The sequence below is a fragment of the Oncorhynchus gorbuscha genome, linkage group LG19, assembly GCF_021184085.1.
Source record: "Oncorhynchus gorbuscha isolate QuinsamMale2020 ecotype Even-year linkage group LG19, OgorEven_v1.0, whole genome shotgun sequence".
Classification (NCBI taxonomy): Eukaryota; Metazoa; Chordata; class Actinopteri; order Salmoniformes; family Salmonidae; genus Oncorhynchus; species Oncorhynchus gorbuscha.
This window is the reverse complement of record NC_060191.1, coordinates 22,472,601-22,594,496: the sequence shown is the minus strand read 5'-3', so window position 1 is coordinate 22,594,496 and position 121,896 is coordinate 22,472,601. Positions and strand designations below refer to the sequence as shown.

At 44.4% G+C, this 121,896-nt stretch overlaps 2 protein-coding genes, 1 long non-coding RNA gene and 1 pseudogene across 4 annotated transcripts; 2 read left to right on the top strand and 2 right to left on the bottom strand.

The window, feature by feature from the left end:
- Positions 1-1,268: 1,268 nt before the first annotated feature.
- On the top strand, positions 1,269-4,221 carry LOC124004652. Its single transcript, XR_006833499.1, has 2 exons — positions 1,269-1,483; positions 3,677-4,221. It is a non-coding gene; the product is annotated as an uncharacterized LOC124004652 (long non-coding RNA).
- Positions 4,222-16,499: 12,278 nt separating this feature from the next.
- On the bottom strand, positions 16,500-36,442 carry LOC124004647 (annotated as a pseudogene).
- Positions 36,443-37,402: 960 nt separating this feature from the next.
- LOC124005060 (lipolysis-stimulated lipoprotein receptor-like) lies at positions 37,403-46,157 on the bottom strand. Of its 2 annotated transcripts, XM_046313958.1 has the most exons (11): positions 45,918-46,157; positions 44,247-44,576; positions 43,940-44,059; positions 43,332-43,388; positions 41,807-41,953; positions 40,996-41,199; positions 40,753-40,812; positions 40,296-40,424; positions 39,625-39,961; positions 39,018-39,492; positions 37,403-38,389 (listed from the first exon to the last, which is right to left on the bottom strand). In XM_046313958.1, the coding sequence occupies exons 1-11, from the start codon at positions 45,955-45,957 to the stop codon at positions 38,354-38,356; spliced, it is 1,935 nt and encodes a 644-aa protein (XP_046169914.1). In that variant the 5' UTR covers positions 45,958-46,157; the 3' UTR covers positions 37,403-38,353. The 2 variants fall into 2 exon arrangements, with proteins under 2 accessions (XP_046169914.1, XP_046169915.1); XM_046313959.1 differs by lacking the exon at positions 43,332-43,388.
- Positions 46,158-81,350: 35,193 nt separating this feature from the next.
- Positions 81,351-96,070, top strand: LOC124004858 (serine/threonine-protein kinase Nek8-like). Its single transcript, XM_046313687.1, has 5 exons — positions 81,351-81,403; positions 88,365-88,510; positions 94,803-94,941; positions 95,138-95,245; positions 95,417-96,070. Exons 2-5 carry the CDS (start codon positions 88,365-88,367, stop codon positions 96,068-96,070), a joined length of 1,047 nt encoding a protein of 348 aa, XP_046169643.1. The 5' UTR covers positions 81,351-81,403.
- The last annotated feature ends 25,826 nt before the right edge of the window (positions 96,071-121,896 follow it).

Here is a 121,896-nt window from a genome sequence, read left to right as displayed (position 1 = left end):
AGGATGGTAAGTTGGTGGTTGAAGATATCCCTCTAGTGGTGTGGGGGCTGTGCTTTGGCAAAGTGGGTGTGGTTATATCCTTCCTGTTTTGCCCTGTCCGGGGGTGTCCTCGGATGGGGCCACAGTGTCTCCTGACCCCTCCTGTCTCAGCCTCCAGTATTTATGCTGCAGTAGTTTATGTGTCGGGGGCTAGGGTCAGTTTGTTATATCTGGAGTACTTCTCCTGTCCTATTCGGTGTCCTGTGTGAATGTAAGTGTGCTCTCTCTAATTCGCTCTTTCTCTCTTTCTTTCTCTCTCTCGGACGACCTGAGCCCTAGGACCATGCCTCAGGACTACCTGACATGATGACTCCTTGCTGTCCCCAGTCCACCTGGCCGTGCTGCTGCTCCAGTTTCAACTGTTCTGCCTTATTATTATTGGACCATGCTGGTCATTTATGAACATTTGAACATCTTGGCCATGTTCTGTTATAATCTCCACCCGCACAGCCAGAAGAGGACCGGTCACCCCACATAGCCTGGTACCTCTCTAGGTTTCTTCCTAGGTTTTGGCCTTTCTAGGGAGTTTTTCCTAGCCACCGTGCTTCTACACCTGCATTGCTTGCTGTTTGGGGTTTTAGGCTGGGTTTCTGTACAGTACTTTGAGATATCAGCTGATGTACGAAGGGCTATATAAATACATTTGATTTGATTTGATCTGATAATAATGCAACTGATCACAGCCAGAAGATGAATAAATTGGTGGCCACAATGCCTGATCAATTAAATGTATTTATAAATCCATTCTTACATCAGCTGATGTCACAAAGTGCTGTACAGCCTAAAACCCCAAACAGCAAGCAATGCAGGTGTTAAAGCACAGCCAGAACCTAGGAAGAAACCTAGAGAGGAACCAGGCTATGAGGGGTGACCAGTCAGTCCTCTTCTGTCTGTGCTGGGTGGAGATTATAACAGAACATGGCCAAGATGTTCAAATGTTCATAGATGACCAGCAGGGTCAAATAATAATAATCACAGTGGTTGTCGAGGGTGCAACAGGTCAGCACCTCAGGAGTAAATGTCAGTTGGATTTTCATAGCCGATCATTCAGAGTATCTCTACCACTCCTGCTGTCTCTAGAGATTTGAAAACTACAGGTCTGGGACAGGTAGCACGTCTGGTGAACCGGTCAGGGTTCCATAGCCGCAGGCAGAACAGTTGAAACTGGAGCAGCAGCACGGCCAGGTGGACTGGGGACAGCAAGGAGTCATCAGGCCAGGTAGTTCTGAGGCATGGTCCCAGGGCTCACCCGGATCGGGGCCTGTCAGTTCCATCCCCCAGCACCTCCGCTCTGACGCCCATGGAGCTGCGAGGTGCTGCGCTTAGGGTGACCAGAGGAGGGTCCATTCCCTGCAACATCTGTGGCCGCAGAGGGCACACTGCTGGTCGGTGCTGTGGGGGTTCCTCAGGGAGTCGCAGGCTGGGCACTATCGTGTCACTCCAGGTGAGTCGGCACCAGGCTCACCCAGAGCCCCCTGTTGCTCACATGTATGTGTTTATTACATTTCCTGAGTTTTCCCCGCATTCCCAGCATAAGGCACTCATAGATTCAGGCGCAGCTGGGAATTTTATTGACCGTTCATTTGCCCATAGTTTAGGGATTCCCCTTGTTCCTGTGGATATGGCCTTCCCTGTGCATGCCCTAGATAGTCGACCATTAGGGTCAGGGCTGATTAGGGAGGCCACCGCTCCACTAGACATGGTTACGCAGGAGGGTCACAAGGAGAGAATCAGTCTCTTCCTTATTGATTCTCCTGTGTTTCCCGTGGTGCTGGGCATACCCTGGTTGGCCTGTCATGACCCCACTATTTTGTGGCAACAGAGGGCTCTCAAGGGGTGGTCACGAAAGTGCTCAGGGAGGTGTGTAGGGGTTTCCATCGATGTGACTACGGTGGAAAGTCCAGACCAGGTCTCCACCATGTGCATCCCCTCAGAATGTGCCGATTTGGCTCTCGACTTCTGTAAGAAGAAGGCAACTCAATTATCACCGCATTCCAGCGGTGCGTAATTGACTGACTCCCACCACGGTAAAGGAAATGCAGCGGTTTCTAGGTTTTGCCAACTACTACCAGAGGTTTATCCGGGGCTTTGGTTATTTAGCAGCTCCCATTACCTCACTGCTGAAGGGGGGGACCGGTGCGACTGTAGTGGTCGGCTGAGGCAGACAGGGCTTTTGGTCACCTGAGGGCTCTGTTTACCTCGTCTCCCATGCTGGCTCATCCAGATCCCTCTTTGGTGTTCATAGTGGAGGTGGACGTGTCCGAGGCTAGGATAGGAGCCGTGCTCTCTCAGCGCTCGGGTACGCCACCGAAGCACCGCCCCGTATCTTTTCGAAGAAGCTCAGCCCGGCGGAGCAAAACTATGATGTGGGGGACCGGGAGCTGTTGGCTGTCATCAAGGCTCTGAAGGCGTGGAGACATTGGCTTGAGGAGGCGAGACACCCTTTTCTCATCTGGACTGACCACCGCAATCTGGAGTACACTCCCATACTCCCGGCCTCTTGCCTGGTGGCACCGGTAGTGTGGGAGCTGGACCCGGATATCGAGCGGGCGTTACGGACAGAGCCCACTCCTCTCCAGTGTCCAGCTGGGCGTATGTATGTTCCGTCTGCTGTCCGCGACCGGTTGATCTATTGGGCCCACACGTCACCCTCCTCTGGTCATCCTGGCATCGGTTGGACAGTGCGCTGTCTTAGTGGGAGGTACTGGTGGTCCACCTTGGCCAAGGACATGAGGGTTTATGTTTCCTCCTGCTCGGTGTGCACCCAGTGCAAGGCTCCCAGGCACCTGCCCAGAGGGAAGTCACAACCCCTACCTGTCCACAACGGCCGTGGTCGCACCTGTCAGTGGACTTCCTGACGGATCTTCCTCGGTCACAGGGGAACACCGCGATCCTGGTCGTTGTGGATCGGTTTTCTAAGTCCTGCTGTCTCCTCCCTTTGTCCGGTCTCCCTATGGCCCTACAGACTGCAGAGGCCCTATTCACTCACATGTTACGGCACCACGGGGTGCCTGAGGACATAGTCTCTGATCGGGGTCCCCAGTTCACGTCCAGGGTATGGAGGGCGTTCATTGAACATCTGGGGGTCTCGGTCAGCCAGGTTTTCACCCCGAGAGTAACGGGCAGGTGGAGAGAGTAAACCAGGATGTGGGTAGGTTTCTGTGGTCATATTGCAAGGACCGGCCAGGGGAGTGGGCGGCATTCATCCCCTGGGAAGAGATGGCCCAAAACACATTACGCCACTCCTCCACTAACCTCTCCCCCTTCCAGTGCATACTGGGGTATCAACCGGTTCTGGCACCTTAGCATCAGAGCCAGATCGAGGCTCCTGTGGTGGACGAATGGTTTAAGCGCTCGGAGGAGACCTGGGACGCCACTCATGTGCACCTGCAACGTGCTGTGAGGCGACAGAAGGTGAGTGCCGACCGCCACCGCAGTGAAGCCCCGGTGTTCGCACTGTGGGACCGGGTCTGGCTCTTGACCCCGAAACCTGCCCCTCTGCCTGCCCTGCCGGGAAGCTGGATCCGCGGTTTGTGGGGCCATTCAAAGTCCTGAGGAGACTGAACGAGGTATGCTACAGGTTACAGTTTCCCCCAGATTACTGCATTAATCCCTTGTTCCATGTGTCTCTCCTCAGGCCGGTGGTGGCTGGTCCACTCCAGGAGTTTGAGGTGCGCGAGGTTCCTCCGGCCCCTCTGGACATCGAGGGTGCCCCGGTGTATGCTGTTCGAGCCATCCTGGACTTGAGGCGTCGGACGAAGGGCCTTCAGTACCTCGTGGAGTGGGAGGGGTACGGTCCGGAGGAGAGATGCTGGGTGCCGGTGGAGGTCTTCATGGACCCTTCATTGCTGCGGGAGTTCCACCGTCTCCATCCGGATCGCCCTGCGCCTTGTCCTCCAGGTCGTCCCCGAGGTCGTGTCGGTGCGCTGCTGGAGCCGAAGTCGTTCCCTCTCCTTGTTCAGGCGGCGTTCAACGTCACCGACCTTCTAGCCATCGCCAATCCACTTTTCATTTTCCATTTGTTTTGTCCTTGTCTTACACACCTGGTTTCATTCCCCCAATTACTTGTTCATTATTTAACCATCTGTTCCCCCATGTTTGTTTGTAATACGATCCGTTATTGTGGGCTCAAATTATTGCGTTGTATTTGTGAATATATGAGTAAATTATGTTTATTACTCATATCTGCTGTCCTGCGCCTGACTCCTCTACACCAGCTACACACAGGCAATATTACAGCAGCACTAAGGTCTAGGAGCATGAGGACAGATGCAGAGCCTCGGTCTGACGCCATTAAAAGTTAATTTACCACCTTCACAAGTGAAGTCTCAGTGCTATGATGGGGTCTAAAACCAGACTGAAGTGTTTTGTTTGTCTCCAGGAAGGCAGTGAGTTGCTGTGCAACAGCTTTTTCAAAAAATGGGAGATTCGATACAGGCCAATAGTTTTAAAATATTTTCTGGGTCAAGGTTTGGCTTTTTCAAGAGAGGCTTTATTACTCCCTCTTTTAGTGAGTTTGGTACACATCCGGTGGATAGAGAGCTGTTTATTATGTTCAACATAGGAGGGCCAAGCATAGGAAGCAACTCTTTCAGTAGTTTAGTTGGAATAGGGCCCAGTATGCAACTTGAAGGTTTAGATTATTTTAATCAATGTGTCAAGAGATATAGTACTAAAACATTTGAGTGTCTCCCTTGATCCTAGGTCCTGGCAGAGTTGTGCAGACTCGGGACAACTGAGCTTTGGAGGAATACGCAGATTTAAAGAGTCCGTAGTTTGCGTTCTAATGATCATGATCTATTCCTCAAAGAAGTTCATGAATTTATTACTGCTGAGGTGAAAGCCATCCTCTCTTGGGGAATTCTGCTTTTTAGTTAGCTTTGTGACAGTATCAAAAATAAATGTTGGATTGTTCTTATTTTCCTCAATTAAGTTGGAAAAAATAGGATGATCGAGCAGCAGTGAGGGCTCTTCGATACTCCACGGTACTGTCTTTCCAAGCTAGTCAGAAGATTTCCAGTTTGGTGTGGTGCCGTTTCTGTTCCAATTTTCTGGAAGCTTGCCTCAGAGCTTGGGTATTTTCTGTGTACCAGGGAGCTAGTTTCTTATGACAACTGTTTTTTGTTTTTAGGGGTGCGACTGCATCTAGGGTATTACACAAGGTTAAATTGAGTTCCTCAGTTACGTGATTAACTGATTTTTGTACTCTGACGTCCTTGGGTAGGCGGAGGGAGTCTAGAAGGGCATCTAGGAATCTTTGGGTTGTCCAAGAATTTATAGCATGACTTTTGATGATCCTTGGTTGGGGTCTGAGCAGATTATTTGTTGCCATTGCAAACGTAATAAAATGGTGGTCTGATAGTCCAGCATTATGGGGAAAAACATTAAGATCCACAACATTTATTCCACGAGACAAAACTAGGTCCAGAGTATGACTGTGGCAGTGAGTAGGTCTGGATACATTTTGGACAAAACCCACTATGTCGATGATGGCTCCGAAAGCCTTTTGGAGTTGGTCTGTGGACTTTTCCATGTGAATATTAAAGTCAACAAAAATGTGAATATTATCTGCCATGACTACAAGGTCCGATAGGAATTCAGGGAGCTCAGTGAGGAACGCTGTATATGGCCCAGGAGGCCTGTAAACAGTAGCTATAAAAAGTGATTGAGTAGGCTGCATAGATTTCATGACTAGAAGCTCAAAAGACAAAAACGTTGTTTTTCTTTTTGTAAATTTAAATTTGCTATCGTAAATGTTAGCAACACCTCTGCCTTTGTGGGATGTGTGGGGGATATGATCACTAGTGTAACCAGGAGTTGAGGCCACATTTAACACAGTAATTTCATCAGGCTGAAGCAATGTTTCAGTCAGGCTAATAACATCAAGATTATGATCAGTGATTAGTTAATTGACTATAACTGCCTTGGAAGTGAGGGATCTAACATTAAGTAGACCTATTTTGAGATGTGAGGTATCACAATCTCTTTCAATAATGGCAGGAGTGGATGAGGTCTTTATTCCAATGAGATTACTAAGGCAAACACCGCCATGTTTAGTTTTGCCCATCCTTGGTCGAGGCACAGACACGGTCTCAATAGGGATAGAGCTAACTACACTGACTGTGCTAGTGACAGACTCCACTAAGATGGCAGGCTGGCTAACAGCCTGCTGCCTGGCTTGCACCCTATCTCATTGTGGAGCTAGGGGAGTTAGTTTCAGTAGTGTGATAAAGTATCAGTAGTGTCAAATTAATTTCAGTGTCATTTTGTGTAGTTGTAAAGCAAATGTGCATGTAGTCATAAATTAACTAAATTGACCACTGCTGTACATGCAGATATCTAACTGCAATTCATCTGAAAACAATACTACTGTAAAAGCCATCATACCTTCTTGGGTTATTAGCACAGTTTCCCATAACGTGTTTTAGTTATTTTAACCCGATCTGTTAGTTAGCCTTGCAGAGTTTGACAACAGCTCACAGCACACTATGGGCTTCAGTTAACTTCCTCTTTACACTTCGAAAATGTGTTAAAGTGCCCCCACTTTTTTTAAAGAGCCTTGCTATATTTGTTTGTTGGGGTTTTACTTCTCCTAAATACAGATGTAAGATCTTAATTTTAGGCAGTTTCCTACAGCAAGATAACAATCCTGCAGCAACAGGAAATGTAAGTTATTATGTGAATTATGATTCATGGACATTTTTGTAGGGGTTGATACATTTTCCATAAGGGAAAATCAAGTCTGATATTTAAAAGTAGAAATTACAAACTTCAGAAGCCTTTTTGAACCTTAAATGAACTGCAATTGCAGGAAAGTTCACCTGCAACAGGGTGATGATCAAATTAAGATCTTACATCAGTACTTACATTTAAACTCTACCCCATGTTCCCTTTAATATATGTGTTGCTGCTGAAAAGTGGTGTTAGTTTCAGGTCTCAATAGTAGGCCTAGTGCTGCAGCAGGGACAATAAAGTGAGCAAATTTTTTATAATATAATAGTTTCTGGATATGCCCTCCTTTTAGCTGAATTTCTGGTGGCCTAAAGCCACAACCTGGTGGCTACTCCTGCAAATGCCTTCCAAAGTCCCTCATCAGTATGTACCAAACTACTGACACTCACGCAGTTGGAACCTCCACTTAAAAAACAAAAAAAACAAAAAAATATTTAACCTATATTTAATGATGTAAGCCAGTTAAGAATAAATTCTTATTTACTGTGACGGCCTACCCAGGCCAAACCCAGATGACGCTGGGCCAATTTTCCGCCGCCTTATGGGACTCCCAATCATGGTCGGATGTGATACAGCCTGGATTCAAACCAGGGACTGTAGTGATGCCTCCTGCACTGAGATGCAGTGCCTTAGACCGCTGCGTCACTCGGGGGCCCTAAACTAAAAGCCTTGTAGAGTTATTCCAGTCAAACTGAATAGAATTGAAATTAAATTGAGGTTCAACCTAAGTGGGTAAACAACATACTCAACTAATATATATATATATATACAATGCATTTTCGCACAACCATTTTGATGGTACAGATATAATCATAATGCTGTGGAAAAGTATTTTCTCTACTTTTGCATATTTCTGATACTGAATGTTATCAGATATTTAACCAAAACTTAATATTAAATAAAAAGGAACCTGAATGAACAAATAACACAACAAGTACATGATTATTTCATTTATCTAATATACAAAGTTGTGCAACAACACTCAATAACTGGTTGTGCCACCTTTCACTACAATGACTCCAGTTGCTGTGGAGGAATTTTGGCCCACTCTTGCATGCAGAACTGCTTTAAATCAGCGACATGTGTGGGTTTTCAAGCATGAACTGCTCCTTTCAAGTCCTGCCACATCATCTCAATTGGGATTATTAGGTCTGGACTTGGACAAGGTCAATCTAAAACTTCAAATGTTTAGCTTTTTAGCCATCGGGAGAGTTGTTGCTCAATATGTGATAATGTCAATAGAATGATGTTGTAAACAAACAGCCAACTTTCCGGGACATAGACATGTCTTAAATGTGCAGAAAGCTTAAATTATTCTGAATCTAACTGCAGTGTCTATTTTACAGTAGCTATTACAGTGAAAAAATACCATGCCGTTTTTATATTCAAATGTAGGAACTGGGTTCTACTGTTTGACCCCGCTGCTGTCTCTGGCTTCACACCCACCTTGCCAATCTAGATAAATGTGTGAAGGTTAGTGTCTTTTCTGTAGGGAAGCTAATGATCCATCATGTATGACATTCCAGGGAGTGTGTAAATGTACATTTTTATTACCACAGCATTTTTGTATATTCTCTATAGCTATGTACTTGAAGTGTATCAATTGACCAATTCGGCACATTTGGGCAAACTCGTGAAGTACACCTGGCAGACTTGATACGACATATTGTGTAGTGATGTAATTGTTCAATGGATCAGTCTGAAACTTTGCATGCACACTGCTGCCATCTAGTGGACAGCATCTAAATTAAACCTGGAATTCTACAGTACACCGCTGTCTGGCCTTTTATTTTGTATTTCAAAGATAATACAAAAAAATAAAGATAGAAAACGCATGTTTTTTAAATATGTTTTATCTTTTACCAGATCTAAAGTGTTATATTCTCCTACATTAATTTCAAAAGGTATCAAGAATATGCATATACTTGCATCAGGTCCTGAGCTACAGGAAATTGAAAAAAAGTGTCCGATCCTTAAGAGGATTTATAACAACGGCCTGAATGTCAATGCAATATTTTTTGGTTACTTTATGCTGATTTTAGCATAATCTACAACTGTGCCTAGTTGTGCTGACATTGACACAGTATTGTACAACAGTTTATTGTCCCGTTAACATTTGGTTGTGAAAAGGGGGAACTAAAGACAGATACTGACTCTCAGCTCTGGCCTCTACAGATATTCCATTTCTCGCAACCAGTAATAATAATAATAATATTTATATATATCTGTGATCTGTAAATGTGCTCACAAGTATCAGAGAACAAGATCTCAACCGAACAGTGAGACCTATAGTGAGACAGGGAGCTGGTACACAGTAGAGAGTGATAGGTTTATTCATAACATTATAAACAAGAGTAATTTATCAGCATTTTATGAAGTGATGAATTCTTTGTGCATTTGGTTAGCTGTTTACGGACAGAATTTGTATATTCTCAATTACAGCATAAATTTGTGTCTCGTTATTATTGATTCCGTATGTCCTGTGATAACATGACAGCAAGCTGTAGTCTGTGCATCCTACAAAAGAGTCAAGTAACATGTTTTGGAATGAGATTATTATTTTTTTAAGCATTGACTGATCAAATGTAAATGTACTACTATAAAACATTTTTATAGAGACTAGAGAGAGAGGGACAGAGTTCTCCATCTTAGTGACCCAAGACGTTACAGTGGAGGCTGGACGGTGTATTCCGATATCATGTAAATTCACATACCCAGGCAATATTACTAATTACGTACTAAGAATCTTGTTCAAAGGAGATCCACTTACACCTGTATTTGAAAAAGCTGCAGAGGTGTGCAGTGTTGATTGGCTGTTCCTGAGAGGTCCTGAAAGGTCTTGCAGCTTTTTGTAGAAGACCTGCAAGAAGGAGAAAGCGAGTATAGATTCAAGTTAACATGGGGAGATGATCAAATGTATGTTTTTCCTGAGAGGGTACGAGTCTCAGTGTCTGGTACATAAACTATGTCAACAAATATACTACTTTCTTGCTGTTAAATCACGCTGCAGATTATAATGAGTACGACAGTATTTTTAAATGAAAATGTCACGTTATGTGTTCTCACCTCAAGTGAGAATAAATGTAGCCTACACACTCTGAATTCTAATATTGTTGAATTGCAGCATATTATGTAACTATTTCAGAACAACCAAACCATAATAACCATGTTCTTCACATCACAGCATAATCTGCGTGAAAATGCAAGACAAATGAATGGTCAAAGTGATCAAACTTTGCCAAATTCTGTTTAGCTCCAACCCAGAAGAAGCCCACTGTGGAGACACCCCCTCTCACAGAGGGAGAGAGGGCCACACTGACCTGCAAAGTATATTCACTCAAACTAAATGACCTCTGCCCGCAAAGACTGGAAGAAGATTTTGTTGGAATAGACTGGAGAGGGACAGAGAACTTAGTCATGTATTGGGGGAGAATGGAGCCATCAACAGCAGAAAATGTATTCAGTGTGGCTGAGTTGTCTTTCACTCTTAAATCCGAACATCACAAAATTAACCTCACATGTATGGGCATCTACAAGAAGGCCAACATTACTGTGAAGAAAACAGTGATTTAACAGTAAAATAGTGCTTTCCCTCATTATCAAAATACAGTACAGTACTTACTTATTCTTAAAGAGTCTCTGTTAGGTAAAAAAAAAACTTTAAAAAGCCATATCTCATGATGTTGAATGTTAGGTAAGTCTCTGTTAGGTAAACAAGTATTTATTTGTCTTCCCTAGACGATCCCAAGTTCCTGAATGGCTTGGTGTGTGTGGTCCAGGCAGAGGTCCTGACCTGTGTGTGTGTCAGTCAGGGGGTTCCCTTACCAGTTATTGCTTGGCCAATGTTAGGGGTCTATATTAGTTACAGTGTCATCGTCTCCAGGAGTGCCCAAACCGTGAACAGCACCATCACCATGTCTGCCTCAGAATACAAGAACAGCAGCGTGGAGTGTGTCAGCAGAAATGTAATTGGCCAGACCGAGATGGAATTCCCCGTACTACACCAAGCTGAAGGGAGCCTGACACGTAAGTTCTTCAGTTGAACATTCTATGTATGTATAGGACCAGTGTTACATTTTACAATTTGAGTGAAGAAGAATCACCATTTCTGCTCAAATTCAGCTCAAATCACAGACATCGAGAACAACATTGTCATAGAACAAAAGTTGTGTCAAGTGCAAAATTCACCATTAATCTCATTATAATCTGGCAATGTCTCAGCCCCTGCTTTTCCTAAATTTCTCTTTTTCTCACCCTCCTGGTATTGACCCTTGCCTGTCCTGACTGAGCCCGCCTGCCAGACCACTCTGCCTGCACCCCTATACCTTTGCCTCTACTCTGGATTTGCCTTCCCCTGTTGCTGTAATAAACATTGTTACTTCAACACAGTCTGCATGTGGGTCTTATCTAAAGCATGACAGTACGAACTGGCCATGATTGACCCAGCAGACTTGGACCAGCTCCGCAACGCCATCTCCTCCCAAGGAGCCACCATTGGTAGGCACGAGGAGTTGCTTCGCGGTCTGATGGAAGTGTTCCAGGCCGTGGTCGAACGTCATGATCTAGCATTGGACGCATTGCAGGAGCAATTCCGTGGGTTGCCTACTAGGCAGCCTACCATGATGATAACCTCCCAGCCCCAGCTGGTAGCAGTGCCGTCACCCCGGTTCCCTGGGAACCCTGCTTACCTTCCCCGGAGCGCTATGATGGAGATTCCAGAACCTGCCGGGCCTTTCTCTTCCAGTTCTCCCTTGTTTTCAAGCTGCAGCCTTCTTCGTGCTCCTCGGACCGCACGAGGATAGTGTATATCATTATGCTGATTTCCAGGAGTGTACTTGCCTGGGCCACGGTGGTGTGGGAGCAACAATCTGTCGTCTGCCTCAGTCGGAAGGGATTCGTGGTAGAGGTGAAACAAATTTTTGAGTCCCTCACCCAGACTGCTGTCCTGTACATTTGCCTCTACTCTGGATTACCAACCTCTGCCTGACCTGACCCTGAGCCTGCCTCCAGTCCTGTACCTTCGTCCCGCTACTCTGGATTATCGACCCCTGCCTGACCTGACCCTGAGCCTATCTGCAGTCCTGTACCTTTGTTCCTCTACTCTGGATTACCAACCTCTGCCTGACCTGACCCTGAGCCTGTCTGCAGTCCTGTACCTTTGTTCCTCTACTCTGGATTACCAACCTCTGCCTGACCTGACCCTGAGCCTGTCTGCAGTCCTGTACCTTTGTTCCTCTACTCTGGATTACCAACCTCTGCCTGACCTGACCCTGAGCCTGTCTGCAGTCCTGTACCTTTGTTCCTCTACTCTGGATTATCGACCCCTGCCTGACCTGACCCTGAGCCTGTCTGCAGTCCTGTACCTTCGTCCCGCTACTCTGGATTATCGACCCCTGCCTGACCTGACCCTGAGCCTGTCTGCAGTCCTGTACCTTCGTCCCGCTACTCTAGATTATCGACCCCTGCCTGCCTTGACCCTGGGCCTGCCTGCAGTCCTGTACCTTCGTCCTGCTACTCTAGATTATCGACCCCTGCCTGCCTTGACCCTGGGCCTGCCTGCAGTCCTGTACCTTCGTCCCGCTACTCTAGATTATCGACCGACCCCTGCCTGCCTTGACCCTGGGCCTGCCTGCAGTCCTGTACCTTCGTCCTGCTACTCTGGATTATCGACCCCTGCCTGCCTTGACCTGTCGTTTGCCTGCAGTCCTGTACCTTCGTCCTGCTACTCTGGATTATCGACCCCTGCCTGCCTTGACCTGTCGTTTGACTGCCCCTGTTGTAATAAACATTGTTACTTCAACACAGTCTGCATTTGGGTCTTACTTGAAGCGTGACAATTATGAAGTTCATCGTATTTTTTGTACTTATTTTTTTGCACTTTGAAAATGTCACCTGAAGTGTGAAAAGACAATTGATCAAGAAAAAGTATATCAGTAAACACATTTCCATCCGTTTTTTGCTAGTAAAGCCATAACGTATTAAAAAAATCATGACATCTGTGATGAAAACAGGAAGTTTCGGTACAATTTTATAAAAGGTAAAACTACAATCCCACAGTTTCACACATGGGTACGTATGGCATACGGGGCGGCAGCGTAGCCTAGTGGTTAGAGCTTTGGACTAGTAACCGAAAGGTTGCAAAATCGAATCCCTGAGCTGACAAGGTACATATCTGTCGTTCTGCTCCTGAACAAGGCAGTTAACCCACCGTTCCTAGGCCGGTCATTGAAAGTAAGAATTTGTTCTTAACTGACTTGCCTAGTTAAATAAAGGTCAAATAAAATTATTATCATTGTTATATTAACCTATTTTTATCAATAAATTATGCAAAGTAGGACTGTCTGAGCAAGATAAATGATACTCAAGGAAATCCTTTTAGCTCTGTTATGTTAAGTGAAATTCGCAACTGGAGACCGTAGCCTACCAGTTAGAGAGACGAGCCAGAAACCGGAGGGTTACCGGTTCCAATTCCGGGTCCGATGGGAAAACAGGAGGGTTTCTGGTATAAAATCCTACATGCCATTGCCTGCCGTTGTGCCCTTGAACAACCCTCCACAACAACAGCTCCCCGGGCACCAAGTCACAGGTTACTGTTTTTTGGCATGAATCTCATTCTGGAGGCAGCTCTGCAGAGTGGTCAATAGCTGACACAGCCCCAAAGTCATAACATCTGATGTTAAACCTAATTAACCCTTGCCTTAACCACACAGCTAAACCTAATGCCTAACCTTAAATGACATTTTTCGTTGCTTTACGTTTTTTTGTGTGTGTGTGGAAGCACAGAAACCATTTTTATGTGAATGAATTCAAACTTTTTAGTTAATGTCTCTGGTTTTATGCAACAACAAAAAGAAAGCAACATTTTAACCAAATGATGTTGTATTTTATGTAAATGCACATAAGGAAGCTACACGTTTTTGTTATCTTCCTCATATCTTCCTTATTAACTATGTTAATAAAGATGTTATGTAGATAATCAAGGTAACACATTTGCACATATTAGCGAAGTGAAATGGTTTAAAGAAAAGTGAAATGGTTTAAAGAAAAGCTTTGTGTGATGTCGCTTCTGCAAACAATGAGGGCTGGTGTGGGAGGAATAACTGGTACATACTGTATTAATAAAGTCATACTAATACATGGAGATATAGAATGTATTTGGGGTGTATTTTCCTTACTGTTTTGGGTATGAGAGAACAGATAACACACTATATAGATAAACTGAGCGGGTCACATTCTCTGTTGTTTACATTATTTATTTGTTGTTTGGAACCAAAGAAAGATGGCTTTGCTTGAGGCGGGACAGACTTGTAAAATAAAGAGAGTGATCAAACATCATCATAGAGCTCATATTGTCATTAAGTGAAAACTGTGGTAATTTGCAGAAGGATTGCAGAATTCTGATCGGAATTATTGTGTCAAAGATATATATAAAAAAAAAATCATCACAATAACAATAATGAATACCACAAAGTAAAGAAAGTACAAATCTGCTTTCCAACACACTATGTGACAAACAAATTAGATAAGACATGAACAGCGCTTCTCCATTTTGTTTCCAGGTTTAGAAAGAAATGAACCCCCCCCCCATGTGGCGTTCAAGAGAACTGACGACAGTAAGTGTTACTAAACTGATGTCCATATTGGCATGTCTCAACGTTGGGTAACACATCTTGAGCACTCTGACATTACTTCTAGTGACTAAACCATGTCAGAACAATTACATAAAATATGTTATTAACAGTCATGACAGCTGACATAAGCTTGACAGCTGACTTGACACTGTCATGGCACAAATCTTTGCTTCAGTCAGCTTATTGGCTTAGGGTACAGCTAGCCAACTCATTTACATAAATATCCATTTGTGTCATGACAGTGTAAAGGGTTGTCAGTATTTTGACATCAGTTTTCACGACCGAAAATGACATGTGTTATGTTATGACAGCGTTATGTCACCCTTATGACAAAGAAGTCAGTTAAAGTGTTACCAAACCTGTATCCGACTTGCCTGTGTAAATCATTGTTGTAACACCGTAGTATTTTTACACATATGGCTGACAGCATAATAGTCATGCAGGGTATTTATTTACATAATGTATACTGGTATCTTTTTACCCATCCATATGCAGCTTATTAATATTGTATTAACAGTCAGTGTTATCAAGTGATGCCATTAGTGAGCTTGGGGATTACATTACATGAGTTGATCACGTATATTTGAACAACACAACCAACTGGTATATCAGCCTCAATGTTGTGCCACTCAAACGCCTCATCTGATACAACCTTATAGGATTAGGCTTCGATTTCACAATTCACAACCATTGAAGAAGACATTTTGGGAGAAGCGGTCTCCGGTAAAGTGATCTTTTGAAACAGCCACAGTGATCAGTGTTCGCTGATCTTTCAGCACTGTTTGCACACACACACACACACACACACACACACACACACACACACACACACACACACACACACACACACACACACACACACACACACACACACACACACACACACACACACACACACACACACACACACACACACACACACACACACATTGTCACAACGAGATACATTTTGGCCTGCTGTGCAAGTGCTACAGTGGAGTCATGTATGCCAGATTGATCCAAAAATGTATTCTAACCCATTGGTTCCCGTTTAAGGATAAGTTAACACTTATCCTTAGCAAAACAGAGAAATCGTCCAAAAATACTATAATTAAATCATGGGCAACGGCATAAACAGAACATTCTGTGTTAGCCCGGCACAGTTCCCGAAGAGCAAACCACAACTCAACCAGTGCTTATAATGCATCAGAACGGAAAAAAATCAGCCCACTTCTTGGACGAACAGAACCTTGTGTTCAAGGCTGGACAAACCTCTAAGAGTATCCATCTTCTCTCTTTATATAAAATCAAATAAATATTCATTTCTCATCATCATCAAAAGCCACTGAGTCACAGCACACATCACTATTGAACTATATGTGGGAACAGAATATGTGAGATGAAGATGACTGGCTTCAGTTGGATATGTATCAGGCCTGACGTTTGTTGAACACTGGTCAGTGTTGACAACCACTGGATCAGGAAGAGAGAAGAGATCCTTCATTTCCTCCAGATCCAGGGTCAGAAATAGAGATAAGAAAATAAATAGCACAAAACACACCCCTTTCCCAGACACTTCGACTGGCAGCGGACACAGTGGAGAAGGACTATAATGGACAGATCTAGATAGTTAGCCTGGTATCCAAGCTGATTGCGTTGCCTTTCACAGGAAAACTGGTGAGCGCAGCGTTCAATCTGGTTTAACCAGGCTAGCTATAAGTATGATATAGGGTGACATACAGAAGGGGAGCCCCAGAAAATGTCTTACTGTGTCCCAAGTTTGATAGCAATGCCAACAATTAATGGTATAGAGATGGGAATAGCAACATTGAATCTAGATGATACAGTACAGTAACTAACACATTGTACCTGTTATGAGGACATTTTCTGACTATGACCAGTAGGGTAAGAGCTGGGAGACCGACAGCTGCTGATAATACAAAGATCTTTTTACATTGTCCACTGGGCCGTGTTCCGACCTTGCAAGTAGCTACCAGCAGTCCTGGGTGGCGAGATGTCACTGGGGCTCCCCCTGGAGGCTTGGGGGTCAACTAACGGGGACATCATTTGAGATGAGTCAGGGACGGGGGGAGACGATGGGGGATCTCGGTGTGATGGTGAAGGGTGGTGATGGTGTCCACGGGGGAGGGGGGGAAGACGTTTGAAGAGGGGGTGAATGACGTGAGGAAGGGGGCGACAACATGGCTGCCACTGTGTCCCGCGGTGACGATGGGTCAGGGAAGGATCGCGATTCATTTGGCCTTGATCTCGGTGTAGTCGCTGCCGTCATCCCCCCTCCCTGAGGCCCCCCCATCCCTGGAGCGCCCCCCCCCAGAAACTCCAGGGCGGCATAGTTCAGCTCTTGCCTCTCCAGGTCTGCCATCGAGCCCACATGTTGATAATCCCCGTCTTCTCCCTGTTGAAGGTATGGAAAGAGAGAAGGCCCATTCAGACTCACAGGTTATACCTGCGCAGTGCCACCAAAGCCATTGACACCTCAGAACATAGAGTGTATAAAGGAATAACATGACAGACATTGAAAGAGGAGAAAGGAGGGTTAGTGGTTATTGGTGAGCAGAGGCGTAAGACAAGGAGATTGAGGCGGTTTAGCATTTCCTGTTAGTATCGAGGCAGCCATGCAACAACAGTCGTGGAAATGAAAGGAGATACAGCGCATGGAAGCGGATCTCAGACAGCAGACGAATATGGGCCAGATCTGGTTGTTTGGTGACACATACAGTATAGTTCAGTTCCCAGATATGGTCCGAATGTAGGAGCTGCGAACTGGGGGAGGGTTGGCACTTTTCTTATGGGCCATCTCTGGCTTGATTTAAGTGGCCCTAACAACATCCCATAGTTATTGGGCTACTTTTGGTCAGAATGTTGGCCACATCCACCTTGCCGGGCAAGGTCTGGACATTTCATGCTACATATCCACTTCAGGACCGTAACACCAAGTGGTTAACTCGGCCAAACGGTAAATCGTAATATTTTAGATTATGGCCGAAATTGGGCCATCGTGTAATTTTGCTGTCTGGGGTGTGTGAGGGATGCTGTCTACCACTGAGACTTGGAGTTGGGTTTGGGGCGGGGTTGTTCAGGAACCTTACCGTGCTCTCCTCTAGAATGGAGTTAAACTTTGAGCCCAGAAGCTCTGTCTTAAGCTGTGCAAGAGTTAGGAAAGAGAAAAAGAGACAGAAGAACGCAGAGAAGCGATGAAGCAGAAAACAGTGGTCTGGAAATGCTTTGGTGGCAGCTACCCCAGTGGTACTGGGACTGATAGCTATAGCGGTACTGGGATTCTCAGGCTAGGCCAGTAGTTGGCTGGGGAGGTTTACGTGTTCTCTTTAACATGAGAAGTTTTATGAGTATTTATGAGTATCTCCACGGAATTAACCTTACTGTACATCAAAAATGGGACATGATTTGAACGAGTATAGGATCAGTATCAGCAACGGGTAAGCTGTCATGTTCCCGTCTAAGACAGATCTGAGGTTGGTCATTATCTCCATTATGTCATCGTCATCAACATGTCTCACCACTTTCTTCCTCAAACATTGTTTGTCCTTCTTGACTGTGCTGTAGTACAATGCTGGGTTCTCCAGTTTAGAGACCAGGTCCTGCCCAGGGTTGCCATTCTCTCTGGGGGGTGGAGTCACAAGATCAGACTCGGTCTCATGGCCACTAACTAACTCAGGGTGACACTCCAAGCCTGGGCATCCATTTTAAAACAAGGGCCTGTTTCCCAACATAGTTAATGATCTACAGGCCTATGGTTCATGGTTGTGGTTATTGTTTCATGGGTTTAGTTGCGGTTGAGCTGACACCCTCTCTTAGAGCGACTTCCTGTAAAAGCTTTTGTCTGAATGTGATGTATAGCTATAATGCTGAAGCACCTTAGTTAAGTAGGCTACCGTGGCTGTATTTTTAGCATAGCAGGTCAAGGGTACAAAGCAGTATCAAAGCAGGGAATTGAGCCTGCAAACTATAGGCTACGGTTAGTCTGGCTTGCTAACCCGCTAACTCGCTCTGGCGTTAGCATAACTAATGACCATGATTCTCACGTGCGTCCATCAATCAATCATTCACTCATGAATGCACAGAGGTGTTTTAGAATGGATGGCTAGGCTGAAGTGTTTCCTTATCGTCATTTCAAACAGGAAATGACTACCTGTAACTCGCATCGACCCCTGTCACAGTTAGCGAAGGGTGGATACTCACTTCTTGTTGTTATGGCCCACATATCTCACTGCTGCGATGATGAAGGCGATGACAGCCACTCCACCGATGGTGCCAACGATCACTGCCATCATGTACTTCTCTAACGTCAGACAAGAACATCATATTGAAGACAGTGTAGAAACAGAAAATACTGTTTAACTAGGTCATGGTACTATAACTTATTTACTTCGAGATAATGCCATTTCAATATCAAGCCAATGGGGTAGCCAGTTGGTGGTCTTACTTATACAGTCAATCTACATATCATATAAAGGTGCTACACATCTCATTTCAATTCAATCTCTCATGTATGCTTGGCTATACAATTGGTTTGCCTTTTAATGGCATGCAGTTCTGTGTTTAACCATGAACCTGAACTTGTGTACTCACTCTCCTGCTGTAGCTCCAGATGAAAGCTCTCCGACCCGTACATGTTGCTAACGCTGCAGTGCACATTGACAGCACCGTTGCCCAGGCGCTCGCCCTTCTCCCGTAGTTTGATCATGCCCGTGGACGTGTGGCCGTCCGTGTGCGTGTAGTAGTTGTAGCGGCCGTCCGTGTCGTTGACGGTGATGTTCTTGTCGGGGAGGTAGAACTCGATGATGGGCTCAGGGTTACCCGTAGCCATGCAAACACACTGGACTCCCTCCCTCACCACTGTGCACTTGGACTCGTCCAGAAGGACTGGGGCGTCTGAAGAGAGGGTGGAGGTAGGGCTATGACTGACATGTAGAGTGGGATGGGATGGTGTAGCGTAGTGTAATGTAGTGTGGTACACTACGGTGTGATATGATACCATATGTTATGATACAACATGACGTGATGACCCACTCACATTCCACAGTGATGTTGAGGGAGCTGCTGGCTCGTCCGTGTTCGTTCTCTGCCAGGCAGCGGTACTGTCCGTCTCCCTGAGGGTTGAGCTTCAGAAGCTCCAGCACAGACACCTCCGCGGCCGTGATGCTGCCCACCAGCTCCCCGCCCTTCAGCCAGGTGAGGGTGGGCGTGGGATTGCCTTGTGTGCTACATTGCAGGGAGATGGAGGAACCTTCCAAAATGGTCAGGGAGCCATTTACCACTGGCTCACTGGGAGGGTCTGCAAGGAGTATAGAGAGGTGATGAAAAGTAGAGTTAAATGAGGAGAAAGAAAGGAGTTGAACAAAGGAGTCAGTTACAGAGGATGAAATGCGGTGCTGTGTATCAACAAGAGCAGGAAGCTATGGGCCAGGTTTATCACATAACTAATACATTGTTATATATATTGCGCCTTACTACTTCACAGGAGACACATTTGAACATTTTTTATTTATTTTTTATTACTGGCTGGCTCGCTAGCAAATATTACGTGTATGATCTGTGTAGTAATATTATTCGTATGGCAGAGCCATTTGCTAGTAAAGCTACCTGTAGATTCATGCAGGGTACTAATGCTATGAGTTGGGATAATAGTTAATTGTTTAGCCAGATAGCTAGTTATCTACATGTCTAAACAAAAGACTCCACTATGCAATTAGCCATTTCACTGTACAGTTTACACCTTCTGTATCCTGTGCATGTGACAAATACACTTTGATTTTATTTGTTATAGTGTGTCTTTACCAGAGACTGTAATGTGAAGAACAGCATGACCTACCCCAAAATCAAATTAGGATATAACGTTAGGCCAACAAGACAGTGTCCAAGTTAAAAAAATAAACCATAAGCTATTTTCTGTAATTAGCGAACCATTAACATGTAAATAATAATCTTGTTGTGAGTTTATTTTCCTGTAATAATTAACTGTATACAGACATGTTGATAGAAGTAGTATAAACCAGCCTATAGTCTTAAAATCTTTGGTTGTTTAGTACATGATCATAATCACTGTTTAGCACATGGCCTCACATGTGAATCCTTACAGAGATGGGTGAGGCTATGTCTTAAGAGGGTGTGAACAATGCTGAATGGGTGTAGACAAAGAAGAGCTCTCCAGTAGGTCTACCAAAACATTCAAGTGCCATTTTCTTAAAAGTGGGGTTACAAGTTAATCAACTTTCAAAGCAGAATTAGTTTGACATTGTTCCCCAACTGTAATGTTTGATATACCATTTTCTAGTCTCTACTTTTATCCAATGTAAAAAAAACACTGTTTCAAATTTGACTGAATAAGACCGACTCGAGCCGGTCGGTCACATATGCAAGTGACAGAAACTAAAATGTCAGCTTGGTTGACATACTGACTAACTACAATGATTAAATGTAACTATTTTTGATTATTCCACAAACACCATGTTGCACAATGACACTCACACAAGACGGCCAGATACATGGACGTGTTCATGGCGCCGTAGCCGTTATCCCCCACACAGGTGTAGATACCCTCCTGAGAGGGGGGTTAAGTCGTCCAGGGAGAGCGAGGCGTTGGAAGCCGTGTCCCACAGCAGCTCCTGGTCCCCAAATAGCCAGGAGATCCTGGGAGGAGGGTTACTGTCCACCTCGCAGTGCAGCGTTACCGAGCTGCCCTCCATCACCTCCGCGGACACGTTCACCCACACCGAGCGAGGGGCATCTGGGGTGAGAGGAAGGGGAAGGTGGGGTTAGACTTGTAAAAGTGACAAGTGTATAACCTGGTTAAACTAGACCCAACACTGCGCTCATCATTGTTTCAAAGAAAAACAAAGGTGAAACGTAGAAAAACAGGTTCTGGATGCCAGGCTAACATACCCAATGCGTACCGTGTCGCAATCATGCAATACATTGCTAAATCAAGTTGTTATCCTTCTACTGTAGATGGAGAATAATGGGTGACTGTCGATACTGACAATGGTTCTGCAACGGTCAGTTGGTCACTTACACTTGACGTCCAGAGAGATGAGTCTCTCGTAGACCAGGGTGGTGTTGGGGTAGGAGACCCTGCAGCCCAGCAGCTGACCGTTGTGCATGGGCCTGGGGGTGAAGGTGAGCGTGCTGGACAGCACGGCTGTGTTGCTCTCTGCCACATAGTCTGAGGTATACTCAGGTTCAGGCAGGTAGTCTGTGTACATCCATTGGATCTCTGGGCTATTCTCTGGACAGTTGTCTGGAGCATAGCAGGTCAACTCCAGATTCTCGTCAGCGACTATCTCCTCAGGGATGTCAATGTTCGGCTGGTCTGGGGGACAGAGAGGACATAAGTGAACAAGTGAAAATTCACCAATTCACAATATTTACCTATTCTCGTTAAAACTACAATAATTATAATCACAGCTAGTGCAATCCTAGCCTGGTCCCAGATCTATTTGTGCTTGCCATCTCCTACTGTCAGTGTCCACAGTAGTTGACAAGACAGCACAACATATATGGTACCAGGCTAGGGCAAACCAGCCCATAAATGTGCCACATTCAATTATTCAATTATAAAAATGGCCTCTCGGGGTCTCTCAGCAGGCTTACCCAGCACCTTGAGCTCAGAGAAGTCTGGGTAGGTGTAGATGTTGGCACCGCCCAGGTCGGCACGGAAGTAGTACCTCCCTGAGTGCTCTGTACCAATATTACTGATGAGCAGAGTGCAGTTCCTCTGGTGCAGGTCCCCGATGAGCTTGGTACGCCCTTGGTAACTTTCATGTACGATTTCTGTGCGCGTCTTGAACACCACAGGTGGGAAGAGCTGGGGGTAGGGCTGGCCAAAGTACCAGATTCCGTGGATGCCGTAGTGCAGACGGATACCGGACGGGTACATGAATGTGCAGGGGATGACCACGCAGGAGTTGGTCATGGCCGAGATGTCCCTGGGTATCCATACGTTCCACTGGCCACTGACATCTGAGGGAGGAAAGGAGGGATATGGGACTAAGATTGGAAATGGGAATATTGAGAGCGAAACTGTATACTCTATTAATGAACAATACATCTACAATACATCTAGAGTTTCAAATGGAATCACTGAGAAAAGATGAACAGAGAGACAAAGAGAGAGAGAGAGAGAACAGAGGATGATATCATGATGTTATCCCTGCTTGAGACGGTAAGAGCAGAGACCCTATGTGGAGGAAGCATATGTCTCACTCTCACCACTGGCACCACTGTTTAAGTGAGAGGGACTAGGTTGAGCCAAGATGGACGCCAGCCAGCCATCACAAAGCATAGGAACAGTAGGCTGATTCCCTGCTGCCATGTGTGCCAGTTGGACCCTGTGACAACGCTGTACCCTTTTGTTTTAGTGTTGTTTGCTGTAAGTTTGACACACTCTAAAATGTCAACTGTCAATCAGTTTCACATTGCAATTGCATATCTAGATGACTGGATTTCTTAGCATTACATCTGTAGTCTTCAAGGGAATTTACAGTCTTAGTTATTGTGATGTAATCGAGTAGTTATTCACACTGACAAGAGGGAATGAGAAACATACAAGTTTTACCTTTGATGATTAGCAACAGCGGCAGAAGCAGCTCCAAACACCACATGGTGTCTATTTAACCCTGAACCAGAGGCCTCTGCAACAGACATCGGACCTCAATTACACATCCGCAACTTCACACTTTACCATTCTGTTCTGGACCAATGGAGCCCAATGCTATGTGATATATATTGAATATAATATTATAGTGACATATAAGTATGTGGTGACATATAGCTGCAATGGTTAAATGTCTTTTTTTGTTTGTTTACATATTCTTACGAGCCTCAATGACATATTTCAACACGATGGTGTGTAAAAAGACAGTAGACATTACTGACTATTACCTTGAATTGCTCAATGGGCGAAAAGTAGCCAAGACAGAAAATATCGGATTCCTCAGCTTAGTGGTCGCAGTAGTAGTAGTAGTAATGTTCACTAGAGGGTGCCCAATCACACCCAGACACCTCAACAGCCCTCTCCCTTAACTTCTCTGTAAAAAAAAAAAAAAGAAAAACACACAAGTGACATCAGCATCAGGCGATGACATCAGCCCTGCTGCCTTAGATAGACAGCAGGCTCTTCACTGGCACTGGCACATAGACATGGTGACGCACACTCTCTGAGTGCTAGTAGAGTCACTCATTAGGCTATTCATACGTAAGTCCCAGGTCTTCGACGGACAGTCACTGTTGGGACCTGTTCAGAACCATGACTCACTACCCTAGTCCCTTATCCGTTACATTACATCACGGCGTCAACCATCATCATTTGGTCCGTTGGTTGTTTGGACCCTTTACTCTGTATCTACCAGTCTGTGTCTCCCCCTGCATGTCATCCATGATGCTATGGAGGCAATGACTTGTCTTTGGCCCCCCTCCGAGCAGCCGGTGGCTGCAGATGGTGGGCCTAAGAGTGGATTGTGTTGGAGAGCTCCATGATTAACACATCACTACGTCCCCAGACAGTCTATAGGCTGGTAAGCTGTGTTCCTACGGAAAATAAGGGCAAATTCTGTTGGTTTTAGGCAGTTTGGCAACAACAGCGAGAGGTTATTCTGGGCTGAGGCACACGGACATCCCATTCTCAAACATGAGATTGTACGCACACAAACAGCATGCTCGTGCGCATTTCCAAACTGTGTCGTAACACTTATACACACAGACATACACATTTAAAATCCAACTTCAAAAATATGGTCCACATACAGATCACTTATAAAGTTGACTTGGACCCCCTTCAAACCAAACCATGAGGCTTTAGGTCAGGGCAATCATAGCCAATGCCAGTAAAATATTTCTTAAACATTGCGTCAAGCTGTACCATCTGCATTAGACAAAACCCCAAGAGAAGGGACTGTGTCTGAGCTGAGAGTCAAATGCATCAGCAATGGCGGGATGAACAGAATAGCCCGGAGAGCAGGGCACTGACACCACCAGCAACAACAACGAGAGCCATTGATTGACAGACAAACGGCCAGCACAGAGACCAGCCACAGACCACTTGCCTCATACCAGCTTCAGCACCAGGCTCCGGCTCCCTCTCGGTTCCTCCCCTCGGCTCTGTCGGTTCTACGTTCTCCCCGGGCGTGTAGTTCCCTTGTGTGTCTCCGCAGGTTGTAAAATCCTGTCTGCCGGGTTCTATGGATTCTAGGACAGGGGATGGGGAGAGAAAGAGGGACAGAAGCAGAGAGAGAGAGAGAGACAGGGAAAGAGGGAAAGAGAGCGACTGTGTGAGCTGCAGGCTCTGGTGAATGTGTGTGGTGGGTAGTTTTGAATATGAATTCAAACATTTCTCTGCCTTTTCCTAGACCCACTCCACACATTCCTGTCCTCTAACGCCCTCTCTGCTGTGGCCAGTCTGTCTCAGACCATGGACCAGGCCTTTGACTCTCACAACCAGGTCAAAGTAACCCTGCTAGCATTAGATAACTTCCCCGCTACAACCTACTGTATCCACAAAGAGCCAGTGACCTCAGGGTGAAGTTGAGTCATAATATCACTATGACTAGTGACTATGACGAGAGGAGCATGGCTGGGTGTATACCCATACAGATGATTATATTCTCCATTTCCAAACAGTTCCATTGGAATCATACATCCCCTCAGCTAGAGGCTTTAGTTATTGTACAGTGCCCTCGTTGACTACCGTTTGCAGCCAAAATGAGTAAAAAAAACATATTTTTTTTACTAAGCCAAAAGATGCTAACCTGGGATTTTGATCTAGAAATGAACAACGACGGTTCTTATTTTATTACTAAAAAATAAGTATATTGGTGTTGTAAAATGTTTTGGGCATTCTCTTAGACACACGACACACACCAAATATTTTCCCACATAAGGTATGTTTGTGGATGTGGGATGACAACAGGGTCCAGCAAACAACTAGGAGGACCCCCTACTTTACATATCAACGCAACAAAGAATACTTCTATTTCATAGTGGAGCGGTTGTTACAGTTTAAGTGGCGTGAATCACTGTCTCCAAGAGCCATTAAGCCATAGGCCAAATGATGACATCCGCCAAGCAATGGATGTTTTCAAGGGAATCCCAACACAAACACAATTGAGGATGGGCTAAGTAGGCCTGGGTGGGGGAGGTTGGTAGAGTCAGAGTGAATACCTCATTCACAGACTGGAGCCTGTACAGACGAATGTGCAGCATGCCACAGACCCCTACACACACGCGCAGCGCACACCGTGCCAACACACTTCGCACAGTGGCCCTTACGGCGCCACGACAGCTATGTGACCTTCCTCCCTGCCCCCTCATCTCTCCTCCCCCCATCCTCCTCCACTCTGTCGTTCCGTTGGGACAAAGCAGTGCTTCCCTGAGCTGGTAATTTTTTGTGTGTGCCTGTGCGTGTGCCTGTGTGTGTATGTACGTGTCCACATGGGGAGGGTTCCTCCTAAAAGCTGAGAGTGTATGCATGCTCATCTGCTAATCTGACCACTATTGCACTGTCATTGTTAGCACTGTTGGCACGGCAACATTTCCAAACTGCTAGACTTTAGTCAATGGTATTGAGACAAAAATAACACATTGATGAAATCATTTTAGAAAGTTGTTTCTTATTCATGATTGTCGGGTTCTGTATGTTATACAGTTATAACAACATTACACTGCTACAGGTCACAGTTCTGTATTGTGATACACACTGTAGTTGAAATGTACAGCGTAAGCAATGACCTTAGTGTGAACTTTCACTCTAGAAACATTCACATTGTATAAATGACTGCAACACAAATTCCCCTTTAGGAGTCTATGGGAGAATCTCAATTGGCTTTGCTCGCCTCCTGCATCCTCTCCTCTGTCCAGGGAATCTGGAAACAAATGTCCTTGTATGAAATGAGACTCTCCTTCTCCACTCAAGCATCAGCAGGCAAATGATGTTTCTAGAGGTGGAATCCCAAAATAAATGTGTAAAGTGATAAAAAAATCAAAAAATGTAGCTAGTTGTGCAAGACGTTTTAATGGTAAAATAATAAGTAGTGTATCGTTTTTAAATGTGTGCATGCTTTTCTCATTCAAGAAAACAACAGCTGATTCAAAGGGGGTGTGGCCTAACGGAGCTAGCCGCCGCTAGGATGCTCTTGTGGACACTCCTTCGTTCGCCAACTAACGAATTGACGCTGTCCTCAACCTCTCGACCACTTATCGGTTTCCGGGTCACAGAGGAGAAGAGGACGGGGGAGTCGAGGAGAAGACGTACTTATGCTCAATTGAGAATCTCCCTAGGCGTACACTCGACCACTCCTCCTGTTCTTTATAACGTTTCACATAGCCTGTGGGGGCCGGAATATCCCAGCGCCAACACAGGGAGTTAATAGACAGAATAATCACAGGCATCCTTATACCTATAATTTCATTCTATCAATTATTATTCAAAGATAAAATCACAGTGTACACTCTGCATATGCCCTAGTGTAGGCTATTTCCATGACGAATAGTGCAACAATGAGACTATCGACACAGAATCAGTAGGGCAGAAGCAGGCCATGACACCTTGCCATATTACCATGACTCATATTCCAAATGATCAACCAACAACAAATGGCCCCACTGTCCTCAAGAGAATGAGCCAGCTTAGCCAAGATCATTTGTATTCTTAATATCATATACTTTATGTATGTGAAGCTCGCTGGTGGCTCATAGGAATAAAGGAAACACTGTACGCGGAACACTGCCCATTGTGAGGCAGAAACTGGAGGAATTCTCCGGAACAGGCCAGCTCACAGCTTGCATCGCTGTTTGCCTGTGACGAGCGCTGGTCCACAAGCTCTGGCCCCCACTAAAATACTCCAAGGAGCAGATGGTCTTAAAGCCCTTTCCCCCCTCCCACACACACAGCACTCAGAGCTGCCTGTGAGAAGCCCACCCCTCCACAATCACTCCATATGACACATTCTGTGTGAGGTAGAGTGCTGCTTATAAGGCCACACTTACAAACTGCAAATTGATGACAGAATGCAGGTGTGACATGTACAGTGCCTGTACAGTTCCTACGTGTGCATGTACAGTGCCTGTACAGTTCCTACGTGTGCATGTACAGTGCCTGTACAGTTCCTACGTGTGCATGTACAGTAACAGTCAAACGTTTGGACACGCCTACTCATTCAAGGTTTTTATTTTTGCTATGTTCTACTTTGAAATAACACATATGGAATCATGTAGTAACCAAAAAAGTGTATATTTTATATTTGAGATTCTTCAAATAGCCACCCTTTGCCTTGATGACAGCTTTGCACACTCTTGGCATTCTCTCAACCAGCTTCATGAGGTAGTTACCTAGAATGCATGTCAATTCACATGTGTGCCTTCTTAAAAGTTCATTTGTGGATTTTCTTTCCTTCTTAACGCGTTTGAGACAATCAGTTGTGTTGTGACAAGGTAGAGGTGGTATACAGAAGATAGCCCTATTTGGTAAAATACCAATTCCATATTATGGCAAGAACAGCTCAAATAAGAAAAGAGGTCAGTCATTCTGGAAAATTTCAAGAACTTAAAAAGTTTCTTCAAGTGCAGTCGCAAAAACCATCAAGTGCTATGATGAAACTGGCTCTCATGAGGACCACCACTCAGAAATTGCAGCCCAAATAAATGCTTCACGGTGTTCAAGTACCAGACACATCTCAACATCAACTGTTCAGAGGAGACTGTGTGAATCAGGGCTTCATGGTCGAATTTCTGCAAAGAAACCACTACTAAAGGACACCAACAAGAAGAAGAGACTTGCTTGGGACAAGAAACACTTGCAATGGACATTAGAAAATATGTCCTTTGGTCTGATGAGTCCAAAATTTAGATTTTTGGTTCCAACTTCCGTGCCTTTGTGAGACGCAGAGTAGGTGGGGGTGCTTTGCTGGTGACACTTTCTGTGATTTCTTTAGAATTCAAGGCACACTTAACCAGCATGGCTACCACAGTATTCTGCAGTGATATGCCATCCCATCTGGTTTGTGCTTAGTGGGGCTATCATTTGTTTTTCAACAGGACAATGACCCAAAACCCACCTCCAGGCTGTGTAAGGGCTATTTGACCATGGAGAGTAATGGAGTGCTGCATCAGATGACCTGGCCTCCACAATTACACGACCTCAACCCACTGGAGATGGTTTGGGATGAGTTGGACCGCAGAGTGAAGGAAAAGCAGCCAAGCTGGTTGAGAGAATGCCAAGAGTATGCAAGGCTGTCATCAAGGCTAATTGATGGTGGCTAATTTGCAGAAGAATCGCACATTTGTTTGGTTACTACATGATTCCATATGTGTTATTTCATAGTGTTGATGTCTTCACTATTATTCTACAATTCTGAAAATAGTAAAAAGTAGACAAAAACCCTTGAATGAGTAGGTGTGTCCAAACCCTTGAATGAGTAGGTGTGTCCAAACCCTTGAATGAGTAGGTGTGTCCAAACCCTTGAATGAGTAGGTGTGTCCAAACCCTTGAATGAGTAGGTGTGTCCAAACCCTTGAATGAGTAGGTGTGTCCAAACCCTTGAATGAGTAGGTGTGTCCAAACCCTTGAATGAGTAGGTGTGTCCAAACCCTTGAATGAGTAGGTGTGTCCAAACCCTTGAATGAGTAGGTGTGTCCACACCCTTGAATGAGTAGGTGTGTCCACACTTTGGACTGGTACTGTATGTGTGCATCCAGGCATTTATTTTCTGAGTGCATTTGTGTGTGTGTATGCACTTGCATGCATTCAAGAGTGTATTTGTGTGGGTCTATCCGAATGTGTGTATCCTCTACCTGGCAGCCGTGTGTCTCTGGACCAGTATCCAGTACAGTGCCTCCCAATGCAGTCCCAGCACAGTGGACAGATGGTGAACCACAGGCCTCCTCTCTCTCTCTCTTCCACCCTGCCCAGTAGGGGGCGGCAAACAGAGCAGTCACCTGCATAGCCCTAACGGCAGGAGGCCAAGACCTACAGCGGAAAGATTTGTATCGCCATTTTCAATCCTCCCACAAACCTCCTCAATGTCCGAATCCCTTGCCTTCGCATAACCCTCTATGCTGGCATTATTTCCTTTTGTACCACATTTAGATTGAAGGTGTGTGTTGGTTTATTCCTCCCTATAAAGTACTTTCGCATCAGTGGTCACGCAGGAGAAGAGCCAGAGAAAGGAACCTATTTCTTAAGACTATTTAGCCACAAAAGGTTCACATGAAAAAATACATTTCTTAATATAGTTTCTGTAAAAAGCTTTTGTATGTGTTCAGCACGCAAGGACATTATGGCACAATAAGCTCAAAACAGTCTGTCCGAATTTGGATTTGGAATCTTCATTTACTGTAGCATCTGCTTTCAGAATTCTAAATAATTGTGGTGAGACACTGGCAAAAGCTCTGGTAAAAGCAGGAACTGTTCATTTCTCTGTGGTACTCGGAGGAAAATCTGTCCTGGGATTATTGCATGGCTTTCACTAGCCCCCACTAGCCCCCACTAGCGCACACACACACACACACACACACACACACACACACACACACACACACACACACACACACACACACACACACACACACACACACACACACACACACACACACACACACACACACACACACACACACAAGATCACTCACTTGCTCATTTGCCACTTCACTTACCCACTCACATTAGAATCACGTTGAAAGATGTATTTTATATTTTTGTTTACTGCAAATGAAAATCAAGAAGAGAAGCATTCTCGTTTTACTCGATGTCTTACCAATTTCGCGTCATGCCGCTGAGTATTCAATGAAAAACAACTGAAATCCAATACATTTGCTATATCACTGTATTATTGAAGACACATTGAACCCTTATACAGACACTGCTCCTCATACCTTCAATATTACTGTAGAACAGCAAGAGTCGTTCAGGTGTAACAACTCGTCCAAAGTCAACACCTGGACCAGTGGTTCCCAAACGTTTATGAACAGCGGCACACCTTGATGGGATAAACATTTCGGCAGAACACCTAACATTAACCTATTAACGTATAATGTATTAATGCATAGTTCCTTACTCATTATGATTCATTTGAGTGTAGGCTACCCCTTTAAGAGCATCCAGGAATCCACGCCCCCCCCAAAAATAACAAATGTGCTCAGGCAGTTTTGAACGGTTTGAGCTAGAGAGGAGCGTTTTTCTGCATTGTAAAGGTTCATCCACGGACACAAAGCCGTGATGGGTTTGTTTCTATGGCAGAGGCTGTGGTACAGCTTAGCCTAATCAGACTTGCCTGTGCTAATGGTTCTTGTAGGCAAAGTAAAATTATACAAATGACTTCGCTCTTGATGCCAGCCTGAGCGTATTGGACTTGAAAAACAACGGTACAGATATAACCATGTGCCAATGTCAATATATTATTAATGTATTGTCAATGTTTTATCTGAGAGCACCGGTGCTCCCAAGTCAAAATTCCATGTGCATTCCACAGGTCAGGTCACCTTTATAAGTAAGGGATCAAAACAATTCAGCACACCGGTTGAAAACTACTGACCTAGACATCTCTAACAAAATGTACAACACACAGAGAGGCCAAAAAGCACGGAGCAGCCAAGTCAATAGCCTCCATCAATTGAAGTAAATAATCAATCTTGGCCATAAAACCAACTAACTCCATGAATCAACTGACTCCGACTATCTCCATGGACCAATTAACTCCAATTAACTCCATAAAAAGGATATTGTCCAGAGCTTTTACTCACCTGTGCAGTCAGGTGAGTGTCACAGGCGTTTCTCTCCCTCTCTTGGGCTTCTAGCCTCAGTGCCAACAAGCCTGTCCCCAACAACGAGCACACGTACAACTATAAGCTAACCGTCACGCCACCACTCGCGCTGCCATGAAGAGACCTCTCGCTCCTCTCTGTACCATGCCCCATCAAGAGGGGGAGGGGGGGGAGTAAACTGCCCACCCTCCTCCTCTCCCATATGGAGATCAGTCTCCTCAGTGTACCAGCATTGTTCAGTGCCCTTGCCTCGAGGCCCAGCCATTCATAAATGCACACCCCGCACCGCCCTGGCCACAATGACCTCCACTGTTCCCACTCATCCCAACAGACGTGGGTGAGGCTTTGAGCTCCAAGACCCTTTCCATCCAACACGGCCATTCGTTTAACATTGGATGGGTCCGAGCATATTAGTTTGTTTTGGATTGATGGAGTGCCACATCCTTGTTTGAGGTCACTACTACGCCAAAGGGGAATGGGAGAGGGGACGGGGAGAAGGGGGACAAACAGGGTAAAGAGATGGGAATTAAAATAACAATGTCATTGTATGGAAATGTTAGTTGTTGTGTGGTAGAAGACCTCTCAGAGGCTAATCCAGTATATGCCACTCATGTCCATATGTAATCTATAGACCGATTTCAACTATAGCTACAGTACCTTCTGTAGCTCAGTTGGTAGAGCATGGCGCTTGTAACGCCAGGGTAGTGGGTTCGATTCCCGGGACCACCCATACGTAGAATGTATGCACACATGACTGTAAGTCGCTTTGGATAAAAGCGTCTGCTAAATGGCATATTATTTATTTATTTATTTACCTGTAGCTGCCACCTAACCTGGCCAAAAGAGGGCTTGACCGATACATTTTCCACCTCAATCTTCTAAACGGCTGGATATTGAGAATAATGAAAGTCACTAAACTTAACCATACTGAACTGGTGTTTGAGGGCACAATGAGGAGCATGTGACCTCAAATTGCATCACTTCCTGCGTGACCAGCTCATAAACCATGGACGCATGGTCAAAAACACCTTACAGGTCTCAAGGGGCCCTATCCTTCCCTCCAGCCCAATTTTCTATGACCTTTTCCAAGATTGAAGGTTGACAACTCAAATGTACTATATAAGGGCAATATATTTACTGAGCAAAAATATAAACGCAACATGTAAAGTGTTGGTCCCATGTTCCATGAGCTGAAATAAAAGATTTGCCAAGACATTCCATCCACCTGACAGGTGTAGCATATCAAGAATCTGATTAAACAGCATGATCATTACACAGGTGCACCTTGTGCTGGTGACAATAAAAGGTCACTCTAAAATGTGCGGTTTTGTCAGACAACACAATGCCACAGATGTCTCAAGTTTTGGGGGAGAGTGCAATTGGCATGTTGACTGCAGGAATGTCCATTAGAGCTGTTGCCAGATAATTTAATGTTAATTTCTCTCCCATAAGTCACCTCCAACAACGTTTTAGAGAATTTGGTATTATGTCCAACCGGCCTCACAACCTCAGACCATGTGTAACCTCGCTGGATTGTCTGAGACCAGCCACCCGGACAACTGAAGAAACTCAGCATTTACAGTATGTCTGTAATAAAGCCCTTTTGTGGGGAAAAACACAGGTCCTGGCTCCCCAGTGGGTGTACCTATGCCCTCCCAGGCCCACCCAAGGCTGCGCCCCTGCTAGACCTGTGTATTGTATTTATTTAAATTGACTGCTTTTCTTATATAACTCAGTAAAAAAAAAATGAAATTGTTGTATGTTGCGTTCATATTTTTGTTCAGTATATTTACAAACATTTATTTCATGACACAAACAATTATAACAATAACAATATTATGGATGATATGACCACTTAAATTAAGATATTGAACAAATCTATTGGGGCAAGTTCAGGTGGCACTGGGGCAAGTTCAGGTGGCACAGGCTCGATCTGAAAATGTTTGCTTCCATTTGGAGCCTTCTGAACATGACCCATTGACTAGAGTGACTGTAATTGCAGTATGAGAACATTCACATGTGTTTTTTAGGGCCAGGGGAAAGGTCTAAATATGGTTAAATGCTGAAAACCAATGATATGCACATGGCATATGTCCATATCCAGATAATAATACTGCAATATTATTATGATATTGCGATATACACTGAGTGTATACAACATTAGGCACACCTTCCTAATATTGAGTTGCACACAGTTTTGCCTGCAGAACAGCCTCAATTTGTCGGGGAGTGGACTCTACAAGGGGTCGAAAGCGTTCCACAGGGATGCCGACCCATGTTGACCCCAATACCTCCCATAGTTGTGTCAAGTTGGCTGATGTCCTTTGGGTGGTGGGACCATTTTTGATACACACAAACTGTTGAGTGTGAAAAACCCAGCAGCGTTTCAGTTCTTGACACAAACCGGTGCGCCCGGCACCCTACTACCATACTCCATTCAAAAGCACTTACGTTTTTGTCTTGGCCATTCACACTCTAAATGGCACACATACACAACTCAGTTGTCTCAAGGCTTAAAAATCCTTCTTTGAGGTTAACCTGTCTCCTCCCCTTAATCTATACTGGTTAAAGTGGATCTAACAATTGACATCAATAAGGGATCATAGCTTTCTCCTTGATTCACCTTGTCAGTCTATGTCATGGAAAGAGCAGGTGTTCCTAGTGTTTTTCAGGCTCAGTACACTCTCTGTATTGCTCAGGCCTTTATTAGAAAATAGAGCATGAAAACACAATGTTGAGGGGAGCTGCTCCATGTGCCTCTTGACTTAACCTCTCTCCACCCAAGATTCCCCCCCCCCCCTCCGGACACAGTAGCCATTGTCTCCCAGATCCTGCTGGGAGAAAAGAACAGCACGGCTCGAGCCTGACACCGCACAACACTGGGAAGTCGATGTGCACAGATAATTGTCTTTTAATCACAACAATCCCCTTTTCTCTCTGCTCTCACTCCTCTCTCTCTCGTTGGATTTCTCTCTCTTCTGGTGGCATTAGCTAATTCGACCCATCGCCCTTCTTGTTCTACGATTTCTCACATTAGTCTTCCATTGTTTGGTCATGGCAGCATTCATGTTTCAGTCATGTTTCTTCTTCTGCTTCTTCTAGTTCACTGTCATCACCACCACCATCATCACCCACTACCATCGCCAAATACACACTTACTCTCTCTCACACTTACTCTCTCTCACACTCACGCACACCACTTACTCTCTCTCTCTCTCGCGCACACGCACACGCACACACACACACACACACACATACACACACACTTACTCTCACATACATGCACACACCATCCCCTATTTTTAGTATATGATGTAGGCGTGTTTAGGGGGTTTTGGGCTCTTGTTGGACAGAGATGGCCAGGCCAGAGAGAGAGGGTGAGAGAGCAGAGCACACACTGAGAAAGGATCCACACCTACCTATCCACCTTTGGTGGACAGGAGAGATGCATGGTTGTCATTTGTGACCTCCCAAGTGGAGCAGCAATCTAGCGGTTCTCAAGGAGTTACTAAAGACCCGGGTTCGATCCCGGGCTGTATCACAGACGGGCGTGATCGTATGTCCCATAGGGTGGCACACAATTGGCCCAGCGTCGCCAGGGTTAGGGGAGGGTTTGATCTTGGGGGGGGGGGGTGGGGGGGGGGGGTTTGTCATTGTAAATAAGAATTGCCTAGTTAAAGAAAGGTTAAATAAAAGAAAATGTGAGTTATTGGTACGCTTAGAAACAGGGTGTCAGTAGAGAGACATCAATCAATCAATCAAATGTATTTATAAGCCCTTTTTACATCAGCCGATGTCACAAAGTGCTATACAGAAACCCAGCTTAAAACCCCAAACAGCAAGCAATGAAGCACGGTGGCTAGGAAAAACTTCCTAGAAAGGCAGGATCCTAGGAAGAAACGTAGAGAGGAAACAGGCTCTGAAGGGTGGCCAGTCCTCTTCTGGCTGTGCCCGGGTGGAGATTATAACAGTACAATAGTCAAATACCTAACCTCTTAGGGTTCTACTCTCACTGATATATATATATATATATTTTTTTTTAAAGAACCGTAAAATTTCTTATTTTCTCTCTCATTGATTAACATTCATCATCATCATCATCTGATGATACTGATGATAAATACTAGAAAACAAGTACTTTATCTGGTGCTCTCTTGGATACATTCCCCAGACCTGGGTTCAAATACTCTGGATTTGAAAACAAAGTACTTTATCTAGAATGATGTTGTCTTTATCTGTTCCAATTGTTGCCAAAGAAATGGATTATTGGATGTGTCTGTAATGGATCAATAGAACTGGTTATCTTGTCCTGTACTGAGATATAATGCCAAGATCATCTGAGTTAAACAATGCAATGCAAGATCAACTGAATTGAATTTGTTTAAACTGGTTGTCCCAATGGGCCCTTCTCCCGAGGCACCTCATCTTATTTTCTAAAAGCTCAAATGGGATTACCCTCACTAATAAGAAGAGAATAAGTGTACAAAACTTTGACGGGATATGAAACAGCACTCTACCCATCTAGCTATCCTAGTTATTCTGTTACAATGCTGCGTATAGACCCAAGACAACATACTGTACAACCCTTGGCATTAATGAATGGGTGTGAGTCATGCTGTTGTTTTCAGCCTTAAAAAAAGACCACGAATGAGGAGAGAAACTCTGTTGCTATATCAAGGCTTCTAAAGCCGTACTGGTCCCAAACCTCCACAGCTTTCACATGAAAACAACTCTTCTGTTATAAAAGGTCACCAACTCACTCTCACAATGCCACACTCACCCTGTCACCAAAGCCTGAATGTGGCTGCCAACAGCCAGGTGCTAAAACACTTGAGACACGAGGCTGAACTCACAAACCACACCTTGTGAACTCGTTTGTGATAACCAATGAATTGTAATGGTACCCTGATACAGAGCATGCAATACAGTGTGAGGTATTAAAGGCAAACAATGCAGACTATCAAATAAAGTAGTATTACGCAACAAGACCAATAGTGACCAATAGACCAATAGTGCTCTCAATAGGTATTACAGCTCTGAACAGACTGATGCAATTAAAAATAGTGATCAAAATCAAAAGTCAAGTAACATAATTGCACTAAAATCAAGATCAGTAATCTAAAGCTAAAATGAAACATAAGAACACAAGTCCCATACATGTGGTATGGCTCTTACCTCGTCAGTTGATATGCACCCAGTGAAGAGCTCTAATGCCCAGCAGATAGGAACCAGCAAGTCCTCCTCTCCTATGGCATCTGCCTTCTCTCCTACTCCCTCCCACTCTCATTTTCTCCTTCTCTCTCTCTCCCTTGTTGAATCAATCAAAGAAAACAAAGGAAAAAACACAATTCTGTATCAGTTGTATTACTTTTAATATGTATTCATACCCTTAAGGATAAATCTGTCAAACATAAACCACTGTCTTTATATAGGCAACATCATTTAATTGTAGTGGCAGGCAGGTTGTAGTGAGTGAATAACATTGATTTGAAGATAGTTGGGCCCTCTTTGTGGAACATTTCAATATATAGCACGGCTTTCAGCCAATCAGCATAAAGGGATCGAACCACACGGTTTGTAATTATCTATATACTCTTAGTTTGCATATTTGCTTTAATATCATTAGATCTATCCAAAAACACAGCAAAATCTGGTGTGCTGGCAGAGTTGATGTACCAAGCAGGTGGCAGCTGGGCTCTTACCTTATACAGTACCAATCCTCATGACTTGCCATAGCAAAATGTGTAAACAATTAAATTCCTGAACACATTTCAATAACAGGAATAAACAAAGGCCACCATTCAGTCAGACCCAGTGTTACAGCACATCCATCACATCTACATATTGGCAGACATTGAACATGGAGATTGAACAAGCAACGTGAAAGGCCTTTAGAGTAAAATCTATGGAAATAGGAAAGAAAGTATGGTTATGATGTTCATGTGGTGAAAATAGTAGATACCCATAAAGACAAAAACAAATACTGAAATACTAGTGTGCATTCTGTATGTTATACAGCATTCCTTAAATGATACTCCCTCAGCGAACAGCTCTTCTTCATGCCACAGAAACAAGACAGTGACATCCGGTGGTACCTCCTAGAACAGCATGTCAGAGCCTATTATAGAATTTTCACCCGGTTTCCAATTGAACGCATGACTAAGTGAATATTTGACTTAAGTAGAAGTTTGCCCCATAGACTGTATTTCTATATAGAAAAAAACCCTGAGCATTTTGAAAAAGCTTTATTGTAAAATTACGATTGTTGTAAATCACAGTCAACACAGTACGGACAGTGGGTATGAAAAGTAGACTGTACAACAATGCAGTAAGTACATTTTTCATAGCAATAATAAAAAAAATGTTTAAATGAACAAATATAATCTGCCTATGGCTGACATTATTCATGACAAATATCATTGCTGGACAGACAGTTAAAACTAATCCAAAACTCTAAATACGATGATAAACAATGTAAAAATAACATGGCTATTATTTGATTTTAGTCATTTAGTAGAGGCTCTTATCCAGAGCAATTAGGGTTAAGTGCCTTGCTCAAGGGCACATCGGCAGATGTTTTATTTAGTTGACTAGTCGATTTGAACCAGCGACCTTTCGGTTAGTGGCCCAACGCTCTTAACCGCTAGGCTACCTCCCGCCCCATCTAATTTTCATTTTTTTCATTTTAAAATCCATGACTTCTCACAGTAAATCATTAAAAGTTCAAATTAATACTTGCGTTACAATCTTAAAGCTCCGGGTTACTCACATTGACTGTAAGATGACTGTAAGGTGAAAATGAATGGTTAAAAAGAGGGAATGAAAACCATTTTTGTTTTACTTTGGCTATTGCAATTCCAGTGTAGGCTACTTTAATTAAGCATTGGTATGTTCAACCACACACTACACTTAGTGCTTCAGTTAGAGCTATTCTGTACATTAAAAATAATTGAGAGGACATCAGGCTGACAATGTTTTCAGTAAATATGAAGCACACAATTACTAAATTACCCCCAATAAGGTCATTTGTACATAAATATCCAGCATCAAATTTTGATATCCGAGTTTAGGTATTGAAAATAAAATCACGGTATCAAGTCTGCAACATTAGTACTATTGACATAGACGACTAGTAATTGTGTTACGGGACAGATCAGTTACGCTGGGGGATACTGAACGTCTCACACCACCAGGCTCTCCCGACTCACGGCTCCATTCTGAAAAGAAAAGAAAGAGAGTTGAAACAAACAGAATGAGTTGGCCTAGTACTGTACTATAAGCATTACTGTCAGTCTAGAGACAACAAGCATACATATGAGAATAACCTGCTAAAACATACAACCACAATTCTGGCAAAACTAGGATGTGGATATATATTTTCTTCTGCTAAATATGATTATACATTTTTTTTGTAACTAGCAATAAAGGGATACTTCGGGATTTTGGAGCCCTTTCTACTTCCCAAGCCTCTACGAATCCGAGAGTGGAACTCTTCTCTCGTGTCTAACATATAGGCTCCCTTTTTGTGAACAGTCCCTTCACAAGTTTTCACTAGCATTAGCGTAATGCCTGGAATGCTATGGGGAACAGCATGCTAGCTTTTGCTTCAAGCAAGACGCAGAGACATAAAAAGGGCATCCACGAGTTCATCGAACGCTGGGGAAGTAGATAAAGGGCTTCATTGCCAAAATCCTGAAGTATCCCTTTAACTATGTTGATGAAAGTAGTTCTATGAAAGAAACAATCAATAAGGCATTATGGCAATGCAGTAAATAACACTGTGGCCTTGAGTGGCATCCTGAATGCTCAACGCCCATATGCAGAACCCTGTGATGACTGACTGACCTTGCGTAGGTTGCTCTTCTTGGAGGACGTCAAGCTCTCGTCATCGCTAATGTAGGGAGGCGGGTGAGGGGCTGGGTAGTTGTCGTCGTAGCGACGGTCGGGGTAGTTGGAAGGCGGGGACATGGGAAGTGGAGGGGGTCCGCGTGGGGCCCTGCCTCGGTCCGAGCGTTCGCTGTCGCTGTCCAGGCGCTCGCGGCTCCTCGCCCTCTGCTGCTCGCCTAGACGCTTCTTTTCCATGGCTTCCCGCAGAAAGCTATCATCGTAGGCGTCCCGCCCACCACCACGGCCGCCACCGCGCTCCCGATCACGTTCGATGTCCATCAGGTCGTCACGGCTACGGCTGCGTCTCCCCTGGAGACCACTGACCGGGCTGCCTCCGCGGCGACGGTCGTCAGGGGAGGGCTCGCGCCGTCTGCGGTCGTCAAAGTCACGGCCGCGGTCGTAGCCACCGCGGCTGCTAAAGTCATCATCCGAGCTGAGGGGAGAAAAAAACCACTGGGTAAACAACTGGGTCGAATCATTATCTTCCGCAGATTTGACCTTTGAGAAGTAGGGCTCATGCACTAGAAGGAGAAAGAGTGAGAGAGGCGCCAAATAAGAACCTCACCCTCTCCTTTCTCTGGCTCCTCCTCCGTCGCGGCGGTGGGGAGGGTAGTCGTTGCGGGGATCCCGGGGGTCTCTGGGGTAGCGGTCTCGGCGGGCGATGTCATCAAGGTTGTCCATGGAGCGGGCACGCCCGTGGGCCCCCATGTGGGGGGAGGGCCCACCTCCTCGCCGCGGGTAGTCGTCACGCCCCCGCTGGCCGTGCGTCGACACGCTGCTGATGGTGCTCATGGCCTCGTCCTGGTCGTACACGGTGGCGAGGGGCGGGGCCTGGGAGCGTCCACCGCCACGGCCCCGTGGGTCATCGTGTAAGGAGCTCACCTCGCTCATCCCCCCATCCACTGAGAGAGAGAAAGAGATGGGGGGAGAAGGGAAAAGGAAGAGGATGGAGAAACGCACAAGAAAGACAGTGAGAGAGATAAAGTGCAAGTCAGAGTTAAAAAAGCCCTATCACATTAACATTACAACACATTAAAGTTGATAAAGCCAGTTGAAGGCTCAGTGTGAAATGAACAAACACTTCCCCCTTTCACTTGAACAACACCCACAAAACACAACATTGAACTGATCCTAGAACAGCACTCCTACTCTGAGGCTCTTTGTGATTACAGGCCCCGAACTCTGCAGTACAGTACAGTTGACATGGCTGTGTTTATGTGTAGGTGTAAGACTCACAGCGGTTGTAATTCCCAGCGGCGTCACCAGGCCGGGTGGGGTCCAGGTTGGCTAGCTGTCTCTCCATGTAGTAGATGGCCCGCGTTGCATTCCCATCTGGGTCCACCTGGATACGGTAGCCACTCCGAGCTGAGGAGGGAGTAAATCATGAGAGATTGTGACAAGCAGGGTTGGTCTCAATTCCATTTCAAGTAAACAAAAAAAGGTTGTTTGCTTCGTAAACTAAAATTCCTTTGAAAAGCAATGTGGAAAATTTGAATGGGAATATCAGTTTAATTTGTGAATTGACTGAACGGAAATGGTAATGAGCCCAACCCCGGTGACAAGATAAAATATGCTGACATTTTTCAGCCCCCGAGATGATTCGGGAGCGGAGCTGTAGCTCTGGTTAGACTTTTGTATTATCACAAATAATCAAACAGACTGAGAATTTGTACTACGCATTTTAACCACTCACTTTGGTCTCCTGCGCCACTGTCCTGGTCATGCAGCAAAGGCACCTGGGAGCCATGTCCAACTACAAGCAGAAAACAAAAACAGAGATTATCAAAAGGTTCCTCACACCAGCATTGAAAACCACATTGCTGCGAAAATGTACAATACTGGGATTAGCCCACAGAGGGGAAAAAAAGTTGCGCATCAAGTCCTTGCTTTTATCAAGCTAATTCTCATGTTAAAACTGGAGAGGGGCTGTAGTTACCCGAGCTGGCTCCGTCGTAGTCCCGTCCGTAGCCGTTGGGGTGTAGTGGGGGGCCGCCCATTCCCTGGGGTAAGGGCAGCATGGGTATGCCGGGCTGTTGCATGACCCCTCCGTAGGGTGGCTGGGCGTACATGCTGGGAGCGTAGGGCGTGGTGGCGTAGTTGCTGGGGATGCCTGACTTCACCGCCTTGCCTGCTTCGTACACTGAATTGAGAGGAGTGAGTTCACAGTGTTACGACACATTGTAGTTAGGTGGCATACTGTAAATACATATTCTGGAGGACTTACTTCATTTGCCAGTGTGTTGTGCGTGACCAAAACCTTAAGTCTTTCTATGAATTGTATTTTATTTATTTTGATTTAACCTTTATTTAACTAGGCAAGTTAGTTAAGAACAAATTGTTATTTACAATGGTGGCCTACCCCGGCCAAACCCTAACCCGGACGACACTGGGTCAATTGTGCGCCACTCTATGGGACTCCCAATCATGGCTGGTTGTGATACTGCCTGGAATCGAACCAGGGTCTGTAGTGACTCCTCTAGCACTGAGATGCAGTGCCTTAGACCATTGAGCCACTCGGGAGCCCCAAGAAGATAAGAGTAGCAGAACATAGTGTATAAATAATTTGTACATGAGAATGGCAAATGAAAGGTAAACAGTGCCAGGGTCACAAATTCACAGCGTGAAACTAAATGAGAAAAGGGAGTTTGGTTGAATGGAATGGACATACTAAAATGAAAGTGGCATCGAAGCAGGATGCTCTGTGCCAAGTGGAAAAGGGAGAAGTAGGGGTGGAGGGTGGTACTTACGTGCCCGAGGGCAGCAGCACTTCTCTGGGCAGCAGGGGCAGCGGATGTAGCAGCAGCAGGTGTGGGGGCAGCACTGGCACCAACAGATTGCTATGAGGAGCAACAGCAGCAGGAAGCCAAACACTACCAGTACTACCAACAACCAGTCTGTATACAGAGAAAGAGTAGAGGGGGAAGAGAGAAAGAGTAGGGGGATTATAATTATGCATGTATAGGCAAGCTAATGTGTGTGTCATTCAGTCAAAATGAAACATCTCCTCTGTGTTCTCTGGGTGACTATCAGCGTGGTTGAATATTAACGTTTCTGTATTTACATAGCACTTGTTCATGCAGTTCTAGGTTTCCTGTGGCTCTGTTTAAACCAGAGAAGTAGAGGACTTCCCTTGTTCAAAAAGCCAACTTGACAAAGCTAACTTCTTCAAAAATGTGGACAAGAAAGTGACAATTTATTTATCAAGAACACTGGAGAACAGAGCCCTAGTATCGAAAAATAAACATTTGTATTAGAACCTGTAGCTTGGCTAGTCCAATGGTCGGTCTAGTATGCAACGCTACATTATGAGTAGTGTGAAAAGTCACAAGGACAAGCAGTAAACAATGGAGCATCTACACGAGAGGTTAATTTCAGACATCAGAGAAACCAGATAACACAGGTTTCGGTTTTACATTTTTTCAAACAATGGGTTCAGTGAGTCATTCTGTCAGATGAGGGAGCTAGCTGCACGGGAAAGAAAAACAATACATGCCAATATACTGAAAGATATATTCAACCACACATTTCCTATAAATGTCATAGGCTGCAGTCTGACTGAAGAGTTCTTTTGCGGTTTGAGTCAACACAAAACAGACCAGAGCTATGTGCTGAGTGGCCCCATATTACAACAATGTCACAGCTTTTAGGGCTATCGTGATGTTCTGCTGAGAGTTTTGTGGTCTCGACCATGAAGGAGAGAAAAACATGTTACAGTTGAATATAACCAATGCAACCAACTAATTTTATATTTCAAGGGTTAATTATACATCGTTTAAGTTGTTGTGAGGGGACTTCCCTAAAAATAAAATATTTTAAAGAGGTGTTTTTTGGTAGCTTTTTAGCTGTCTGTCAGTGCACATTTTGAGATGTTAAGCAATGTGGTTCCTCATTCTAAAGTTAGACCTTGAAGGTGCTGTAATGTTTAAAAATAGACAACAAAGGCTTGATTCAGTACAGACAAAATCGTTGCACGAACTACCTTGATAAAAACACCAACAAGCTTGTTAAAGTCAACCAGGCTTGATCAATCAAACCAGCAAAACCGTAGTTTTGTCGGCCTTTCTCAAGGGAGGCTGCTTCTTTGACTCTATATTTTCTAACCACATTGACCACATGTCGTCTCATTCAAAGCTGTGAGGAAATTTGCAAGAGGGTTCAGGCCAAATGTCATTCTCCTGAAACTGAACCTAAACAGTGACCTAGTTTACTAAAAACAGGGCTCTTAGGCTAGGGTTGAGCTCCACTGGTTTTAAGGGGCAAACTGGAAAGTACCTTCCATAACCAGTAAGTCAATCTCAGGCAGGAGATCAGTGGTATTTGACTTTCTCTCTGTGAAAGAAAGAAAGCCACAATTATTTTAAAAAGCCCCAACTATCTTTCTAATAAATGACTACACTTTTGCCCTCTTGAGACTCCCTCACAACAACTTGTCCTTCTTGGAAGTCCCTGCTAAGTGGTTCATGATTCATGAATCACTTCAAAATAGAAGTCATGGATCCTTCCGGAGAAACTTCACTGAGCCTCGATGGGTGACGTCTCATTTATACAGAATCCGGAGTCAAATAGCAAATTTGGAAATTGTGGAACTGCCTGAAAATTGGATTTGGCTTTTCAAGATCTTTTACATTTGATTGCTACTGCTATTAGATTTTGTGTTGCTCCACATGGTGTCCAGCTAACTCAACAAATAAACCCAAGAGAACTAAGGGGAAATTAGCACAGAGAAAAAGAGTGATTGTTCCTCATAGGACAGCAGTTCTGTGAGGAGAGGTAGTATAGGACTTGGTGGAAATGGGGGGGGTGGTGGTGGTGGACAGGTGGAAGATGACAGCAGGTCAGGTGAGCTCTAAAAAGGGTCTGTGAGGATAGGAGCTACTCACCCAGCACTATGAGCTCAGTGTAGTCCTCGCTGTTCCCTGTCAGGTCCTGAGAAGACACCACAGAGCACACGTACACGCCGCTGTCTCCCCACGCCGTCTGGGCAAGGTTCAGGTCTGCATCTAAAGAGATAAGTAGGGTGGGTTTGAGGAGGGGACACTGGCAACAGACAAGACTCATTCTGATATAGGAGCCTTGTAATGGAAGTAACACGCAGACAGAGAGAGACAGGCATACACACGCGCACTCACCGGTGCGCTTGCCCCCCTCACACACATCACATTTGAAATCACAAAAAGTCAAACTCACTGTTCAAGATGCTGACTTTTCGCCCCTGGTACTCCTCGCCCAGGGTGACAGCACTGCCCTGCTTGGAGGCCACGATGCGCACTGTCCGCATGTTGTCGGCACACTCAATGTTGGCGTTGTAGTTAGGGTTGTTCTGGGACAGGATGTTGTCAGCGCTGCTGGGGTTCAGGGCTGCCTGGATGGGGTCCCTGCAGTAGGACTTGTACCTCCAAGTGATGACGGGCGGCTGCGTGGAAGACGTCTGGAAGTTGCAGGTGAGCGTGACCGGCTGGAACAGGATGACCACGTACCTCTTGACAGGACACTGGACAGAGATGGCCATAGTGGAGCCTGGAGAGAGAATAGGAGTGTTTAAAGAGGATAGTTTATCTCAATGCATGCAGGTAGAGATAGATATCTTCACCACCCATAACAGTGTGCAAGAAAGTGTTTGTTGTTGAACTGAAGGCAGTGTACTTTTCCCGTGAGTACATTATTTGCTCAATTTTCTAATTTGTAATTCAGCAACTCTGTGAGAGTGAAGGTACTCTGGGTGTAGCAGGAAGCTGACCAGTCTGCAAGTGACAGTCACAACGATATGTCATAACTAAAGACTGGTATCATAGAGAATAGATGCAATGAGTCACCAAGACCTTAAGCTGTGCATGTTCCATCAACAAAACTCTACATTTGAGTAATAGCCTAGCCCTAAATGCTGTAATAGTTCAGCATTGACTGAATTATACATTTCACAGGGGGGAAAATGGTATCAAATGTATAAGGCAGACATTGGCATTTGGCATGAACATATTAGATGTTACTTGGCTCCATGAGAAACTTGCTAAGATTGCTTCACCGCTCTTCAATTGTCAAAAAGGTAGCATCACTGTGGAATTCCTGCTAGATAGACTAATCTGTTGAACTACAGTTTCATATCATATTTGGAGTAGGGAGGTAGTCTGACTTGTATCGTTGATGTGATATTATCAAAATCACACCCCTATACCTTATTCCAGGCCATGTGTGTGCACAAAACAATGTCAGGAGTCAAACATATTATTATGATATGATGAATACTTCATCTGAAAGTAAAGAAAAGGCTTTGACTATGATTCAGGCATTAAAATGAAAGTGTCTAGTAAACCTTAGTTTACTGTATTCTGACATGTAAATATAGATTGTTGTCCACCACTGGAGAACTGGATATCTGTGATTTAACTAATGAATCACAAATCCACTAATGATTATCTGAAAAAATACATAGGACTATTATTAACGTTATACATTTTCTTTCTATAGGAAAAACACTCAATATTACTTATACGGTGGTGATGTTACAAAGCATACACAAAACTGTAAAAAATACATAAACATAGTATTTCGGGCACGTGATGATGCCAACGGATACATAGCATTTATACATGTTCAAATTAATACAGATTATCCATTTGGTGATCAACACCTGACAAAACAACGAACTCCAGAGATCCAGGTCACCTCTAACGATGAAAAATAAAACATACAATTGAGCACAATGCTACTTTTCCTTACGAATTCGACATCAAAAATAAGTTAATATAAACGGTTTAAAGAAGACGTTTATTAAGAAATACACAAATCAGTAACTAACTTATTGATTAAATTGTGCCCTGACCCTCCCTTCTCGAAAAACATTGCATTTCCTCTCCCTACCTGTTGCCATAAGGACGGTCACGACGAAAATCAGGAACATCTTTCGATCCGAAGTGAGTATATTTGAGAGAAGTCTCAATGTAAAAACCTTAATGTAAAAACCATGTATAGTAATTAATTCAAGGCCTGCATAAATGCCATTAGAAACCTTGTAGAACCCCAAGCATGTATTGTGTTTTTCTTAACTAGGTAGGCCTTCCGACATTTTCTCTCACGGCGTAGGTATGCGAGTAGGAGGCGGACCAGACAGGTGAGATTGCCAAACCTCTGGCACAATGGGGGGAGGGGGATTTTGATGCGAATCCTAGGGCTGGCCATTGGAAACTAATATTAGTTTCCAATGGCCAGCCCTAGGATTTGAATGTGAAATATGTTGGAATAAAAAATAAAAAGGTTTTATTAGTTTATTTAGTTTATCGCTCTCTGCATTGTTAATCTACATTTGAACGTGACCTGGGATACACCCATTCCACCTCAAACTACCGGTAGCGATAGTTGGTATGGCCTAGCTCGAAACTAGTTTTTTTTTGTTTTGCCTGTATGCTAAGCAGCAATGTGGTGATCTCAAGCTCATTGTCTAGTCAAACACTGTTTTATGAGGATGGTTTGTTTATAAGTATAACCCTATGCGTGAAATACCAGTATTGCCAGGGCTTTCAATTGTGGGTTTCAATTTCTGTTTGAGTTGTGGACTTCGACTGTTTCATTTTCATTGAAGAAAATTCGTTTTACACACAGTTTTCACTCTGAATATCCTTAGCGATGGTATCCTACACGTTTCACATTTGTTTTGATACCGAGGTAAAGACAGTTTCAGGTTGGATATTCAATAATCGCGCTTTCAAACCACTTGAGCAGCACTCCAGATAAGTGTCATGATGTTGGAAAAATTGCACACACAACATTGCAGAGGTCTTATTTTCACATTTTGGACATTATTAATTTGCCTTGCAAAGCTAATAAACATGTGGAAATGTGAGCACCATTTTGTATTCCAAGTTGAATTGTTGGTCATGTGACTCAAACGAGGTTCAGAATGTACACTCAGTGGGCCTACACATTGCACACCCTTTAGTTTGTCTATTTTCATCTCACACGGTTTTACATTCATTTTTCAAACTTATTATTTCAACAGCTCCTTGGTCATGTGACCTACTGGACTCAAACAAGGTGCAGAATGTCTACTGGCTACCCTTCTATATTGCACACCCTTTAGTTTGTCCATTTTCATCAAGATTTTACATGAATTTAAACATTCACATTTCAATAGTCCTTGGTCATGTGACCTGACTTTAAACACAATTCAGAATGTACAGTCGTGGCCAAAAGTTGAGAATGACACAAATACATTTTTCAAAGTTTGCTGCAGTCTTTAGGTATTTTTGTCAGATGTTACTATGGAATGCTGAAGTATAATTACAAGCATTCCATAAGTGTCAAAGGCTTTTATTAACAATAACATTAACTTGATGCCAAGAGTCTCCAATACCCCTGCAATCTGCCCTGGCATGCTGTCAATTAACTTCTGGGCCACATCCTGACTGATGGCAGCCCATTCTTGCAAAATTAGTGCCTAGAGTTTGTCAGAATTTGTTAGTTTTTGTTTGTCCACCTGCCTCTTGAAGATTGACCACAAGTTCTCAATGGGATTAAGATCTGTGGAGTTTCCTGGCCATGGACCCAAAATATGGATGTTTTGTTCCCCGAACTACTTAGTTTTGCCTTATGGCAAGGTACTCTATCATGCTGGAAAAGACATTGTGCGTCACCAAACTGTGCCTGGATTGTTGGGAAAAGTTGCTCTCGGAAGATGTGTTGGTACCATTCTTTATTCATGGCTGTGTTCTTAGGCAACATTGTGAGTGAGCCCACTCCCTTAGCTGAGAAGCAACCCCACACATGAATGGTCTCCGGATGCTTTACTGTTGGCATGACACAGGACTGATGGTAGCGCTCACCTTGTCTTCTCCGGACAAGCTTTTTTCCAGATGCCCCAAACAATCGGAAAGGGGATTGAGAAAATGACTTTACCCCAGTCCTCAGCAGTCCAATTCCTGTACCTTTTGCATAATATCAGTCTGTCCCTGATGTTTTTCCTGGAGAGAAGTGGCTTCTTTGCTGCCCTTCTTGACCACGCCATCCTCAAAATCTTCACCTCACTGTGCGTGCAGATGCACTCACACCTGGCTGCTGCCATTCCTGAGCAAGCTCTGTACTGCTGGTGCACCAATCCTGCAGCTGAATCAACTTTAGGAGATGGTCCTGGCTCTTGCTGGACTTTCCTGAAGCATTCTTCACAACTGTTGAACCGCTCTCCTTTAAGTTCTTGATGATCCGATAAATGGTTGGTTTAGGTGCTATCTTACTGGCAGCAATATCCTTGCCTGTGAAGCCCTTTTTGTGCAAAGCAATGATGACTGAAAGTGTTTCCTTGCAGGTAACCATGATTGACAGAGGAAGAACAATGATTCCAAGCACCATCCTCCTTTTGAAGCTTCCAGTCTGTTATTCGAACTCAATCAGCATGACAGAGTGATCTCCAGCCTTGTCTTCGTCAACACTCACACCTGTGTTAACGAGAGAATCACTGACAGCTGGTCCTTTTGTGGCAGGCTGAAATGCAGTGAAAATGTTTTTGGGGGATTCTGTTCATTTGCATGGCAAAGAGGGACTTTGCAATTAATTGCAATTCATCTGATCACTCTTCATAACATTCTGGAGTATATGCAATTGCCATCATACAAACAGGCAGCAGACTTCGTCAAAATTAATATTTGTGTCATTCTCAACTTTTGGCCACGACTGTACACTCAGTGGGCCTGCACATGCTTTAGTTTGTCCATCTTCATTTCATGAAATTTTACATGAATTTTCAATGTTTTTCCATGATACTAATTTCAATAGCTCCTTGGTCATGTGACCTACTGACCTCAAACAAATTCAGAATGTCCACTAACTATCCTTTTATATTGCACACCCTCTAGCTTGTCCAATTTCATCTCACACTTTAAAAAAAACATTAATTAGCCTGCTCTGCCCTTCTGAAGGACAGTGTCACTCATACACCTATTCACTTGGGCCTTCTCCCTGGGGCCTTCCTGATCTCCAGGCAGGCCCCCATTGACCTGGTGACCTCTGACTCCTGGCCTCTTACTTTTGTCAGATTTGATTCAATAGTAAATCAATTCACAACCTTCCACAGAAGGTGCATATGCCTACTGTAATATAGGACACATAGTTGGGGTTAGAAAGCAGACACCTCAACAAATGAATGTCAGTATACATGTATGTCTCAGGGTGTAAAGCAACAGGTTATTTTGGATCTGGGTTGAGCATGCAGTGTGAAGCAGAGACCGAACACAAAGGACAGCTTTGATAGATTTATTGTGGAAGACGGAATTCACCTGGGTGAAAATGGCTCCTGGCTGTTGTCATCAAACATTGAGAATGTTGTTGGTCAACTAAATAGACATGAGGACAATATTAGCATTACATGTAAGTCAGTTTTTACCATCTCCTCATTGGTCACTGTGAGAGTTCCACATGTTGTCTGAAAGTGGTGACATGCCAAATGGTGCTAACGGGAGAAATGTCATTGCTATTCCTGCTTTTTTTTCTATTCCTGCTATTCCTGCTTTTTTTCTTTTGCTATTCCTGCTGTTTTCCTAACAGGTATAATCCAATATTTGAGTATCCTGTTCTGAAATCTCAAAGTATAGAATCCATATGATTTTAAATGCAGAAAAGGTTTGACATTTTTACATGTGAATATTTGTAGTTTATTACCTAAAATTGATAATGTCAAGATCTGGGCCTCACAGGCAGACCCTGATATTTTTATTGTATCTGAGATCTGGTCAACTGTTGAAACCCTGGACTGATGTTGCTACGGATGGTTACAATGTGTTCAGGGCTGGTAGGAAAGGCAAAGGTGGTGGTGTTGTTATTTACACAAAAAATATTTCTGTGTCTCTGTTAAAGGCTACTTCTAGTCCTAAACTATTTGAATTGTTGGCTTTAAGTCTTCAGTTGTACAAACTCAAGAATGACAGGTATCGGAATCTATCGTCCACCTTCTGCCATGAAGTGTGTACTAAACGAACTCACTGATTAAATTGCCATTTTCATTACCCCAGAGGTGTCGATCGCTGGAGATTTTAATCTTGCATGGAGAACGCAGGATGCGGATTGTCTAAATTATTTTTGTACTAATCCAAATTTGACTCAGCTGATTACAAAGCCCACTAGGGTCCAAAGTTAAAGGACCCTACAAAGTAGACTTTGACCTCATATTTACAAATACTGCAGAGAAATATGCTGGGAGTGGGGTATTTGCTTTGGATATTAGTGACCGCTGTCCCATTGCATGTGTCAGGGATATACGGATGCTTCGATCCAAACCTAGTTTTATCAACAAGATACATTTCAATGAGCAGGCCTTTTATTTTGGTGACTTTGATTGTATTGCATCTATACCTGACCCAGACTTGGCTCTGAACAACTTCTCAAATGTTTTCAATTGTATTGTAGATAAACATGCTCCCTTTAAAAAATGTGAATACAAAATCGATCTTGCCCTTGGTTCAGTTCAGAGCTATCTTAAGTTCTATAAAACAGAGATGCTGCCTCGGCCAAAGATGGGTTCACAGACTCGGGCCCAGACTTGCAGTCTTTTAGGCGGTTGAGAAATCTGTGTAAAATTAGTTTTTTTTAAGAAAAAAAAGAAGCAAAAGTGTATTAACATAATAATCAGATATCTGAATGTACAGGGAACCAAGCTCCATTTTGGAAAGCTGTTCATTCACTGAAGGGTTGTAATCTCCTCTTCTCTCCCCAATAAATGAATTTAGATTCTGTCCCTATTATTGACTAAATTGATATCATTAATGCATTTAATCTCAGTTTTATCTCTGCAGGCTTTATATTTGAATGTATTTTCAAGCCAGCTCTTGAAAAGAGTAGTTTGGATGTAGATGGTGAAAGTTTATTGAATGGTACTGAAAATGCTAGTCAGGAGTTCTCGTTTCGGAAATTCACTGATAAATAAGTCATAGATGCTTTGTTAACATTAGACCCCAAAATAATCTACAGGGGCTGATCATTTGGAGCCTTGTCTGCTTAAGTGTGCAGCACCCCTTATTGCTGGCTCAGTAGACCACATTTTTAATTTAACATTGTTATCAGGAAGTATTCCAAAAGCTTGTAAATCTGCATATGTGCTGGCACTCCATAACGGTGGGGACACAAAAGATCTTGACAACTATTGCCCCACTTCAAGACTCATTGTTTAGCTAAAATTCATGAATCCTTGGTTGATGTACAACTTTGTTCCTTTTTATCTGATAATTGTATTCATATAAACCAATCTGGGTTTAGGCCTGGGCATAGTACTACCACAACAACCATGCTAGTTGTTGATCTTGTCAATGTCTTCGATGCTAAAAAGAGCTGTGCTGCCTTGTTTATTGATCTGTCAAAGGCAGTCAACACTGTTGATCATTCTGTTTTGCTGAAGAAATTATCAAGAGTAGGCCTGGGATATAGAGACTTTTTACAGTTTTAGAATTATCTTAGTGACAGAACTCAGGCCATCTTGATCGATGGGGTTAAATCAGAATTTCTTGATTCAAAAACGAGTTCCTCAGGGTTTGATTTTGGGTCCATTATTGTTAACTTTGTATATTAATGAATAGGAAACACTTAATTATTTTAGCATTCATCTCTATGCAGATGACAGTTTTGTATTCCTGTGCCACCTCAGTGCAGCAGGCCATTCGTGAACTTCAACATGACTTTGATTCAATTCAGAAATCACTTGCAGATCTTAAATGAGTGTTAAATACAAGTAAAACCAAGCTCATGCTGTTCTCTAGGTCACGAAATGTTGACCCTAAGGACCTGCATATGTGCTCTATAAATGGAGCACAAATTGAGCTTGTTTCTCAATATAAGTAACTGGGTGTCTGGATTGATGACAACTTATCCTTTGTAACGCATATACAAAATCTGACTAAGAAGCTAAGATCCAAGATTGTTATTTTTATATCTAAATGAATCATGCCTTAGTATTAAAAATAGGAGGAAGATTGTTCAAACAACACCTCTCCCTGTATTGGATTTTGGTGAAAATGTTTACATGCATGCGGCAACCTGTTTTTAAAACCCTTCCGCAATACGTTTTATCACAGGGGACAATTTTAGGACTCATCATTGCAGTCTGTATACAATGTGTGATGGACCTCTCTTGTCTGTAAGAAGAGCTCTGCATTCTCTTTTAGTTATTTACCAAGTAATCTTAAAGAAACTCCCTCCGTATATAACTTCATTAATTAAGATAAGAATCATAAGCTGCCAAACCCGTTTACAGGAATAGTAAGCAGCTACAGATCCCTTCAGTCTCCACAGATCTGGGGAAATCGTGTTTGGTTTTTGCCCCTAATTTGTGGACCAATAGAAAGAGTTCACTGCAGCTAGATGTGATGGTGCCACTCAGGCAGTTTAAATGATTGATTGAGGACCTCTATGTAGTTAAATGTGATTGTTTTTATTAAATGTTTATTTTTGTTAATTGTGTGCTGAATTGTTTTAATATTCTGTTTTTATTGTAATATGTACAGGGCTCTCTTGTAAAAGAGATTTTAATCTCAATGTGACTCCGTTAAAATAAAGGTTACATTTTTAAAAAGACAAGCATGGTTTTATCCACAAAAACTGTTTGCAATCACAAGTTCCAGAATATTCTCTTATTCTTTTGAGATTTCTTTACTATTCTTATCAATCACTGTTTACTTTTAAAAAACAGTTAAAATTGGAAAAACAAAGAAACGGAAAGCCGTGCAGCACAAATGGCAGGCGTCAGTCTTTAGAATTATTACCATTACAGCTTTCAAACTTTATTAGCCATGTGCTCTCATCAAACAGCATCCACCATGCCTCTAGATTGCATCTCTCCCTGTGGGCAGCTGTCTAGAACTACAAATGACAGGGTTTAAAATGCACCGAGCTCAATTTACAGGATCACTTTATTCTTCATTCAGCATCATTCTTAAAATAGTGGTGATCCTAACTGACCTAAGGCAGGGAATTTTTACTAGGATTAAATGTCAGGAATTGTGAAAAACGGAGTTGAAATGTATTTGGATAAGGTGTAGGTCAACTTCCGACTTCAACTGTAGGTAAGCATATGGAAAACATATAGGAAAGAAAATGTTTCTAAAGGCATGCCCTGTCATTGTAACCTTTTAGCCCTTCTAGAAGTGTCCAGCACAAACGATACAATTGTAGTTTCTACTAGTGTTAACAGCTCATAAGACGTGTTTGTTTGAAAATGTAGAATGCTTCACTGTTCCTCTCCCAAATGCTCCGCTGCATGTTCCTCAAACTTTTGTTGTCTACAGAGCTTCAGGCCTATAGAAAGAAATTAAAATGGATCAAAACCCTTACTTAGGCCAATAAGAATAAACGTGTGTTGTTAATAGCTGTTTTACCCATCACCTGCGGAGGTGGGGGACAAATTTGACCAAACCTACCTCCTCTCTTGACGATCGCTGTAAAAACACAAAAGGGGAGAGAGAAAATAACATTGAGCCATAACTTTAGCAATTTTATTGGTTGTTGCTGTTTTAATAAATACATTAGCATTTTATTGTATAGAATGTTGTGGTTGGATTATGATATAAAATAGAGAATAGCCTTCCTAATTATAACTTGATATCATTTCATCTGTTTTAAAGAGGTCATCAAATCTGGATAAGAGGACCCTTTAAACTTTTCATCTTAAATTGTGTACATACCGTTCAATCTTGCGATAATAGAAACAGATGGACACTGACACGATGCCAATCCCAGCACAGCAGACCACTATGGATAAACAAACTCAGGTTGTTTTAGGGTGTTTCCTTTTTTGCTGTTTTTCAAAGAATTTGTAAAAATCCAAATAACTTCACAGCTCTTCATTGTAAGGGGTTTAAACACAGTTACCCATGCTTGTTCAATGAACCATACACAATTAATGAACCTGTGAAATGGTCATTAAGACCGCTTACAGACTGTAGGCAATTAGGACACTGAAGAGGCATTACTGATTGAAAAACACCAAAAGAATGATGCCCAGGGTCCCTGCTCATATGCGTGAATGTGCCTTAGGCATGCTGCAAGGAGGCATGAGGACTGCAGATGTGGCCAGGGCAATAAATTGCAATGTCTGTACTGTGAGACGGAAAAGACAGCACTTCAGGGAGATCGGATGGACAGCTGATCATCCTCGCAGTGGCAGACCACGTGTAACAACACCTGCACAGGATCGGTACATCTGAACATCACACCTGCGGGACAGGTACAGGATGGTGGCAACAACTGCCCGAGTTACACCAGGAATGCACAATCCCTCCATCAGTGCTCAGACTGTTCACAATAGGCTGAGAGGAGTTGGACTGAGGGCTTGTAGGCCTGTTTGTAAGGCAGGTCCTCACCAGACATCACCGACAACGTCGCTCACATATGGGCACAAATCCACCGTCGCTGGACCAGACAGGACTGGCAAAATGTGCTCTTCATTGACAAGTCGTGGTTTTGTAAAACCAGAGGTGATGGTCAGATTTGCGTTTATTGTCAAAGGAATGAGTGTTACACTGAGGCCTGTACTCTGGAGTGGGATCGATTTGGAGGTGGACGGTCCGTCATGGTCTGGGGCGGTGTGTCACAGCATCATCGGACTGCGCTTGTTGTCATTGCAGGCAATCTCAACACTGTGCGTTACAGGGAAGACATCCTCCTCCCTCATGTGGTACCCTTCCTGCAGGCTCATCTTGACATGACCCTGAAATGGCATGAAATGTCACCAGCCATACTGCTCGTTCTGTGCGTGATTTCCTGAAAGACAGGAATGTCAGTGTTCTGCCATGGCCAGCGAAGAGCCCGGATCTCAATCCCATTGAGCACGTCTGGGACCCGTTAGATCGGAGGGTGAGGGCTAGGGCCATTCCCCCCAGAAATGTCTGGGAACTTGCAGGTGACTTGGTGGAAGAGTGGGGTAACATCTCACAGCAAGAACTGGCAAATCTGGTGCAGTCCATCGGAGGAGATGCACTGCAGTACTTAATGCAGCGGGTGGCCACACCAGATACTGACTGTTACTTTTGATTTTGATCCCCCCCTTTGTTCAGGGACACATTATTCCATATCTGTTAGTCACATGTCTGTGGAACGTGATCAGTTTGACTCAGTTGTTGAATCTTATGTTCAAACAAATATTTAGACATAAATAAACGCAGTTGACAGTGAGAGGACGTTTCTTTTTTTGCAGACTTATATTTTGGTCTTGACATTCCCAACTCTAGTATCAAAAAACAACAACAGGTAATTGGTGTTTATTCAAGTTACACAAAACACCAAAAGTATATTTTTAAAAACAAAACACTACTGGTACATGGATACATACCAATAACGGCAATTCCACCAGGGTTGAGGGTACCAGAAATATCACCAGGGATAAGTTCTTAGGGGATACAAAATCATATTTGATTAAGAAATATGGTATTGATCTTTAGGTGAATATCACTTTCTATTTTCTAACACCAATGTTTTAAGATGTTTACCTGTTTCACGATCAGTCTTCATGGCTGGGCAGTCTGTCATTAAAACAGTTCATGATTATAAACATCAATCGAGGGAAGGGTATTTAAATGACTAATTTCTAGAATAACAAATCACATTTAAAAAAACAAAAGCCAATATGCAACTGTGAAGATACATTTCCCATCCTGACAGTTGAGTAGTAATGTTATATCAAAACCTGTTTTGTCACATTTGCTTTAATTCACTATTGAGTCCGATTTTAGCCATATGCTATACTTACCAACCATAAAGATGTTTTTCAATCGGATGCCATCAACCTCCCAGTCGAGCGGCCCAGCTGCTTCCCAGCTGTCTGAGCAAAAGAGGGTTATAATCTCTGAAATCAGCAAGACACAAAACACAACTCCGAATCTGAGGAGGTGGTGCAGAGGTGGTGGAACAACTTGTGAGGTTTTCCATGGGGTTACTTCTCTGATACACTATGGTGTCATTTGATCCATATATTGTCTGCACTTTTGCACATCCGTCGTCATTGCAGGCTGAACAGCTTCCTGAGGTAACACGAAAAGGAGGCATAAATGAACACAAAGGCAGCAAGTAAGAACATTAAAATGAACACATTTGGAATATTATGTTTTCCTCAGAAGGTTGACCATATGGATGGATTAAACTTTAAAATCTCCATGACATTTTTGATGGATTTGAAAATAATAGTAAAATGCCACACAACAAAAAAATCTGTGGTTGTTTAAAGCAGTACATATCTCATACAGGGTGGGAAAGAGACATCGGGAGAGGGTGAAACGGGAGAGAGTGAGAGAATGACACTAGTTTCAACTGATCACACAGCCTCACTTACAGGAGTGTTCCTGAGAGCGAGTGTTCCACTTCCTGCATGTGTGTCAGTCAAGTTGAGCTCATTACATGACTGGCTGCTCTATCAATCTAAACACACATCAGAATGTATAGAGCTTTTCATTGCAAAAAAATAATCTCAATACATTTAAAGAGCAAACGGATAAAAAGGCAGAGCTCACCATCAGAGTCTTGAATTAGTGCGGTGATGATTAAGAACTGAATAAACACTGGAAACACAGGACATTATGGTTATTTTGTTTGTTTTCATTGTAACAATCACCTATTTTGTTCAACGTTATTGATTCCAACACAAGCTGGAATAGAACATGAATGGATTGAAAAAGTATTGTAAGTACTGCAAACACAGTGTACTGTTTGACAGAGTGATAGACTGTTACATCAACGTGAAAGAGAGGATGATGGCATTGGTGTTTCTCTACAAGTAGGGTGAGCCAACATGTCTTATTCTACTTGCACGAGCACACAGAAATCCGAACCATGGACAGCCACATGATATTTAGCTCACGTTAATTGGACTAAATTGTTTTGATCTATTTTAGTTGTCACTGTATTAGACTAAGCATAGGTGTTTTGATAAGGTTGAAGTTGAAATGGTGCTGGAATAGTGGATGCAGCTCCTGTTTTCTTTGCGACTTCTAACTCTCCGTGGTTCTAAATCAATAGTTTAGTGGTTAGGCAATTTCTGAAACATTAACTTGCTTGACCATGCTCTAGATCATGTACCTGTTTGTTATATGCAAAATGCTTGCTTTGTGGACGTCCCCGGACAGAGGTTGCTCTCTGGTCTTGTGATGAAACAAAGGTGTTTGAATTGTTTTCTGCCACTGTCTCCTTATTGTCTCAGCCTTAGGCCTATATATCACGGTCACAAGGCATATGAACTAACAGGTTATAAAGTAAACAACGCAAGTATCACAACACATGGCTTGGCTTCCCCCGTGATTTTTTTTTACTCTCGCACCGCTACTGCAAACACGTAACAATGCAAGTGAAAGGAAAAATACATACCAGTATATGTCACATGCTCCATCCCAGCCCCTCTTCTTCTGTAAAAGGTCATTTTAATTTGTTGACGAGCTGCAAGTTCACTCACACACTGGGTAACAGGAAGTCACTGGGTAACAGGAAGTCGCTGGGTCACGGGAAGTGGGAGGCTTTTCAACGCCTGACTTTGAGCCACGGTTAATTTATTTTATGATTTGGGGCCTCTTCATCTCTTCTGTAGGTAGCAATGTTCCATTTTGCACCTCTCTTGTACCCCGTTACACCATCCATTGTTGCTGGGCCTTTCTTTGGAACCAGAGCTCGATCCAGAGTATGATGGTCGGGGATGGACTGCCTCAGCATCTTTTCCAGAGTTGGTCTCTGGTTCAAAGGCAGATATGGATTTGCTGGGTGCTGCTATCACCTCCATTTCGGATTGGTGATCCTCTTGAGGACTCATACATTTTCTTCACCACTGTAGAGACACAACCTGGGCGGGTAGATCTCTGGTCAGTCCCGTGAGTGTAGAAATCATCCACTTGAGCATTTTTCTTAACATGACCAGAGATAACTCAATGATCCTCAGGGCTTTCAGACACTTCGCATGGGTAGATTAGCACAAGTAACAGGCACTCCTGGTGTCCTGTAGCTGTTGAGTCCTTTTATTCTCTCTGTTTTGCTAGGGAGAGGCCTTACAAAACGGTCACTCTCTGCTTGATGTGATGTTTTCTCAGGGTAATGATCAGTCCAGATGCTGTGCTGCATATCTGCTGAGGAGCCATAATAGAAAGACATTTAATCCATTTATCATCTGGGTTCACCTGCCATGGTCAATGCCAATCCATGATCTAAGCAAACATGTGCACACACAGACGAGTTATTTGTAGACTTTCCTGAGCATGCTGCAATGATCCACCTGTGGGGTAAATAAAAACAGTAATTATGAATCATTATCGTCACGTTGGGAAAACGTAAATAGGGGCCTGGTGGAATATGATGTTGGCATAGTTAAATTCATCAGCCGTTAAATGCTTACACATTAATAATCTACTGCCAAATAACGCCAAGAAAAATAAAACGCTACGTTTTTGTAGAGTAAGAGTTGCGTTATGGACCTTGTGATGTCTGAGGACAGGTCTTTTTTCTTTACTAGGCTACTAACTATTGGAATTGTAAATGGCATGTCACACGTTATTGGAGTTACACGCGCCTTATCTAAACTTTTTTTTTAACAGGTCAAGAGAAATAGCACAGGCTAATATAAATACAAAAGTCCTATAATAGCTTATATTTGTCCAATTACACACACTAAATAGGATAACGATTAAGCGGAATTAACCATTCATCTTCAAAAATGTGATAATCATAAATGATGTCCATGATTCACCTGGCAAAATTGAAGTCGTATTAAAACTACGAGTTTAAGGCGGGCAAAACATTTGATTTAGTACTACCCCACGAAATACAGGCTATTCTGCACGGGCTAGACATTTTTTTTGAATGTTCCGTTTCGGCTATGCTTTATCAAACTATTCATCATTTATTCAAAATTTAGCTTAGCTACCAACAGGTTTCGGCATGGAATATCTCTCCAATATTGGATTCCGTAATTGATTTATCTAGAAGGCTATTTACTTTTTTCAGGCTTTCTGGGAGCCCCAGGCTATACCATTTATTGATACAGCATAACCGCATTCATTGCAATTCTGACTGCCACCCAAGTTCATAGACATTGTTTTAAGAAAGACACCTTTTAAACGTGTTATTTTATGACCTCGGCTTACACAAGCTGGAATTGAACATGAATGAATTGAAAAAGTATCATAAGTACTGTTTGACAGAATGATAGACTGTTTCATCAACGTGAAAGAGAGGATGATTGTATTTGTGTTTATCTACAAGTAGGGTGAGTCAACATGTCTTTTTCTACTTGCACGAGCACACACATCCGAACCATTGACAGCCACATGATATTTTACACACGTTAATTGGACTAAATTGTTTTGATATCTTTTAGTTGTCACTGTATTAGACTAGGCATAGGTGATTTGATGAGGCTGGAATAGTGGAGGCAGCTCCTGTTTTCTTCGCGACTTGTGGGAACTCCGTGGTTCTAGCCAAAAAAAAACAAATAAATATGCCTGTTTAGGCTATTCGATGCAGACTGAGACCCCCGCTGTGAAAATGTATAAACTTCGATTACATTTTAATATGCTAAAATGGGCTACTCTAGACAGCATTATCAAAGACTATGATAACTAACCCCATACAGTTTTCACCTTTCCTCCGTGACCGTATTATCGGAGAACAATTATCGGGCTTCTGCGCGCAACATGTCTACATAGTTCAGAAATAGCTTGGCAGGCCTTACTCAGCACAACCGGTACCGTAAAAAAAAAACTCCGGCACCGTATAGGCTATTCAGAACACAATAATGAACATTCAAATCATACAGGTTAAGTTAGATGATATATTTGAATGTAGACTTACTCAACTTTGTGATAATAATAAGCATGTTTGCGAAGTTTGAGTGAGCCCAGTACGTGTCCGGTGTAGCCTACAGTATGCTTTAACCGACTTTCAAGGAAATACACATGCTGAACTGGATAGTACCGGTATGATCCTTATATAAAGAGTAATTGAAATTTGAGAAACATCTCCGCCTGGTGTTTCAAATGGGCATAATAGGCCTATTCATATTAGCCTAAAAATAAAGCTGTATTACATATAGAAAACCGGTTCTAAAGGGCTCTTCTACAGGGGCAAGGGTTCCTTCTCTTTGGAATAAAGGCTTCTAAACTTTGTTGAGTGAAAAGGTTCTACTTGGAACCATAAAGGGTTCTTCACCTTGGACAAGCTGAAGGACCCTTTATTGTTCTAGGTCGGGTGTTCCCAAACTGGGGTACGCGCAGTACCGTCGGGGGATCGCCAAATACAAATGTGATTCACATTTATACATGTATATATTTCACATCACATTTTCAAACAGTCCATTTCTATTTTCCAACGGGGCTATACATTTGGGTGGTTTTTTTTATTGCCCGAGTAGTCTCGTTTCATTACTCAAAAATAAAATTAAACCATCTAGTGTTCGGCGAAATGATAACAACACGATGTGAAATACTGGTAGCCTAGTCAAATAATTAACATTCAATCACATTAACCGTAACTCTCTTGTGGGAATTCCACTAAACGTCCGTATGTAGGCAAACGTAACTGCTGCTCATTCCGTTTGTTTGAAAATGAATAATAAAATAAAAAAGTAAGGCCCGCGTCCATAGATGCACATACCAGCTGCACCTGTCGATGACACAAGTTGTTCTGCTTCCACAAGCACATCCACTGCTAGCATCAGTAATTCTACATTTGTTGTTAGCCCAGCTAGCATGGACACTGACAGTTGTGAATCTGATGCAGCCGAGGAGCTACTGCCCCCTTACCTGGGAAAGCACCGAACAACAGACCGGGACGTTGGACAATGGAAGAGGCACAAATGTGATGAGAACTACATTTATTTGGGGTTCACTTATATTGGGAGTAGTGCCTTTCCTCAGCCACAGTGTGTTATATTTACTAAATTATTATCTCATAACTCGGTGAAACCTTCATTTTTGCGCAGACATTTAGAAACAAAACATGTCAATTTAAAAAATAAGCCACAGAAGTTATTTGAGCGAGAATTTACATTTACATTTAAGTCATTTAGCAGACGCTCTTATCCAGAGCGACTTAAGATGACTTTTGAGTAGTAAGACATGTATAAAAGCAACAGATGCCATTAATAAGAAGGGACTAGAAGCGTCTTATATGGTGAGCTACCAAGTGACTAGGACAGGCAACCCCTATACTATTATGGAGGACTTAATTGCTCCTGCTGCCACAGATGTGGCTGGGACAATGCTGGGGGAAAAGGCCAAAAAAAACTATACAGATAATGTCTTCATCAAACAACACTCTTTCATGACGCATCAGTGATGTGGCAGGAGATGTTTTGAAAAAAAATCTGTTTTGCATACAAGCCAGTGAATTCTATGCATTAACAGCTGGATGAGTCAACAGACTTGGCGGGCCTGGCACAGCTCTTGGTATATATCCTTTACATTTATGGGGGGTCAATTAAGGAAGACATCCTCTTCTGCAAACCACTGGAAACTAGGACAACAGGAGAGGATATTTTTAAAGTACTGGACAGCTTTGTTACATCAAATGGACTTTGGTGGTCAAGATGTGTTGGCATCTGTACTGTTGGCACAAAAGCCATTGTAACGGATGTGAAAGGGCTAGCTAGTTATCGGTGCGCGCTAGTGGCGTTTCAATCTGAGACCTTGAAGTAGTTGTTCCCCTTGCTCTGCAAGGGCCGCGGCTTTTGTGGAGCGATGGGTAACGATGCTTCATGGGTGACTGTTGTTGATGTGTGCAGAGGGTCCCTGGTTCGCGCCTGGGTATGGGCGAGGGGACGGTCTAAAGTTATACTATTACATTGATGCTGTTGACCCAGATCACTGGTTGCTGCGGAAAAGGAGGAGGTCAAAAGTGGGGTGAGTGTAACGGATGTGAAACGGCTGGCTAGTTAGCGTTTCAATCGGTGACGTCACTTGCTCTGAGACCTTGAAGTAGTTGTTCCCCTTGCTCTGCAAGGGCCGCAGCTTTTGTGGAGCGATGGGTAACGATGCTTCGTGGGTAACTGTTGTTGATGTGTGGTTCGCGCCTGTGTATGGGCGAGCGGACGGTCTAAAGCTATACTGTTACACCATGACAGGGAGACCTAGTAGAGTAGTAACTCACGTGCAAGCAGTTGCTCCCAACGTCACTTGGAAACACTGCAGCATCCACCCAGAGGGTCTTGCTGCCAAGAGACAGCTTGAAAGACGTTTTGGACAATACAGTGAAAATGGTTAACTTTGTTAAAGCAAGGCCCCTGAATGCTTTTGCAACATAATTGTGCTGGTTATCAACGGGGAAAGTATTGACACGTTTTTTTTAAATTGAGAGATGAGCTTATAGCTTCCTTTACTGACCATAATTTTCACTTGTCTGACCGCTTGCATGATGACAAGTTTCTCACACAACTGGCCTATCTGGGTGTTTTCTCTCACCTGAATGATCTGAATCTAGGATTACAGGGACTCTCCGCAACTATATTCAATGCACGGGACAAAATTGAGGCTATGATTAAGAAGTTGGAGCTCTTCTCTGTCTGCATTAACAAGGACAGACACAGGTCTTTCCATCATTGTATGTTTTTTTGTGTGCAAATGAACTCAAGCTTACGGACAATGTCAAATGTGACATAGTGAAGCACCTGAATGAGTTGGGTGCGCAATTACGCAGGTACTTTCCTGAAACGGATGACCCCAACAACTGGATTCGTTATCCCTTTCATGCCCTGCCTCCAGTCCACTTACCGATATCTGAAGAGTCACTTAGAAATGTCCTTGTTCTTGAAAGAAAAGCAACTTTTTTGTCCCTTTTTAAAATAACATAAAATTGATCAGAAATACAATGTAGACATTGTTAATGTTGTAAATGACTATTGTAGCTGGAAACAGCTGATTAAAACATTTTTTTAATGGAATATCTACATAGGTGTACAGAGGCCCATTATCAGCAACCATCACTCCTGTGTTCCAATGGCACATTGTGTTAGCTAATCCAGGTTTATCATTTTAAAAGGCTAATATATCATTAGAAAACCCTTTTGCAATTATGTTAGCACAGCTGAAAACTCTTGTGCTAATTTAAAGAAGGAATAAAACTGGCCTTTATACTAGTTGAGTGTCTGGAGCATCAGCATTTGTGGGTACGATTACAGGCTCAAAATGGCCAGAAACAAAGACCTTTCTTCCAAAACTTGTCAGTCTATTCTTGTTCTGAGAAATGAAGGCTATTCCATGCAATAAATTGCCAAGAAACTGAAGATCTCGTACAGCGCTGTGTACTTCTCCCTTCACAGAACAGCACAAACTGGCACTAACCAGAATAGAAAGAGGAGTGGGAGGCCCCGGTGCACAACTGAACAAGAGGACAAGTACATAAGAGTGTCTACTTTGAGAAACATATGCCTCACAATTCCTCAACTGGCAGCTTTATTAAATAGTATCCGCAAAACACCAGTCTCAATGTCAACAGTGATTCTGTCCTTGTTGAGACCTGTGTTTTGCAGGTACTATTTAATGAAGCTGCCAGTTGAGGACTGCCAGTCAAAACTGTAACTCAGCCACTCAGGAGCATTCACTGACTTCTTGGTAAGCAACTCCAGTGTAGATTTGGTCTTGTGTTTTAGGTTATTCAAATAAAATGTTATTTGTCACGTGCCGAATACAATAGGTTAAATGCTTACAGTGAAAGGCTTACTTAAAAGCGCTTAACCAACACTGCAGATTTAAGAAAAATAACTGTTAAGTAAAAAAGAGAAGTTAAAAATAACAAATAATTAAAAAGCAGCAGTAAAATAACAGAGCGGCTATATACAGGGGCTACAGGCACAGGTTTGTCGAGTTAATTGAGGTAATATGTAGGTATAGTTAAAGTGACTATGCATAGATAATAAACAGAGTAGCAGCAGTGTAGAAGAGAGGGGGGAAAATGCAAATAGTATAGGAAGCCATTTGATTAGATGTTCATGTGTCTTATGGCTTGGTGGTAGAAGCTGTTAAGAAGCCTTTTGGACCTAGACTTGGCGCTCCGGTACCGCTTACCATGCGGTAGCAGAGAGCACAGTCCATGACTAGGGTGGTTGAACTATTTGATACTTTTTTGGGGGCCTTCCTTTGACACCACCTGGTATAGAGGTCTTGGATGGCAGGAAGCTTGGCCCCAGTGATGTACTGGGCCGTACACACTACCCTCTAGTCACAGCCGTGTATATCACCCCAAGCAGATACCTCGACGGCTGTTACTGTAATTTCATTATTTCCAATATGTTTTCATTAATTGAATTCACTTAGTCTATTTTATGAAAATTTGTAAGATTCTTATTTGCATAAAATAGACAGAGACCAGTCTTATCAAAAATGGATAATAGTATTTATTCTTGGAGCGCGCTGCCACGTAACCACGAACAACAGTTTATATACAAAACATGACGTCATTTCATTGCTTCTAGAATGAATCTTCTCCTCCCGACCAAGAATAAAGCAAGTTCAAAAGTTCATTCCAACTCACTAACACACACACAGGACACAACATAACTGAATTAACTATTGACCCCTCACCATTATCGATCACCACTTAGCTGACAGTTCTAGTTAACAGGGTAGCCTAGTGGTTAGAGCTTTGGGCTAGTAACCGGAAGGTTGCAAGTTCAAATCCCCGAGCTGACAAGGTACAAATCTGTTGTTCTGCCCCTGAACAGGCAGTTAACCCACTGTTCCTAGGCCGTCATTGAAAATAAGAATTTGTTCTTAACTGACTTGCCTAGTTAAATAAAGGTTATAAAAATATAAAATAAACAGAAAACCTAAAACACCCCAGAGCTAAGTTTCATAGGTTAACGAACCTATCTGCTTACTTAACCCACAACCCATTCCACCCCAGACTAGTTGGAATGGTGTTCATTATGTTTAATTACTCCTTGTCCGTGCCACATAATCCCTTCTTATGAACTCGTATTGTTAATCGGATATAATAAAACCAAGTATAAGTTTACTTAGTTACCGTTCTATTTAAAATGAGGATATTGTTTAGTCATTTATTCATAAAATTCCTAACAACGGCCCTGAAAGAACTTCACTGGACTCTATGTAAACTTGAAACTTTATATCCTGAGTCTGCATGCATTGTAGCTGGGGATTTAAACAAAGCTAATTTGAGAACAATGTTACCTAAATTGTACCATTCTACCACATTGATTGTTGCACCCGCTCAAGCAAAACATTGGACCACTGCTACTCTAACCTCCGCGATGCATACAAGGCCCTCCCCCGCCCTCCCTTCGGCAAATCTGACCATGACTCCATCTTGTTGCTCCCCTCCTATAGACAGAAACTAAAACGGGTCGTGCCCGTGCTTAGGTCCGTCCAACGCTGGTCTGACCAATCGGATTCCACGCTTCAAGATTGCTTCGAACATGTGGACTGGGATATGTTCCAGGTAGCCTCAGACAATGACATCGACGTATACGCTGTCTCGGTGAGTGAGTTTATTAGGAAGTGCATTGGAGATGTTGTACCCACTGTGACTATTAAAACATTCCCTAACCAGAAACCGTGGATTGATGGCATTATTCTAGCAAAACTGAAAGCGCGAATCACTACATTTAATCATGGCAAGGCAACTGGAAACATGACCGAAAACTAACAGTGTAGCTATTCCCTCCGCAAGGCAATCAAACAAGCAACGCGTCAGTATAGACAAAGTAGAGTCTCAATTCAACGGCTCAAACACAAAACGTATGTGGCAGGGTCTACAGATAATCACATATTACAAAAGAAAACCGGCTCCGTTGCGGACATCGACGTCTTACTCCCAGACAAATTAAACAGCTTCTTTGAGCATTTTGAGGACAATGCAGTGCCACCGACACAGCCCGCTACCAAAGATTGTGGGCTCTCCTTCAATGTGGCCGAAGTGAGGAAAACATTTTAAACGTGTTAATCCTCGCAAGGCTGCCGTCCCAGATGGCATCCATAGCCGTGTCCTCAGAGCATGCGCAGACCAGCTGGCTGATGTGTTTACGAACATATTCAATCAATCCCTATCCCAGTCTGCTGTCCCCACATGCTTCAAGATGGCCCCATTGTTCCTGTTCCCAAGAAAGCTAAGGTAACTGAACTAAATGACTATCGCCCCGTAGCACTCACTTATGTCATCATGAAGTGCTTAGAGAGACTAGTCAAGGATCATATCACCTCCACCCTACCCTACATCCACTCCAATTTGCTGTGCAACTGGGTCCTGGACTACATGACGAGCCGCCCCCAGGTGATGAAGGTAGGAAACATCTCCACCCCACTGATCCTCAACACTGGGGCCCCACAAGGGTGCGTTCTCAGCCCTCCTGTACTCCCTGTTCACCCATGACTGCGTGGCCATGCACACCTCCAACTCAATCATCAAGTTTGCAGACGACACTACAGTGGTAGCCTTGTGTTACGGATACAGTTATCCTGTGTGTGTGTGTGTATCCTGTGTGTGTTTCTTTTCTCTCCTTCTCCCCTCACAGGTGAAAACCATCACTCCCCAATCAGTCAACAATCAATCATCAATCAGAAGACACACCTCCTCCTACTTCCTATCCTATCACAGTTCCTTCCCCATGGTTTAAAAACCCCATCATTTGTTTGTTCTAGAGCTCAGCTCAGCTCAATCTCTAGCTCAATCTCTCTGTAAATGCCATGTCTGTAGGTCTCTGTGTTTCACTCTCGCTTTATGTCTTAACCTCTCTTTTGTTTAAAGCACCTCCATAGCACTTTGTCATCACCTGTGAGTATTGTTTTTGGTTATGGTGATTGTTTGTTTGCTGGTGGGAAAAGGGGAAACCAAGACAAGTCGCCCATGGGCATACACTACCCGTAGGTGAACTTTGTTAAATACACTAGGTAGAACTGGGCGGACCACCCACTATTTTTGGTTAGTTAGTTAGCTGTTAAAGTAGGCTAGTCTAGCTTAGGGGTGCGGTTTTGTATATTTATTGTTTCTTTCCTTGGGTCCAGCTCAGCCCCTTTTCCTGCTCCCCCCATTACCGTGTGTTTATAAATAAACCTAGAGTTTGACGGTAGATTTCTGTTGTCGTGGTTATTTCATTCACACTTTTACTTTGTCACAATAATAATTTGCATGAGTTATGTTACGGGTCTCATTACCATCCCCCCTAGACTGTCGGGCCAAAAGGGATTCGTAACATAAGTGGGGGCTCATCCGGGATATGTCATAACTGACACCCATGCCGCTCATGTAGATTGTTGTAGTGGTATAGTTCAGTGTTGAGCGTCATAGCTGAAGTAGCATTAGTGTTTGCTATTTTCTTTGGCACTTGTGAAGTAGTGTAAAATGACTACTTTTGATTTGAGATCCTTTTTGGATAACCCTTCGTGGGAGGTTTTTGACAAATGTCGTAGAGTTGATTTAATGACCTTGGCTGACCATTATTCAGTATCGATTCCGCAGAGTTTAGTTAAGGCGGAGGTTAAACGGCTAGTATTAAATGTATTGTTGGAAGAGCAGGTGCTTGTGTTACCGCTGCCTGAGTCTACTACCCCTGTAGGGGATGTTGCTGCTCTTGTAAGCCCATTGGTGTCTGATAATGAGGGCGAGGCTAAAACACCAGCCACATTGTCCCGTTTTGATCCACTCTCCCCACTGTCAAATGGTGATGCCAGGAGGGATGTCCGTTTAGCACAGTTTCAACTGGAGGTGGAAGAGAGAGCCCAAATTAGGCAAGAGACTCCAGTTGGAGATGTGTAAAATAGAGGCAGAAAAAGAACGAGAACAACGGCATTTGGAGATGTGTAAAATTGAGGCAGACAGAGAACAAAGGCAGTTGGAGTTCAAAATGCGCCAGATGGAACTGGAGGCAGAGACAGCGAGGCTAGCCTCCGGTCCTACTGTGCCTGTTTGTGAGCCGTCCTCACCTACTGTGTCCTCAAACACGTTTTACATTAGTAGGCAGATTGCCTTAGTACCTTTGTTCAGAGAGTCAGAGGTTGACTCCTATTTTTGTGTATTTGAGCGTATAGCCGTAGCATTGAAATGGCCTGAAGAGGTATGGTGCCTATTACTTCAGTGTAAATTAACTGGTAAAGCCCAAGAGGTTTTGTCAGCGTTACCTCTGGAGGACAGTTTGAATTACGAAGTGGTCAAAGCTACTGTTCTTCGTGCCTATGAGCTTGTGCCTGAGGCATACCGACAGAGATTTAGGTCTCATAGAAAGTCTTCTAGTAAGACTTATGTGGAATTTGCTAGAGACAAGGGAAATCTGTTTGATAAATGGCATGCTGCTAATAAGGTAACTGATTTCAACTCTCTCCGGGAGTTAATCTTGTTGGAAGAGTTTAAAAATTGCTTACCCGAACGCATTGTAGTTTACCTAAACGAACAGAAAGTATCCTCTCTGGCAGAAGCGTCTGTGTTGGCAGACGAGTTTGTGTTGACGCACAAGAGTGTGTTTTCGGCTCAAACCGAGAGTAGAGCCACTGAGTTTCCTACCTTTAGCCCTAGTCGGCCAGCAGTAGTATATCAAGCACGCCAGAAGAATGAGCGTCCCTGTTTCTATTGTCATAAAGTAGGACATATGATTAATGATTGCTTCCTGCTTAAACGTAAACAAGGGATGCCTCTTCGTGCCAAGCCACCAACAGGTGTTGCTCTAATTCGTACGGTTAAAAGGTCGGCAACAAAACAGGTGCCTCAGGGTAACTGTAGTTTGAAAGTCTCAGTCCCCGACCGCCGTTATGAACCATTCATTTTCGAGGGGTTTGTGTCCCTAACGAATGACGAAGCGTCTCAACGACCGGTTAAAATCCTTAGAGATACTGGTGCGGCGCAGTCGTTTATATTGTCTGATGTGTTGCCCTTATCTGACGATACATACTGTGGTTCCAGTGTGTTAGTGCAGGGTATTGAAATGGGTTTTGTCCCAGTGCCATTGCACTTTGTGAAAGTACGCTCTGAGTTAATCAGTGGAATATTCAGAGTGGGGGTACGCCCTATGTTGCCAGTGAAAGGTGTGACCTTTATAATGGGTAACGATATTGCCGGAGGAAAGGTAGTACCCGTATTGGAAGTATTGGATAAAAGTGACCACTCTCTCTCGAATGAGCTGGCACAGAGTTATCCACATGTGTTCCCCGCTTGTGCTGTCACTCGTGCATAGGCACTACAAGAGGGTGACGTGATAGATTTGTCGAACACTGTTCTGTTCAAAGAGGTTGATCAAGAGGATGGATTGTGTGATACCTCTGAGAAGCTGATCACCTCTGACAAACAGCCCAGGAAAGAATCAAAGAACGTTGAACTTATTGCTGATGCAATACAGTTACCAGTCACTCGTGAGCAGCTGATTGCTAACCAAAAGGTTGACAACAAGCTTGCTAAATGTTTTTCTAGTGTTGTCTCATTGGAAGATGTGAAGAAGAAGAACGTGGCTTACTTCATTGATGATAATCTCCTCATGCGTAAATGGAAATCCCATGTTGACGCGGATGGAGATTGGAATGCTGTTTACCAAATAGTGATTCCTACAGCCTTTCGACAAAATGTGTTATCCCTTGCTCATGATCACCAGTGGTCTGGTCATTTAGGAATCACAAAAACTTATGATCGGCTCCTTCGACATTTCTTTTGGCCGGGTTTAAAACAAGATGTGGCTCAGTTCTGTCGGACATGCCACACCTGTCAGATAACAGGAAAACCAAATCAGGTTATTCCTCCCGCTCCTCTTTGTCCCATACCTGTCATAGGTGAACCATTCGAGCATGTGGTGGTTGATTGTGTCGGACCGTTACCGAAGACAAAATCGGGTAACCAGTTTTTGTTAACGATAATGTGTATGGCTACAAGATACCCCGAGGCCATTCCTCTGAGAAGGATTACAGCCCCGGTAGTGAGTAAAGCCTTAATAAAATTCTTCACGACATTCGGGTTACCTAGGGTGGTACAAAGCGATCAAGGAACCAATTTCCTATCCAAGCTCTTCAGGCAGGTGTTAAAATCCTTGTCAATTACGCACCGTGTGTCAAGCGCCTATCACCCAGAGTCTCAGGGTGCACTTGAAAGATGGCATCAGACACTGAAGTCTATGCTACGTAAATATTGTTTGGAATCTGAGAAAGATTGGGATGAGGGAGTTCCTCTAGTTTTGTTTGCTGCTCGTGAAACTGTGCAGGAGTCCCTAGGTTTCAGCCCGGCTGAACTGGTGTTTGGTCACACAGTGAGAGGACCAATGAAAGTCCTTAAAGAACAGTTCTTGTCCCAAGAGTTGTGTACCAGAGATGAGAATGTGTTGGACTACGTTAGTCGCTTTCGTGAGCGCCTACACCAAGCTTGTGCTCTCGCAAAGGAAGCTCTGTCTTCCTCACAGAGGAGCATGAAAAGACACTATGATAAAGAGGCTGTTTCTCGTCCACTACAGCCAGGTGACCAAGTACTGGTGTTATTACCTGTTCCAGGATCTTCACTGTCAACTCGTTTCTCGGGTCCTTATTTAATTGAAAAGAAAATAAGTGAAACTGACTATGTGCTTCAAACTCCCGATAGACAACGCCAATCTCGTGTGTGTCACATTAACATGTTGAAAGCTTACCACACCCGACCCATCACACAGTTAGAGAGTTCAAAAACAGAGGAAGGTACTGCTGTCCCCTCTGCTACTACTGCTATGATAGTGGACTGTCATATTGATGATGTTGATGGCTTGGAGTTGCGCAATACTCAGCAGCAGTGTGTTAGATTGCCCAACTCAGAAATGCTGCTGTCTATCCAATCCGGTCTGGTTCATTTAACGGATGGACAGGCCAATGATATTGTGAGGCTACTACACAGTTTTCCATGTCTCTTTAATGACGTTCCTACTCGCACAAATGTGTTGGAACATGACATTAATGTTGGAAATGCTACACCTATCAAGCAACACCCATATCGTATCAACGCTTCCAAGAGGAAGATAATGAGGGATGAGGTGAGATATTTGTTGGAGAATGACCTGGCTAAGCCAAGTTCAAGCCCTTGGAGTTCTCCTTGCATTCTGGTTCCTAAACCTGATGGTACGTCCAGGTTATGTACGGATTATCGAAAGGTAAATTCTGTCACAATGCCAGATTCGTTCCCGTTACCCCGACTGGACGACTGTATCGACACTATTGGTGCTGCTAAGTATGTAACTAAGTTAGACCTCTTAAAAGGTTACTGGCAGGTTCCGTTAACTTCACGTGCTTCTGAGATTTCTGCCTTTGTGACCCCAGACAACTTCCTACAGTACTCAGTCATGGCTTTTGGGATGAGAAATGCACCAGCCACCTTCCAACGACTGGTTAACTCCGTATTAGCTGGCGTTCCTAATTGTAGTGCATACCTTGATGACCTAGTGATTTATTCGTCTGAGTGGTCAGATCATGTTGACTCACTAAGGGTCGTATGTGAACGGTTGGCAGCTGCTTCTCTAACCCTGAACTTGGCAAAGTGCGAGTTTGGGAAGGCTACTGTTACCTATCTCGGTAAAGAGGTTGGCCATGGACAGGTGCGCCCTGTTGGTGCCAAGGTCTTGGCTATAACTGCATTCCCTGCACCTACCACCAGACGAGAGCTACGCCGCTTTCTAGGGATGGTTGGCTACTACCGTAGCTTCTGTAAAAATTTCTCTGCGGTAGTTGCTCCATTGACCGATTTGCTTAGTCCGGCTAGATCATTTGTGTGGTCCGCTGATTGTAAGAGAGCTTTTGAATCAGCGAAAGCACTCTTATGTAGTACACCTGTACTTGCTGCTCCAGATTTTGAACAACCGTTCAAACTTGAGGTAGATGCTAGTGCCAGAGGTGCTGGTGCTGTTCTACTGCAGCAGGACAAGAGTGGAGTGGATCATCCTGTTTTGTTATTTTTCACGTAAATTTAATAAATGTCAAACAAACTATGCGACAATAGAACAAGAAGCTCTTGCTTTGTTGTTGGCTCTGCAATACTTTGAAGTATATATTGGTTCCAGTGCCCTACCCGTGATTGTATATACTGACCATAACCCCTTAGTTTTTCTCCACCGAATGTACAACCAGAACCAGCGCCTTATGCGTTGGGCGCTGATTGTACAAAATTATAATTTGGAGATCCGCCACAAAAAGGGTTCTGATAATGTGTTGGCAGATGCTTTGTCTCGTGTGTGAAAATGATTTCTGTATGTTTTGCAAGGTTGTTGCTTTGTTGTGAGTATTCACTGAAATAATGTAGTCGCAACCCCTAGGGTTGCTCTTTTAAGGGTGGGAGTGTTACGGATACAGTTATCCTGTGTGTGTGTGTATCCTGTGTGTGTTTCTTTTCTCTCCTTCTCCCCTCACAGGTGAAAACCATCACTCCCCAATCAGTCAACAATCAATCATCAATCAGAAGACACACCTCCTCCTACTTCCTATCCTATCACAGTTCCTTCCCCATGGTTTAAAAACCCCATCATTTGTTTGTTCTAGAGCTCAGCTCAGCTCAATCTCTAGCTCAATCTCTCTGTAAATGCCATGTCTGTAGGTCTCTGTGTTTCACTCTCGCTTTATGTCTTAACCTCTCTTTTGTTTAAAGCACCTCCATAGCACTTTGTCATCACCTGTGAGTATTGTTTTTGGTTATGGTGTTTGTTTGTTTGCTGGTGGGAAAAGGGGAAACCAAGACAAGTCGCCCATGGGCATACACTACCCGTAGGTGAACTTTGTTAAATACACTAGGTAGAACTGGGCGGACCACCCACTGTATTTTTGGTTAGTTAGTTAGCTGTTAAAGTAGGCTAGTCTAGCTTAGGGGTGCGGTTTTGTATATTTATTGTTTCTTTCCTTGGGTCCAGCTCAGCCCCTTTTCCTGCTCCCCCCATTACCGTGTGTTTATAAATAAACAGATGAAATCTCGCGTCTTGTGACGGCCGGCCGCCCAACAACCTGCCCGCTTGACCCTATCCCCTCCTCTCTTCTCCAGACCATTTCCGGAGACCTTCTCCCTTACCTCACCTCGCTCATCAACTCATCCCTGACCGCTGGCTACGTCCCTTCCGTCTTCAAGAGAGCGAGAGTTGCACCCCTTCTGAAAAAACCTACACTCGATCCCTCCGATGTCAACAATTACAGACCAGTATCCCTTCTTTCTTTTCTCTCCAAAACTCTTGAACGTGCCGTCCTTGGCCAGCTCTCCCGCTATCTCTCTCTGAATGACCTTCTTGATCCAAATCAGTCAGGTTTCAAGACTAGTCATTCAACTGAGACTGCTCTCCTCTGTATCACGGAGGCGCTCCGCACTGCTAAAGCTAACTCTCTCTCCTCTGCTCTCATCCTTCTAGATCTATCGGCTGCCTTTGATACTGTGAACCATCAGATCCTCCTCTCCACCCTCTCCGAGTTGGGCATCTCCGGTGCGGCCCACGCTTGGATTGCGTCCTACCTGACAGGTCGCTCCTACCAGGTGGCGTGGCGAGAATCTGTCTCCTCACCACGCGCTCTCACCACTGGTGTCCCCCAGGGCTCTGTTCTTGGCCCTCTCCTATTCTCGCTATACACCAAGTTACTTGGCTCTGTCATAACCTCACATGGTCTCTCTTATCATTGCTATGCAGACGACACACAATTAATCTTCTCCTTTCCCCCTTCTGATGACCAGGTGGCGAATCGCATCTCTGCATGTCTGGCAGACATATCAGTGTGGATGACGGATCACCACCTCAAGCTGAACCTCGGCAAGACGGAGCTGCTCTTCCTCCCGGGGAAGGACTGCCCGTTCCATGATCTCGCCATCACGGTTGACAACTCCATTGTGTCCTCCTCCCAGAGCGCCAAGAACCTTGGCGTGATCCTGGACAACACCCTGTCGTTCTCAACCAACATCAAGGCGGTGGCCCGTTCCTGTAGGTTCATGCTCTACAACATCCGCAGAGTACGACCCTGCCTCACAGGAAGCGGCGCAGGTCCTAATCCAGGCACTTGTCATCTCCCGTCTAGATTACTGCAACTCGCTGTTGGCTGGGCTCCCTGCCTGTGCCATTAAACCCCTTCAACTCATCCAGAACGCCGCAGCCCGTCTGGTGTTCAACCTTCCCAAGTTCTCTCACGTCACCCCGCTCCTCCGTTCTCTCCACTGGCTTCCAGTTGAAGCTCGCATCCGCTACAAGACCATGGTGCTTGCCTACGGAGCTGTGAGGGGAACGGCACCTCAGTACCTCCAGGCTCTGATCAGGCCCTACACCCAAACAAGGGCACTGCGTTCATCCACCTCTGGCCTGCTCGCCTCCCTACCACTGAGGAAGTACAGCTCCCGCTCTGCCCAGTCAAAACTGTTCGCTGCCCTGGCCCCCCAATGGTGGAACAAACTCCCTCACGACGCCAGGACAGCGGAGTCAATCACCACCTTCCGGAGACACCTGAAACCCCATCTCTTTAAGGAATACCTAGGATAGGATAAGTAATCCCTCTCACCCCCCCCCCCCCCCTTAAGTTTTAGATGCACTATTGTAAAGTGACTGTTCCACTGGATGTCATAAGGTGAATGCACCAATTTGTAAGTCGCTCTGGATAAGAGCGTCTGCTAAATGACTTAAATGTAAATGTAAATGTAAACCTAGAGTTTGACGGTAGATTTCTGTTGTCGTGGTTATTTCATTCACACTTTTACTTTGTCACAATAATAATTTGCATGAGTTATGTTACGGGTCTCATTACCATCCCCCCCCTAGACTATCGGGCCAAAAGGGATTCGTAACACCTTGATTACCAACAACAACGAGACAGCCTACAGGGAGGAGGTGACGGCCCTCGGAGTGTGGTGTCAGGAAAATAACCTCTCACTCAATGTCAACAAAACAAAGGAGATGATCGTGGACTTCACCCGATGTCACAGGAAGGCCAAAAAGATCATCAAGGACAACAACGACCTGAGCCACTGCCTGTTCACCCCGCTATCATCCAGAAGGCGAGGTCAGAACAGGTGCATCAAAGCTGGGACCGAGAGACTGAAAAACAGCTTCCATCTCAAGCCCATCAGACTGTTTATACAGCCATCACTAACATAAGAGGCTGCTGCCAACATACAGACTCAAATCACTGGCCACTTTAATGAATGGATTTAATAATGGCATCACTAGTCACTTTAAATAATGCCACTTTAATAATGTTTAAATATCATACATTACTCATCTCATATGTGTATATACTGTATTTTATACTAGAGGTCGACCGATTTAATCGGAATGGGCGATTTAATTAGGGCCGATTTCAAGTTTTCATAACAATCGGAAATCGGTATTTTTGGGTGCCGATTTCCGATTATTTAACTAGGCAAGTCAATTAAGAACACATTCTTATTTTCAATGACTGCCTAGGAACTGTGGGTTAACTGCCTTGTTCAGGGGCAGAACGACAGATCTTCACCTTGTCAGCTCAGGGGTTTCAATCTTGCAACCGCAGTTAACTAATCCAACGCTCTAACCATTGCACTCCACGAGTAGCCTGCCTGTTACGTGAATGCAGTAGAAGCCAAGGTAAATTGCTAGCTAGCATTAAACTTATTTTATAAAAAACAATCAATCATAATCACTAGTTATAACTACTAATCCAGTTTAGCAGGCAATATTAACCAGGTGAAATTGTGTCATTTCTCTTGCGTTCATCGCACGCAGAGTCAGGGTATATGCAACATTTTGGGCTGCCTGGCTCATTGTGAATTTTGTGAATTTTACATAATTATAACATACATTGAAGGTTGTGCAATGTAACAAGAATATTTAGACTTAGGGATGCCACCTGTTAGATAAAATACCGAACGGTTCTGTATTTCACTGAAATAATAAACGTTTTGTTTTCGAAATGATAGTTTCCGGATTCGATCATATTAATGACCAAAGGCTCGTATTTCTGTGTGTTATTATGTTATAATTAAGTCTGATTTGATAGAGCAGTCTGACTGAGCAGCAGCAGGCCCATAATCATTCATTCAAACAGCACTTTCGTGCATTTTGCCAGCAGCTCTTCGCAAGCACAGCGCTGTTTATGACTTCAAGCCAAGGGGAATAACTACTCCAAATCTAAAAGCGAGTGACGTTTGAAACAGTATTAGCGCACACCCAGCTAATGGCTGGTGTAACCAATGTGAAATGGCTAGCTAGTTAGCTGGGTGTGCGCTAATACTGTTTCAAACGTCACTCGCTTTTAGATTTGGAGTAGTTATTCCCCTTGCGCTGCAATGGCCGCGGCTTTTGTGGAGCGATGGGTAACGATGCTTCGAGTGTGGCTGTTGTCGATGTGTTCCTGGTTCGAGCCCAGGTAGGGGCGAGGAGGGGGACGGAAGCTTTACTGTTACACTGGCAATACTATAGTGCCTATAAGAACATCCAATAGTCAAAGGTATATGAAATACAAATGGTATAGAGAGAAATAGTCCTATAAATACTATATTAACTACAACCTAAAACCTCTTACCTTGGAATATTGAAGTCTCATGTTAAAAGGAACCACCAACTTTCATATTTTCTCATGTTCTGAGCAAGGAACTTAAACGTTAGCTTTTTTACATGGCACATATTTTACATGGCACATATTCTACATGGCACATATTACTTTCTTCTCCAACACTTTGTTTTTGCATTATTTAAACCAAATTGAACATGTTTCATTATTTATTTGAGGCTAAATTGATTTTATTGATGTTTTATATTAAGTTAAAATAAGTGTTAATTCAGTATTGTTGTAATTGTCATTATTATAAATAAAAAGTAGACCGATTAATCCGTATCGGCTTTTTTGATCCTCCAATAATCGGTATCGGCGTTGAAAAATCAGAATCGGTCGACCTCTACTTTATACCATCTATTGCATCTTGCCTATGCCGCATGGCCATCGCGCATCCCCATATTTATATGTACATATTCTTATTCCATCCCCTTACATTGTGTGTATAATGTAGTTGGTGTGAATTTGTTATATTACTGCACTGTCGGACTAGAAGCACAAGCATTTCGCTACACTCGCATCAACATCTGCTAACCAAGCAGTTGCCATACGGTCGGAGGCCAAGCAGTTGCCATACCAGGCAGTGATGTAACCAGTCAGGATGCTCTCGATGGTGCAGCTGTATAACTTTTTGAGGATTTGAGGTCCCATGCCAATAGGCTTTGTTGTGCCCTCTTAATGACTGTCTTGGTGTGTTTGGACCATGATAGTTTGTTGGTGATGTGGACACCAAGGAACTTGAAACTCAAAACCTGCGCCATTACAGCCCTGTCGATGAGAATGGGGGCGTGCTCTGTCCTCCTTTTCCTGTAGCCCACAATCATCTCCTTTGTCTTGCTCACGTTGAGGTTGTCATCCTTGCACCGCTAGGTCGTTGACCTCCTCCCTATAGGCGGTGTCATTGTTGTCGGTGATCAGGCCTACCAATGTTATGTCATCGGCAAACTTAATGATAGTATTGGAGTCGTGCCTGGTCTGCTGAAAGGTTAATTAATCTTCCAGTGTCTGGTGGAAAGAACTGAACCAGGTTTTCCTCTACGGTTTTACATGTGCTTAGCTCTATTCCGTTTCTTTTTATCTTGAAAAACTCCTCATTCCTTAACGATTACAAGCATACCCAAAGCATGACTAAGCCACCAATATGCTTGAACATATTGAGAGTTTCGATTTGCCCCAAACATAACATGTATTCAGGACAAAAGTTAAATGCTTTGCAATTTGTTTTTGCAGTATTACTTTAGTGCCTTGTTGCAAACAGGATGCATGTTTTGGAATGTTTGTATTGTACAGGCTGCTTTCACTCTGTCAATTAGGATATTGTGGAGTAACTACAATGTTGTTGATCCAGACTAAGTTTTCTCCTATCACAGCCATTAAACCCAGTAACTGTTTTAAAGTCACCATTTTCCTCATTCTGAAATCCCTGTGCGGTTTCCTTCCTATCTGGCAAGTTAGGAAGGACACCAGTATCTTTGTAGTGACTGGGTGTATTGATACACCCTCCAAAGTGTAATTAATACCTTCATGCTTAAAGGTATATTCAATGTCTGCTTTTTTACATTTTTACCCATAGGTGCCCTCCTTTGCAAAGCATTGGAAACCGTCCCTGGTCTTTGTGGTTGAATCTGTGTTTGAAATTCACTGCCCTAATGAGAGACCATACAGATAATTGTATGTGTGGGGTACAGAGATGAGTTAGTCATTAAAGAATCATGTCAAACACTGTTATTACGCACAGAGTGCAACTTATTTTGTGACTTGTTAAGCACATTTTTAATCCTGAACTTATTTAGGTTTGCCATAACAAAGGGGTTGAATACTTATTGACAATTCAGCTTTTCTTTTTTTAATCGATTTGAAGAAAGAAAAATCTAAAACATAGTTCCACTGACATGATGGGTTTTTGTGTATAGGCCAGTGACAAGCACATCTAAATTGAGGTATTTTACAATTCAGCCTGTAACACAACAACATTTGGAAAAAGTCAAGGAGTCTGTATACTTTGGTCTCTAACTGAATCATGTGACATTTTTGTCCCCTAAAAAAATTCAGCTTATGTCGCATTTGAATCCATGTCCTTTCCATACCATGGCTCATCTCCTGGCACACTTTCTCTATGTGTTGTAAATAATCTTGCGGACCACTCGAGAGGTGGGACAAGTACTGGATTGAGCTGAGTAGCTCAGGTGTCCGAGGCTTGGACACTCAACACCGCTATAACAAACAATGATCTTTATTAGAAAATACCAATTCATAGGACAGCTTGGACCAAAGATGTATTTACAATGACGGCCTAGGAACAGTGGGGTAACTGCCTTGTTCAGGGGCAGAAAGACAGATTTCTAACTTGTCAGCTCAGGATTCAATCTAACCTTTTGGTTACTGGCCCAACGCTCTAAACTTTCTAGGGAGTTTTTCCCTAACACCGTGCTTCTACATCTGCATTGCTTGCTCTTTTTCGATTTTTTTGGCTGGGTTTCTGTATGAGCACTTTGAGACAACTGCTGAAGTAAAAAGGCCTTTACAAATCAATTTGATTGATTAAATGTAAATCTAGGACACTCCAATTAGTATGATATGTTACGTTTCGTATGGTGTGAATGTCCATCATCCATTTCGTATGACATGTTACGAATTGGAATTTGTACAATATGTTACAAATTTGAAAAATATGATGTTACAAATTTCTAATTTGTTGTGGCTAACATTAGTTAGGTGGCTAATGCTAACATTAGCTAGGTGGCTAACATTAGCCAGGCTTGGGGTTAAGCTTAGGTAAAGGGCTAGGGTTAGGGGAATGGTTAGCTAAAGTAGCTAAAAGTAGTAAGTAGTTGCTAAAATGCTAACGGGCAACCTTTTAGGTTTCTAGACATTCGCATTATACGCCCACCCATCTTGCGTTAAAGGGATCGTTATGGGTGTAAGATGGCACAGTGATGTCATCTGTTGGTCAATGTTCATTACTGCAACTCTTGTGTTTTACCGGGGTGCTTGAGATACCCGGATGTGTTGTGATGTACTGAACAAGACTGGTTACTCGCATCAATGCCTCTGTCTCGTCATTTAACATTCAAACAGGATACCATGGGATTTTGACAATGAAGGCCTTTATCTACTTCCCCAGAGTCTGATGAACTCAAGGATACCATTGTTATGTCTCTGCATCCAGTATGAAGGAATGTGGAGGTAGTTTCACAAGCCAGTGCTAACTAGCATCACCACAATGACTGGAAGTCTATGGTATCTACTAGCATGCTATAAAAATGTATCCACAGTTCATCTGACTCTGGGAAGGTAGATAAAGGGCTTTATTGACAAAATCTTGAAGTAACATTCTGTCTTATGCAGGGGTTGGAACCAAAAAATTATTTCCCAATAATTTATTTCTGAACAGAACCATTATAACCATTAAAATACAGTTCTGAATCGGTTTTTAAACCTTTGAAATCTGATTTTAACATTAAATTACTACGGATAGAGCAGCTTGCTATGGAGTGGGCAAGCGCTGGGTATATAGTGATGAGATGCATTATCTGAATTAGGCTCAAATAATTATCTGGGATCCTTGGGACATCCCTACCCCATTTGAAGTTTAACATTTAAAAATATTAAGGTAAGGGTTATGGTTAAGATTAGGGTAGTGGTTAAAGTTAGGTTAGGGTTTAGTGTTGGGACATTCCAAGGATTCTGGATAGCACTGACCTTTTTCATTTCAGATCGGCAAATCAGATCATGACTCGTGACTCGCTCCATTGAGAAATCAGAGACGGAGATTATGGACTGCTTTGCTAGCGCTGGTTGGAATATGTTCTGAGACTCCGCCGATAACATCGACAAGCTAACCACCTCTGTCACCAGCTTCATAAGTGAATGCATCGGCGAAGGTTCGCTGCTCCTCCAATCAAAAGCCCTGGATAAACTAAATGACAGGGCTACCGCACACAGGGCTATCACAGACAACCCTGAGGCTACGGCTGAGGATAGGAACAAGTACAATAAGTCCCGCTACGACCTCCACAGAGTCATTAAACAAGCAAAAGGTCAATATAGGAATAAGGTGGAATCATACTACACAGGCACCGACGCCTGCCGAATGTTGCAGGGGCTACAGTCCATTACGGATTACAAAGGAAGACGCAGCTATGGTCTACCCAACAATGCCTCTCTTCCAGAAAAACTCTATGCATTTTATGCATGCTTAGACATTAACACTGTACTGTGCATGAGGGCCCCCACCGACCCAGAGGACTGATCTCGCGCTTTCGAGGCCGACGTGATTTAAGTTATTTTATGAGATCAACACTGGCAAGGCCGTGGGCCGGAGAGTGTTCCAGGGCGAGTTCTCAGCGCATTCACAGATCAGCTGGAAGGCATATTCATGGTCATTTTCAACCTCTCCGTGTCCCAGTCTGTAATCCCAACATCTTAAAATGACTGCCATCATTCCTGTTCCCAAGAACTCTAAGGCTTCTTGCCACAATGATTACCACTCTGTGGCCCTCGCATCTAATCATGAAGTGCTTTGAAAGGCTGGTTATGGAACACACCAGCAGACACCCTAAAAAACGTGAACTGCGGATACTAGCAAGGTTTACAAAACACAATATACATCAAAGCACCAGCTCCCCCGTCAAGACCTGCCTGCGCTCTCGGCCCTGCCTTATATCAGTTTCTCTGCCTTATATCAGAGTCCCGGGCAGAGTTTAGCAAGCAGGAGCAGGTATGAGCAATTAGTTAATTATTTGGACATGTCTTTTCTTACAAGCTGTCCCACAGTTTCATCACAGTATGACACCAAATAAAGGGGCGTTAATACTTTAGGGGTGGGGCAGAGGAGAGGTCAAAAACACAGACAACTGTGTTCTCTCATGTTTAAACCTGACACAGCAAGACAGCAGCCATTCCTGAACTAAACTGACTGAGGTAGAGGTAAGATTATTTAATTTTTTAAGATATAAACTGCATTTCCCATTTATAACAAGCATTCAGTTAATCAACTTTCCTTTTTAAAGTAGAACAAAGGAAATTGTGATTTTATATGAATATGTTGTATCAATATCCAATTAAATGTAAGTAGCTACTCGAGAGGATTGCAAATGTTATTGCCTATCATGAGGCATTAAAAAAACATGTATATCTGGTTTCTAGAGGTGTCAGCGTAAAGTCATTTTCATTCCTGTATATTTACACTGGGTTCAGAAAGTATTCACCCCGCTTGACTTTTTCTACATTTTGTTGTGTTACACCCTGAATTTAAAAAAAATATTTCGATTTTTATTCACTGGCCTACACACAATACCTCATAATATCAATGTTTTTTGCAATAAAATAAAAAATGAAAATCTGAAATGTCTTGTCAACTATTCAACACCTTTTGTTATGGCAAGCCTAAATTAAGTTCAGGAGTAAATATATGTTTAACAAGTCACATAATAGGTTGCATGGGCTGACTTTAAAACAATTACAGAGTTGAATGTCTATGATGGGAGAAAACTAAGGATGGATCAACAACATTGTAATTACTCCACAATACTAACCTAATTGACAGAGTTAAAAGAAGGAAGTCTGTACAGAGTAAAACATATTCCAAAATGTGAATCCTGTTTCAAGAAGGCACTAAAGTAATACTGCAAAAGATGTGGCAAAGCAATTAACTTTTTGTTTGGGGCAAATCCAATACAACACATTACTGAGTACCACTCTCCATATGTTCAAGCATAGTGGTGGCTGCATCATGTTATGGGTATGCTTGTAATTGCAGCAGGACAATAACCTAAAACACAAGACCAGATCTACACTGGAGTTGCTTACCAAGAAGACAGTGAATGTTCCTGAGTGGCCAATTTACAGTTTTGACTTAATTAAATCTACTTGCAAATCTATGGCAAGACCTGAAAATGGTTGTCTAGCAATGATCAACAACCAATTTGGCAGCGCTTGAAGAATTTTGAAAAGAATAATGGGCAAATGTTGCACAATACAAGTGTGGAAAGCTCTTAGACTTACCCAGAAAGACTCACACTAGTGACGCCTCAAGGCACGCCATCTCAGTGCTTAAGGTGTCACTACAGACACCCTGGTTCGTATCCAGGCTGTATCACATCCGGCTGTGATGGGGAGTCCCATAGTGCATAGCCCGCAATTGGCCCAGCGCCCTCCAGGTTTGGCCAGGGTAGGCCGTCATTGTAAATAAGAATTTGTTCTCAACTGACTTGCCTAGTTAAATAAGGTTAAATGGTTTTGTTTTTTTACAAAAAAATATAATCGCTGCCAAATGCTTTCTACAAAGTATTGACTAAGGGGTGTGAATACTCTTGTTAATGAGATATGTATTTCTGGATTTCATTTTCAATACATTTGCAAAATTAAAAATGTTTTAACTTTGTAATTATGAGCTATTGTGTGTGTAGATGGGTAAGAATTGTGTACAATTTTATTCATTTTGATTTCAGGCTGTAACAACAAAATGTGGAATAAGTCAAAGGGTACGGATATTTTCCGAAGACACTGTACATGCTCATAGTTTAGCAATTCACTCTTTTGCTTAAATAGCATGAGCTATGAATTCATTATTATAATGCGTTGTCACTCCCAAAATCAAATCTTTTCAAATAGTTGTAGTGTTGGGAACAGAAGTAGGGGTCACATTATATTTGATGGCAGGCCACAAATGGTCTCTGAAAGGTATTTACCTATCTTGATGGCTGTCCCTCAGACAGCTTTCCTCCTATACATACTTTATGTCTTGCTATGTCTCTGTCTAATCTCCACTGAGTGTACAAAACATTAGGAACACCTTCCTACTATTAAGTTGCACCCCCCTTTGCCCTCAGAACAGCCTCAATTCGTTGGGGCGTGGACTCTACAATGTGTAGGGATGCTGGCCCATGTTGACTCCAATACTTTCCACAGTTGTGTCAAATTGGCTGGATGTATTTTGGGTGGTGGACCATTCTTAATTCACATGGGAAACTGTTGAGTGTTAAAAACCCAAGTAGTGTTGCCGTTCTTGACACACTCAAACCAGTGCGCCTGGCACCTGCTAACATACCCCTTTCAAAGGCACTTTAATATTTTGTCTTGCCCATCCACCCTCCATTCATTCATGTCTCATAAAAATCCTTCTTTAACCTGTCTCCTGCCCTTCATCTACACTGATTTGAAGTGGATTAACAGGTGACCTCAAGGGATCATAGATTTCACCTGGTCAGTTTTGTACACTCAGTGTATATTGTTACTATGCAAATGGATGACACAACACAGGATGTGACTTTTTGTTTCTGTGCAGAGTATGAAATAACCTGTTTGACATCATTTTACCCCGCTGGCATAAATAGGGTACTGCGCTATCAGGAATCTGGGAGTGCCTCAATTGTTGTTGGTTGGTATTGATTGGATTAGAATACCAGTTTAGAATTAATATAATTTCCACCTTAATATATGAGAAATTGGTAGTATAGTGTCCGAATACCCACACTACATACTTAAACTGCATACTATGTACTCATCGTTGCATAATATTTAGCACGTACCATTTAGTAAAAAGTATGTCACGGCTGCAACGCAGGAGCAGCTCCTGACTGGCTGGGTAGGTGGGGCGGGACCGAGTGCAGGTAGATTTTTTCCGAATTCAACAGACATGCATCCTATTAACCAGCCTGATTTCCCATTTGATTAATTTCTGTAAACTCGGAATAGAATAGGAATGGAGTTATAGGCCTACTCAGTCTGCCTAATCACATTCGACCCCATAGCCCATACAGCATCTCTCCTATTTAAAAAGGACTGAAGACAGAAAAATATAATTTGGTTCCATTTCAACATATTTATTAGTGAAAGAAATCAAAAGATGCTTTAGTAGGCCTATTTAGTTTAAAAAGCTCAGAGGAAGGCCAAGCGAACAATAACAACTTTTCAATGAGAAAACAGAAATCCATTTTGGATTAAAAAATAAATAAAACTTCTGTTTTCAAAGAAGTAGCCTACGATGCAATACTCGTGATCATTTTAAGGAAAACAAAAACTACTTAGCCTACATATGAACACTACCACAGAACCTTCGCTATTTGGCATCTTCACAATTAAGTATCCTAATCTTGTTTGGCTATTTGAAGAGACCTGGGGCCTTTCACTCGCAGCCCACCTCTTCCAATTCATTGTGGAATAGTGTGCATCGAATTTAAACCATATTCGATTTTCAAAAATTCACATATTAAAACATTTGATTTTCTCATACTGACAATGGGTCATGCGCGTTGTTTCCCGCTATTCGCTGATTCCGCTGGGGCATCCCCACCCACATCCTGTGGTGTAAAGTAACCTACATTCAAGAACTACTTAAGTAGTTATGCTGTATTTTTACTTTACTTTTTTATTTCTGACAACTTTTACTTCACTATATTCCTAAAGAAAAGTATTTACTTTTTACTCCATGCATTTTCATTACATTTTGAATGCTTGGCAGGATAGGAACAGAACATCCTGGTCATCCTTACTGACTCTGATCTGGCGACTCACTAAACACAAATGCTTTGTTTGTAAATTACGTTGGAGTGTGCCCCTGGCTGTCCGTACAATTTAAAAATAAATGTACAGTCTGTTTTGCTTAATATGAAGAATTTGAAATTATTTATAATTTTATTTTTGATACTTAAGTATATTTTAGCAGTTTTAAATTTGATACTTTCAAATAAAATAAAAATGCATTTGTCACATGCGCCAAATACAAGTGTAGACCTTTCCATGAAATGCTTGCTTACTTAAGCCCTTAACCAACAACGCAGCTCAAGAAAGTTCAAATATTTACTAAATAAACTAAAGTAAAATATTTTAATAAAAATTAACACAATAACGAGGCTATATATATACAGATATCGTGTCAGTGTGCGGGGGTAGAGGTTAGTCAAGGTTATTTGTACATGTAGGTAGGGCTAAAGTGACTATGCATAGATAACAAACAGCGAGTGGCAGCAGTGTAAAACAGAGGGGGGTGTCAATGTAAATAGTCCAGGTGGCCATTTGATGAATTGTTCAGCAGTCTTGTGGTTTGGGGGTAGAAATTGTTAAGGAGCCTTTTGGACCCAGACTTGGCGCTCCGGTACCGCTTGCTGTGCGCTAGCAGAGAGAACAGGCTATGACTTGGATGAATGGAGTCTTTGACAATTTTTCGTGCCTTCCTCTGACACTGCCTAGTATATAACTCCTGGATGGCAGGAAGCTTGGTCCCAGTGATATACTGGGCCGTACGCACTACCTTCTGTAGCACCTTACAGTCGGATCCCGAGTAGTTGCCATACCAAGCAGTGATGCAACCGGTCAGGATGCTCTCGATGGTGCAGTTGTACAACTTTTTAAGGATCTGGGGACGCATACCAAATCTTTTCAGTCTCCCGAGGGGGAAAGGTGTTGTCGTGCCCTCTTCACGACTGTCTTGGTGTGCATGGACCATGATAGTTTGTTGGTGATGTGGACACCAAGGAACTTGAAACTCTCAACCCGCTCCACTACAGCCCGTCAATGTTAATGGGGGCCTGTTCGGCCCTCCTTTGCCAGTAGTCCATGATCAGCTCCTTTTGTCTTGCCCACATTGAGGAAGAGGTTGTCCTGGCACCAGACTGCCAGGTCTCTGACCTCCTCCCTATAGGCTTTCTCGTTGTTGTTGGTCAGGTTGTTGTGTCGTCAGCAAACTTAATGGTGTTGGAGTCGTGCTTGGCCACGCAGTCGTGGGTGAACAGGGAGTAGAGAAGGGGACTAAGCATGCACCCCTGAGAGACCTCAGTGTTGAAGATCAGCGTGGCCGATGTGTTGTTGCTTACCCTTACCACCTGGGGGCAGCCCAGGATCCAGTTGCAGAGGTAGTGTTTAGTCCCAGGGTCCTTAGCTTAGTGATGAGCTTTGTGGAAACTATGATGTTGAACGCTATGGTGTTGAACGCTGAGAACACTGAATGCTGGGGCGGTATGCGAATTGGAATGGGTCTAGGGTTTGAGGTTTTGATGGTGTTTATGTGAGTCATGACCAGCCTTTCAAAGCACTTCATGGCTACCGATGTGAGTGCTACGGGGCGGTAGTCATTTCGGCACGTTCCCTTCGCTTTCTTGGGAACAGGGACTATGGTGGTCTGCTTGAAACATGTAGGTATTACAGACTGGGTATGGGAGAGTTTTAAAATGTCAGTGAAGACACTTGCCAGTTGGTATGCGCATTCTCTGAGTACACGTCCTGGTAATCCGCCTGGCCCCACGGCCTTGTGAATGTTGACCTTTTTAAAGGTCTTGCTCACATCGGCTACGGAGAGCGTGATCACACAGTTGTCCGGAACAGCTGGTGCTCTCATGCATGCTTCAGTGTTGCTTGCCTCGAAGCGAACATAAAAGGCATTTAGCTTGTCTGGTATGATCGAGTCACTGGGCAGCTCGCATCTGGGTTTCCCTTTGTAATTGTTTGCAAGCCCTGCCACATCCGACGAGCGTCAGAGCCGGAGTATTAGGATTCAATCTTAGTCCTGTAGTGACGCTTTGCCTGTTTAATGGTTCGTCTGAGGGCATCGTGAGATTTCTTATAAGCTTCCGGATTAGTGTCCCACTCCTTGAAAGCAGGCAGATCTAGCCTTTAGCTCGGTGCAGATGTTGCCTGTAATCCATGGCTTCTGGTTGGGACATGTACACACGGTCACTGTGGGGACAATGTCGTCTATGCACTTAGTCACCGGCTTCATCAATAATGTGGTATACTCCTCAATGTCATTGGATAAACAACGGAACATATTCCAGTCTGTACTAGCAAAACAGTCCTGTAGCGTAGCATCGACTTCATCTGACCACTTCCGTATTGAGCTAGTCACTGGTACTTCCTACTTTAGTTTTTGCTTGTAAGCAGGAATCAAGAGGATAGAATTATATTCATGTTAACCAAATGGACGGCAAGGAGAGCTTTGTATGCGTCTCTGTGTGTGGAGTAAAGGTGGCTAAGAGTATTCTTTCCTCAGGTTGCACATGTGACATGCTGGTAGAAATGAGGTAAAACGGATTTAAGTTTGCCTGCATTAAAGTCCCTGGCCACTAGGAGTGCTGCTTCTGGATGAGCAGTTTCTTGTTTGCTTATGGCCTTTTACAGCTCGTTGAGAGCGGTCTTAGTGCCAGCATCAGTTTGTGGTGGTAAATAGACGGCTACGAATAATATAGATGAAAACACTCTTTATAGATAGTGTGGTCTACAGCTTATCATGAGGTACTCTACCTCAGGCGAGCCATAACTGAAGATTTCTTTAATATTAGACATTGCGCACCAGCTGTTATTGACAAATTGACACACCCCCACCCCTCGCAAGTTCATTTAAAACCAGTTTCATTCATACTTTTACTCAAGTAGTATTTTGCTGGACTTTTACTTTAGTCATTTTCTATTAAGCTATCTTTACTTTTACTCAATTATGACAATTGGGTACTTTTTCCACCATGCGTATATCTAATTGTTCAGCAGTTGTCAAAGCCAAACTGAGAATGACATCTGGGCATTTAAAACATACTTGATTTTTGAAATGCTGCATACTATTAAACTTTATTTTTTTCACATACTCAAACAACCTACTATTTAGGACGCAAGTATGGGTAGGCTATTCGGACACGGCCACTGTCTGTAGAATTTCTCGGTTCTACAGTTGCAATATTGTTTGCTTTAGTTTGTAGTCAACAGACAAACCCTTCTCATCCACTCCATGATTTTCTTCGGAATTCTCTTTGTCTTTGTAACTATGAGAGAATTGACTTTGTAGGGTGTACTTTAACCTTACAATAGTACTATAACAATTGTTATGCAGAGGTCAATGCTTTAGTAGTTTTTGGTCACATTTCTATCAGATCTTGACCCCACTGCCCACCAAACCCCCTAGATGGAGTACTCCACCAAAACTCTTGCTGCTGGCTGCTTTGGGAAGATCTACAGGGAGAAGTACAATGACACCTGGGCTGCAATCAAGAAGGTGCCACAACACTTAATCAATAGGAGAGACCTGGAGAGAGAGTGTCAAGTATACAAGTGAGTATGACAGACAATGTGCTATCATGGTAGGTTGCTAAATGGTGATATCAGCACAGAGGGGAAGTATTTTGCTTCTTTTTTCATCTCTGTAGAAATATGGGAGATCTCAAATTTGTATCATTTATCTGAACTGTTTCTCCTAAGAGAATGAATTCTTGAAACTTTCTTGAGACAAATGAGCTCGGATTGAGACTTCCATTTGAGAAGCATGAGAAATAGATGAGATCTTATCATTGTATCCTCATGAGCTAATTTATTGCACCAGAAATGCCTTTTGAGCATTAAGGAGATGCATTATAAAAATGTGCATTCATTAAACACATTCAAGTATCACAACAACAGATTCCTTAAATGTTAACAACTTTTAATGTTTAATGGGGTTGTTTTATACAACATTGTCAAAAATACAAAGATAATGACTGAGAAGAGGTTAGATTGCTTTTAATACAAAATAGTATTGCTTGTAAAATATCAAAAAGTCCAAATATGGCCTTATCTAAAATAGGTGTGAAATTGAAAGTGCTGTCATTAACCCCATATAAAAAGGGCTGGCGCACACAATAACAAAAGTTGGTAGAGGTGCTGACTGACGGCAAGTAAAACTGTATGCTATTTAAAAATAGAGTCAAACACTATATACAGGCTCCCAGTAATTTATTGGGTAAACCACAAACGTTTCGCCACCCTATTTAGACGGAGCCAAAGTGGAAAACTCCCTGCAAAATGCCTGGGGGAGCTGTCTAAAAAGTTGTCAGTCAGCACCTACCAGGTACAAACTGTACCAACTTCACACTTGAACAGATGATTGTAAACATCTTACATGTGTCAAAATGAACCTGGGGTTCACCTGAAATGCAGATGAACCCAAATTAAATTACATAATTTATAGGGATTAGGGCTGGGAATTGCCAGGGACCTCATGATACAATATTATCGTGATACGATATGCTTTTGTGATTCTCACTATTCTATATGTATTGTAATTCCATACTGAGATTTTATTTTTTCTTCGATATTCCAAACATATTGCTCACCGACCATATGTCTGCTGCAGAGAGATGAGAGCCCATGCGAAAACAAGTTTTGATCAGTCACGGAAATAAGTGTTGAAAAAATTGGCTCCCTTTTTAAAAAGAAGAGGGAGAACAAGCAATGAAGAAAAAAATACTGGAGTTTTGGTGCAGGTACAGCCAACTAGCACCCAAAATTATATTGCGACATTGTCAAAATGATACAATATAGCGTCAAAGATTATATCCCGATATTTAACTGTATTGATGCTTAGCTTTATTACTATTAGGGTTGTCCTGATGCCAAAATATTACCCACAAAACAATGCCTGTGTAATGAGTATGATGGGAGACAGAGTGCTGGTTTCAAGCGCAGGGTAGGTGTTTTATTTGGTAAAGGAAAACACAGGAGGTGGCAGGGTCCAGGGACAGGCAGAAGGTCAACAGGCCAAAAACCTTGTCAGTGAGGATGGCCAAAAACTACGACACACAGGAGGACTAATATGGAATTAAACAGCGCTCTGACTAGAATGTGTACAAAAACAATGCCTCACAATGATGGGGTGTAATGAACTGAACTAAATAATGTGTGTAAATGACATACAGGTGTGTGAACAGGTGATCAGAATTCAGGTGATTGGGATCTGGAGAGTAAGCTGCGTTCAGGGGATCTGTGTGTTTGAGAGTGTGAGTTGGAAGCAGACGTTACAGCATGTGAAATTATCACGATACTACTGCAGAACTTTTTTATCACTGATATCCACATCTTGTATCAATATAACACTGAATTTTACCTCACGCTACGCTATTCACAAAATGTATATGACTGTGGTAGCTGCTGTTGTTGTGTGAGTGGTGGTTACGGTGTCTGCCGTGGTCTCTGGAGCCCAGGCTGTCTCATCTGTAGACCCTCTCCCCTCTCTCTCGCTCTGAGTGGTGCGAGTGGTGGGAATACAAATGCTCTGTCACGTGCTCCCTCCGGCCTCTAGGTCACCAGGCTGCTCGTTATGGCGCACATGTGTCACCATCATTACACGCACCTGTTTATCATCAGACTCTCTTGGACTCCATCCCTTCCCTGATTACCTTCCCTTTATATGTCACTCCCTTTGGTTCCTTCCCCAGGCGTTATTGTTTATGTGTCATGTCTGCATTTATGGTTCTTATTTTGTATTATGGTGTGCTTATTTATTAAAACACACACTCCCTGAACTTGCTTCCCGACTCTCAGCACACATCGTCACAGAATAACGCCACACCTAAGGGAAGCATCAGGGAGTGTGTTTTTTGTGTCAGGTGGAATGACGACGGGTCCGGGAGCCGCTACAATCTTTCATCCCTCCGCCGGCTCGCCAGGCACCCCTGCCTCCCCTGCCTCCGCCAGGCTTGCCCTGCCTCCACCAGGCTCCCCTGCCTCCCCCAGACTCGCCTGCTTCCGCCGGCTCTTGTGCCTCAGTTGGTTTGTCAGGTTACCATGCATCAGCAGGGGTGACGGTCCGCTCCTGATCCCGGGGTCGTCCCTTTGGTTGGCCACCTGCGGCTGGAGCCGAACGCGCCGGGGAGGGGGGTACCGTCACGTATGCTTTCTCTCCGGCACTAGGTCGCCATTCTCCCTGCTCAGCCAGATTGATAGGTTTCCAGCACCTCAGCAGAGGTAACCGGTCCGCTCCGGATCCCCTGGATCGTCATTTTGGTCGGCGTTCTGCGGCTAGAGCAGCGCGTCGGGAGGGTGTACTTTCACATGTACTCCCTCTCCGGCCTCTAGGTCACCAGGCTGCTCGTTATGGCGCACACCTGTCATCATCGTTACGCGCACCTGTGCATCAGACTCACCTGGAATCCAGCACTTCTCTGATTACCTTCCTTTATATGTCACTCCCTTTAGTTCCTTCCCCAGGCGTTTATTGTTCCTGTGTCATGTCTGTGCGTTGTTCATGTTTATTATTGTCTTACGTTGTATTTATTTATTAAAACACTCACTCCCTGAACTTGCTTCCCGACTCTCAGCGTACATCGTTCCATGCTCTAACTTAACAGCGTCTGTATGTAATAGAACATACGTTTGGCATAGAGGAACTAGGTCACTATATCTGCTTGGATAAAATAGCAGCTAGCAAGATGGAGATCAGAGGTTCTTTTTATTGAATGCATTTCACAAGTGGCTAGTTTTCAATAATTTCTCATGCCTCTATGACACAACTCTATACATCGTGTAAAAAGGCCATTCTGTTCCTCCTCTCTAGTCTCTAGCTACCCAGCTTTCCCGCAGTCCTGTTAGTTTGGCAGCTGATGCATTGTAAATGTTTATCATAAGAACTAGCCTAAACACATATTGGCACTGACAGTTAAAATTATCAACACTAAATAGACACTTGTTAACTAGCTAGCTATACATTTCACGATTCCAGAGTTTAAGAATACACAGTCTATTAGCCTGGTCTCATAGACTAGATGTAACATAGTAAATGTAAATCCAGGACACCCAATTTGTAAGTCGCTCTGGATAAGAGCGTCTGCTAAATGACTTAAATGTAAATGTAAATTAGAATATGTTACATTTGGTATGGTTACATAAGACAGAAGGTTAATTCTGGCAAAAACAAAATGAGGGTGGTTAGTCGGGGTCGATGGGTAGGGGTATAACGCGAACCTCTAACAACCTGAAGGTTGCGTGTTTGAATCTCATCACGGAAGACATTAGTATTTTAGCAAATTGTCAATTTTGCAACTACTTAGCATTTTAGCTAACCCTTCCCCTTACCCCTAGCCTAGCTAACATTAGTCCCCTAGCTAGCTATATCTAAAAAATAAAAAAATGTAAATGGTTAGCTGCTAGCTAAATAGCTACTCAGTTTCATATAGCAAGTTAGCTTGCTTGCTAGATAGTTGGCAAACAACTAGAAATAACAAGAAAATATGTTAATCTCTGGTAGCAAGCTAAGTTAAGTAGATGACTAGCTGATAAATAGTTAAATTTACAGCATTTGCTGTTCGGACACTAGCAATTCATACAATATGTTACAAATTTGAAAATACATATGTTATGAATTTGTATGATATGGATAACATTCGCTTTTGTTAGCCAACTAAAGTTAGATATACTGTGTACATTGTCCCCCTACCCCAGTTTTTTAAAAGTCTTTTAGTAGTCTACTTTGTTGAAAATTTTGAAGTCTTCTCGTTGAAATCACGGCTAATATTGTGTAGAGGCTTGATAATTGAAAAGACTACAGTGAGTGAATCTCTAGTGAGCTAGATAACTGAAAACATCCTGCCGAACGTGATGTGGTTGTGGGCCAGTTGCAGCAATTGGTCACAAAAGAAATGCAGCAATGAGAATATTATGTGAAAACAGACATGTTTGAGAAGGAGCATACAAATAATTGCAGTCATAATATAGTCAAATCAAGTTTTATTTCAGATATAGCTGTAATCTCATTGTCTCATGCATGGATACCTGTACAGGTGAATTAAATTATTTAAGATAATTTAGATCTATTATTTTGATTTGAATAAAACGAATATGAGCTACACGACGTAACCAAAGGTATGTGTAATACTTATTTTCCACCATAATGTGCAAATAAATTCATTAAAACTCCTACAATGTGATTTTCCAGATTATTTTTTTCTTCTCATTTTGTCTGTCATAGTTGAAGTGCACCTATGATGAAAATTACAGGCCTCTCTCATCTTTTTAAGTGGGAGAACTTGCACAATAGGTGGCTGACTAAATACTTTTTTGCCCCACTGTATATAGTGTATGTGGTTGTTTCTAGACATTTTTAAAAATAAGAAAATGATCTGTGTCTCATTTTGGTGTTAAAGTGAGCTCATTTGTGTCTATGATAAAATATATATATATATTTTAACCTTTATTTAATTAGGCAAGTCAGTTAACTCTTGCTCCTACCTGGCACGCAGGCGTCCCATCTAGAGCTCTGGAAATGCAAATGCGCTACGCTAAATGCTAATAGTATTAGTTAAAACTCAAACGTTCATTAAAATACACATGCAGGGTATTGAATTAAAGCTACACTCGTTGTGAATCCAGGCAACAAGTCAGATTTTTAAAATGCTTTTCGGCGAAAGCATGAGAAGCTATTATCTGATAGCATGTAACACCCCAAAAGACCCGCAGGGGACGTAAACAAAATAATTAGCATAGTCGTCGCTACACAAACCGCACAAATAAAATATAAAACATTCATTACCTTTGACCATCTTCTTTGTTGGCACTCCTAGATGTCCCATAATCACTATTGGGTCTTTTTTCCGATTAAATTGGTCCATATATAGCCTAGATATCGATCTATGAAGACTGTGTGATAAACGGAAAAAAATAGCGTTTCAAAAAGTCGACGATAAACTTTCACAAAACACTTCGAAATACCTTTGTAATGCAACTTTAGGTATTAGTACACGTTAATAAGCGATAAAATTCATCAGGAGGCGATGTAAATTCTATAGCTGTCCCGTCTCGAAAAGATGTCTGAAGAGAGCTCGACCAAAACATCCGGTCGGAGACCGGAGGGTTTCGGTTCCCTTGATTCAGTTTGACCAAGAATCAAAGCTGAATCAAATGACAAGACTCTAGACATCGTGTGGAAGCTGTAGGCACTGAAACCTCGGTCTCATGTAATTCGGTTCACTTTGAACAATTCCTGGAAGTAGCGCATGGATATTTATTTCCATTTTCAGTGGTCAGATTTTCTTGCACTTTTCGATGAAACGCACGTTCTGTTATAGTCACAGCCGTGATTTAACCAGTTTTATAAACGTCTGCGTGTTTTCTATCCACACATACTAATCATATGCATATACTATATTCCTGGCCTGAGTAGCAGGGCGCTGAAATGTTGCGCGATTTTTAACAATGTTCGAAAAAGTAGAGGGTCGACTGAAGAGGTTAAGAACAATGACGTCCTATACGGCCAAACCTGGACGACGCTGGGCCAATTGTGCGCAGCCCTATGGAACTCCCAATCACGGAGAGTTGTGATACAGCCTAGATTCGAACCAGGGTGTCTGTAGTGACGCATCAAGCACTGAGATGCAGTGGCTTAGACCGCTGCACCACTTGGGAGCCCAGTGGGAAACGAAGGGGGAAAAGATTATCTCTTCTTGGATTTTGCTTTACTTTGGGATACATGTGAAGATGAGGGTGCTGATGAAGGTCACTACAGAAGTGATTAGTTGTGCTGTCTGTAGACTCCAATGCCCTCATAACCCTTTCTCACCATTTTCTTTCACACTTTCTCTGTGACCTGGGACTCCAGTAAGGCAATTCATCCTAACATAGTGAAGCTTCTGGGTAATCCAACACTCAAGGACTCTAAGTGGATCATCCCCATGGAGTTCATCTTTGGAGAAGAACTGGAGACAACCATCTTCAAATCACAACAATCTCAAATACAGGTAGGCCTATGGATCCCACTGCTGCCACCAAACATGCATGTGACAGTGTTGATGGAAGTTCACATAGTTATTTATCAAATATATTTAGATTTTTTCTATCTAAGCATACAGGATTTTCAGGGTGCCTTCCATACCTATTACAAAAAAGTGCAAGTTAACTCATCAGTTGATTATGAAAGCCTTTGATCTCCCACAGTTAACTCCATCTGTAAAGGCCACCATCATCACAGGCATGTGTGAAGGACTACTTCACCTACACAGCAAAGATATCGTCCATCAGGACCTCAAGCCTGAGAACATCATGGTGAGACAGGCATTAAAATATTTTTTGTTGTTTTAATGTTCTTCATTAATGATGCAAGACTTTAGAAGCAGTTGTTCACCTGTTGTTGGGAATAAAGGACATTGTCACACTGACTGCTTAGATTAGATATAAAACTATATTTTTCCACCCCTCTCAAATGATCTCTTCCAGGTAGAGCATGATTCTCACAGAGCTGTGATCATTGATATGGGACTGGCCAAATTCTTCCGCAATGGCCTAAATTCTGCTGTGGATATGGGCAACGAGGCCTACTCTTCCCCTGAGGTCCTGCAGAGGCGGGGCCAACGAGACCAGCGTTCAGACGTGTGGGCTATGGGTAAAATCATTGCTGAACTCTGTGCCAGAGTCAGGCTGCACACCCCTAGTGTCTGTCCGGCTATGATCTATGAGATCCTCAGTCTCCAAGGACAGCAGTACTGTAATGCTGTCTGTAGGATGGTGCAGAGCGACCCCACAGTGCGAGCCACCATGGCCGGGATCATGCCAGAGATGCGAAGGGCAGGGGGAAGTGGCAACACCGGGGAGCAACAAAGAGGACATCTTCCGACACCCTTTCCTCACACTGAGGTAAAAGACCCATCGCCACGTCCTCATGCTCCCCCGCTATCAAGAGCTGAGTGCACAGCCTTGCCAAAGATTGAGGTCAAGACGACACTGCAACCACAACCCATACAGCGGTCACCTTCCCCGGCAAGATGGGAGCATGCAGCCTTGCCAATGACTGAGGTCAAGATGACACTGCAACCACAACCCGTACAGCGGTCACCTTCCCGGCAAGATGGGAGCATGCAGCTTTGCCAATGACTGAGGTCAAGACGACACTGCAACCACAACCTGTACAGCGGTCACCTTCCCCGGCAAGATGGGAGCATGCAGCTTTGCCAATGACTGAGGTCAAGACGACACTGCAACCACAACCTGTACAGCGGTCACCTTCCCGGCAAGATGGGAGCATGCAGCCTTGCCAATGACTGAGGTCAAGACGACACTGCAACCACAACCTGTACAGCGGTCACCTTCCCGGCAAGATGGGAGCATGCAGCCTCTCCAAAGCCTGAAGTCAAGAACTCACCATCTCCCCTTCCAAAGGTAGACCAGGGTAATGCACTGGTGGTTCCATCAGGCATGGTTCAACCCAGTCAAGATGTCATGAAACAACTTCTCTTCAAAGAGGCCCCAAAGGGTCTCCCATGCCCACTCCCCACAACGGGAAAGGTGCGAATCCGCCGCTATGAGCAAAGGAATGGGGAAGTGGAGACTTGGGAGCAAAATGAGGTAGAGACTGAAGGAGGGAGGATAGTCAAGTTTGAGAATGTGATGTTTAACAACAAGTCATAAGTAGGTTATTGAGAGGTTGTGAAATAGTTGGGAATTGATTTGACTCTGCTTCTGAAATAGATGGGAGTTGATTTGACTCTGGTCACTCTCCTTCCATCCTTCATTGTAAAATTCTGACATGTTTATGGAGAGGGGGGAGAGTATATTTGGGAGGTGGGATAAACTAATGGAAGAATTCTAATGTCCAGAGAAACTATACCGGATGTATTGTGCCTAAAAACAAAGCGACACAATATCCCACTACGTGAGACCAATATATATATATTAACAACAAAAGTTGTCTTGCACTGGTAAGAAGGAAACCTTGGAGTGTGTTAAGGTTGATTAAGGATTTAGGGATGATCTTGAAAGTACTACCACTTCTTCTAATGCTACATCATGTTACAATGTTGCTCATCTGGTTAGGTGACAGTGTACAGAGGCACCTGGAATCAAGTAACTATCTTTGAATGGTTTTGAAACCTTTTTGTATTGGGAAACTTATCCCTGTTTGCTAATCAGTTGTCTCTTTAGATCTATATCATACATTTGACTGTGTACATACAGTACCAGTCAAAAGTTTTGGGCACACCTACTAATTCCAGGGTTTTCCTTCATTTGTACTATTTTCGACATCGTAGAATAATAGTGAAGACATCAACACTATGAAATAACACATGGAATTATGTGGTAACCAAAAAAGTGTTCGACAAATCAAAATATATTTTACATTTAAGATTCTTCAAAGTAGCCACCCTTAGCCTTTGACAGCTTTGCACACTCTTGGCATTCTCTCAACCAGCTTCACCTGGAATGTTTTTCCAACAGTCTTGAAGGAGTTCCCATATATGCTGAGCACTTGTTGGTTGCTTTTCCTTCACTCTGCAGTCCAACTCAATCCAAACCTTCTCAATTGGGTTGAGCTTGGGTGCTTGTGGAGGCCAGGTCATCTGATGCAGCATTGCTCTCCTTCTTGGTCAAATAGCCCTTACACAGCCTGGAGGTGTATTGTATCATTGTCCTGTTGGAAAAACAAATGATAGACCCATTAAGCGCAAACCAGATTGGATGGCGTATCGCTGCAGAATGCTGTGGTAGTTGGTGCTGGTTAATTGTGCCTTGAATTCTAACTAAATCTGTGTCACCAGCAAAGCACCCCCACAACATCACACATCCTCCTCCATGCTTCACGGTGGAAACTACACATCCAGAGATCATCCGTTCACCAACTCTGCGTCTCACAAAGACACGGCGGATGGAACCAAAAATCTCCAATTTGGACTCATCAGACCAAAGGACTGATTTCCACCAGTCTAATGTCTATTACTCATGTTTCTTGGCTCAAGCAAGTCTCTTCTTATTATCGGTGTCCTTTAGTAGTGGTTTCTTTGTAATAATTTGACCATAAAGGCCTGATTCAAGCAGTCTCCTCTGAACAGTTGATGTTGAGATGTCTCTGTTACTTGAACTCTGAAGAATTTATTTGGGCTGCAATCTAAAGGTGCAGTTAACTCTAATGAACATATTCTCTGCAGCAGAGGTAACTGAGTCTTCCTTTCCTGTGATGGTGCTCATAAGAGCCAGTTTCATCATAGCACTTGATGGTTTTTGCGACTGACTGCACTTGAAGAAACTTTCTTGAAGTTTTTGAAATGTTCCGTATTGTCTTAAAGGAATGATGGACTGTCATTTCTCTGCTTATTTGAGCTGTTCTTTCCATAATATGGACTTGGTATTGTACCAAATAGGGCTATCTTCTGTATACCACCCCTATCTTGTCACAACAGAACTGATTGTCTCTAATGCATTAAGAAGGAAAGAAATTCCACAAATGTACTTTTAAGGCACACTGGTTAATTGAAATGCTTTCCAAGTGACTATCTCATGAAGCTTGTTGAGAGAATACCAAGTGTACAAAGCTGTCATCAAGGCAAACGGTGGCTACTTTGAAGAATCTGAAATATAAAAAATTATGAAAAACCCTTGAATGAGTAACTTGTCCAAACTTTTGACTGGTAGTGTAGAAATAAGCAATTGCTTTGTATCAAATTTTTCTTACTCTTAAGAATAAAAGTAATTTTTCATGACTATGCTGTTATCCTCTTTACAACAACAGTGTACAAAATAACCTTTTGCAAGACTGCCAACCAGAGCTATGTTCAGATACAGAAAGGGTATCCCACACAGTTCATCCAGTCAGAAGGAACTTCACAGTTGTTTGACTAATCTTTTTGTTTATTAATCATTGTATAAGGCCACTGGACTGTGCAGACTTCATTGATAGAGGAGAAATGAAATCAGAAATATCACGTTGTCAGTGAGCTCCCATCTTCTGGCGCCGTCACCCTGGACAGCAGATCCACATCATAATGGAGTGAAAGTCAAGTTATCCATCAACTGAAGCCAAAGAGCACACATACAGACATTATAATACCTTATCATCAACCACGGCAGGAAGTGTTAAAAGGTACATATAGCATACGTCTTATGAATCACTACACAAGCATACACTTCAGCATGTGTCATGTTTTGTCATTGATTATCATGTCTTGTCTCTGTGCTTCCCTTCTATTCGTTTCCCTCTGCTGGTCTTATTAGGTTCTTTCCCTCTTTCTATTCCTCTCTCTCCCCCTCCCTCTCTCCCTCTCTCCCTCTCTCGCTCTCTCTCTCTCTATCGTTCCGTTCCTGCTCCCAGCTGTTCCTCATTCTCCTAACTACCTCATTTACTCTTTTTCACACCTGTCCCCTATTTTGCCCTCTGATTAGAGTCCCTATTTCTCCCTCTGTTTTCCGCTTCTGTCCTTGTCGGATCCTTGTATGATGTTCGCTGTTCTGTGTCCTTGTTCCGCCCTGTCGTGTTTTACCTTCTTCAGATGCTGCGTGTGAGCAGGTGTCAATGTCAGCTACGGCCGGTGCCTTCCCGAAGCGACCTGCAGTCTGTGGTCGCGTCTCCAGTCATTCCTCTCTACTGACGAGTGGATTTCAGTTTTCCTGTTTTTGCTTTCACCTAGATAATATCCAGGATTATCGCTTTTGTCTAAGACTGGAATAAAGACTCTGTTTTCGTTAAGTCGCTTTTGGGTCCTCATTCACCTGCATAACAGCATGCTTCTAGAAACTCAAATGTGAATTCCTGTCACAGTGGTCAGTGTGTGGTTTTCTGTACATTCCACTCATCTAATACAGGGTCTGTGTATCATGCATAATCAGGCTCATCCAAGAGATTCCTAGATCAGATAGTAGTGCGCACACAAAAACACACAAACCTCAGCATTCCTGCAGTCAGTGGAATCCCATCTATTCCCATGTCGGCATGCAACCACCAGCACAGCTATCAGACATCCAATGCCTTCTAAGATAAACGTTCAACCCTGTTACATTATTTGCTGCTATTTAGGCTTGCCATAACAAAGGGGTTGAATACTTATTGACCCAAGTCAGTTCAGCTTTTCATTTTTAATACATTTGTAAACATTTCGAAAAACATAATTCCACTTGGACATTATTGGGTATTATGTGTGTAGGCCAGTAACAAACAAAAAATCTACATGTAATCATTTTTAAATTCAGGCTGGAACACAAAATGTGGGGGAAAATCAAGGGGTATGAATACTTTCTGAAGGCACTATAATTGGTGGAACAACCCATATGCTATTGCATTATCAGTGACTGAAAGAGGTTTTTCATTCTATCTCCTAATCTTGCTATCACTAGAAACCGGTTCCATTCATAACTCTTGACCTGAAGTTTTATTAAAAGTAAAGTATGAGTGAAAGGACAAATAGAAAACCCGTTTTGTTCTAAGGCAACATGGTTTTCAGCAGCCACCCTGGTGCTGTACATACAGTATATTTAAGCAATAAGGTCCGAGGGGTATGTTAGATGACCAATATACCACGACTAAGGGTTGTTCTTCTGGATATAGCCTTAGCCGTGGTATATTGGCCATATACCACAAACCCGAGGTGCCTTATTGCTATTATAAACTGGTTACCAACTTAATTAGAGTAGCAGAAATATATTTTTGTCACACCTGTCACCATCGTTATGCGCACCTGAGTGTCATCAGACTCACCTGTACTCCACCACCTCCCTGATTACCTTCCCTATATATGTCACTCCCTTAGGTTCCTTCCCCAGGCGTTATTGTTTCTGTTCCAGTGTTATGTCTGTGTGTTGTTTGTGTTCCTTATTTTTGTATTTATGTTTATTTATCAAAATAAAATCAAAGTTTATTTGTCACATGCGCCGAATACAACAGGTGTAAACCTTACAGTGAAATGCTTACTTACAGGCTCTAATCAATGGTGCTGAAAAAAAGGTGTGTGTAGGTAAGTAAAGAAATAAAACAACAGTAAAAAGACATTTGAAAAAAGAGTAGCAAGGCTATATACAGACACCTGTCAGGCTTATTGAGGAGGTAGGTATGCATATGTGCAGGTATCGTTAAAGTGACTATGCATATATGATGAACAGAGAGTAGCAGAAGCATAAAAAGAGGGGTTGGCGGGTGGTGGGACACAAAGCAGATAGCCCAGTTAGCCAATGTGCGGGAGCACTGTTTGGTCGGGCCAATTTAGGTAGTATGTACATGAATGGAGAGTTACAGTGACTATGCATATAAGATAAACAGAGAGTAGCAGCATTGTAAAGGGGGACGGGGGGTACACAATGTAAATAATTTGGGTAACCATTTGGTTACCTGTTCAGGTGTCTTATGGCTTGTGGGTAAAAACTGTTGAGAAGCCTTTTTGTCCTAGACTTGGCACTCCGGTACCTCTTGCCATGCAGTAGCAGAGAGAACAGTCTATGGCTGGGGTCTTTGACATTTTTTAGGGCCTTCCTCTGACACCGCCTGGTGTAGAGGTCCTGGATGGCAGGCAGCTTTGCCCCAGTGATGTACTGGGCCGTACGCACTGCTCTCTGAAGTGCCTTGCGGTCGGAAGCCAAGCAATTGCCATACCAGGCAGTCATGCAACTGGTCAGGATGCTCTCGATGGTGCAGCTGTAGAACCTTTTGAGGATCTGAGGACCCATGCCAAATCATTTTAGTTTCCTGAGGGCGAATAGGCTTTGTCGTGTTGTTGATGTGGACACCAAGGTATTTGAAGCTCTCAACCTGCTCCACTACAGCCCCGTCGATGAGAATGGGGATGTGCTTGGTGCTCCTTTTCCTGTAGTCCACAATCATCTCCTTAGTCTTGGTAACGTTGAGGGATAGGCTGTTATTCTGGCACCACCCGGCCAGGTCTCTGACCTCCTCCCCCCCTATAGGCTGTCTCGTCGTTGTCGGTGATCAGGCATACCACTGTTGTGTCGTCAGCAAACTTAATGATGGTATTGGAGTCGTGCCTGGCCATGCAGTCGTGGGTGAACAGGGAGTACAGGAGGGGACTGAGCACGCACCCCTGGGGAGCTCCAGTGTTGAGGATCAGCGTGGCAGATGTGTTGCAACCTACCCTCACCACCTGGGGGCGGCCTGTCAGGAAGTCCAGGATCCAATTGCAGAGGGAGGTGTTTAGTCCCATGATCCTTAGCTTGGTGATGAGCTTTGAGGGTACAATGGTGTTGAACGCTGAGCTGTAGTCAACGAACAGCATTCTCACATAGGTGTTCCTTTTGTCCAGGTGGGAAAGGGCAGTGTGGAGTGCAATAGAGATTGCATCATCTGTGGATCTGTTTGGGCGGTATGCAAATTGTAGTGGGTCTAGGGTTTCTTGGATAATGGTGTTGATGTGAGCCATTACCAGCCTTTCAAAGCACTTCATGGCTACGGACGTGAGTGCTACGGGTCTGTAGCCATTTAGGCAGGTTGCCTTTGTTCTTGGGCACAGGGACTATGGTGGTCAGCTTGAAGCATGTCGGTATTACAGACTCAATCAGGGATATGTTGAAAATGTCAGTGAAGACACCTGCCAGTTGGTCAGCACATGCCTGGAGCACACGTCCTGGTCATCTGTCTGGCCCCGCAGTCTTGTGTATGTTGACCTGTTTAAAGGTCTTACTCACGTCGGCTACAGAGAGCGTGATCACACAGTTGTCCGGAACAGCTGATGCTCTCATGCATGCCTCAGTGTTGCTTGCCTCGAAAAAAGCATAGAAGTGATTTAGCTCGTCTTGTAGACTCGTGTCACTGGGCAGCTCGTGGCTGTGCTTCCCTTTGTAGTCTGTAATAGTTTGCAAGCCTTGCCACATCCGACGAGCGTCGGAGCCGGTGTAGTATGATTCAATCTTAGCCCTGTATTGACGCTTTGCCTGTTTGATGGTTCGTCGCAGGGCATAGCGGGATTTATTGTAAGCTTCCAGGTTATAGTCCGCACCTTGAAAGCGGCAGCTCTACCCTTTAGCTCAGTGTGAATGTTGCCTGTAATCCATGGCTTCTGGTTGGGTATGTACGTACAGTCACTGTGGGGACGACGACCTCAATGCACTTATTTATAAACCAGTGACTGATGTGGTGTATTCCTCAATATCATCGGAAGAATCTCGAAACATGTTCCAATCTATGATAGCAAAGCAGTCCTGTAGTTTAGCATCTGCTTCATCTGACCATTTTTTATAGACCGAGTCACTGGTGCTTCTTGCTGTAATTTTTGCTTGTAAGCAGGAATCAGGAGGATAGAGTTGTGGTCGGATTTACCAAATGGAGGGCGAGGGTGTTATGCAGGTGAATGAGGACCCAAAAGCGACTTAACAGAAACAGAGTTTATTCCAGTCTTAACAGAAAACGACTAATCCTGAATTCTTTCACAGGTAATGTCCAAACAGGAATAACAGAGGGAGAAATAGGGACTCTAAAGAGGGCAAAATAGGGGACAGGTGTGAAAGAGTAAACGAGGTAGTTAGGAGAATGAGGAACAGCTGGGAGCAGGAACGGAACAATAGAGAGAGAGAGAGAGAGGGAGGGGGAGAGAGAGGGATAGAGAGAGGGAAAGAACCTAATAAGACCAGCAGGGGGAAACGAATAGAAGAGGAAGCACAGGGACAAGACATGACAATCTATGACAAAACATGACAGTACCCCCCCACTCACCGAGCGCCTCCTGGCGCACTCGAGGAGGAACCCTGGCGGCAACGGAGGAAATCATCGATCAACGAACGGTCCAGCACGTCCCGAGAAAGAACCCAACTCCTCTCCTCAGGACCGTAACGGGAAACGATGAAGAGGGAATCTAGTGCAATTACCATTATAAAAATGAGACACGGGTAGAGAACTGTAAGAGTTAGAGCAATCAGGACCAAACAGGCCAGGAGAGTAACAACTAGGGACAGACTGAGACACAGCAAGGCTAAGACCAGGAACAGGAGAGAGGCGGTGGCTGTGGACAGACTGAGACACAGCAAGTGCAGGAACAGGACCAGGAGAGATGCGGTGGCTGGGGACAGACTGAGACACAGCAAGGGCAGGAGAGATGCGGTGGCTGGGGACAGACTGAGACCCAGCAAGGCCAGGAGCAGAAGCAGGAAGAAAGTTACCGGACTTAGTCTGCGCGCAGTCCGAACAAGCAGCCACGAAACGGCGCGTGTCACGCTCCTGAGTAGGCCACCAAAAACGCTGGCGAATAGAAGCAAGCGTGCCCCGAACGCCGGGGTGGCCAGCTAACTGGGCAGAGTGAGCCCACTGAAGAACGGCCAGACGGGAACGAAAAGAAGGTTCCTAGGACAAGCGTGCGGTGACGGAGTGTGAGTGAGTGCTTGCTTTACCTGTCTCTCAATTCCCCAGACATTCAACCAGACAACACGCCCCTCAGGGAGAATTCCCTCGGGGTCGGTAGAGGCTACAGAAGAACTGAAGAGACGGGATAAAGCATCAGGCTTGGTGTTCTTAGTGCCCGGACGATAAGAAATAACGAACTCGAAATGAGCGAAATACAGCGCCCAACGAGCCTGACGCGCATTAAGTCGTTTGGCAGAACGGATGTACTCAAGGTTCTTATGGTCAGTCCAAACGACAAAAGGAACGGTCGCCCCCTCCAACCACTGTCGCCATTCGCCTAGGGCTAAACGGATGGCGAGCAGTTCGCGGTTAGCCACATCATAGTTACGTTCCGACGGCGACAGGCGATGAGAAAAATACGCGCAAGGGTGGACCTTATCGTCAGTATGGGAGCGCTGGGACAGAATGGCTCCCACGCCCACCTCTGACGCGTCTACCTCGACAATGAACTGTTTAGTGACGTCAGGTGTAACAAGGATAGGAGCGGATGTTAAACGCTTCTTGAGGAGATCAGTACAACAATCATACGACCGGTAAGGAGGAAGGGAGGTGGCTCTGGACCGACTGAAGACCGTGTGCAGATCATGATATTCCTCCGGCAATCCTGTCAAATCACCAGGCTCCTCCTGTGAAGAGGGGGCAGAAGAAACAGGAGGAAAAGCAGACATTAAACATTTCACATGACAGGAAACGTTCCAGGAAAGGATAGAACTACTAGACCAATCAAAAGAAGGATTATGACACACTAGCCAGGGATGACCCAAAACAACAGGTGTAAAAGGTGAACGAAAAATCAAAAAAGAAATGGTCTCACTATGGTTACCAGATACTGTGAGGGTTAAAGGTAGTGTTTCACATAATATACTGATAAGCGCTACTACTCTGTCCTCTCCGTCAAGTTCCTGTACTACCTTGCCGGTCCATCTACGCTGGACCGGTTCGGCAGCTTCCTGCAGTGCATTAATAGACTCTGGGGCGGAGGGCTGTTTTATGGACGAAGCCTGGGCTCGGGAACATGACATTCCTCTCAGACAGTTAGGGAGCCCACGGCCATGTTCGCCTTGGATGGTAGTCCTCTCCCCAGTATATTATGTGAAACACTACCTTTAACCCTCACAGTATCTGGTAACCATAGTGAGACCACTTCTTTTTTGATTTTTCGTTCACCTTTTACACCTGTTGTTTTGGGTCATCCCTGGCTAGTGTGTCATAATCCTTCTTTTGATTGGTCTAGTAGTTCTATCCTTTCCTGGAACGTTTCTTGTCATGTGAAATGTTCCAGGAAAGGATAGAACTACTAGACCAATCAAAAGAAGGATTATGACACACTAGCCAGGGAGGACCCAAAAGCGACTTAACAGAAACAGAGTTTATTCCAGTCTTAACAGAAAACGACTAATCCTGAATTCTTTCACAGGTAATGTCCAAACAGGAATAACAGAAATCCTCTAGTCTGTAGAGGGGAACAACAGGAGAAGCGGCCACAGACTGCAGATCGCTTCGGGTAGGCGCAGGCCGTAGCTGATAGAGACACCTGCTCACTCGCAGCATCTGATGAAGGCAAAAACACGACGGAACAAGAACACAGCGCAGCAAACATCAAACAAGGATCCGACAAGGACAGAAGCGGAAACCGAGGGAGAAATAGGGACTCTAATCAGAGGGCAAAATAGGGGACAGGTGTGAAAGAGTAAACGAGGTAGTTAGGAGAATGAGGAACAGCTGGGAGCAGGAACGGAACGATAGAGAGAGAGAGGGAGGGGGAGAGAGAGGGATAGAGAGAGGGAAAGAACCTAATAAGACCAGCAGGGGGAAACGAATAGAAGAGGAAGCACAGGGACAAGACATGACAATCTATGACAAAACATGACAGAGGGAGAGCTTTGTACGCATCTCTGTGTGTGGAGTACTGGGGATCTACAATTTTTTTTCCCTCTGGTTGCACATTTAACATGTTGATAGAGATTTGGTAGAACTGATTTAAGTTTCCCTGCATTAAAGTCTCTGGCCACTAGGAGTGCCGCCTCTGGGTGAGTGGTTTCCTGTTTGCTTATTTCCTTATACAGCTGACTGAGTGCGGTCTTAGTGCCAGCATCTGTGGTGGTAAATAAACAGCCACGAAAAGTATAGCTGAGAACTCTCTAGGCAAGTAGTGTGGCCTGCAGTTTATCACAATATACTCAACTTCAGGCGAGTAAAATCTAGAGACTTCCTTCGATTTCGTGCACCAGCTGTTGTTTACAAATATGCACAGACCCCCCCCCCCCTCCGACTGTAGAGTTAACAGTTGGACAGATCATTTCGAAATCTCTGGGCAAGAATCACTTGGACAAACTTTTAAAAAACGAATGTTAGGCTATATTCTGGCAATTGTGCCATTATTATGTGACGGATGTTAAGACTACAAACCGTTATAAATGGCCCATTCAACATTACGTGGATACGATTGGCAGTTAATGAAGTAATTGTTGGTGATTATAATTCAAGATATTGCTATGGAAGTGACCAACCCATGCTATGGTCAAAAGCGACTACTTTTTACTTAATTGTCTAGTTATCCCAAAAGTTAAAGAAACTCCTTTTTATTATTATTACACAATTGACCCCTCCAAAGAAAGCATGGCTCCGGGGCTTCTCCAAAATGCCACCCAATCAGCGATCTGATTCATGGACAAAGTATTGCATTCCAGTTTAGCCCGCACTCGGACCGCGGTATAGAAAACTCCCCCAGAGTCACAGAAAGACCGAATTGGTGCAACGCGCAGCGTCCAAACACCTTGAAAACAACTATTTCCCATAGGCGTGTACGATCTATGACAACATCAGCAGTTAGCTGCCAACAGCTGTTAGGCGTGTTTAGATTTGGTTAGTTTTATCCGTGTTATTTAGAGACATTAGCTAACCTGGGAGTAGAGACACTTGCCCGGTTCACTTCTATGCCAGTGATAATGTTTGTGGTCTGCTGGTGCTGCTGGCTGTTTGAGATACTTTAGAAGCCACATTGATGGAAGAGACAACATCCTCTTTGAGAAGCAACTTCTTGCTGAAGCCCTCCTTCCATTGTTGATAGTTGTGGAAGGTCTCAGGGGTGAAATGTGCCCTGCAGATTGACGAGTAGACGCCCAATTCGTCTACCTCATTTTCACAAATGTATGCCACGTTTTAGAAGTTTTTCATTCGCCGTGTGGCGATGGCCACAGGGCGTTGTGGGATTGTTAGAACTGTTAGAACTGATTTGGATAAAAACCTCAAACACAATTTTTAGAACAGTACTACAATATTAGAATAATTGATTTAAGAGTTTGTCATTTGGGATTTTTTTTTGTCCAATTAAATATACCATGCCATCGGAAAGTATTCAAAGACCTGGACTTTTTCCACATTTTTGTTACGTGGCCTTATTATAACTGATTTTTTTTAAATCCTCAGCAATCTACACACAATACCCCAGAATATCAAAGCGAAAACAGGTTTTTAGAAATGATTGCACATTTATTTTTAAAAATCAAAACAGAAATACATTATTTACATAAGTATACAGATCCTGTGCTGAGACTCGAAATTGAGCTCCGGTGCATCCTGTTTTCATTGATGATCCCTGAGCTGTTTCTACAACTTGATTGGAGTCCCACCTGTGGTAAATTTAAATTGGTAGGACATGATTTGGAAAGGCACACACATCTGTCTATATAAGGTCCCACAGATGACAATGCATGGCAGAGCAAAAAACAAGCCATGAGATCAAAGGACTTGTCCATAGAGCTCCCAGACAGGATTGTGTCGGCACAGATCTGGAGAAGGGTACCAAAAAATGTATGCAACATTAAAGGTCCCCAAGAACACAGTGGCCTCCATCATTCTTAAATAGAAGCAGTTTGGAACCACCAAGACTCTTTCTAGAGCTGGCCGCCCAGCCAAACTGAGCAATAAGGGGAAAAGGGCCTTGGTTAGGGAGGTGACCCATAACCCGATGGTCACTGACAGAGCTCTAGAGTTCCTCAGTGGAGATGGGAGAACCTTCCAGAAGGACAGCCATCTCTGCAGCACTACACCAGTTAGGCCTTTATAGTATAGTGTCCAGACAGAAGCCATTTCTCAGTAAAAGGCACACGACAGCCCACTTGTAGTTTGCCAAAAGTCACCTAAAGACTCTCACACCATGACAAACAAGATTCTCTGGTCTGATGAAACCAAGATTGAACTCCTTGGCCTGAATGTCAAGCGTCACGTCTGGACGAAACCTGGCACCATCCCTACGGTGAAGCATGGTGGTGGCGGCAGCATGCTGTGGGGATGTTTTTTCAGTTGCAGAGACTGGGAGACTAGTCAGGATTGAGGTAAAGAGGAACTAGGCAAAGTACAGAGAAATCCTTGATGAAAACCTGCTCCAGAGCGCTCAGGACTTCAGATTGGGGAGAAGGTTCACTATCCAACAGGACAACGACCCTAAGCACACAGCCAAGACAATGCAGGACTGGCTTCGGCACAAGTCTGAATGTCCTTAAGTGGCCCAGGCAGAGCCCAGACATAAACCCGATCAAATATCTCTGGAGAGTCCTGAAAATAGCTGTGCAGCGACATTCCCCATCCAACCTGGCAGAGCTTGAGAGGATCTGCAGAGAAGAATGGTAACAATTTCCCAAATACAGGTGTGCCAAGCTTGTAGCGTCATATCCAAGAAGACTCGATGCTGTAATCGATGCCAAAGGTGTCTCAAAAAAAGTACTGAGTAAACGGTCTGAATAGTTATGTAAATGTGATATTTCCGTTTTTTTTTTTTTTTTTCAAAAAATAATGTCAACTCGGTTTTTGTGTTGTCATTGTGGGGTATTGTGTGTAGATTGATTGAGGTTAGGGGGGGGGGGCAATTTAAAACACTTTTAGAATAAGGCTGTAACATAGCAAAATGTGGAAAATATCAAGGTGTCAGCATACTTTCCGAAGGCTCTTGTATGTATTGTAAAGAGGATTGCAAATGTTATTGCTCTATTCTAGAGGTGTCAATGTAATTGCCGAATGTGAACATTTCTGTAGATCATAAAGGAACAATTGTCCAGACAGAGGCTTGAGTTTACGAATTGACGGTTTATTACACCAACTTTACACAGGCTACTGCTTGGGCCGTAGCACACGCCAAATAGATGACACAAGCCAATCGTGACTTCTCTTGTGAAGCCCAGACGTAAGAGAGAGAGAACAAAAGCTGAACCTGGTCTTAACTTCCAATGCTCCACCCCCCTGCCCAACCCCCCTCCACGCCACTCCACCAACCACCAGGATGCCCGGCATCAGAACATTCCAGGCATTCCCGTGATTGGCAGATAGCAGGTTGATTGACAGGTTGGACCCCGCGAACACCGGGTACTGGTCAGTACAACACAACCACCTCCTAGCCTAACACATAACACACAGCTGTCTGTGCGGGTCGCTACACAGCCCCCCCACCACAAAGTCCCTCGTCCCCGAGGGAACAAACAAAGTCTCTGAAGCGACCCGGAGGTCTCCTTTGCCTGCGTGGTCGTGATGGTCGCAGAGTGCCCCTCTGGGACCCAGGGGATGAAGGCAGGGGTATGGGTGACAAGGAAGCGGGAACGGGTAATACAGTCCGTGGCTCTGGGGAACCACGCGGTGACACAGGGGGGGAGACAGGGGGAGTGGGCTGTCTGGAGCCTTGTCTGCGGCACCTGAGGGTGGGTGCCTGGAGAATGTCATTGCCAGAGAGGGGAATTGTGGGGGTTCCTGGGGTTTGAGGAGAAGAGGCCCCTCTGTATGGGGCTAACCTGTCCCGGTGCAGTGCCACCTTTCTCCCCCTGGGAGGAAGCTGCACCCGGTACACAACCTCCCCTACCCTCTCCAGGACACTGCAGGGTCCCACCCAGTGACTGTCCAACTTGGGGCATCTGCCTTTTTTCCTTAGGGGGCTGTAGACCCAGACCAGCTCCCCAGCCACAAAGTGCCTTCCCCGGGTGTGCACGTCATAGTTCCTTTTCTGCCTCACACCTGCATTCACCAGCTGCTCTCTGGCGAAGGTGTGGGCTGTCTCCAGGCGGTCCTGGAGTCTCCGGGCATACTCCGGCCCCGGAGGAACATGAGGGCTATCCAGGGGCCGACCAAACGCCATCTCCGCAGGGGTGCGGATCTCTCTCCCCAGCATGAGGAGGGCAGGCGTGCAGGAAGTGGAGTCTTGGACAGCGGAGTGGCATGCCATGAGGACCATAGGCAGGTGCTTGTCCCAGTCACGCTGGTGTTTGGAAGAGACGATGGCCAGCTGCTGTCCAAGCGTTTTGTTGAAGCGCTCCACAAGGCCATCACTTTGAGGATGGAGAGGAGTAGTGCGGGTCTTGTGCATACCCAGCCTCTCACACATGGTGGCGAACACACGGGACTCAAAGTTTCTGCCTTGGTCGCTGTGGATGGACTCTGCAGCTCCAAACCTGCTGAACATCCCCGCTGTCAGGGCGTCGACGATGGTCTCTGCCTCCTGGTCAGGCAGAGCATAGGCCTCGGGCCATTTTGTGAAATAGTCCATGGCCGTGAGCACCCAGCGGTTTCCACTGTCTGTGGTGGGGAACGGCCCAACTACATCCACTCCCACCCTCTCCATGGGAGCCCCCACTGGGAACTGTTGTAGCTGAGCATGAGAGCGGCCTGGGGGGCCCTTTCTCGCTGTGCAGTTGTCACAGCGGCGACAAAAGTCCTCCACATCCCTCTTGTGCTGCCCCCAGTAGAAGCCCTGACGGAGACGGCGCAGTGTTTTTGTGACCCCAAAGTGTCCAGTCCCCACCCCCCCATGAGTACTCTGGAGCACAGCCTCCCGCAATGCTTTTGGGACCACCACCTGCCACCTCTCCTCTCCCGTAGCTGACTCCTTCCATGCCCGCTGTAGCACGCCATCAGCCAGCCGCAGTCTCTCAAACTTCGACCACAACCCTTTGGTCGCGAGTGAGAGCGCTGTCACCTCTTCCCATGGTGGCCTCACCTGCGCCTCTACCCACTGTAGCACTGGCTGTAGGTCTGTGTCCCGTCCCTGCTGCTGCCGCCATTCAGCCACGTCGACAGTCTGCAGCTCACAGCAGACAGGCCCGCTCGCCCGACACACTGTGGCACAGACACCCTCCTCTGCCCGCAGCTCTCTCTCCCGTCCCTCTCTCCGTTCACAGTGGCGGCAGCCGTCTGCAGTACAGGGCCGACGGGACATGGCGTCGGCGTTGGAGTGGCGTGCCCCTGCCCTGTGCACCACCGTGAAGTCATACGGCTGAAGCTCCTCCAACCAGCGTGCCACCTGCCCCTCTGGCTCTCTGAAAGACATGAGCCACTGGAGAGCAGAGTGGTCAGTCCTTACAGTAAAGGGCAGACCACCCAGGTAGTACTTGAAGTGTTTGACGGAAGCCACAACAGCCAAGAGCTCCCGCCGGGTGACACAGTAGCGGCGCTCATGTTTGTCAAATGTTTTGCTGAAGTACGCCACCACTCTCTCCCCCTCTGGCCCCACCTGGGCCAGCACCCCACCCATGCCCACATTGCTCGCGTCTGTGTCCAGGATAAAGGGCAAGGTGAGGTCAGGGGGCGAGCACGGGGCCTCGATCAGTGCACGTTTGAGGGTGTTGAACGCCTCCTCACACTCCACTGTCCAAGTGAAAGCCTTGTCCTTCGGCAGCAGGCGGTTCAGTGGAGCAGCAACGCTTGAGAAGCCCCGTACAAACCTCCTGTAGTACGAGGCCAGGCCCAGGAAGCTCTTCAGCTGACGCTGGTCGGTGGGGGTGGGCCAGTCTCTGACAGCCCCTACCTTGTCCTCCATGGTGCTGATCCCCTCCTTCCCCACTCGGTGGCCCAAGAAGGACACCTCTCTCCTCATGAAGTGGCACTTCTCGGGGTGGAGCTTCAGACCTGCGGCAGCCACCCTCTCCAGCACACGCCGTAGCGCCCCAGGGCTGACTGGAAGGAGCTGCCATGGGCCAGGATGTCATCGAGGTATACCAGACACTGCTGTCGGGGGATGCCATCCAGCACCCTGTCCATCAAACGCTCAAAAGTAGCTGGAGCGTTGCACAGGCCAAAGCACAGGACCTTGAACTGCCAGTGTCCTCTGTTAGTGGAGAACGCAGTTTTGGCTCTGGCCTCTGGGGAGAGGGGCACCTGCCAGTAGCCACTGCGGAGGTCTAGTGAGGAGAACCAGGAGGACCCCTAACCAGGTCCAGCGACTCATCGATACGTGGTATGGGGTATGAGTCCTTCCTGGTTACCTCATTCAGCCGCCTGTAGTCCGCACAGAACCTCAGCTTGCCCCCCTTCTTCGGAACCATGACGACTGGCGCCGCCCAGGGGCTGTCTGAGGGCTCAATGAAGTCTGCCCGCTGCATCTCCAACACAGCCTTGTCTGCCGCCTCCTGGCGTGCCAGCGGGATACGGCGGGGACGCATCTTGATGGGTCGAGCATCACCTGTGTCGATCTCATGCTGCACCAGATGAGTCTGACCCACCTCTTCCTCACTCAACGCAAAGCTGTCTCTGAATTCAAACAGCAACTGCCACAACCGTTCCTGCTGCTCAGGGTCAAGACCAACACAGTTCCTCCCCCATATCTCCCTCACTGCAGACAGTGTCCTCTCCTCTCCCATCTGGGGTAGCTGGGCTGGGGGGATGCGACCCGGGCTCACAGAGGGCTGTGTCATGGAGGTAGCTGGGGGAATGTAACACACCGCTGTAGGTGACAGGGGGACTGGGGAAAAGTCACACACAGCTGTGGGGGAGGGGCGCAGCCATGAGTCTCTGCTGCTTTAACTGTTGGAGTAAAGGGTTTGTTGGGTTGAGTGAATGTGACATTAGGGGGGCCATGGTGACTTCCGTCCCTCCCTGGAAGCTCAGTGTGCCCCTATTTAGGTCTAACTGGCAGCCTGTGCTCCTAAGAAAGTCCAACCCCAGGATACAAGGGTCCTGCACAGCCGCCACCCACACAGGATGACGCACAGTCCTGCCCCCTACTGTCAGAGTCATTATTCCCTTCCCTTTCATGGGTGCCAGCTCACCTGTGACTGTGCGGAGCTGCACAGTTGTAGGCTCACACTGAGTCCAACCTGGCACAATATCTGGCCTCACCAGGGTTACTGTGGAACCAGTGTCCACCAGGGCGGAGCAGGGCACCCCCTCCACAGTGACAGGGACATGACAAAAGTCCCCAACACAGGTCCGGCCCACCACAACAACAGGCTCCATCCGCTTGCCCTCGTCTGCTTCTGGGGGAAGTGGAGCCTTGCTTCCCCGTCTGTGCCGGTGGGCTCCTCCAGAAGATGATGGTGGTTGGGATAGAAAGCCAGGGGTCCGCACTACCCGGTCTATGCGGACCCCGAGCCGTTTCCCTGAGCTCTGGGGGACATGGGGCAAACTCGGCGCAGATGGCCTGGCTGGCCACAACCCCAGCAGACCCGGTGACCAGGGCGTGTGTTTCGTTCCGCCTGTAGCGACACAGCACGAATGAGTTTTGTCATTTCGGCCACCCAAGCAGGCTTTTCCGGCTCCGGGCTGCTCTGCCCCCCAGCTCGCACAGAGGGTGTGTCTCCCTGCACCCCCACCAAAGCCCCAGCTGAAGCCCCAGCCCACACCAGCTCCCTCTCCAAAGCCATCTCCAAGGCTGTCTGCAATGACTCAGGATGAGCCAGCTGGGTCTGTATGCGCAGCTCCGTAGGAGAGAGCGCCTGTATGAACTGGTCCCGTGCTAGCTCGCTCTGCACGGAGGGGGGCATGTGAGCATATGCCCGCCGAGAGAGGCTCTCAATGTCATTAGCTAGCACCCGTAGAGGCTCTCCAGGCTGCCTGCGTCTATTACTCAGTTTGGAGCGCAGTAGCCCGGGCTGTACACACTGTCCATAGCGCCTCCTCAGTGCTCCCGCTAAAGCCCCATAATCATGCCTGTCCTCGGGGCTAATCAATATCAAACAGGCCAGAGCTTCATCCGTGAGGCATAAAGCCAACTGCAGTGCCCTTTCTTCATCCGACCACCCCTAAAATGAGCTAACAGTTCAAACTGAGCATGAAAAGCTTCCCAATCCGCCTTACCGGAATACTTCGGGTCTTAACAGATACGGACGCAGCCGGGAACTGGGCGCCGCCATGTTTGTTTACATCCTGAGCCCCAGATTCCTCATCACGCCGCGTCGACGTCACCACTTCGGTCCGCCCACCAGAATCCGCGCGAAATACATTCGACGAAGCACTCATGCCCGCTTCAGCCGCCATCGCTCTAACGTCCTCCCTCAAGCGGCCTCTGCGCTCCGACGCCCTGGCGATCTCCTCAGACAGAGCCCCGACGTCCATTCACATGCAGTTCCTTGGCCATAATCGTCCCCTACCTCCACCTTCACTTTCGGATTCCCTCGAAGCATTTTCCATCTCCGTTCTCACCTACGGTAGCTAGCCACATAAGTCAGCTAGCTAGCTGGCTAACTTGTATCAACGTTTTTACTTCTGACACCAATGTAATGACCCGACTAGATCATAAAGGAACAATTGTCCAGACAGAGGCTTGAGTTTACGAATTGACGGTTTATTACACCAACTTTACACAGGCTACTGTTTGGGCCGTAGCACACGCCAAATAGATGACACAAGCCAATCGTGACTTCTCTTGTGAAGCCCAGACGTAAGAGAGAGAGAACAAAAGCTGAACCTGGTCTTTACTTCCAATGCTCCACCCCCCTGCCCAACCCCCCTCCACGCCACTCCACCAACCACTAGGATGCCCGGCATCAGAACATTCCAGGCATTCCCGTGATTGGCAGATAGCAGGTTGATTGACAGGTTGGACCCCGCGAACACCGGGTACTGGTCAGTACAACACAACCACCTCCTAGCCTAACACATAACACACAGCTGTCTGTGCGGGTCGCTACAGTATTGCATTCCAGTTTAGCCCGCACTCTGACCGCGGTATAGAAAACTCCCCCAGAGTCACAGAAAGACCGAATTGGTGCAACGCGCAGCGTCCAAACACCTTGAAAACAACTATTTCCCATAGGCGTGTACGATCTATGACAACATCAGCAGTTAGCTGCCAACAGCTGTTAGGCGTGTTTAGATTTGGTTAGTTTTATCCGTGTTATTTAGAGACATTAGCTAACCTGGGAGTAGAGACACTTGCCCGGTTCACTTCTATGCCAGTGATAATGTTTGTGGTCTGTGCTGGTGCTGCTGGCTGTTTGAGATACTTTAGAAGCCACATTGATGGAAGAGACAACATCCTCTTTGAGAAGCAACTTCTTGCTGAAGCCCTCCTTCCATTGTTGATAGTTGTGGAAGGTCTCAGGGGTGAAATGTGCCCTGCAGATTGACGAGTAGACGCCCAATTCGTCTACCTCATTTTCACAAATGTATGCCACGTTTTAGAAGTTTTTCATTCGCCGTGTGGCGATGGCCACAGGGCGTTGTGGGATTGTTAGAACTGTTAGAACTGATTTGGATAAAAACCTCAAACACAATTTTTAGAACAGTACTACAATATTAGAATAATTGATTTAAGAGTTTGTCATTTGGGATTTTTTTTTGTCCAATTAAATATACCATGCCATCGGAAAGTATTCAAAGACCTGGACTTTTTCCACATTTTTGTTACGTGGCCTTATTATAACTGATTTTTTTAAAATCCTCAGCAATCTACACACAATACCCCAGAATATCAAAGCGAAAACAGGTTTTTAGAAATGATTGCACATTTATTTTTAAAAATCAAAACAGAAATACATTATTTACATAAGTATACAGATCCTGTGCTGAGACTCGAAATTGAGCTCCGGTGCATCCTGTTTTCATTGATGATCCCTGAGCTGTTTCTACAACTTGATTGGAGTCCCACCTGTGGTAAATTTAAATTGGTAGGACATGATTTGGAAAGGCACACACATCTGTCTATATAAGGTCCCACAGATGACAATGCATGGCAGAGCAAAAACAAGCCATGAGATCAAAGGACTTGTCCATAGAGCTCCCAGACAGGATTGTGTCGGCACAGATCTGGAGAAGGGTACCAAAAAATGTATGCAACATTAAAGGTCCCCAAGAACACAGTGGCCTCCATCATTCTTAAATAGAAGCAGTTTGGAACCACCAAGACTCTTCCTAGAGCTGGCCGCCCAGCCAAACTGAGCAATAAGGGGAAAAGGGCCTTGGTTAGGGAGGTGACCCATAACCCGATGGTCACTGACAGAGCTCTAGAGTTCCTCAGTGGAGATGGGAGAACCTTCCAGAAGGACAGCCATCTCTGCAGCACTACACCAGTTAGGCCTTTATAGTATAGTGTCCAGACAGAAGCCATTTCTCAGTAAAAGGCACACGACAGCCCACTTGTAGTTTGCCAAAAGTCACCTAAAGACTCTCACACCATGACAAACAAGATTCTCTGGTCTGATGAAACCAAGATTGAACTCCTTGGCCTGAATGTCAAGCGTCACGTCTGGAAGAAACCTGGCACCATCCCTACGGTGAAGCATGGTGGTGGCGGCAGCATGCTGTGGGGATGTTTTTTCAGTTGCAGAGACTGGGAGACTAGTCAGGATTGAGGTAAAGAGGAACTAGGCAAAGTACAGAGAAATCCTTGATGAAAACCTGCTCCAGAGCGCTCAGGACTTCAGATTGGGGAGAAGGTTCACCATCCAACAGGACAACGACCCTAAGCACACAGCCAAGACAATGCAGGACTGGCTTCGGCACAAGTCTGAATGTCCTTGTATCCTGTATTTGAGATTTAAATGTTTTTTTAGAGTGAAGTACATCGAAAAAATCAAGAGAAAACTGCAAGACTCAATAGAAGAAAAAACAAGGAACAAACTAAACAAGACAGGCTTTTGAAAAATTAACTATTTTTTTCATAAAATTGTACAGTTATCTTAGCTAGGTGAATTGCTAGCAGAATTGTTTACTTGTTGCTAAGCAGTTGCTAGGGACTCTCCTGGAAGAAGCTAGCTAGCTTACAAAGAATAACAACAAAAAATATCTAGTTAACAGAAGAAAGGAAGACAAAATAAGGACAAAAGAAGGACAGAAGAAAAAGGAAAAAGAGGACAACAAAGTGAAACAGTCAGCACTTCTATTGCAACTTCGTATTTCGTCGTCCTAACGTAGTCTACACTGCTATCTGCCCAGCAGCTAGCCAGCTAGCAAACGTCCACCGTCTACCGAATAGCAGCACTGTAGAAACTATTACACTCAACTGAACGACTTGATTAGTGTAGTGTTAGCTAGCTACATAGTTGTCTTTGCTGTCTTCGTATCCAAGATAATTGTGTAGTTTAGAGCGTGTAGTCTTAGAGTGATTATCTTAATTTACCGAGGTTAGCTAGCCAGCTATTTGTCGTCCTTAACGTAGGAGACACTGCTAGCTAGCCAACAGCTAGCCAACGTCTACTGAATAGAACTTCCGCACTCAACAACCCGGTCGCATTCCGCTTTGCTCCACAGGTAGTATCACATTTTTCATTTCATTTCATTACAGCACAACGGTTTGATTTGTTTGATCGTAGCTAGCTACATAGCTAGCTACATAGCCATCTGTGTATCAAAGATAATTGTGTAGTCTAGAGCGATTTTCTAGGTTAGCTAGCCAGCTATTGTCGTTCTTTTAACGCAACATAACGTAATCAACACTGCTAGCTAGCCAGCTAGCCCCCATTACTGAATAGCAGCACTGTAGAAACTACTACACTCAACGGAACGACTTGATTAGTGTAGTGTCAACAACGCAGCCACTGTCAGCTAGCCTACAAAGTCAACAACGCAGCCACTGCCAGCTAGCCTACTTCAGCAGTACTGTATCATTTTTAATAATTTTAGTCAATAAGATTCTTGCTACGTAAGCTTAACTTTCTGAACATTCGAGACGTGTAGTCCACTTGTCATTCCAATCTCCTTGCATTAGCGTAGCCTCTTCTGTAGCCTGTCAACTATGTGTCTGTCTATCCCTGTTCTCTCCTCTCTGCACAGACCATACAAACGCTCCACACCGCGTGGCCGCTGCCACCCTAATCTGGTGGTCCCAGCGCGCACGACCCACGTGGAGTTCCAGGTCTCCGGTAGCCTCTGGAACTGCCGATCTGCAGCCAACAAGGCAGAGTTCATCTCAGCCTATGCCTCCCTCCAGTCCCTCGACTTCTTGGCACTGACAGAAACATGGATCACCACAGATAACACTGCTACTCCTACTGCTCTCTCTTCGTCCGCCCACGTGTTCTCGCACACCCCGAGAGCTTCTGGTCAGCGGGGTGGTGGCATAGGGATCCTTATCTCTCCCATGTGGTCATTCTCTCTTTCTCCCCTTACCCATCTGTCTATCGCCTCCTTTGAATTTCATGCTGTCACAGTTACCAGCCCTTTCAAGCTTAACATCCTTATCATTTATCGCCCTCCAGGTCCCCTCGGAGAGTTCATCAATGAGCTTGATGCCTTGATAAGCTCCTTTCCTGAGGACGGCTCACCTCTCACAGTTCTGGGCGACTTTAACCTCCCCACGTCTACCTTTGACTCATTCCTCTCTGCCTCCTTCTTTCCACTCCTCTCCTCTTTTGACCTCACCCTCTCACCTTCCCCCCTACTCACAAGGCAGGCAATACGCTCGACCTCATCTTTACTAGATGCTGTTCTTCCACTAACCTCATTGCAACTCCCCTCCAAGTCTCCGACCACTACCTTGTATCCTTTTCCCTCTCGCTCTCATCCAACACTTCCCACACTGCCCCTACTCGGATGGTATCGCGCCGTCCCAACCTTCGCTCTCTCTCCCCCGCTACTCTCTCCTCTTCCATCCTATCATCTCTTCCCTCTGCTCAAACCTTCTCCAACCTATCTCCTGATTCTGCCTCCTCAACCCTCCTCTCCTCCCTTTCTGCATCCTTTGACTCTCTATGTCCCCTATCTTCCAGGCCGGCTCGGTCCTCCCCTCCCGCTCCGTGGCTTGACGACTCAATGCGAGCTCACAGAACAGGGCTCCGGAAGGCCGAGCGGAAATGGAGGAAAACTCGCCTCCCTGCGGACCTGGCATCCTTTCACTCCCTCCTCTCTACATTTTCCTCCTCTGTCTCTGCTGCTAAAGCCACTTTCTACCACTCTAAATTCCAAGCATCTGCCTCTAACCCTAGGAAGCTCTTTGCCACATTCTCCTCCCTCCTGAATCCTCCTCCCCCTCCCCCCCTCCTCCCTCTCTGCAGATGACTTCGTCAACCATTTTGAAAAGAAGATCGACGACATCCGATCCTCGTTTGCTAAGTCAAACAACACCGCTGGTTCTGCTCACACTGCCCTACCCTGTGCTCTGACCTCTTTCTCCCCTCTCTCTCCAGATGAAATCTCGCGTCTTGTGACGGCCGGCCGCCCAACAACCTGCCCGCTCGACCCTATCCCCTCCTCTCTTCTCCAGACCATTTCCGGAGACCTTCTCCCTTACCTCACCTCGCTCATCAACTTATCCCTGACCGCTGGCTACGTCCCTTCCGTCTTCAAGAGAGCGAGAGTTGCACCCCTTCTGAAAAAACCTACACTCGATCCCTCCGATGTCAACAACTACAGACCAGTATCCCTTCTTTCTTTTCTCTCCAAAACTCTTGAACGTGCCGTCCTTGGTCAGCTCTCCTGCTATCTCTCTCAGAATGACCTTCTTGATCCAAATCAGTCAGGTTTCAAGACTAGTCATTCAACTGAGACTGCTCTTCTCTGTATCACGGAGGCGCTCCGCACCGCTAAAGCTAACTCTCTCTCCTCTGCTCTCATCCTTCTAGACCTATCGGCTGCCTTCGATACTGTGAACCATCAGATCCTCCTCTCCACCCTCTCCGAGTTGGGCATCTCCGGCGCGGCCCACTCTTGGATTGCGTCCTACCTGACAGGTCGCTCCTACCAGGTGGCGTGGCGAGAATCTGTCTCCTCACCACGCGCTCTCACCACTGGTGTCCCACAGGGCTCTGTTCTAGGCCCTCTCCTATTCTCGCTATACACCAAGTCACTTGGCTCTGTCATAACCTCACATGGTCTCTCCTATCATTGCTATGCAGACGACACACAATTAATCTTCTCCTTTCCCCCTTCTGATGACCAGGTGGCGAATCGCATCTCTGCATGTCTGGCAGACATATCAGTGTGGATGACGGATCACCACCTCAAGCTGAACTTCGGCAAGACGGAGCTGCTCTTCCTCCCGGGGAAGGACTGCCCGTTCCATGATCTCGCCATCACGGTTGACAACTCCATTGTGTCCTCCTCCCAGAGCGCTAAGAACCTTGGCGTGATCCTGGACAACAAACTGTCGTTCTCAACTAACATCAAGGCGGTGGCCCGTTCCTGTAGGTTCATGCTCTACAACATCCGCAGAGTACGACCCTGCCTCACACAGGAAGCGGCGCAGGTCCTAATCCAGGCACTTGTCATCTCCCGTCTGGATTACTGCAACTCGCTGTTGGCTGGGCTCCCTGCCTGTGCCATTAAACCCCTACAACTCATCCAGAACGCCGCAGCCCGTCTAGTGTTCAACCTTCCCAAGTTCTCTCACGTCACCCCGCTCCTCCGTTCTCTCCACTGGCTTCCAGTTGAAGCTCGCATCCGCTACAAGACCATGGTGCTTGCCTACGGAGCTGTGAGGGGAACGGCACCTCAGTACCTCCAGGCTCTGATCAGGCCCTACACCCAAATAAGGGCACTGCGTTCATCCACCTCTGGCCTGCTCGCCTCCCTACCACTGAGGAAGTACAGTTCCCGCTCAGCTCAGTCAAAACTGTTCGCTGCTCTGGCTCCCCAATGGTGGAACAAACTCCCTCACGACGCCAGGACAGCGGAGTCAATCACCACCTTCCGGAGACACCTGAAACCCCACCTCTTTAAGGAATACCTAGGATAGGATAAAGTAATCCTTCTCACCCCCCTCCCCCCTTAAAATATTTAGATGCACTATTGTAAAGTGGTTGTTCCACTGGATGTCATAAGGTGAATGCACCAATTTGTAAGTCGCTCTGGATAAGAGCGTCTGCTAAATGACTTAAATGTAAATGTAATGTAAATGTCCTTAAGTGGCCCAGGCAGAGCCCAGACATAAACCCGATCAAATATCTCTGGAGAGTCCTGAAAATAGCTGTGCAGCGACATTCCCCATCCAACCTGGCAGAGCTTGAGAGGATCTGCAGAGAAGAATGGTAACAATTTCCCAAATACAGGTGTGCCAAGCTTGTAGCGTCATATCCAAGAAGACTCGATGCTGTAATCGATGCCAAAGGTGTCTCAAAAAAGTACTGAGTAAACGGTCTGAATAGTTATGTAAATGTGATATTTCCGTTTTTTTTTTTTTTTTCAAAAAATAATGTCAACTCGGTTTTTGTGTTGTCATTGTGGGGTATTGTGTGTAGATTGATTGAGGTTAGGGGGGGGGGCAATTTAAAACACTTTTAGAATAAGGCTGTAACATAGCAAAATGTGGAAAATATCAAGGTGTCAGCATACTTTCCGAAGGCTCTTGTATGTATTGTAAAGAGGATTGCAAATGTTATTGCTCTATTCTAGAGGTGTCAATGTAATTGCCGAATGTGAACATTTCTGTAAAGCCCAATGTCAAGAGAGCTGCACATTGCTTGGA

Coding starts and splice junctions, on each gene's coding strand:
- LOC124004858 (XM_046313687.1), top strand. CDS start 88,365: ATGGAGTACTCCACCAAAACTCTTGCTGCTGGCTGCTTTGGGAAGATC. Junction 88,511..94,802: donor AGAGAGTGTCAAGTATACAA/GTGAGTATGACA, acceptor CTGGGACTCCAG/TAAGGCAATTCATCCTAACA. Junction 94,942..95,137: donor CACAACAATCTCAAATACAG/GTAGGCCTATGG, acceptor GATCTCCCACAG/TTAACTCCATCTGTAAAGGC.
- LOC124005060 (XM_046313958.1), bottom strand. CDS start 45,957: ATGTTCCTGATTTTCGTCGTGACCGTCCTTATGGCAACAG. Junction 44,060..44,246: donor AAAAGTCAGCATCTTGAACA/GTGAGTTTGACT, acceptor TTATCTCTTTAG/ATGCAGACCTGAACCTTGCC. Junction 40,425..40,752: donor CAGTGGCGCAGGAGACCAAA/GTGAGTGGTTAA, acceptor CTCCCTCCTCAG/CTCGGAGTGGCTACCGTATC.